Source organism: Falco rusticolus, chromosome 1 (assembly GCF_015220075.1).
Source record: "Falco rusticolus isolate bFalRus1 chromosome 1, bFalRus1.pri, whole genome shotgun sequence".
Classification (NCBI taxonomy): Eukaryota; Metazoa; Chordata; class Aves; order Falconiformes; family Falconidae; genus Falco; species Falco rusticolus.
In genome coordinates, this window is record NC_051187.1 from 126728458 (window position 1) to 126858570 (window position 130113).

General features: G+C 40.0%; 3 protein-coding genes across 19 annotated transcripts; all 3 read left to right on the forward strand.

The window, feature by feature from the left end:
- The first annotated feature begins 16763 nt into the window (after positions 1-16763).
- On the forward strand, positions 16764-86910 carry PROM1 (prominin 1). 17 transcript variants are annotated; one of them, XM_037399894.1, is made up of 30 exons: positions 16764-16955; positions 28702-29118; positions 45476-45534; positions 48665-48691; positions 50274-50479; positions 57623-57743; positions 60449-60512; positions 62727-62816; positions 63473-63496; positions 64123-64340; positions 64741-64815; positions 66012-66075; positions 66699-66707; positions 67868-68027; positions 70009-70161; positions 71007-71130; positions 71550-71653; positions 72018-72102; positions 73460-73606; positions 73873-73944; positions 76664-76756; positions 77496-77522; positions 77895-77948; positions 79440-79520; positions 79612-79680; positions 80228-80320; positions 81840-81955; positions 83024-83092; positions 85179-85219; positions 85456-86910. In XM_037399894.1, the coding sequence occupies exons 2-29, from the start codon at positions 28899-28901 to the stop codon at positions 85195-85197; spliced, it is 2643 nt and encodes an 880-aa protein (XP_037255791.1). In that variant the 5' UTR covers positions 16764-16955; positions 28702-28898; the 3' UTR covers positions 85198-85219; positions 85456-86910. The 17 variants fall into 17 exon arrangements, with proteins under 17 accessions (XP_037255791.1, XP_037255783.1, XP_037255809.1 ...); XM_037399886.1 differs by lacking the exon at positions 16764-16955 and adding an exon at positions 22253-22427; XM_037399903.1 differs by lacking the exon at positions 16764-16955 and adding an exon at positions 22254-22427 and having other exon boundaries at positions 77505-77522.
- Positions 86911-87017: 107 nt separating this feature from the next.
- Positions 87018-91345, forward strand: FGFBP2 (fibroblast growth factor binding protein 2). Its single transcript, XM_037400035.1, has 2 exons — positions 87018-90162; positions 91007-91345. Exon 1 carries the CDS (start codon positions 89523-89525, stop codon positions 90147-90149), a length of 627 nt encoding a protein of 208 aa, XP_037255932.1. The 5' UTR covers positions 87018-89522; the 3' UTR covers positions 90150-90162; positions 91007-91345.
- Positions 91346-110862: 19517 nt separating this feature from the next.
- FGFBP1 (fibroblast growth factor binding protein 1) lies at positions 110863-112195 on the forward strand. Its single transcript, XM_037405164.1, has one exon. The coding sequence runs from the start codon at positions 111103-111105 to the stop codon at positions 111814-111816; it is 714 nt and encodes a 237-aa protein (XP_037261061.1). The 5' UTR covers positions 110863-111102; the 3' UTR covers positions 111817-112195.
- The last annotated feature ends 17918 nt before the right edge of the window (positions 112196-130113 follow it).

The window sequence follows — 130113 nt, forward strand, 5'->3', positions numbered from 1 at the left end:
GGGGCAGCTCCTCAGTTCTAGCTAGCTTTTCCTAATTAAAACAAATTCAATTAGTAATTCCTAGGTTGTAAGTTGAAAGCACCAATATAGCTTGCCCATGCAGTAACATTTACAGATATGTTTAATGCGAAGTATTTAATTAGGAAATACACTATAGTACCCCTTCGGCAACTCCCCTAGCAAACAACTGGCACTACTTAGAAAGCTTGCGTCTGCTTGAAAGTGATACACATGTTAAAATGTATACTCAAATCCTAGAATAGCTTTCACTTAAGCCACAATACTTTCTCCTTTTTGAAATGTGCAATAAATCCCTGTGCAAACATAATATCATGCTTTCATATTTCATCCAATAATCTCAAAACCAATAAATCTCAATTAAGCTTCATAGCAGCACATTCTCCCACAGTGGGACATAAAAGACTATTTCTGCTTAAGAAAGTAATGAAACAAAGTGCAGGGATTCTAGCTTGCTAACCCCAAGTGTGTCTCATGGTAAGGGACAAGGCTAGAAGGACCTATAGTGCTGGTTCATCCTAAAGAACAGCACTTCTCCGACACAAAGGAAACTATTTGTTTTATGGTCACTCTGCTGGGCTTCATCAGGGGAATGTGCAAAGGTCCTTCAGGCCTAGGCTTCGGGGCTCCCCGTTCTTCATGGGGAAAAGTCTGAGCAGGCTCTTCCCCTCTGTGAAGCACCATGATTGATACACACCATGAGATTTGAAAAACAAAATGGTTTAGATACCAGTTTCTTTTCTTGGACCTCCAGGACATTACTCTTTTTTTTTTTTTTTTTTTTTTTAAGATTTTGTCTGTAACCTGAAAGCTGGAAGATTTTTCTCTAAAATAAATACACACTCACAGAATCACAGGGTGGTGAAGGTTGGAAGGGACCTCTAGAGATCATCTAGTCCAACCCCCCTGCCTAAAGCAGGGTCTTCTCGAACAGGTAAATATGTAAATTGCTGTCCCGGTTTCAGCTGGGATAGAATTAATTTTCTTCTTAGTAGCTGGTACGATGCTGTGTTTTGGATTTAGTGTGAGAATAATGTTAATAACATGCTGGTGTTCTAGTTGTTGCTGAGCTGTGCTTACACTAAGTGGAGGACTTTTCGGTTCCCGTGCTCTGCCAGCGAGCAGGGGCACAAGAAGCCAGGAGGGAGCAGTGCCGGGACAGCTGACCTGAACTAGCCAAAGGGATATTCCATACCATGGGATGTCATGCTCAGTATATAACCTGGAGGGGTTGATCACTGCTCTGGGTCTGGCTGGGCATCAATCAGCAGGTAGTGAGCAATTCTGTTGTGTATCACATGGTGGTATTATTATTATTACTACTACTACTACTACTACTATTACTATTATTATTATTATTATTATATTTTGCTTTATTTCAATTATTAAATTATTCTTATCTCAACCCACCTTTTTGTGATTCTCCTCCCCGCCCCACTGGGTGTGTGTAGGAGTGAGCAAGCAGCTGTGTGGTACTTAGTTGCTGGCTGGGGTTAACCCACAATACTTGCAGATTGTCAAACAATTGAAAGACACCAGGAGTTCCAGCCTTAGGAAATACAGCAAGCGTGAGTATTGCAAGACTGGCAGGACTGTAGTGCAAAAATGAGGCTTGCCACCTTAACTAGATGCTTTCTCCTGGGGTGAAATGCTCCTTTACCGCAGATTGTTCTACCATATAATTATATGGGCTTAAAAGCAGTCATAGTAAGAACTGAACAACTCCTAATTCCCATCTCTGTCATGAGCGCACTAGTGAGTGTTGCCTCAACTGTGCGTGCAGCAGTTAAAGCAGACCCTTTCATGAAAAGGATTAGCTGATATTTGGCTTTCAGAACAATTTATTTTGACTGAAGAGTTGTCATGAGTTTTTCTCAGCTTTCTAGAGCTAATAGTAATCTGATAGTGCTGTGAATGCTTTTTCCTTCTTTAATGTGTATCTGAGAATTCTTAAATCTAAGTGTTTTTCATTAAAGAATATGTCTTTCTTTTTCCTGACTTCATGATTTCTCAGTGTCTTTGAATGGTACAGAGGTGAGAAGGCTCTGCTCCAGATCTGATGTCTAAAAATAATTGTACTGCTTTGGTGAGGTAAAGTATACATTAATCTTATCTAGCAGGGAAGTTCTGACCGTGGCAGCAGTACTCTGCTAGAGCTCCCCAGTTCATCTAGCAGAAGTGTTATTGGCTGTAGCAGAAAGCTAACAGTAGATTCAGATTGGGTAAGTACTGAAAAAGCATTACTGAAAAGATTTTCATTCCATTCGAGCAACATCCTCCAAAACATGTCAACTTTTACGTCTGTTGCCCAGTCCTGGCCTAGAAATCATTCTTAAAAATGTCCTGAAATTCAGCACCGGTTACATGCGTGGAGGATGTGCTCTGAATGCATTTCCCTCAATAGCAGAAGTATTTGTTATTCGGTAACTATAACTGTGCTGAGTCGAAGCCAACCACTGTGCTGCGGTTTGGGTCACATTGCGTTAGGGGAGCTATAAACACACGCTGGGAATGACCAGACCAGCCATAGACAGTTGAGGATAGTAACTGATGACCTAGATACTTCACTTCAGAAAGTACCATTTGCTTCTAGCATATTCACCTGCAGAAGCTGAACAGGAGCATGAAAACAGGACGACACAGCAATGTCTCTTGTGCTAAAGTAGGTAGTTTTCATCTGTTACTCTATTGAAAAAAAAATTGAAATTATCTAACTCAGCTTTAGTTTTGATAGGCAAATTCTCTTCAACAAACTCTTTGAGTAAGTTGTAGTTCAAATGTATTTGTTTTCAAGACAAATCACAAGATGTAAATCACTTCTTTTTCAAAATCCAAACGTAATGCGCCTGTATGGTGCTAGCATATAGAACTGATCAAAGATTTAGTAACACTGTTTGAAACAAATGCTGTTTCTCAAACATTCCTCAAAGAAAACACATCAAATGTTCCATTAATTTCAGAGGGCTTTATTAGGAGGCTTTCTTAAGAGAGTCTGAAAGCAGACTACTGCTCGTCTTCGTGGTCTTGTTCATGATAATTCAATGACAAGCCTTAGAGCAGCAAAGGTCATTGTGCAAATCTCATGTGGGATTTCATAGAATCATAGAATTACTTAACATCTTCACAGGTTTCACTCTGGATTGCTGCACAACTGAACCAAGACAGTGAAAGACCAGAAAGGTCTTTCAAACTGTTTTAACTGCAGGAGGAAACTGAACATGGATGTGTCTTAAATGTGATGCTGCTCGTTGACAATGACTCTGGAGTTGTTCAGTGGAGCTTGAGAAAGATCAAACAGGACGCTGTTTCCTTTCTAACGCCTCAGCAGCCTTGCAGCCAGAGCCCTGTCTCAGAGCCTTGTCTTCACATACTTTCTTTTAGGGTCCTGCTACATGTGATTTTGCAGCTGTACCCATGGCAGTCCCCACTGGCTTCCTCTGAGTTCTTTTTCCTCCTCTTGGGTTCATACCTATGCCTACCTAAGCAATACCCAAGTGAGCTTTGTGCCTTAGCCTTGCCCTGGATAAGATTCCTAGAGGCTTCCTCTTTAAACAAATACCACTTCTGAAAACACATCCACGTTACTATAGCACTCCTCTTCCCGTGTTGGGTAAACGTGTAAATCCTGGTAACTGGTGGAAAGAAATGAGTTTGAACTAGACTGCCGAGGCTTGCTGTGGGGCTTCACACGCGCTTTCCTTCCTGAACTGTCACCCTCCTTTTAAGTTCCAGCCCTTCACCTCAGTGTGTTTGTTTCCTGTTACCAGGCCCTTCTAACACCTGACAAATCTCATTTATCCTAAACGTGTCTTATTTAAACCGATGGTGTCTTACTTAACCCAACAGTTCCCACGGTGAGCTTACAGGAAAGCCAACCATGGCAGAGCAGCGATCATCAGAAAAAAGGATGGTGTCCAAGCATACCAAACAGCAGCTGCCTTTCCGAAAATGACTCAGTATCACTGGCAATAGTGAAAACAGGGAGATAAATGCAACTGTGAATCAGTGCACAAACAGGGCTGTCAAGATTTTCTCATTTCCAGTCACTTAGGATCACGTTTTCCAGGACATCTGGTGTTGATACAAATAATGTCTCCATTTTTGATCTTCCCATTTTTTTACTGCCATTTTATTTCTGCCCTGCACAATTAGTGCCAGTTATTTGTGCCCTTTTATATGGGCACCATGTATTGGAAACCTGAACTCTGCAGGGAGGCTCCGTCAGCGCTGCACAAGCTGCTGCCGTGTTTGAACGGAGCTGCTGGAATTCTGCCAGGGGAGGTTGCTCTGCATCCATCCTGCTGAATTTCTCTCTGTCTGTTTCCCAGACCCTGTAATAGTCCTGACAGCTCTAATGATCAGGGGGGTAGCCTGCACACACACCAGCAAGAGGTAGTTCATATAATCCCTCCAGATTTTCAACAACTGAGAGGCTGCGCTGGGACCTGCTATCTGTGAAGGACTCCAGGGAGAAACATTCCAGGTTTACGTGCTGCTCTGTCCAGTTGTTGTTTGATGTCCAACTCAGAAATACAAAACACTATTGTCACCAGAAATTCTTCTAATGAATATCTGAGAATTATTTCTAGTAGGATCACTATCTCCTCTGAGGTTTCCATTAAAAAAAAAAAAAAAAAGAAGAAGAAGAAGAAAGGTAAGTTACTCAGAAAACAAAGTAAACCTCTTGCATGTTATTTTGATAAGAAGCTCAGTCAATTCCCAATGTTTTTGTACATATCCCATCCTGAAAAAATCTGACTCTCTACAGTTGCCCTGCAGGTGATTTCAGTGTAACTGCACAGCCCCATCTCTCCGACTGAGGGTCTTGGGTTCCTTCAGCCAACATGGACTGTAGCCCTGCACAGGCTCTGGCTGTCTCTTAGATGCTTAACAAAGGTACAGGCAGAGCGCGGGCTGACAGTTTTTGGATGTCAGACATCCCTTCATGCAGGTCTCCTTCATGAGAGGTGAATGAAGGGTAGCCCAACGTGGCAGTCTAACAGTGGCGCTGACTGACTTCACTGCTCCACTCAGTGATCTTGCTCATAGGTGTCCTTACTTATGCTTTGGCTATTAACGTGAAGAGTCTGGTCCCTCTGTGTGAAAAAATGTTGTGTAGAACACAATTGTATAAAAAGAAAGGGTAACTTTGATTTTGAGAGCGTGAAGGAGTTCTCCTTGACCAATGAATGCTATACAGAGGGCAATATTCACCCTGTATGGGTAACAGAGAGATGTTGAGTGGTGAGGGCACAGTATTATATGGACTATCACACTGAGTGGAGCTATCACAACTGCAAATAAAACTCACATTTCTCCAGTCAACCAAACTGCAGATAGAGAGAATGAAACAGCCATAGAGGACAAGATGGCAAATAGTTCAAATATTTTTTTTTTTTCCTCGTCACATAACTGGGTGCACCCAGAAAATACTGAGAGGATGCTGCAGGGTGAACAAAAAATATCTTTATTTCTCTGCAACTGGAAATTAAAAGAACTGATTTTTCTGTTTGCCTTCAGGGTGCATGTTGCTCCAAACCACAGGAGGGAGGATGTCATCTTCCCCTTTTAAGCTGGATAGACTGGGCTGTGAACATCATGAACACTGAAACAAGACTCTGTTGCAGCATGATCCAGCTGCCAGCTTGAGGGTGGACATTTTTTTTTTTCATGTTCTTCCAAACAGGCAATGCAAGAGGTTTCAGCACTGTCATTTACTTGGGGAAGAAGTTGTTCTTCCTGCTCAGGAAGAATTCTAGGGAAATTGCATGAGTGACAGTTAATCCCTCACCCTTCCCCGCCCCCCCCCCCCCTTTTAATCATTGTTATTTCTGTGCCTTAAGCAGCTTTGCAGTGTGAATCACATCTATTTGAAACACAGAGACTAAGTTTTGCATGAATACCAGTTATGGAACCTGAATCCTTATCAGCAAGACTCAAATCCCATTAGTATTGCATTTTGCATAAAATATTCAAAATGAATTATATATATTTGTAGGGCAAAGGAGAAGTAATTAGTAAATAGAAAAAAAGAAAGTATTTTATGTAGGAAAGCATGGCCTGAAGTGTGTTTCTGAGACTTGGGAAGTAATGCATAATGGATAGGTAAGTGTGCTGTTGAATGTGGATATTTTCTGTAGGTGGATGCCGGAAATTGCGTAGCACTTAAGTGTAAATAATGCACATACAGTTAGTAACTCTGACCCGTTGCTGCTGAAACAGAGGAGAATGTACCAGGGAGAGCCTGATAATAGCGTTCAAAATAAGTCTCTAAGCCACAAGAACACACATATCTCCCAGCAGCCATTACAAATTCAGACTGACAATTTTGGAATCGTATTTTGATGAATCCCTCTCTCCTTTTGTCCTCACTCATCACAAGAGGGGTTTGTGACTGTATGGATGGGGGCTTCCAATGCATGACTTCTTCAAATACTGAACTTTTCAGTCGCTAGAGGGTAAATTCACAAAAAATGCACGTCCTCTTTTTGTGCGACTGGAAACAAGTACATACACGGTCTAATTTGTTCAGAAAATCTCAGAGATGGACATGTGCTGCTGTAAATGAGTCTAAATCAGCAGCTGGCTCAAGCTAGATGCTGCGGATTGGAAATACTAATTAATGATTTTCTAAAGGCTGTATCTCATACTGCAATTCACCTCAGGACTAGGGAAAAAAAGATACTCACAGCAAGAGACCAAGCATTGCGAGTGTTTGTATGCTACTGAAACCTTCACTCAAAAGCGGCAAAAGTTTACCCTGAGCTGTTCCTCTGCTTCCGCGTCCTAAATGGCTCTTTGCAACAGATTACAGTGTTCGTATTTGGGGCAAAATGATCATAAATACAGAAGGCAGTAGGCAACCAGTTTTTCTGTATCCCAATATCTTATCTACTGCCTTTCTATTCCAGTAATTGTGGTGGTCTTGGCAGTGAGGAAAGCCCCAGATAATCCTGCCTGGCAGCAGCGTGCAGAACTGGGCCTTCGCAGAGTGGAGGCCACGTGCTGGGGGGTCTTTCTTCAGACACACACGCACACACCCCGCCGTGTTATGTTTTGGTAAGTAAATGTAACCAAGTCCTGTGAAATCCAGAGAAAATAAATCCTCTGCATATTTTTCCAATTACAGAGGAGAAGAAACCCCCGTTTGTCTTGTCTCTGATCTCTGCAGATTAAGCGGGGGGACTTGGTTGACGGCCTGGGCCTTCCTCCTGTCCACAGGAGCGCTCTGGTCTTTATTTCAGCCTCCAGCCTCCAAGGCACCAGGACTCCTGCTGTCCTGGCAAACCTCTCCCAAATAAAATAATGCTGTGGCTTTAATAGCCTCCCACTAGGCTTTTTATTGCCTCACTGGCAGTGTCCCTTCCATGCTGTTTGTTGAGACAGCTTCAACAGCGTTTCTCTTATTGCATGCTAATAAGACCCAAGGAAGATCTTTCCACAGTGCAAAACCCAGAGCTTTGCCCTGTCTGAAATGCTGTCTAATAAAATTGATAAAGGAATTAAATCTTCCAACAAGCATCTCAAATAGATGCGATACTCATGTTTGGAGGTGATGTATGTTCTGCTCTGAATACAGAAAACCAGCTCCCGTCCAGTGCATTCAGAATGGATAAACAAGTTGTCACGCATAATTTTAATGGTGAAAATAACTTTGTGTGGGTGACAGAATGAGGATGAATGCATTTAATATGAAATCTGGTTTTATATATGAGTGCATAGGCTGTATTTCTCATACATGATAGCTTAATTTCTAAAGCATTGTTAAAGTTTGTATAACTCCAGTTCTGCTTAAAAAAGAATTCACCAGACCAAACTCCCCCTCCTTTAGGTGGCTTGGTACCTGAGCAAAACAGACAGTTGCGGAAGACAGAAGCCTGACAGGGACAGGAAAAGCCCTAGAAGAGGCAGCCATCACCTCCTTTGCCTACAAGAATGGGAACTGCTGTTGGTGAGGGCTTCAGCTGTGTGGGGCAGGGCTGCTCCAGTGGTGGGGCAGAGGCAGCTCTGACCCCATTCTTTAATGGGAGCTGTATCAGGGAGATGTTCACAGCTGAAATACAGAAGTCCAGCTTTGTCTGTTCCGTTAAAAAGACTTGCGTTGATAGGCCTTGTCCCATCCTGACCCATGTGAAGCTGAACCTCTGTGCAGGATGCCAGCCTGCGTTTGTAAGACAACACTGATCTCACTGAGCTTCTCCGGTGTTGTGGCAGGGGGGAGCAACTAAAAGCATGGAATGGTCGCTAATATGTATATTTGGAGTCTTCTGCCCTGATGTCCGTGGCCGTGGTAGCTGCTAGGTGTCATGCTGAACGAAGGCAGGCTTTCTCTCAATCAAAATACGGCAAAAGGAAAAAGCTCTCAGTGATGCCAATGCTCTAATTTCACTTCCAATGGGTATTCTACTATCTGAAACAAAAGCTCAGCACTGCCAGAGGGCTCTTGTATGGTTATGACTAATATAAACAAGTATTCAAAAGTGATTCTTCCTTTGCAAGCTGATCCCATGGTGTATTTACCTAAGCCATTCTCTTCTGGGGGTAGCTTGGTGACACTTCAAGCATAAGAATCCCTAAACTAGATTTAGTCATGCATACTTGAGTCAGTCTGGTGTTACTTAATTTAGTACAGGCCATTAAATATTTTTACCTCTGTATTAGGGTCAGGACAGGAGAACCAATCAAATGAGATTCACTGAGGCTTTATGTGTCATACAAAGTACTCAAGCGAATCTTCCACACAGACTTACTCCCCACCACATGTGACTGAGACAGAAATACAGGGAGGTCATGTATTCCATCTCTATACACATATCTTTACTTGTGAGTTTAGTGCGACTAGTGTGCATGTGTGCACATGTGCAAGGGCAATGTTAAACATTAACACCATCTCCATGCAAAAGCAAAGCCTCTTTCAAGGCGAGAATAAAGGTGTTCAAGGTGACAGCCAGAAGAGAGGCGCAGGATCCCCAGCCTGGTCTGGCCTGAAGATGTTTTGTTGGTACAGATACACCACGGATGCATTGCAGCGGCACAAAATACTGCGTACTTTAGCGTGGCTACCTCTCTGCAGGATATGTTCATCAGGGTTTCAAAGCACAGGATTTATTAATATATTAACAGATAGTTACACTGGTGGAAACATCTTTGCTACATAGAGGCCTGAAGTAAAAAGACACATTTGGCACAATCATTTTAGAAATCTTAATCTATTTAGCCTCTTTAGTATTCATCATGTTAAACATGTACAGCACTAAATAAATTGGAGCTACTTAAATATTTATCAGATGTCTCCCTGCATGTTTAAATAACAAGCAGGCAGCCAGTCATAAACAACTTTTTTTTTTACCATCCCTCCAGGATCATCTACATTTCTTCTTTTTCCCTCAAAGGCTAAACATCACAGTCACCCTGGTGCCACAGAGTGGGGAGAAGCCAGGTAGGGTCTGGACGGCTGTGCGGGAGCAGTCACAGGGGCTGGAACAGAGCCTGGGACCCCCCTTGGGGCTGAAACCCAAGTCCCTGGCACAGCAGCGGGTCTCCTCCCCTGGGGCTGCAGCCCTGGTGCTCGGCTCAGCTGCCTCGGTTACCCAGTGCTGTTTGCAGCACTGAGCAGGCATTTTGGCCCATTTTTGTTTGGAACAAGTTTTGTTTACCCCTGTGATTCCAAATCTCACTGCAGCTTCAAGCTGTTGTATTATTATAACCTTTTGCTGCAAATGAGCTTTAAAAACTGGTTTGCATCATTGCCAGGAAGCTTAAAAGCAGAAAGAAGTCAACTCTTCTAATATGAATGACAAAATCATAGCAACGACCATTAACACAGACTCATCCCACACCCTGTTTCCACTGGTCACTGGTACATTTTAACAGTGTGAAAGTTTGTGTCAGGTGCACAAAGGGAATTGTAACTAGAATTTGTTCCCAGATGTGTGTCACACAGTGCTGATGCCAACCAAGCACAAATGCAGATCCTGCTGCTGAATGCTAGAAGGGGAAATCAAGGCAAAGGGCCCTGAGAAGACCACAACACAGTACAGAGCTGGGTTCTGATACTGGGAGTGCAAGTCCTACAGATTCAAGGGTTAGTTTCAACTAGCATGAGTGATGACTGGGCCCGATACACTACCATCTATATTCTGCACTTCAATAGCATCTTCCCCCCGAGGAGTCACTCACTTCACAAGCATCTTCATTTCTCTCTTACAGACAAGGAAATAAATGAAAGAGCAATTATAACTTTCTACCACCTGTATTAAAAGTTGGGACAAAATGAACACAAAAAGTCAAAAACCTCTGACTCCCAGTTTTGTGCTTTTACCAGAAAAACATGCAACTGAGAAAACTGATGGCCTGTGAATCCTTTCGTTGTACGCAACACAATGGTTAGATATCAATGGTTCAGTGACAACCCCTGAAAACATTTCAGGTGGGATCTTTTGGGACCCAGTTTTGTGAGGAATACCTTCCTCAATGATACAGATAAGGGAGTGGAGGGTGTCCTTACAAAATATGCCAATTTGAGAGAAACAGTAGCCATTTTGGAGACAGAATTATTCAAAATAATCTTTATAAAATGTGGAAGTTGTACATCAAATATATAAAATTAAAGAAAGTGAAGTGAAAAGGAGGAAAAAAATTGAACACACACACAAAAAAAAAAAAAACCAGGAAAGACTTGCCTAGGCAGCAGTACTGCTTAAGAGATTCTGAATATTGCAAGGACCAACACACACACTGGGTACGTACCAAGGACAGGACACCCTTACCGAGAAAGCAAATTCAGCAGTGCATGAAGAAGAGGCTATTATGGTGTGGGACATCATTAGGTTGCTTTCCTCAGGAAGGGAACCCTCAGCTGGGGTTGCATGTTTACACAGAGGAACTATATATATTTTAAAGGGCATACACAAATCAAAGAGAGGTCACAAGTCAGAAATTAAAACATGACTCTTAGGATAGCTTTGAAGATCTGGGCTTTGATCCAGAAAACAGAAGACCAGGGGAAGGACATGGTAACATGTGCCAGTTCATGTTCCAATATTTCAAACACTGTTATAAAAATGACAATCAATTACTCTATGTACACTGAGGGAAGGATGAGCTGAAATGAACCTAGTTTGCAGCAAAGAATATTTGGGTTAGATATTAGGAAAACTTTCTAATTATGAGCATAATTAAGTGTTGGACCAGACTGCCTGAGGCACACAGTGAATCTGCCTTCATGGGAGGTGCTGGAGTGTAGGTTGAGCAAGTGCCTCAGGATGCTCTGGGCAGACTTTGCAGCTGCGAGAGGGAGCTGGGGACCCTTCCCACTCTGTTTCTATGCCTACGTGGTATTTCTGAAATTCTGAGATCCAGCACCCAAATTAAATGTAATATTCCCGACACTATCTGTCTTGGCATTTATCTGGTCTTTGAAGTAGCTTCTGGAGCAAAAGAGAGGCTAAAAGTTTACTCCAAATGATTAAGCAACTCAATTGATAAGGCTGAATAGAAGTGCTCCAGAGAAATTTTTTTGGTCACAAATAAGTTCAAAATGACTTCATACTATGATCAAAGCACTGCTAAATCTGTGCTAAACCTCTTCCTGCCCATGGAGAAGAACTGACATTCTACAGATTTGAAATACAGCAACTGAGGCAGCCTGGATACAAAGGTTAACCTAGACAGATTAATATGAGCTTGTATAAAGCTCTTAATGCTATTCCAAATGCTAATAGTGACTGACATTATAGGGTTTCCTGGAACTGATTTAGAAAGATGAGAACTGTTTGCAATAAAAAGCCTGTTTATCTAATAAGAACAGCAAAAATTCCTTAATTACCTGGCACTTTAACAAATTATGATCTCATTTGACAGAAAAATAATTTCTACACATGGCACACATCTGTCCTATTTCCCAAGACACCATACTGTACCATACAGTGCTCTTCAAACAGGGCTCCAGAAGCACTTCTGAAATACATGCTGACAGAAAGCTGTGACAAAAGGCAAGTTTTATTAGGACCGTTTTGCCAACCAGTAAAGTGAACTGCAGCAAGTGAGTGTTTTTCTCAATGTGAGAGGAGACAGATTCACAGAGAGAGATTTTCGCTTTGCAGTGTCCACCCTCCAGACTTTCGTTCCAAGACTTGGAATAGGCAGATGAGATCATAAATGATCCTCAGCGCTCTTCACATAGGTGCTCTGCAGAGATGGTTTTGAAGCTTTTCAGCCATGCACTTGCTTTTCCTTTTTATTTCAGCCATGCACATGGTTTTCCCCTTTTTTGTCTTTTTTACTGAAATAACAAACGTGAGACTATTGTGAATCTGGCAAAGGCGTAACGGGAGTTTTCAGAACCTCGGGGAGCTGAGCCACTTCACTGAGAGTAATCTTAGCTCACAAATAGAACAGCAGTCCCTGGAAGTATTGCAAATCTTGCTTCAGCAGCAAAAATGTATTAGAAGATTTCTTTCCCCTCTTTAACATCAGTGAGAAAATATATATTTAAAATCTTTAAGTGCTTTTGCCAAGAAAGGCTGGACCCTTCCAACCTGGTGTTCTATTATTTCAGCATCCAGTTATAAAAATACTATTCTATTCCCCTTGACCTCCATCACAAAAAACTTCAATATTAAAGAAGAAATTGGGCTTCTCAGTCAAAATCAAAAGACAAGGTATTGAATTTGCTGTCTTTCAGAGATTGTGAAGTGACTGCAGGAAATAAATATCAGAATGGCTATAATATACGCAAACTTAGGCTGAAATTCAACTGGAAGGATTTTTCAAGTGCATGTGGTATGCTGTGTCACTTCAGTACACGTGTTAACATTTGAAGTACAGCAGAATTCAGGTTGGGCTGACAGCTACACACAGATATATCTCCTCTTGTTGGGTTCAATACAAACTGTATTCCCATCCCAGGACAGACTTTGTTTCCTAGTCTTTCTGGGAATTTTCACAGATTTCACATAGCCAGGAAATATTTTTCATGTGATCTCTCTGCTCTTACTTTGGCAACTCTTGGGTGGAATTACTATGCACACTTTTTTATAATGTTTTGCTGGGTTTTGCTCTGTGTATTGAGATATTCTGCAAGCTACTTAAATCCAATTTAAAAACTACTGCAACGTGCATGTTTGGTAATACAAAACAGCTGCTAAAGAAAGCTCAAAATACATCTGATGTGCACTTTTTAATTGCATGCCTTTACTGTATCAACTCTCAGCTCATATAGAATATAGAAACTAATATGTTTTACTGCAGTGAATTCTGGATTGCTTTCTATAGGATGATTGCTTTTACAACTACAGCATGATTTGGGAATTTATTTTCCATGCTACAAATAAAGATCTGCAACAGCAAATATTCAAGTCTGTGCAGAGGCAAATGCTAGGCTGAGCAAGGCGCAACAGAAACTGAGAACTGGTAGCCTTGAGAAGGCTTTACCAAAATATGGTGAAAATTACTCTTTTGGTCTTGTAAAGTGTAGTACAACAAAACAGCACAAAGTCCCTAAATTTGTGGGAATAATCTGCCTGGCAGTTAGCTGCCCTCAATTGTCCTGTAAGGCTTTTCTGTCACTGCCTGTTCAGAGAGACAGGCTGAAACGCAGAGGAGTTAAATGAAGGGTCCATTTATTGAGAGGAGTGGGAACAGGAGTTTGCAATCTAAGCTCAGACTATTAGACTTCCATCTCATCAAATGTCTGTAATTCAGTGTTCAGAGAATTAAAGAGCAGAAAGATTGCCACAATATGAGTCAGGCTCAGATTTATAGAGAAAGCATTAAGAGTAATAAACAATGTTCCATGGTTTAACCCCAGCCAGCAACCAAGCCCCACGGAGCCACTCGCTCCCTCTCCCCACACGGGATGGGAGAGAGATCGGAAGAGTAAAAGTGAGAAAACTCATGGGCTGAGATGAAGACAGTTTAACAGGTAAAGCAAAAGCCACGCACACGAGCAAAGCAAACCAAGGGATTAATTCCCCTCTTCCCACCGGCGGGCAGGCTTAGCCACCCCCAGGGCAGCAGGGCTCCAGCACAGGTAACTGTGACTTGGGAAGACAAACGCCATCACACCAAACGTCCTCCCCTTCCTCCTTCTTCCCCCAGCTTATATACCCAACATGATGCTCATTGGTATGGAACATCCCTTTGGCCAGTTTGGGTCAGCTGTCCTGGCTGTGTCCCTTCCCTGCTCCCCGTGCCCCCCCAGCCCTCTTGCTGGCAGGGCCTGAGAAACTGAAAAGTCCTTGACTCAGTGTAAACATCACCCAGCAATGACCAGAAACATCGGTGTGCCATCAACATGGCCATCAACACCGAATGCAAAACACAGCGCTGCACCAGCTGCTAAGAATAAAATCAACCCTATTCCAGCTGAAACCAGGACACAAAAGATCTTTTCTACCTTAGCAGCTGTGTAGGATTTGCAGGCTTTATATGCTGAAGAGGCTACTGCTGCTTTCTAGTTGGAACTGGTGCCAAAATCCCAATCTTTTATCTGTCATGTCTGCTTTGGACCACTGCCTCTTCCAAGCACAGACCTTCTTTTTCTACACTGTATAGCTTGTACTATACTTGATGGCAGGGAAAGCCAACAACATTCAGTCACAAGCATTATTTTAATCAAGTGACCAGGCAATACCAGTGCTGGTGGGTATTAAAACATGTTATTTAACATAGTTCTTTCTAATATTTAGTTCAGAAAAAAAGAGAAAAGCATCAAAGTTCTACTTAGCAAGGTTGCCTTCAAAAATGGAACTACTGTATCCTAACAGGTTTAGTCTGCCAAAGGAAAAGACTAAAAGAATCTTATAAAGGTCAAATGGCAAACTGTTGGGCCAAGATGTAGAGGTTAGACTTGAGGACTAGTACCAGCACTGAGTGGTACCACACCTAATTCTTTGGTATTGCTTGGTGCTGTGGAGCAACTGCATCAGTCATCACTATTAAAAGGCTGTTCAAAACAGTAGAAAAGAAATTGGAAATTGAAACTAGGAAACTCAGGTGAAGGCTAAAATTTTGATCTTTAATAATGAGAGAAGATGGCCATTCAGACAGTTCACAATACAACCAAGGTCCACTGTCACTGGAAACCTAGGCATCTCTCTCCAGAAGTCTGCCTGATGAGCTTGATGTTGAAGCTAGTATGTGAGTCTTCATGGCTTCATGTATGTTGTGCATATGAATCACAGGCAAGGTAACCAGAACAGTCCTCTCTGACTTAAAAAAAGATCCCTGTGAATCAAGGAGTTTATGAAACAGCACCTGATCATTCGTTTCTTCATGGGACGCGCTGCAGACCAAAAAGTGCCTGACTTGCTGCAGTCCCTTTTATGAAAGTAGTTGATGAGTAACTATGATGATAATGAAAGTTATTCTTTGTTTTGCCTAGATTATGTGTGCAATGTCTTTGTTTTCTGTGCCTGTGTGGGCCTCCATTCCCAGGCCAAAGTGCAGACTGTGGGATGTGCACAAGTGGATGACCTGCACCCCAGACTTAACTATTCCTTGAACTATGGCAGTCTGGACACTACCTGTGAACTAATACTTATGCAGCCAGAGACTGGAAACCTGAGCAAAGAGCAAACAAGCATGACAACATGGATGCGTCCCTGCTGTACTCACCAGCTCGACTGTGAACTCTAGCACAGAGAGATGGAAGCTGTAGCCTGCAGCAGGGCAGAACCAAGAGGCACACTGTGGCTCTTGGAGCATGAGGCTGATTTGTGCTCTGCTGGCTGCACAAATACAGTTATACTCTACCTCTTACTCAGGCTAGAATTTAAGGCTACAGATTAACTTTAAGGCAACAAACCTCAGGTGTCCTCCAACAATACAAATGTTCCCAGTTCTCAAATGCTTGGTGTTGTCATGAAGTACTTACAATATGGAAAATCATTTGACATTCTGATGGGCAAAAAGACAGAGGAGCAGAGTTAAAGGTCACCTTTTCTTTTTTATGTTGTGCATGCTTCAACAGCAGAAATACTTTTCCCTTGCTTGGTCTCTCATAGTTTAATCAGCAGAGAGGTAGAATACAGGAAATAATAAATTAATGAGAACATTAGGGAAAGAAAAAAACAATCTCCTCCATAAAATTCTGAAAACACCTTCCTTAAAAAAAAAAAAAAAAAAAAAAAAGAAAAGAACAGAATTGTATTATCGAGGAGAAAATGACATTTTGCTTGGTCCATGTTATCATTGTGGCTGCAGTGTTTTGCTCAGCCATAGGGAATAATTTTGTACCACACCTGAGAAGATGAAGGAGGGAGCTGGAGATGTCAGGTGGTAGAGGGGTGAAGCTGCACTTTTTTTGCAAGACAACAGCTTGTAGATAGCTGTTGGCTGCTGTCCGAACAGCATCAGCGAGTGTGGGTTTGGGATGGGGAGGGTCAGAAATGTGGGGGTTTTTTAAGTGTGCAGTTTAACCGAGGAAACGGAGGAAAAAGTTCACTAACTAGACCAAAAGCCTGGACAAAGTAATAATTTCTCTACCCATGCTATAAGAAACTCAGGGATCAGATACTCAGCACACCTCTGTGAAAGGCTTATAAAACCCAGGCCCCTTACTATCCTGGTAATAACTTTTCAGCTGAGGTACAGTCTGTGTAAGATAAATCGTTATACTGCATATAGTTCATTTGAGGAGACTTGCACTAGGTGTAAAGTTAATAATAGAAACTAGAGCGAAGGGACCCTGTCAGGTTAATCCTGTGATGTGTGTTTGTTTATGCGCTTCCTGCAAGATGTTGTAGGTGGTGATTGCCATTCTCCCTAAAACATAATGAACGGACGCCTTCCTTTCTTGTATTTTGTTGTGCTACAGATTATTTTATATTGATATTAAAAATAACCTTCTTCCAATCTTCTTTACTCACATCAGACAGAATTTACTCCGGAGCAAGCAGACAAAAGAAGGTCACTGCAGCAGCTAAGCTCCTAAGGTAGGATTACATTTTGTGGGAAGCATGGGATAGTTAGTCTGCGCTGAGGGTACTTCTGCTTATCATAGGGTCACAAACAGAGATGAAAACCGATCTTTTTTTTTTTCCTGACAACTGACTACTGACATGAATTACTTTGCTGCTGTGCTAGCTTCCTGAGTGTACTTGGTTTGGCTTGATTAATTACCTCTGTAGTGTTTTGTTCTTACTGACATACAGATACTTTTATTAGATGCACATTATGTTTAAGCTGTATATTACAGTCTCTCTTGCCTCTGTCTAAGCAGTCCAGCTCAGGTCCTGGCTTTCAGAATAGATGAAATAAATGCACTAATTAAACAAAACCAAATCAAATAAATAAGCCACAAGGAAGAACAAAGACTCTATCAGTCCTAATCTCCAGGCGTCCGTGTCTGTAGCCCAAGGTGAGGCAGCATGCTGGGCTTGGTGCTGGATCACATACAGCTGCTGGCCGCTTGCACCATACACACAGGGGGCTTCATTAGCCAGGACTCAACTTTGTGACTGTGTGGCTGAAGCCTGTATGTACCTCCACAAGATACTGGTGTGCCACAAGATACCACCGTAGTGGTAGTAAGAGATTATCTGGTCACAAGCAAGGAATTACCAGTAGTTGAGAACACACGTGCCCCATGGCCATACCCTCATTTCTAAGGGGAAAGGCACCAAACTGTGTGTGCAAGTTTGGTAAACAGGAACATCCTTCTTTAAATTTTTTTTTTCCTAAAAGATCAAATTAAGGGAAATAAGGTGCAGAAGGTTTTCAGGACTTCATTTGAAAGCATTTATTTAAGGCCAGAAGTTGCTTTCTAACAAACTGAAATGCCCTTGCTGGCATGGTCATGTCCTCTGTCAGAAAGGTCATGCTACAGTTCCCACAAAGAGAACCTGGGAGCTGTTGTTCAGGATCTTATGTCACCAGAGACACGCAAGGTGCTGGAGCTAGAACCAAAATCGGCGGTGGTAGTTAGCCATTGCTCCCAATCTGTTATCAAACCGCATCAGAACCAAGTCATGCCCTTTTGTTCCAGTGTCAAAGAGACATGTGCCGTTCCCCATTTTTAATTTCAAGCATTCCTGACATGGTAATTTATCAGGATGTCAAGCACCAAGCTTGCGAGCAGAACTAAAACACAGAGATGATGGAAAAAACGGGGCGGGGTGGGGAGCTCATGAAAGAAGCTACAAACTCCCAGCACATGCATCATGTAATCCCTGTCAGTTTGTATCTTCGTTTAGCAGTGAAAACTCGATTCCTCAGATGAAAAGCAATGAATATAATTTCTAAGTTCCTTGACGAGTTGTCACGCAGCTCTATCACAGTTGTGAGAAGAGGGCACAGCAGAGCAGTGGCAAGACGTGTAGCTGACAAAACATCAGCTCTCTGAAGGCACCCTAAAGCGATATACAGCAGGATAAATCTTCTGTTCAAATGAAGGCAAACCTCACTGAAATAATATCATAAACTGGCAAGAATCAAAGGTCTACAATGAAATGTCATGTTGTTTTCTAAGTTTGAGAATGAACGTGAGTAAGATTGTCCATTTCCCTTTTTTATTTTCCCTCAGGAGTAAGAAATTAAGCAAATACATGGCAGGCTATAGCACACAGCTATTGTGCTGTTTCACACCATTTTTATGCGTCTTAATCATTTTTTCAAATTTTACATGCTTTGCTTCTAATACAGCAACACATTCCTCCTGCCTGCTGCAAATCCAGTTCGGAGCCTGCAGAGCCTGAGCTAGCCTGGCTCCACCCTGGGAGAGTTCACAGCCCGAAATCTGAGCTGTGAACTCACACAGCCCATAATCCCTTAAACCTCACATCCCACAGGAGAATTAACGATGAGCAGGGATGCAGCTGTGGATGTCAGAGAAGGGAGAAACAGTGCCGATGGGGAGCTGAGCAGAAGAGAGGCACGTTGTATGTGGGTAGCTGGTGGGTGCTGCTGGGCAGCATTAGCTAATTGGGAGGGTTGGCAGAATCCGAGGGGCTAAGCAGACCCAAAGGGAAGAGGGCATTGGGTGGCAGGAGGGAGGGCAGAGCTAGGCAGAGTGCACAGTGGTAGGGGGCACGGAAGGACTCGCAGGTTATAACCCACAGAAACCTAGGCAAAGCGCGCAGGCATCAGGATAAAGGGTAGAGCTGACAAGAGGGATATGTAGACTGGTTGGATTTTGGCATGTTGGCAGAATTCACTCTTCAGCGTGTTCTTGGCAAAGGGTGTAAATCACTTTTCTCCATAGCCCTGGTGCAGGGAAGGCACACTGCTCCTCTTCCCCACTTCCATGCACCCTTCTCTCCCTGAACACATGCTCAGGGAACAGCCAGAGGAAGACTAAATGCAATGTGAGCGGTTTTCTACCTCTACCTTTTCCCTTTGGGAGGTGGAAAGGTTGGAGTTACGATTTTAGATCTCTTCAGGCAATACTATGCCTAGCTTAACTCCAACTAATGAAAAAGGCTATTTGTCTAATAGACCTTTAATCACAAGCTCTACTTAAAAATCAATTACATGATACAACTATTATAGTTAAGCTCTAAATCTCACATATCTTCCTGTTATCTGAGGATTTTCCTCTGAGATAACAGAGATGATTGATATGCAGCCAGATTTTCAAATGTTCACCATAGAGTACACGCCAGGTTTCTTCATCCAGCTGTTTCTGTTTTGGATGCTTATAAAGCAGCTTTTCAAAGGCCTTAGCACCTATTGCTCTGTGGTTTGAAAGACCACTTCCTCATTTATTTGAGTAATTAGGGGCTTACCTGTCCTGAGAATCTGACTGCAGACCATTTAAAAGTTTTGGCCACAAAGAATAAAGCTAGAAGGCATCTTAATTAATTTTAGCCCAATCGCCCCAAGGCATGAAGGACCACAGATCAAAAGATGGTGTAGTCCTTGGAGAACAAGTTTTCTTGATGCTTTCTGAGCCTGCTAAGACTAAACATCATTTTCACAAGTTTGGCTTCTCTACTGTGACTGCATTACACCATCCACACAAAGCACATACCTGCACATCTTTTGCAGTGCCAACAGCCAAACATCAAACAGGCAGGTGTGCAGCTAAGCAAGCCCAGACACAGTTGCGATTTGGATCGCAGGGAGACACGGAGTGAAGGAAAGGGCTACAAAATGCTGCAGTATTTCCCACTTCACAGCTGTTTGCCTCTACTGGCCATGCAGTTAGCAGAGAGGAAACATCAAGGAAAGGTCAACAGCTCCTCGGAGCGCTTTCAGGTCAGACATATACTTGGGGTTGCCAGCAATGTAATGGGAGGCAGCTGAAGAGCTCATGCTTCCATTTACCATCCCACAGTGATAAGCTCTGATGTTTTAAGTAGGTGCTACTCAGAGAACACATTTTCAGGACCGAATGCGATATAAATTATCTTAACTCAGTTCAGTCACTTCCAGAGACCTTAGGCAGACTCCTTGTATCGGGCTAGATACCAATAGTATGAAGAAACTCAGACACGACTGGAGAGCTTTCTTATATTAATTGCATCATGCATAAAAAGCAGGAAAGCTGTTACACATGGATAACACTAATCAGAAAATAGGTGTTGGTTTAGTTTGCTGAAGAAATGCCTTCATTAACAGTGTTAGTATTGATTTAATTTCAGTTCTTCTCTGAAAGCTATTATCTTTTTCCTGTAACTCTAGTTGCATGTCCTTGTGTATGCAAACTGCAGACATTTCTCACCCAGAAGTCCTGTGGTAGCCTACTATAAATGGTAGTAAACCTATAATGTATAAATTAGTAATCCAAAAGAAAATCTTAGCGTCTTTGGCTCCAGCAAGGCAAGATTTTCTGAAACTTCATTCCATGCTGTTCTCTTCCACATTTCCACATTCTCCTCAAGTTCTGTTCCACCCTTGCAGTGAGATTTGGCCTTTCTGTTTTAACCCTGTATGGAAGCAAGGCAATCAAATCCACCAGATCATCTCATTAACAGTGTTTGGCATTCACAGCCCACTATGTGGAAGGAATGTTCTCTTGTATTTAGAACCATTATCATCCAAAGCTTAAGACAGGAGCTGTACTTCTGGATTTGAGGACTATCCGGCTAATATAACATATTTGTCCCTTTGTCAGGATGTTCTGTGTTTTCCCCATGACTACAGCATTGTCCTCTTTGTCACAGGGCTTAGGGTGCATATGAGAACTATAACAAGAACTAGGTCAAGAGCCTTTCTTTGAGCTCGTTGCCACTCCGTTTTTGGTTGTATCACTACACATCCTCCTGCTGAAGAAGTCCACAATTAGCTGTAGTCAGAATAATAGTTCTGGCTAGGTTCAGCCAATGTAACAACTTGTTCTTTGATGTGCATTGCTGGTAAATGCCCTGAGCTGAAATACAGGTAGAGTTCAGCAACACCAAATACCATTTGGAGGTATTGTGGGTACATGTGGGAAAACCTTTCAATGTTTGGCCAAACCTGCATTAGCATGCAGTTTGCTGCCACAGCCGTAGCCTTGATTTCTTTCTGCCTGCCAAAAGGGAGACTAACTTGCTTCTCCATCACTCATACCAGCATGACCTTGGATCTCCAGTGCAAATTCTTTCTTTGCCTTGATTTGTGATGCTGAGTAATGGTGGGTCTACTAAGAGGCAAGAATCATGTCTATGTTTCATATATTGCAACAGGGAAACCATATTAAAATACCAAAGCTGCAAATAAAAGTCACAAAGGACAGAGGAGGAATGTGCGGGAGCCTTTGAAAGTCCGTGTTCCTGTATTGCAACCTGTAGGAAAAGCACGTCTCTTTTTACCAGTAAAATCACTGCCCCTCGGAAACAAAACCCACTCAGGAACATGGATACCAGCCCTAAAAGAAACAATAACCCCATCAGGAAATAAGGACAGCCCGTGAGAAGGGTAAACCAAGATGTTTTTTTCCACAAGCTAACGGATAAGTCACCTTGATGGGCAAGCAAGCCCGCCCGAACTCAAAGCTAGCCCTCGGCGAAATCACCGAGGGGGGGGGGGCGGCACGGCCAGGCTCGGGGCAGCAAGGAGAAGCTGGCCCCTGGCTCCGGGGCGCCTTACCGGCGGGCGAGCGCGGGGGTCACCTCTCGCCTCGGAGCCGGCCCGGCCCGGCCCGCAACAGGTCGCCGAGTGGCTGCGCGCTCCCGCCCGCCCGGGCACAGGTTCAGCCTGGCCCCCTCGGCCACGTTCCAGCAGCCGCGGCACGAAGCCCTCCCCCCTTCCAGCTCCCGCTCGGCCCGGGGTTAAACCCCTCACGCTCCTCCTCTTCCTCCCCCCGCCAGCCCCAGCCCCAGCCTGCTGGGTGGTCCCGCAGCCCCGGCCCGGGCAGAGCCCGCCCCTCCGTAATCCATGGCGCGGGCGGCACCGCGACCGCCGCGGCGCTCTGAGGCGGCAGGCTGAGCGGGCCGTGCCGTGCCGTGCCCCGCCACCTCCGTCTCGCTTTCCCCGCCTGGCCGGTAAGTGCTGCCGGGGTAGAGCTCCCCCGCCGCCGCTCTGTCCGCGGGAGGCAGCAGGTGGGGGTGGGTCTCCGCCGCCTTCCCCGGCCGCTCCCGCTGCGGGCGGCAGAAGGTCCTGGCCGGGAGAGTGCGGCGGGGGCAGAGGGCCCCTTCCCCCGCGGGAGGAGCGGTGTCGGCGGGCTGGGGGCCGCTGCGGGAAGCCGGGTGCGGAGGGGACGCGTGGCCGTCGAGGGAGGCGGGTGCCCGAGGGAGCGGGGCTGCCTGCGGGGAGGGGTCCGCGGCGCTGCCGGGAGGGGCTCAGTCGGGGCTGGGAGAGCGAGCTGTGGGGGCGGGGGGCGGCGGGGGGCGGCGCTGGCAGCGGGGGTAGCCCCGGCCCTGGAAGGGCGGGCGGAGGCAGAGGGGCCGGCCGGCGGGCAGGTCTGCGCTGAGGGGGGCGGGCGAGGCGGGTTTTGCTGGCAGGGGCTGTGCGGGAGGGACGGGTTCGGCCGCGGGGCAGGGGCTGCGGCACGGCACGGCGGTGTGTGCGGGTCCGCGGGGAGCGAGGGAGGATCCGCCCGCTGAGGGGAGCGGGGCGGCGGGCGCGGCCGCGGCGAGCGAGGCGGGTTTCCTCCCCGGAGGGCCGCGTGTGGCGGGCCCGGCTGAGGAGGGGTCGGGGCCCGGCCGTGAGTGCCCGGCCGCTGGAGAGAGAGGGGTGGCGGGAGCGGGGGGCGGGGAGAGCCCCGGCCATCTGCGGAGGAGCGGGGGAGCCGCTCCGCGGGGAGGAGGGCGCCCGCTGCGCGCACCTGCCCGGGGGTAAGCGGGTGGTGTGGCCTGAGTGGCGCCGGCGAGGCGGAGCGGTGAGGGGACACCGTGCTGGCCACGGAATCGGCCCGCCGGGTGTCGAAACCCCGCCTGGGCGCTGCAGTGACACCGCGGATGCGAGCGGGGAGGGGGCCCGTCCGCTGCCGCCAGGGGCTGGCGGTCGGTGCTGCGGCGAACGCCGCCGCGCGGGAGTTAAGCAGGCGGTGCCGGCGGTGGCTGGTCGCGCAGCGCGCACCTGGCAGAGCGCGCCGGCCCCCGGCGGTCAGGCCTTGCTCTCGGCAGGGGGGGCTGGGGGCTGGGGCCGAGGGCGGGGGGGGAGGGCAGGCGCGGCGGTAACCCTGGGCAGTGCCGTCCTCTGCCACACATGCGGGGGAGCGGCTGGGGAAACTACCGAATGGGTCGGTGTTCCCGCAGGGGCAGAGCTGCGGTACCGTGCTGGTGTTGCAGTTTGCAGATCGAGGAGTAAGCAGCGTGCTGGAGGTCTCTACAGTTGTAGTAACTGGAAAGAAGACGAAGGGAAGGCTTGGCCTCAGCTGCCATCGGGAGTACGTGTGGCAGCATCTCGGTAGTGGGATGTGTACTCAGCCCTTGTCGGTTCAGGTTTGCCAGAAAACTGCCAGTTTGTGGGTTGGCTTTACTGTGGTTTAGAATTTTCTATGTGATGCTCAAAAGTCCTCTCACAAGGAATGCTCTATGTATGTATACTAGGGTAAAATCAAGTTAATTGTTTTTTGTTTGTCCAGTTAGTGAAAATATACTTTAAACATTTAGGGAGTTGCTGATGGTGTTCTGGTGAAGATACATCACTTAACAATTTTTACAGGTCTGTCTCTGTTGCTTGCAAACGGTTTGTGACATGTACAATGAAAGGATTTTTTGTGTTGCTTTTAAAAAACTATTTATTTTCACATTATTAAGTAGCTGCTCAAAGCAAACTGGGTTCTGAATATCCAGTTTTTCCTGAGTTGAGCACTTAATCATTTTGAGGATATAGCAAGCATGTCAGGTGCATATTGAGGCTACCTCGTGTGGAACATTTTACTTGTTTTTTGTCAGTGCTGCCAGACTCTATTTTGCAGGCCCTAGTGCTTATTAGGTTTGTTTGCTTCTTACTCCTTCTATAGCAACAGGTTGTAATTGTTGGTAGACTTAGCACAGATTTTATAATGGAAAACTGTACCTTTCTAACTTGCCAACATCTAACGTGGCTTACCGGGTTATGTCTCTTGAATGGGAAGGTGGTTGTTGTTGTTTGGTTTTGGTTTTTTTTTATACTTGAGAGTTTTAGTCTACCTGTAACTATCTGTTTTGTGGCTGTTTTAATTAATTCTGCTCTTCTGGTGGTTGCTCTCACTGGAGCAACCTCAGTCAAGGGGGATTATGGACTTGGATTTTCAAATGACTAACTAAAAAATGTAACAAACATAGCCCAGATACTTTGTGGGGCTTCCTACGGACAACTGCATCCTTCCACCATCCCATCCCATAGTGGTTCATGGCCAGCTGGCTCCCTCATCAAGCTTTAGCAGTCTAGCCTCCGGTTGATTTAATTTCAGTTTGCAGGGTTAATCATGTTGCATCACTGCACTGCAGCGTTGTATTTGCATGGATTGCAGTGTTAAACAGAGGGAGACCACTCCTGTTGAAACAAAGAGCTGGGCATCATGCTCTTTCAGAGCTCTGTTATTTAGAGTTGATGTATTGTGGAAGCAGTTCTGAACTAATGCATCTCTTGCTCTGTCTCCTCTCCTCCTCTCAGACTTACAGTGGGGTTGCTGAAGCTTTATTGGTTTTGGAAAATACTGCAATATTTTTAATAACAGTAGGATATATCAGAGATATGAGTAATACTGAAGCATGCCTTGGTAAAAGGATGAGGGTGTTTCTCTCACAGACAGTGAAGCTCTAGTCTTTTAAAGATGGACACTTGTAAACCACACAGAAAATAAACTCTTTCGTTATTACATAATCTGAAGTACTTAACAAGGGTTTGTGTTTTGTTTGTTTGTTTTTAATCAAAACATAATGAAATGGATATCTTATTTGATAATTAACATAAGCACTTGAAGTTCACACAACTTCTTTTCATTCTCCTATTTGCTTGAACTTGGGGAGAGTTGTACTGGCAGTTTACTGTAGCTCACTGACTGCAGGGATGCCACAACTGTTTCTGAGGAAATGGGATGGCTGTATGCTGCAATGAAGAGTGCTATGAACTGCTAGTAATTCTCTTACATGTGTCACTTTGTGTGAGTCGTTCTTGCAGTTACTCATTACAAATTTCATGGATAGATTTTTGCGTCTTTGGTGCTATATGTCTTGCATATTTAACAACTGATATGCTCCCAGCTAGTTTCCTTAGATACCAAGATAAGGTAACTGCTGGGAGCTTTTTTATATCGGGTTATTTTAGGTAGGTTGAATACATATTGAATGCTCAGATGTATCCTGAGTTACAGGTTTAATAGTGTTTCTGTGAGTTCCTGATCATTATTAATGTAACCTTGAGAATACATTAGTGTTTTCTGTAGTATGGAGCGGATCTGGTGTCAGTGTGGAGGAATCGCCCAGTAAGACTATATATACCACATTTATCGTGATACATTTGTCAAAAAAAGGGAGAAGAAGAGACTATGGTCAGAATTCTGCAGATTTTGTGATACGCAAGAAACCCACCTGCTTTGAAGATTCTGAACTTTATAGAAAGTTTAACTGAAAGTTAGGTAGAGTGGAGACTGCAGTAATGTCTTTGGAGTTGAAAGCTGGTTAATGTGTCTCCGCTTAGCAGGATATTGTTTGTATCTGCAGTACAGGTAGTGTTCCTTGGAATTTCAGTAGTGTCCTTGTCTTAAAACTGCCACCCTTTTGTCTTGGTTAATACATGACTTCATGTTTCTAGCAGTTGTAGTGATTATTTTCTTATATTGGGAGGATGTTTTGACAGTGCTTTATTTGCCTGCTTGTGCAATTAGATACACTTTAAATTGTTCCTAACCTAAAATCTTAACAGCAACAAAAACCCCCGAGCAACTTGTGTGTACTTCTGCCCTTTGTCTAGTATAACAGAATGCACTCAGTCTTCTGGATTTGCCTTAAGCCACCAGTTAGGTAGGTCATCTTCCTCTCAATTTCATTCTTCACAAACACACCTAAAATTTCTCAGTACTGTACACTTTGTATCTGTTTCCCTTAACTCTTGGAATCGTGGCTCAGTCACCATGTGTGAGCTTTTTCTCCTGACTCTTCTCCTGAAGTGTTGCAGCTGTACTTGAGAAATCTCCAGAAAACTAAACTAAACTTAGAGGAAGTGTTCAAACTTTAAGAAAACCAAGTTTTACTGTACTGTATCAAATTTGTACAATCTTCGCTGTTCTGTCATTAAGGCAAAATAATTTTTTTTCACTTAGTTCTGGTCTTGTGATATTTTGTCCTGGAGAGTTTCTGTAGATTAGATAATAAATGACTGCAGCCTAAGAAAGTTTTGGGTTCTGACGATTTCTGTGACCAACCTAACTTAAAATTCCACTGAAAAAGATCTTTTATGTTGAAGAAAACTAGTCTTAAGAAATTTAAAGGAGGAAAAATATAATTTGGAGCTGCACTGGTTTTTTTTCTTCATTATTCTTTAACAAAATATTCTTTTCCAGATAGGAAAAATACTTACGGTTTGTGGTTTAAGTTCTTATGTTTCTGTGTTGAGCATCATATTTCAGAGTGGTCGCTAACATCACCTTTTTGAATAAGGCTTGGATAATTCTACTATTCATAGCATTATTACTATTCATTCTTGGTTTTCAGTAGCCATGAGGGGGAAAAGTAGATTTGTTTTTCTTCTTAACTCGATTGGACTTCAGGGAAGCAAAACTACCTCTGGTTCTTTGATCTGGTCTTGTATTCCTTTTGTTCCGTATTTGTCTTGATCTATCCTTTGAATGTAGCACAGACTATTAAACAAGACTGCAACGTGGTTTCTTGCAAGTCAGTGCTGGTTTTTGGAAGGGTAGCCTGGTTTTGCCAGACACTGTAAAGCATGGGAGAGACTTAAGACTCACTACCAATTTTAAGTCTTCTGTCTTCAGCATCACCTTGACCTGGAAGCACCTTGGAAGAAAAAGTATTGGTGTAGGCTTGGACTGACTGAGGCCATGAGGTGTCTGTGTTATTTTGCTGTCATTTGTCACATGTCAGCACCACATGAATGGTCTGAACACCAAGGTGGAGATTAAAAATATTTCTATTGGGTAGTGCTGCTGAAAAAGGCAACAGAGGGATAACTATGCTAAGCAAAGGCAGTTTGTGCTGGGTGCTCTCTGATTTGAAGTGTGCAGTTTGTTGGGCGCAGTGTCCCCAGATGTCCCCACCAATGGCACTTTGGTAGATCACCAAAGACATTTCAAAGGTAAGCCAGTCTGATGGGTGGGAAGGTCAGCGCAGTGATTGCTGGCACACTTGCCAAGTACAGGAGGCTTCGGAAGCTGAAAATGTTTCTGTTAACTTTTGTTGTTAGTTTTTTTTGTCTGTTTCCAAAGTCAGAAAATGTTTCTGTTGCTGGTTGGTTGTTTTTTGATTTTCTTCTGGTCTGTTTCCTTGGAGGCCACCACAGCCCATGCTGAAGTGAAGGAGCCTTACTTAGCCCCAGATAGATGATGTGATCAGTTGTTTTGCAGGAAACTTTGTTGGGGGTTCTGTTTGCATTTCTTAAGTGGTGGTTGATTAAACTGCTGTCATTTCTGTAGATTCAGAATGTTCTTAAAACATGTGTAAGCACCCAAAGTCATCTTAATGACACTCAGCTTTAGCAAGCTATGAATAAAAATTGTTGAGTTGACTTTTCCAGTTCCGAAGGAGAGCCTTGAGATAGTTTGAGTTAATAGAAGGTAATGACTGACACCCATTGTCACCTGTCAGGAGAGTGAAGTTCTTGTTCTGTTTTTTTTGTTTTGTTAACTTTTCAGCGATGAATAATTTCTTTCCTCTGTCTTGGAAGACAATTAAGAGTAGTTGGCATCTGGAACGTTTTACTGAAAGGTTGAGATTAAAGAAGCTACAGGATATGACTAGTAATAATTGCCATCAACTATGGTAACATCAGGTGGCTGATTAAATGCATTGTGTAACTGTTGTGACATGACATATTGTACTCAGTCAGAAGTGCAATTCATACATTGTTCCTTTAGTTTTGTTTCCCTTGGAGCTGTCCCAGTACTCTGCTTTATTTGTTTTTGAAAACTCACTGACCTGGAACTATGCATAACTGTTCGTTTTCCGCCCCCCCCCCCCCCCCCCTCCAAGTACAGTATGTTATAGACTGTATTACTGACAAGCCTCAATCTTTTTTTTGTTTTTTTTCTTTTCTATCCTATCTGGCTTGCTTTTATAACTATTGATCAATTTTCACAGAAGACTGCAGGTTATCTTGCACTTTCTAATTTGCTTCCACACACCTTAACAAGCTCTTTCTTGATTTTGCCAGAGATGGTGCGCTGAGTCATTTCCACAAGAGGCTTCTGTACTACTCTGAAGAAAGAATACATTGAAGGATAGATAAAAGGTGTGAGGGCGCACCTGCATTTTCCCGGTTAGAAAGCTAACCCCCAAGTGAATGTTTGAAGACTTCTAGGCTTGGTGGGACAGATATCTCTACCTCCAATTTTATGAATACCGCTAGCTATGGCTGTGGAACTTTGTTTGCTGCTGCTGCTGTTTTGTGGAAGTACCATTTCAGAGGTACAGCCTATATACAAACCACCTCCTGGGACTTTGGATTTTGGATTTGTACCAGCCAAGACCTATGATACAGGTGCATACCATGAACCTGGGCCAATAGGAATTTTGTTCAAAATAGTACATGCATTCCTGTACTTAGTGCAGCCAAATTATTTTCCTCAAGGTAAGCAATAAACTATATTTTTTTCTTTTTTTTAAATAAAGATTTGTTACTGATGTGTTCATCCTGTTGTAGTTATCAAGACCATAATCTGGAAGTAAATGATACAAAGGGTTTTGTTAGTAGCATGTGTTACGGCTTGGAAATGTGTACAGTTCCATATAAATAACATTTTTCTGCTAAGCATAGTGGGGAGGAGGTTGTTAATGAAAATGAAATACTGGTGAAATTTCATACATGCTTACAGATCTCAAAGCTGTCACTGATGAATCTGAGACTTTTTCTTAAGTATGCTTAGAAGCATGAGGTAGGTGTAAAGCATGAACTGCTTTATATTTAGTAGTAAATCTATAAGAGACAACTCTCTTAGAATTGCATATGATAAACAGTCAGGTGGTTTCGGTATTACAAGATTTTGCTTAGGAAATGGAAGTTTAGCAACTTGAAATAAATTTCATTTGTTTCATACCTGTGCATCCACAGTGTATGGTTTTATGTAAGGGCAGTTCCATTACACATTCCTTTGTGAGCTGTCATTTTAAGACTTGATGTTTTATTGTGTGGGGTTTTTTTTTTTTCCATTCCTTTCTTACTAAGTTGTCTCTTCTTCTAAAGGAAGAGTTAAGATATCAGAGAAGTGTGTGCTTACTGAGGTTGTATTGATTAAAAGGTGCTTTTGTGAACTCTGTGTGTTTGTGGGTATGGTGGTTGTATCCACTTTCCAACATTTCTCTTTCTTTTAGCTCTTAAAAGAAAATGCTAATGTGTTTGTATAATACAGGCATATAAAATTATATTGAGGTGAAGCGCTAATAAAATCTAAGAATGGCTTTGTTTTGTTATTAGTGTCTTTTGGTGGTTTAGCTGTATCTGTGTATAAAAGGCATCTGTGTTGTTTTGTAGTACATCTTTCAATTTATATATTAAAACTGTTAGTAATTTAAAGTCTTAAATAAATTCTGTGGTCATGTACCTGTGTGATACCGGTGAACTATTATTTGCTTGTATTTTTGACACTTCTTCAATAGCTATAGAAGAATGAGCTCAAATGAACAGGAGTGAATGAATTCTATTTAGACAGGTGCCCAGAATCCCAGGTGTTAACCAGGAGAGCAAAATCCTGGCCTGTTCCCTGCAGGGGAGCCTGAGCAGGTCTTGCACAAGATGTAAATGAGGGCAATTGCATGAAGTAATGTCACCTTTTAGAGGAACTGTTTCCAGATACCTCTGCTTTCGTGGCCTCTTTCCTTCCATTAAATACGCAGATGAACTATTTGCCTCTCTGTGTGACCTGGTGTGTTAGGGTTACTGTGTGATGCAGTAGAATCATCTGCATTCAGCTCTCAGAACTTTGTTCTGCCCGAAGTCCTGCTTGAGTATTTTATTCTCTTGTGATTGTGGAAACTTGATTTCAGTGAGATGTTTACTGTGTCTTTATTTTAACAGGAATTTAGTCCTGTTTTGTATGTATCCTTGTATGTCAAACTTACTATTATGCACCCTAAGCATATAAATAATTGAGTATAGAGTTTATGATAGAGATTATAGCCCTGCGTGACTGCTTGTAGTAAGTTCTGTATCAAGTAGGTGTTGTGAAATCCATCATTAAAGAGAAAGGAGACATCCAGAAGTAAATCACGTATTCTTAACTTACAAGTTTTGCACATCTCATAACTCTTCCTTCCTTGTGGATACTTTTTGCCAAATCGGTTATTTTTGAAGTTTGGCTTTCATTACTTGCATTAGGTGAAGTCCTTTTCCCATGCCCCCACATACCTCACTACAAAATACAGATTTGACAGATCATGACAGTTTGAGTCATACCATTTAATTGGTTAATCCCCATAATCTCTTTTGCCATATGCTGTTCTATTTTCACATTCGGTGTATTAGTGGTGTAGCTACATACTTGAAATGCTTCTTTTATTTTTTTAAACTGCCAACTTGAAGTAGAGTTAATTCTGATTCAGAGATGAAAATAAACATAATCACAAATGGGCACAGAAGGCAAGCCTTTTGATGTTTCTAACTCAAAACTTCATCATTCCAATTGGGCTGGTGCTTCAGAAGAGTTAGCTCCAGGTTGATGCCCCAGTGTATTGCGTATAACCATAACAGTGGAGAAGTGTGATTTGTGTGCAGAACTTGACATCAATCATTTAGACCTTTGATCTTCGTAGGCTTTTTTTTTTTCTTAGTACTTGGAAGTACTTGCTGTTTGGTTTTCCAATCTACTGTAAGTCCTCTTAGCTGAGAGGAAAAAAGTGACAGGATTGTCTAATTGCATTTAGATATTCCTGCCTTTGTAATTTTTGTCCTTTCAGTAGTGCTCTGATGGAGCTGAATATGTTACAGTACAACATTCATATTCCTTCAGTCCCAAGTGTGCCTTTTAGGAAGAAAGCTTAAATGAGCTTCATACTGTTACAATAAAGCAAAATATGAAGTACATCAGAGTCTTTGGAAAATGTTCTTAAAGTATTTGCATGCTGCTAAGCCTTAACATTTAAATAAATGTTCTTATGTTACTTAAGTTGAAAGAGATCACTTCATGTAAAGAAAAATCAGTCAAATATTTTGTAAGGGGTTTTTTTGGTTAAATCTAACTATTTATTCACTTCCAAATTTGTGCATGCCATCAGGTTTGTGGACATACAACTTAAATCTAAGTTTAGATTTAATAGGTAAATTATTAATGTGATTAAATACAGTGCTGCGTAAAGTACGATAACAGAACCTAGTCAAGGATCTGTAACTCCTGAAGTTTTTTTTAAATTGCTGAACATTTAAGACCAGCACTGTGCTCTTTAGCTGTGGCAAGAAACTAATTTAACAAAAGTGAACTAGGTTATCTGATTGCAGTGGTTCAGTGAGTGTAAACAGATTCTGCTTTCAGCTCCAGCAGTCAAATGGTTTTGTCCTCACCAGATGGTGTGCAGGTGTAAGTGGGAGTGAATTTACTCCTCTAAGCATAAAATGTTACGCAGGAGAGCAGCCCCCATTTTGAGTTAATGGTAACACTGGAATGGAAAAGACTGGTCACTGGCTTGCTGCCTGAAGCTCAGCAGGTCACTTGAATCTTGCTTTACCTTGGTTTCTCCATTTGTAAAATGGAAATGAAGGTGCCACTGCTGCTTTTGTCGACTGTGTAGTATAGACCATCATTATTCTTTGCTGTTAATAGCACCACTTACAATAAATAGATGATAACAGGAAAATTACAAGTTGTTTCTATCACTCAGCTAAGAGGATGTCTAACAAAACATTGTCAGTTCTCCTTTCTTGTATGTCATAAACCGAAGCATTAATTTATTAGTAAAGTTAGGTTAGTTCATGGTTGTGACATGTTGCATGTCATCTGTTCTGCCACAGACCTTCAGATGTGAACCTGGTGTAGACACGGCCTGGTCAGTATGATCCTCTGGCTGCTATGAATTATCTTACTATGGTTTTGTCTTTGTTCCCATGGAAACCAGTTGTTAGTTGCAGTAAGACAATGTTAATCTGAGATTCCATTTGCCAGCAGGATGTACACAAATCTTCAGCTTCACAGCTTGTGTCTTGTCAGGAGAATGTGAAGAGTTCACAAAGGAAATAAGCTGGGAATAAAGCTCCTGTACCTATTTTTAGGTGAAATAAGACAAAAACTTACAGGCCTGTTTACCTTACTCCGCTGTACCTGAATGTATTGCAGGACAGCTGTGCCACTTCTGTTAAGTTACAGCTGCCTTGTTCCAGCTTCTGTTTTTTGTTTTGGGTAAGCCTGTTTCTGCTGAAGCAGGAATAAAACTTTATCATAAAAATCAGCTGTTGAATGCAGGTACTTCCTGGGCAAAACATAGTATGGAGAGGTAAATGTACTGTTTGCCTGTGGGGAGCAAGGGCAAGCTAGGTTTTAGACCTGGAGTACACCTCTCAATTCTGTATGTGGAGTTTCACTTGTTGAACAGTTTGAGCATAAGACTTGAGGATCAGGACTTGACTATTTTAATGCAAAGTCCTGCCTCTGACCCCTTTTGGTCTTCCTTTCTCCTTACCTGGTCAGCCTTTAAAGCAGCTGCAGATTGCAGAGTTCAGCAAGTTAGTCTTGTGTGAAATCTCTTCAATTAATCTCTCACATTAGTGTATTCAGCAATTAAAACATTGTAACATTTTTTTACAAAATTGCATAATAATGTGAAAATAAACAGTGTATCTGTACCTAGTATAGCTGTAACAAAATGTATATGCAAAACCCTATTGTAGGTAGGTTTGAGCTTCTAGGATATTAATTCTTCTTTTAAATATACATTAGCTATGTTGGCTATGAGGTTCAAAAGGAAATAATAAAAATGCTTTATCACCCCCTCAGTTAAAAACTCACTCAGATTTATTTTTCTTTTTGTGCAAGACTAACTTTGCCTTTTGTAACTAGTTCTTGGTTGCCTGTTTCTACTGCAGTTTTGCTTCCTGATAGTAATAAATCTTCCACAACGCTCCTACCAAAAAAAAAAGCACGTCGGGATGTTGTGGCATTGGAACCAAACTCAGTTACATGTAGCTGGCAATGCCCTTTCTTTTTTTTTTTTTTTTTTTTTTTTTTTTAAACTTTAGACTTTCCCAGGAGTGTTGGCCATGTCTGCCACAGGCAGGTGGTGAAGGGATGTGAGTTCTGACATACACAGATGCTGCAGTCAAGCAATGTAAGATACTGCGCAGGTACCCAAAACAGTTATGACCTCTTGTAAAAACTTAAATTACAGTATCTTTTTGTCCAGTTGTACGAAGTCTCAGTTTTAGTTTGGGTGTGAAACTGCACTGATGCAAGAGACTGCTTTTTTGAGCTAGTGTTTGACAGCTACCCCCCTGTGTATGTGGATTGGTTTTCTTAAAGCTTATTACGTCCTGGAGCTGGGTTGGGGGGTGCAATAACTGAGAAGAAGGGAAGAAGAGCAAGACTCGCCGTCCAGGTTACCTGTTAGATTGTTTTTTTCACAATAGCGCTTAGCCAATTTCAGTAAGCTGTAGAGTCAGTGCCTTCACCACAACCTTCTAACTGTTGGTTGGTTGGTTGCTGGTGTTTGTTTTTCCCCAGCACTGTGGCTAGAGCTGTGATATGACTTTAGAGTAGTAGTTGAAGTGTGCATATCAAAAATACAGGTTTAGTGACAGAGGTTATATATAGCAAGTAGTGGTGGTGTCATTTGTGTAGAACTGGGGTAAGAAGGGGGACTTGCAGTGCTTCTTTACTTGGTAATGTGTATGCATTGAAAGAAATTTTTTGTGTTTAATGTTGGAAATACTGGGGAAGATGGAGCAGCAGGAAGATACAAGATAAATTAGCCTCTTCTCTGCCCACTCATATACATTTAAGGAAAGTGTGTTTAAAAAGATCATTGTTCATTTCATGCTGGGAAGTTAAGAGATGCTTTACTTGATGACATACCCGTGTAACAAGGAACACTTGGAATGTTTCTGAAGTAGATTTAAGGCCTGATTTTTTTATTTTTTATTTTCCTAGGTGTCAGAAGAGTAATTCCTTTTTCACTGAACTATTGCAGACTGCAGACTATCTAACAGATTGCTCGCCAAAAGGATTTTTGGTGGACAGGGAGGGAAGGCTTATACAGATTATCTGCTAGAGGCTACTGCAGAGAACTGTAGTTGCAGACATTAACTTTTCTTTAATGTCTTCCTGCCCACTTCTTTTGGGTGATGTAAACAAGGAATCTCTCTTGCAGACAGGTTTTCCGTTATTTATTTTTTTTTTTTAAAGTGTAGCATGGCTGATCATCTGAACGTCTTGCACTATACGCACATGTGGAATCCTTTTTGTACAGCATCCTCAGTGCGTGCCCTGGTCTGGTTTAATACCGCCTGCCTGCTGTGCCTGGGAGAAAAACATGCCTTGACAGCAATTGGAAAATGACAATCCAGCTTCACAACTTCAATATTACCAGGACAGAAGGGAAAAACTAATGAAAGTGAACCTCAAGCAGAGTCTGAGGGAGCTGAGTTACTTTCTGTGGGGAGAATGTTCAGAAGTGGCATCACCACAGGTGGCTATGGTGATAGGCTGGAGGGCACCTGAAGCAGCAGTGCCTTTTGGAAGCTAGATTATAATAATAAATAAAATGGGCCTACAGTTGTGTGGTATTGAGACTCGCTCATGTTTCCCAAACCTAAATTGCCTTCTATCCCTTCCAAATTAGACAGCTGTGTCAGTCGTGTCTGTTGGGAACATTTCATAGCAAATGGGTTGGGCATTTTCTGGGCAAGGTACTGACCTGGCTCAGGAGACCTGCTGATAGTCACAGCATGGGCAGTGCCAGACCAGTGCTGAAAGTGTCCTGACCCTGTTCTGTTTGTCTGTGGATATCAATGGGAGACACAACATATAACCAAAGAGGTGATCAGCAGTGTTCTGTGCCTTGGTGCGCAGGGGATGACTTCTGGGCGCAGCTAAATCCAGGGGTGCTGGCTACAGGGAAGGGAAGGGTGGGAGCTACAGGATGGTATTGTGACAGAGAGTAGCCTTATTGTTTGTTTATCGTCCTAGGTAAAGTAGCTTCATTGGTAGGGTTTGTGTATTTATTTTTAAAAAAACACGCAATTTTAGGACACAGTACCTTTGCATCTAGATTACTGTGTGGTGTGTGTATTGGGTGTGGTAACGTTAGATAAGTTGAATATAGCATGGTGTCTGTGTGCTACCAATAACAGTAAACCACAATTTGAATTAAGCTCTGGGTGCATTAATTTTTCTTCTCTAAAAGATTGCTTGTCCCATTTAGTATCTCGTAGCAAAGAGATAAGTACCTTGGGCATCACCTTGGTCAAAGCCTAAGGTTCACCTTTCAGCTGCCAGTGCACAATCACAGTCAGAGTATACCATGTGAAGAAGGCAGTTCTTTGTGTCACTTCTGCTGTTAATAGGAAATCTAAACCGCTAAAAGCATGAAAGCTTATTTGAGACTTCCAGAGCATACCTGCAGCGTCTTGTATGGTAAGAAGTAGGATGAAATAGGTTTTGGGTCAGCCACATTCTCTGGTAACATGTTTCACGTGTGAACCTCTGAAAACGTATCTGTGACTGCAGACATCTTACAGGTTTTCAGGCCACTCTGCTGAGGCTCCGTGATTTTCCTAGCTTAACGATGGCTGTCCGTTCTCCCCCTCCATTTAGTTTTTACAAGCTCATCTATCTGCATAGTATCCAACCTTGTTCTCTTTTCTAACTTGTAGTTCATGGAACTGACAGGGAGAGGTGGGGGATGTCACTGGACTTACAGGAATAATGTTTTCACAAGCCTCTAAGGGACTTCTCAGTTCCTTCGTCATCTTGGCTGTTACAAAGCATTTTGAGTTAATCATGTGAGATACTGTATGGATACTGCCTGTCATTGGAAAAGCAGTCATTTGACTTTTTCTTTTCTTTGGTACAGACCATCATTAGATAACATTAGCCTAGCCCTCTCATTTTTTTGTCTGACAATTTTCTTAGGTTGTCATTTAACAAAGCAACAAACTCCTAGGTCCCGTTAAATGATGGCTTTTTCTTCAATGATGTCAGCCAAAGTAATAAGAATTTGATAAATGTTTGCAACAAATCTTCTTCCCACGGTCCTCATCTTCAATGTTTAATTACATCAAAAGATACGACAATTAGAATTTTTTCCTCTCCTTTTTCTCACTGTTTTTTTCTTCTCAAGATGCTTTGTGTAACTTCTAGATCTGAACAAAAGTGATGCTTTTTTAAAGTTAATATGTGTTATTCAAAAGTTGCTGGAGCAAAATATATGTGTATTAATTTTAGTGGGGTTTGTCATCCTTTTAACAGTATTAAATCTTTTCATATTGCTATTAAACTTTTTGAGTACACTTCTTCCTTTTCTGCAACCAGATTATCTCATTGTTAGAAAGGAAACCAGCTGCCATGAATGTCAGCTATTGTAGTTTCAGCTGAGCAATGAATCAGTGTATATATCTTAGTCTAAGCCTACCTGTTACAAACCCGCCCCCCCCCCAAACCTGTTTTGACACTTTTTGGCAATATGCAGATATATTTCTTCTTATCTAAAGAGAGTTCTGTGTTTAAATTGTGACCTGTATTGCATTATAACATAGTCAAGATACTTATTTTCTCTGAAAATATACCAAATCATTTAATTTTTGTGAACTTTAAACAGTGATTACAATGGTAAGTATGAATATTCTTAATACTACTAAGTATTGGTTTGGCTGTTTAACTGAGCTGAAAGATGCCTGGGTGTACCTGTATAGACGAAATACAAACTTGAGGCCTAATTAACTTCCTTCAGAGTAGCAACCATTACTTTTGCTTTGATTCTTTCAGTGAAGTAGTGATTTCTGTAGTACTTCAAACTAATACGCGTGCCACAGTTAGCCTACGTGTGTGGAAAATTGTGGCCCTTGCAGAAGTGGGAAAACAGAGAGAAAGAATTCTGAGGAATCTCACTGGAGCTGCCAGAATGCCAGTCACTGAAGTAATAAAAAGCTGGTACTGGCAGGGCTCCAGCATGTAATCCCCAATTATCTGTGTTCATATTTCCAATAATTCAATGATATGAGAAGATTTTCTGTGCTTTCCTTGGTTTACAGCAACTTCTGAGAAGAGAAAGGAGTAGGAAAAATGCTTTTGTTCATCCAGTCTAAATATTTACTGCTTTGATCAAAGTTGCAAGTCCAATATGTCTGCACAACCCACACTATCGAGAAGTTGCTCAGTCTCTGCAGTGTGCTAAAACAGACAAGCACATACAGTGCACCAAGTTAAATCTTCGCCTGTAATCTGTTGTAAATCTTTACCAGATGGTGGCCTAGGGAGAACTTGAGGTAGCTGCTGCAAAGTAAGTGGCAAAAAATAGCTGCCATGGCAGAAACAATGTGCTGCAGAAGTTTTGTTGCCTTCAGAAAATGAGAGTATGCAGTTTCTGTCTGCAGTACTTCTTCAAAGCTTTGTACTTGACTTTGTGTCTGTGTGATACATGCAAATTTATTACAGCCTCCTAAGCAAAGATTTTTCTAAAGGCTTCTCTCTTTTTGTTCTTTTTCCAAAACTTCAGCAAGAACAGAACTTTCTTTGTAGCGAAGAACAACTAGAAAGCCCTGCAAAGGTTATTTTCAAAGGAGAAATCTTTATTCAAAGCATCCTGTAACAGTCAATACTGTGGTTATTTACTTTTTTTTCCAAACCTTTTCCTGAGCAGGCTCTTTAACATTGTGCATGTTGATGGAAAGCAGAATGTGCCTAAACAGAAAGCAGAACTGCACTAAAGGAATAACCTCAAGTTTGGGGCTGCTCTAAGATATGAGGATTTTCTGTAGAAGACTTCCATTACCCAGTTGGTCTTCCTGACTAATAACAGCCTTGAGGAAGCTGATTTTATAAAACTTCATTGTTTCATCCACATTTTTGTGAAGTGTTGTGTGAACTTCTTGTGTGCACGAAGGAAGCTCATCGACTGTTAGTGGATTATCTGATCCACTGCTGTATAATTTCTTCAGTGGATCAATGATATTTTTTTGTCAGGAAGGGTGCAGAGAGGGTCTCCTTAGTTTCACATCCTGGTTCCTTCAGCAGCTGTTGCTGCCCTGCAATTCCTTATCTTCAGCAGTTGCACCATGCTTAGTCCTATCTGCCCTCTGGTTAAAGCTCACCCTGTTTAGACCATTCCTACCGCTTTGCTCCTGCTCATAGCTGTTCATCTCTTCATTACCTACTTCACATTGCAGCTTTACCCGCTCTCACGTCGTCCCTTACTGCATCCAGTGTAAGCTAGGACTCATTTCTAGGTGGTCTAGTAGCTTGTCTTTTCAACGATGAATAAAGCAGTATGTGCTTTACAAGTCTGCTGAGGCCTTAAAAATGCATTTACTGTGTTTTTGCTTGTGTTGTATTGTGTGTTCCTGGATTTTGAGAATGAGTGTGTGCTGTAGGATAAGAGTATTTCTCTTGCTTTTAATCAGCACATAATTAAAGAGTGCAGGGTCAGGGAATGGACAATGATCGTGTTGATGAGAGGAAATGGCTTACTGAACGCAGAAGAGGGTGAGAAGACAGACAGCCCATAGCAGATGAGATTAGATGTTAACATAGTTCAGCAATTTAGTATGAATTTGCTGGTTTTTACCTCCATTAAAATGACTTCTTCTAGCCATTGTGGAACAACAGGTTCTAGGGCTTCATTTTGGATGTCATTGGTGAGGTACAATAGCAAGGTTCCTTTCTTGTCTTTTTTTCTTGTCCAAAGGCATGGCTGATGGTTTAAGATTAGGTTTTGCACCTTATTTCTTTAATGCAGATGAATAAACAGGTGATTGAACAGGTAATTCCCTTTTACCATCTCTGTAGTGTAAGTAGGTGGTCTTGTGTGGAGGCTTCAGAAGCAAGGGGGGGAAGGTGGGTGTTGCTCAGTTGTGCTTGAAGTGAAGGGAGCCAGAATGGCCTCTCATGAGGAGCAGGAGGTGAAAGCTGAACCAACTTCATGTTCCCAGTAACTCTAAGAAAAAAACCTGGAAATTGTATAGAGAGATGACTTGCCTGAAAGTTGTGGGGAGAATTTATCTGAGAAGGCTGCTTTTTCCTTAGTTTAGGGGCAAGGGTTATGGCCCAAGACTGTCTGAGGTAGACGTTGTGAAAGGGGAGTGAACCTTTCGAGTCTGGAGTTGGAAAGGAATGGACTAGACTATTTGAGTGAATGCATGGATTAGACTCCTCATCTGCGGACTATAAAGTGGTCTCTTACTGTGTGGGAAGTGGGAAGATCTCCTCATCTTTGAGACTTCCCCACTTGGCCTACAGAGTGAGTTTTCTTCTTGCTCTGTGGAAAGAGGACAGGCTGCAGGGGGTGAGGAATGCGGCAGGACCCTCTCTGCAGTCGCTGCACCAAAGTGCATGGTGGATTCTTTGGCCATCAACATTACTGAACTGTCAGCTTGCTCTGTGGTGGGATCAGAGCCAAGTGATGATTGCAGGATGAGGGACAGTAAGAATGAGCAGAGTCCTTAAGCAGGTAGAGGTGGTAAAGGGAACCAAAAGTAACCTTGGGTTAGCTGCTGAAGGACACCTCTTCAGTGGGAGCTGAGTCTGACCATAGTAAAGGCTAATGGCCAGAGGCTTTCTAACTTTGGGGAAGCATCCAAAGCCCCACTCAAGTGAAAGCAAGTATTTTAAAATGTCAATAAACTGAACTCGCAGTAAAACTTGCTGTAAGATACCAGAAAGGCTTTTATCTCTGGTAAGTCTGAAAGGCTAATAGGGCTTTCCTGGTTTTCTTGGACTTGCAAGAGTTATTCATTACTCTGAGTCATAATTAGAGAGGAAAAAAACAAGCTTGAAGTTATTTTCATTAATTAATTTCAGACTAATCTTATTTATGACACTAAGTGTGGTCAAACTGGCCCATATTCAGAGAGATGCTGAACTATTCAGCATGTCTGTAGTCTGCTGACTCTTATCTACTATGTGTGAAGAGGAATGGGATGAAATACAGTTTAATGCATTACAATCAGGTGGCATTAAAGCAGTTATTAACTTATCATGTATTTTATCTATCTAATTCTCCCCTGTTATTCTGAAAAATCTCCATTCAGTGTGACATGAATGTTTCAGTCATGGCTCTTACTGTTTTGTTTGAAGTCCTTTTCAGAATAGGAGCCTAATATGGTATATTATGAATAAAAAGATAAATTAATTTCTGGCATAATTTGATTAATGCTGGAGTTGCACTATAGCTGAACTGGCTCAATGGAATTGTTTGAGTGAGGAGAAAGCATAGCATTCCCAAAGGTTTTACTCCAACTGTTTTCCTGTCACCTAGATTTGAAAAGCTTTCTTGGTGGATGAATTTGTAACTAATTTATGTTGGTACTTAATAGCCAGACAGCTTTATTTTAAATCTCTATTATTTTTGCTATTCCTTTCTGTAGAGCAGTTCTAAGCCAGCCTAGTGATAACCTCATTTTCTTGCCTGGGTAATGAGATAGCGAGTGTATGTACACAATACTTATGCAATGCAGGAGTTGGTGATTATGTTTTCTGAACTGGAGCTCCTCAGAGGTGCTTAATATTTCATCACAAATTGCATTGGTGAATTAACAGTTCATCTGGCTAGTTAGATTTACTAGGGCAGATGGCATTTTGCATGTGTGATGAGAGCAGGAAAGAGACAGAGCAAAGCAGTAATGTAATTAGCCATGTAAATGAGCCTCACAAGGTAAAGCTCTTTAACCCCAGTGATAAAATGTGTTCTGTACTAAAGCCGTGGATTACTGGTCCTGTGAAACAATGTGTGCAGCTGGTCAAGCTGAGATTTCAGAAGTAATCCTGTTAATCAGAAAATAGAGGGCACTGCTTTTTATCACACCTTCCTGGCACTTTTGTGTTTGAAACAGAAATCAGCCTCAAGGTGGTACTCTACCAGTAATGTAGGAGAAAGTCATGGAGTTACCTTAGTTAAATTTTCATAAAAACTTACTTGAATGCTAGAAATGAGATGTTCTAGATAGGGAGGAAAGATGCTTCATAAAAGCAAACCAAAAGCACAGACTGGATTAAATGTGAGCTGAGGTGTCTCTTCACTGTGCTACAGTAAGCAGTGTAGCCATATGTAAAAATAGGATGCTTATGTTTACACAGTACCTGGCACAGGGTGTTTGCCTGCTTAACCCTTAAACGCTGCAGTAGGAATTGTGATTACTATCAATGTAAAACCTAATAGAATCGTAGAATTGTTTGGGTTGGAAGGGACCTTTAAAGATCATCTAGTCCAACCCCCCTGCAATGTGCAGGGAGATTCTTGATGCTGCAAAACCACTGAGGCATGTTTCTGCTTACAGATGTGTGGGTTAGTAACTGCAGGTAATTAATTAACTGGGAATATGTCTAATGCAGTTGATAGTAAGGCTATTGAAATAGCAAGTTGATGGCAAAGACTGGTCAGTCACTGGTGAGGAAAACACCCTGAAGCATCATGTTACTTATGAAAAATCATTGCAAAGTAATACAAGTAGTAAATCTTTATTCAGCAGGAATGTCTCACACTCTGGAAAACTAAGGGGAGAAAATGGGCAGTGTAATGGTGGGCATTGCACTATGTATAAAACCTGTATTGTTCTCACTATTTAACTTACTCAATCCATGTTGGAACTTTTTGTACCTGTTTTCAGGCTTTCTTGTTTATTATAAATATGAAGGTGTTTTCATTTCAGATGAAAAGGCTTTAGAGCCTCTGAAATTCAAACCCACGTTGAAAATGCTGTTTTCTGCATCAGTTTGTTAAGAGTGTATTCAGGTTGATTTCTGTCATTGTTTTGACTGGCAGGCTATAAATTACAGAAACAGTATAAATAAATGGTGAATCGGGAACTTTCTGAGCAATTTAAGCATATTGCAAGTAATGAGTGGTTTGGGGGTTTTTGTTTGGGTTTTTTATGTGTGGTTTTTTTTGGGAGGGGGGTGATTGGTTGGGTTTTTTTAAGTATTAAATATTCTCCTTAGAGATATTGAAAACCTGACTGGATGTCGCCCTGGATGACCTGTGGTGGGTGACTTTGTACTGCACTGGGGGCTTGAACTGGATGATCTTGGAAGGTCCCTTTCCAGCCTCAACCATCCTGTTTCTTTTGAGTAGTGTAACATGTGTGTATGCTTGTGCATACAGATGTCCATAAATATATATGCGTGTATGTAAAAGTTCATGTAAAATGTTTTGTTGTTGGGTTTTGTTTGTCATTTTTTAATTTTAATGTATGATGGGGACAGACTCAACTAGAAGAATGGGGGAAAACTTCCAACTTTTATTTAACAGGAAAGGCTAATTTTCTAAAATTTGACTTTGTACCAATTCCCAACAACAGGAAATGTATCAAAGGAAGTTTTTGTCAATAATAAAATCTAGTTTTCATACACGCTTCCTAGCAGTGCTTTCACTCCTTCATTAAGTAATTTATAAGACAAAGTCATAATGATTGTAGGATAACTTTGGAATACTTCAGATTGGAAGGAACCTCTGGAAGTCATCAGGTCCAACCCTCTTCCAAAGCACGATGAACCTCTGAGTTAGGAGCAGCCTGGAAGCAAAGGCAGGTTGCCGGGGGCTCTCCTCTCTGCTTTGGAGTGGCACCAAGGAGGGTGATGCCACAGCATCCTGGATGGTCAGCTGCCACGTTTGGCTGCCCGCACACAGTCCGTACAGTCTGTACTGCTTTGTGCCACTGAGGATCACAGGAGCTATTCCTTTCTTCTTTCCCATCACGTTCTCATTTAAGTTGGTAGAAGTTTTTCTTTAGCTGCTGTTCTGCAGTGTGTTGTCACATAATGTCAAATGGTTGAATAAATGTGTAAACAAGAGTTGGTTTAGCCCTTTTCTTTTCCTGCTTGTTAAAGGCACCTAGCTGTAGAGAAAATTCATTGCATGATAGTTTATGAACCAATATTTCCTAAATTTGTTTATGTGGTAGGTATATAAACAAAAAGAAAGGAATGTTATCTCTGCTGAAGAAGAAAAAAATGTCTAACAACTATTGTGAGTTACATCTTTGGGGTTTGTGCAGTCCTGCCTCATTTTGCTTTGTATGTCCTTGCCGCTCAAACTCCCAGAGAAACACCGTTTCTGCTTAGAACGGTCTTAATACAGGGAGGACTCTGCTGGTCCCAGTCTGTGAGATGTGTCAGTGGTGTATCAGTTGTGTGTTACCCATGCGGTGGTGTATGCCCTTTCCTTCAGCGGTCTCCTGACTCTTAAGCTGCAGAGCCTGAAAGCATTTTGTTTGTCCCAGGTGCTTATTTACATAAGTTCTGGCTTTACTTCTGTTATTGTGGGATTCAGCCTTATCTTCTGCCTTATGTATGGTCTTTCCGAAATGAGGTTGCCTCACCACAGAGTCCTTGATCATCTGCTGCTAGCACTCTTTCTGCGTTACAGAATATACTTCCAGTCTGTGGGTGATTCGTGGCTTGACACTCCTGTGATACGTTAACAGATTCTTGTTTTGTAGCCGGCAGCCTTGCTGGCTGCAGCTTCCTCGCAGGGAGTACCTTCTCTAGGACAGCAGTTGTCACCTCACTGTTGTGTGTTTTCTTTCCTGGGATGCAGTTTTCTGTGAGGAGCTCTGGAGGATCTCTTCACCTTGCAGATCAGCCCAGTCTGTGTTCCCGCTGTAGGGTGCTGGGGAGGGAGGACTGTGGGTTTACTTAGGGATTTGTTTTCCTGAGCCATGTGCAGGATTAGAAAGGAATGAGATCACAGCCCCTGTGAACTCACTGAACATATTTAATGAGTGCTACAGTGAATTCTGAGGGGGCTTGGATTTGTGGGAGATGAACAGTCCGTTTTGAGCTGTCAGGCCCTGTATTGGTCCCCAGGATAGGTAACTTACTGGAGGTTTTTATCAAGTACGTTCATTTGCATATGGGGAGACTAAGGACAGGGCAATAGTACCATGAAGTCCACCTCTGTATGAACATGGGGGGTAGAGTGCTCCTCCTTGAGGTGTAGGGTGCTCCTTCCTAATGTGTTTCCTCTTCATTGGAGGAGACCAGAAGTTCATCAGTTATTTCTTCCCAAACATTCGAACGATGCTGCTTTTACACAACTTGGCATAGAGCATGCCCAGAGTTGCTGATGCCCATCTGAGGCAGAGGGTTTGCAGAGCTGCTGGTGCCCCCCCTTCAAGTGCAGGGTGTCACAGAAATGGCTGGGGGCCATAATTCCCTGCAGAGTTCCCATAGGGATGGCAAAACCTTGATAAAGATAGGCTGGTGTTGTCCCAGAAAGGGGATCCATTCATTGCAGCTACTGGGGTTTACTGAAAGAAACTGGTGTAATAAAATGACACTTCTAATGTTACATTCCTACTTTCTTTTTTTTTGGTGGTTACTGTATTCTGTCTATATTGTGAATAAATGAGGAATGAGTGTGTTAGATGGAGCTGCATGTTATGTTTCTTATGCTCTGTGTGTGTATGTATCTATGTCTATATGCATGTATATAGTTGGCATAAATTTGAAGCAAAAGGGATAGCCAGAACATTGTCCAAGTAATTGATAAGTTTGTGATTAACTTTTAATAATGATTTTATGGTACAGAGGATGACCTCAGAAAAACCTTCACTGTATTTTAGGGGGAATTGATTGATTGATAGATAGCCTGGTTATCTTCCTGTGAGCTCATAAAACACACAGTTGATTAAAAAAGTTGCTACTAGACAGGTTTATGGAAACACTTATGTGCTTGCCTGTCCTGTTGATGTCTGTTCTTAATTTCATCTTGCCTACTGAACTGATTCATACCATCCTCTTACCCCCATTTTTATAATTTGTTGTTTAAAACTCTGGAATATTCTTGCTTATTTTCAGATCTCATCAGAAAACTAGCACAGCAGAAGTTTGGAAATACACAGGGCGATTATCAAAAGGTAAATTGTCTATGTGTATCTGCATAAAATAAAGGAAACAATGACTTTGAAATTAAGTTTTGTTTCTAAAACAGGAGATAAGTGTTTTAAAGCTATTAACAACAGGATGAAAGAATGAAGTTTGTGAATAACAAGTCTGATGGCTTCATACAAAAAGTGGGACCAAAACCTTTCCAAAAATATTGTGAAGAAAATTTCATAAGCCACTGTAAAGAAGCTATGCGTGGTTAAGGCTCACTTACAAATTCCAGCTGTAATGTGATTGTGGTGTGTGTTGCACAAAGATTGGAGACTCTGTATTGAAAAATTTTGCTTTTATTTAAAAATGCTTAGAGAGAACCATTACTGCTCAGCTCTCATTCTAGCTAAAGCTATTGACCTCAAAAAGCTGCGTTTTTATGCTGGGTCTGGTGCCTTTGTAAAATAAAGTTTCCGCAGCCTACATATAAAATGTATTTTAGTTTATGTAGCGTGCTAATCATGTCAAGGGTATTTTCCATTCTCTCTTTAGGTTGGTAATCATCTTGTAACAGTTGAAATTCTTAAGTCTGGTAGCATGAGAAGTTTGAATGTAACGTGCTCTGATTTTAGGTTGTTCTCAAATATAGTGGCCCACTGTTGAAGCAGTATCGCTGGTTGAGTTCTGCAGCAGGAACCTTAACCGCGACCATGCAATGGGCACGTTACCTCATGTGAGCTCCTTGCTTGTAGTCCCTGCAGTATGGTGTACCTGTCAGGAAGATGAGTATGGCGCTTGGCATGCAGGCACTGAGCTATCGCTTTGAATCAGGATGACCGGGATGAGCTTGTGATTAGAAGGGGGAAAGCCTTGTGCTTCCATGGCCTCCTGACAACAAGCCTATTGCTCCAGTAGCTTGATAACCTCTGCATGACATCCAAGTGCGTGGGTATTGTCATGCTGTATCAAGTGACTCTTGCCAGTCCGATAGGCTTGTTTGTGGGGCTTTGTGACAGCGGTGTGCCGTAGGCTGTGCCTGTACACCTGGGAGGAGTGTAGGGTGGGTTTGCTCGGTAGAGGCTTTGGACAAAACCATTAGACCATAGGTGGTATACATGATCACTAGTATTTAGTAACTAGTGCGAAAATCATGGGAAATTTGAGACTAATGACAGCTGTAATCCTGCATAGTGGAGGCGCTTGTTAAAATACTGTGAGATTATAGGGAGGCAAATACAATATTAGGTGTGCTTAAGAAGCAAAACAGAGGCTGTTTATAGGTCCTAATTATGATCTGAATACCATGCAAAACTGTAAAACAAATTTGGAAAAGGAAAATATATCAGGACAAGTAGAGAATCCCCTCGAAGACAGAAGCATCAGTGAGAGGTAGCTGTGAAGAGGCCAGTGTGGCTGTAGAAGTGCCCCTGGAAGAATTTCCAGTGAGGATAGGGAGGTGTGAATGTCACAGAAGGGTGTGAGTAAGTAGTTAGAAATGTTGCCTATGGTTTTGATCACTCAAATTCTAGGAGAATGAACTCCGGCTAGGATGAGTTCAGAAAGTGTCTCTTAGGGTCACCTGGGAAACACAGAGGTCTTCAGAGGGGACTAGAGAGTTTGCTTTGCTTAGGAAAAGAATGGATAAGGGGTGCAATTACCCTTTTTAAATATATACCTGGAGAGGAAACACCAGGAAGAAAACACTGCTGTTTGGGAGAACGATGACGCTTTCACAGAAGCAAAGGGCAGAAATGGGCCATGTATAAATCCATGTGAGAAAGACGAGTTGTTGACCAAGCGCTGGGAACAGGCCTTCAGTAGCAAGAACAGGAAATCTGCTTCTCGTTTATCCTGCTAAATATCTGCTGCCATTCCTCTGCTGGTTTTTTGTTTGTTTGGTTGTTTTGTTTTTTTTAATCCTATTTGTGGGATGTGTTTAGTGACCCAGGAGGCTTTTTCCACTTCTGTGCTGTGTGTCCCAGTGTTCCCAGTTGGACTCTTACTGTCGACATCTCCTGGTCCCCTGTCAGGGGCAGCAATCTGTCAGGACAGCCCAGCAGTTGAGCGCAGCTGCTGTGCCTGCTCAAGGCGAGCCAGCTCGCTGCTGCCGTTGTTTTACTTCTGCTGGGAGATGGGCTTGCTTGAAATGTTCAAAATCGTACTTGGTACCAGATTTATAAGGGTGGGTAAGCATTTGTTTTCCTCCCATTAAAAATATAGTTCCAAATATGATTTTGAACATTTTAAGTATGTTGTACAGTAGAAGTTTCATAAAGATATGTGTGATGCTGAAAAAAAATTTCCTAAACCTTGAGAACATTTCTGATTCTCACACGTCAGACTCGGGTCTGAGGAGTCTTGCCATCTTTAGCTTCTCTGCTTCCCTTTTCCACTTACAAGAAAGGGGAAAAGAGTTATCAGCTGTGAACTTGTCATATGGAGATGAAGGGGAAAAATACAAGAAATTCTGTTTCCATTGTGCAAATCGAATTCTTCTCAAATTCCTCTAATTGAATGTTTAGTTTTCAGTGTTGTTTTGAAATTATGGATAAGAAGACAGTGAAGAAACTGTTAAATAGACTTCTTCAGTCTTTCTTGAATGCCTTTTCTGTTATACTTTGGAATGATTTAAAATAAACCTGTACATAATTAGTTAGAAGTGAAGGTGAATTTTGCATGTGATGTGTTAAGGTCCCAAAACTGCTTTTGAAGCTGCAAAAATGAAATAAGCATTGAAAAGAAAAAGTCAGGAATATTATAGCAGTTATGACAGGTGGAATTCATGAAGACATCACTAAACCACGAAGTATAATGCAAGCCCTGTCCTTCTCTTCTGTGAGATGTGTTGGGAATGATACAAAACAGATGCTCAGTGCGAAAATAACTGGTCTGTTGTTGTTTTAATATGGGAATATTTTTTGGACAAATACTAGATTCCTTTCACTTACCAAGGAAACCAGAAATTATCTGCTATGTATTTTACTGTAAATATTTTTTGCATAATTATTTAATGGTGCTTCTGTGCATTATTTTACTTTAGTTGCTTCTTGTTATTGTTTCTGTGTTGTTAATTGTTTTGGTCATGGTTAATTATTCATTATTCACGTGATTTGTTTTTGTGCATGCTGCCTGTGTATTACACACATTCTTCATTTGTTTTGACTTCCACAGCCAGAAAATGTTGTCCTGACTCTTCAGGTAATGTTTTATGGTAGATGTACAGCTTTCAAAAGACACTAACCACATCTGTATGCACTACTACTATTAAAACATCCATAACTATTTTTAATGGTTTTTTTTAATAGTGTTTTTCCATCTAACCTATTTTAAGATCGTTTATGTTGTCAAATAGTTTTTGAAGTGTTCAGCTAATTAGAAAGGAGAACAGTAATCCTTTTGCAAAATCTAGCCAAGTTCTTCTTCCAAGCATCTAGTTTGTATTCTTCAGAAGGGCTAACAGCTTTTAACCAGCAGTTAATAACAATAATAAATTAAAAAATAGGCTTTATCCTAGAATGGGTAATTAGGTCAGAAATTTGCAACTCTGCTAATGGTGATGATTGCCGTATTTGGATCAGTTGGTAATTAGGGATTGTGAGGAAGGGCATCAGCAAAGCTGGAACTGGAGCATGAGTGATAGCTTGTGAGAAATTGTAACTTATTTTGCAGGACTATATCCAGCCTCAATTTCATCCGTTTGCTGCCAAGTTGCCCTTGTGCTGGCTGATTTGTAAAACAGAAGAGGGCTTAAAGTACTAGCGTGAGAATTAGTTCTCCTAAAATTGGGAAAGGAAAGGAGAAGAGAGATGTATCAGGGAAGGTAAACGGGGTGGGGGGGTGCCCACGCCGTGCTGTCTAGCTCTGTGCACAGACACCCGCCCAATCCAGTTTTGAATGTGTTGGCTTGTGTTTGCAGCAGTGGGAAGCAGTGTGGCCAGCTCCCAGCTTATCCCCTGAAGCCACAGCGCCTTGTGTAGGGGCTATGCCAGGGCTGCCTGGCCCCAGGGCTGCCTGGCCCTGCTTCTTGGTCCTGGGGCACTTGCACAGCTTCCGCAGTAAAAGCTAATTAGGCTCTTGCATTGCATCGTTCCCTTTCACTCTTTCCAGCTTCTGAAAGTGTCCTTTTAGTTGCTGGTGCTCTGCTGTTCAGCAGCAGAATAAATGTCTTTACCTGAGAGAGCTTAAAATCCACTTCTTTGTGTTTTCCAGTCCCTAAGCAGTTTTAGCATCAGCAGTTTGGAGAAGCATTTGCAATTGATCATCCGTTGAAGTGCTTCCCTTTGCGGTTCATATGAACCTTTCTGCCCATTACTGATTAAAAAGGAGAACAAGGCAAGCCTCCCGCCCCCAATGAAGTGTTGATCTAGTTAGCCTTGCAGATAATTTGTGGAGTCTTTTTGGAAGCAGATGTGAGAAACAGTAAATTTGTGGTCCAGGAAATCAAATGTGTTCATTTTTAACCTGTTTCAATTGCATTGATTCACATTTGTTCCTTGTGAGCATATTTCTCTTAGCACTCATTCCTGTAGTTTACCTAGCTAATACTCTACGTAAATAATTATTAGCTATCAGTATTTACAATGTTATGTATCTTTTTGTTGTATCAAAAGTTGTCAGCTATTGACAAAATACAGAACGTCCTTAACCTTGGGAACTTTGTAGATGGTTTAGTCTGTAGTTTGTTTTTTGGGTTTTTTTTTTTATTAATATTATTTGCTCTATATTGATTGCAGTTACTGTGTGATATCTGCTATTACCACTGTTTTTGTCTGAATTACAGGCTATCTACTATGAAATCGGTTTTATAGTCTCCGCAGCCTTGGGATTGCTATTTATTTTGTTACTGCCTCTTGTGGGACTTTGCTTCTGTATGTGTCGTTGCTGTGACAACTGTGGTGGGGAAATGCATCAAAGACAGAAGAAAAATGCTGACTGTCAGAGGAGCTGTTTTGCAACATTTCTTTTTGTTGCTTCTTTAATAATAAGGCAAGTGTAATAAAGAGAACAATATGAAGCTTGGTATAGCACTAATTTTGCAGTATCATGTGACAAATAATGTTACTGTATTAGCCTACAGGTGCAGAATTATTAAAGAAAATGTGACTACATTGTAAAAAGGCTGCTACCATTGCTATCCACAGGTCATTATGTACTTGCTTGAGAGGAATGTAGGTGTGAAACAAAAAAAAAAATAAGCTCGATTTTGGCAAATGAAGTTTTCACCAGTCTCAAAATGGCAGCTGCAGAAGGTTTTGTTAGCCTTAGGAATATAGGATATAGTGTCCTATGTTCAGTTACCGTCCCATAAGAGAACCTGAGGTACAAAATGCTAGTTTGTTCTTGATAGTGTAGCGGCAGTGAGAAAAATAGTTGTGTGACCTCCTTCAGTATTTGCTGTCCCCCTGATTTTCATATTAGTTCAGAATAATGGGTTTTCTTGTGGGCACTGTGTTGTTTACAGCCTGCATGCACTCACTGTGAAATCCTGGAGTCTGGAGACACTTCGGTGCTACTGGTGTTAGGAGCACACTCTTGTTCTCTGCTGGGTGTGTAACAGATGATAAAGGACTACTGTCAAGACTTTTCCCTGTAGATGCTCTCAAAATACATTGCTTTCAGGCTTTTTATTTTCCTTCAACCTTTTCGTATTTTCACCTGCCTACTATCCTTATTTTGTGATTATAGATCAAGTCTTTTGATCTATACTGTGTCAGTCAGGTGGGACTTACTTTGTCACTTCACTATAACCTAGAATATTTTTTTTTCTTTTTACTACTGCTTTTCATGACAAATTGAGACCTTGCCTATGCTCAAATGTGGGCCACACTGATATCTGGTGTGGGAACATGCTCTTTTCTCCCAGGCATCACTAACAAATGTGACACTTCAGTATCCTGAAGACCAGAAAGTTAAATGGTACTGCAGGTGGTAGGTGCATCCCTGCCATGATGACAGGACAAAAGTTCTCCATAGTACAATGGTGCCTTAAAGAAAGTAAGTTATTAAATTATCTCTCAGCATGCCAAAACTGAAGGTAGCTCACAGACCTTGCCAGCTATCTTTACACCACGTTGCAGGATGCTGTGTTCTGGTAATAATGACTGAGGAATGTTGCCTGTCAGCAGAGAAACTGGGAGATCATCTGCCCAGTTGGTCTCTTTATCTTGCGCGTTTGCTGCGAGCTATTCTTGTGGTATTAAGCATACCCAGCACTGGCAAATGATTCTTTGCAGATCATGACTGGGAAGTCAGTGATCCCTACTGACATGCTTTCCATGCCTAGGGAGTCTGCCTCGGACTCATCCTTTTTTTGTAAGACATCAGGAGTATCAGATGCTTAATTTAAGGGAGGTGTTGGCGTGAGCTCTGTCTGCAGGTTTGCACAGGTGGAGATAATCTCCTATGACTTGCTGGCTAAGTCTCTAACGCTGTGAGTGCTGTGCAAGGCAAGATAGGACTTTATGAGACAAATATTACTTAGGCCAGCTTGGCTTGAGTGCTTGGGTCTCCGTACAAAGCAGATTCTGCTGCCCTTCCTGGATGTTCTTTCACAAGAGAAGAGAAGATGATGTGCCCTGGATCTATTTAAGCCTATGTCAACTTGCTTGCTGCTGTGCTGAAACACAAAAGGACAGGTAGCCATTGCCCCAACAAAAAAAAAACCCAAAAAACAAAAAAAAAACCCAACCCACCCCCCAAAAAAACCCAAAAGAACCCCCCGAGAAAGCCTGAGATTTACTTAAAACTGTTTATTTCTTGTATTGTATGCAGGCTGTCTCCTTGTGGACTATTCTCTACTTTTTCCCCCAAGTTGCCATAGAATTTCATATTAGGTGGAAGATTTACCTGTAGTTGTTCTTCCAAAATCACACTTCTCAAGGAATGTGCCACAGCTGAATACATATGCTATGACAATAATCAAAAGGTTCATCCTGTTCAAGTAAAATGCTTATGGCTACTTGCAAACAGAGCCAAAAGAACAAAAACTTGAATGATCTCTGCTAATACAGGATTACATCAAGATGCAACATTAAATTGTTAAGGTGGATCCTCTCATTTTTTGGGTAAAGGTCGTGGAGCATCAGGGGCCTCCTTTGGGAGTGTCCCCCCCAAACCCTTGCCAGGTGACTGGAATGCTGTAGACTTCTTCACCCCAACTAGTGTGCTGCTTCAGGAGATGCATTTAGCAAGACACGCATCCGTCAGAGTGCCTCGAACCTGCACCTCTGCCAGTGGAGCTTTGCTTTAAATTAAGGCTGTCCAGTGGAAGGTACATGCAGACAGCTGATGGGGGGAATGGGAAGGTTTTCTAGGTGATGGACTTCTTCAGGATTACTATTTAAGTGTACATTCTGCATCCTCCTGTCCCTTTCCCTTGCAATGCCAGACATTATGGGATTCACACAGTCAAATGATCAGAACTTTGAAAGTAGGAAGCATGAGAATTATTTCTTTTTCATTAAACTTTTTATTTTTTCCAGTCCTTGGTATGGAAAGATGGGTTCAAACTGTATTTCCTTGGCTGGGCAGGACAGGTCAAATGCATAGTAGAGAGTATTAGTAGGGGAAAGACTCTGAATGTGGAGGTTGCAGTAGATTGTGTATATAGGTGACATCTCTTGAAAACTCTAGTAAAGGGTGGGGAATGGCTTTTCTGTGTGTCAGCATGCAAGTTCACACTGACATATATATGCAGTTAATACAGATTTTAGAAGATTTCAGCTAGTAGATTTTAATCTCAAGGAACATTTCTTCTCACTTTTCCATTGATAGGGTCCTCTGGTAATTAGGATGAAGTCAATACTAAGCTTACTGGAATCATGTGTAAAGGAATTAAAGATGACAGATTTTTTTTTTTTTTAATTAAAAAAAAAAACCACAAACCACTCTACCTAGATCTGCTCTCTGAAGGTGGGGTGCATGTGGGAAGTATGCTTTCCTCAAGGAAAGGTACAAGAGACCATTCAGAAGACTTGTGATTACATACACTGTTGTTTATCTTAAATAGGCCTTCAGTGTGTAATTTTCCAGTACGTGCATTTGTTTGATGCATTTGAAATACTTCTTTTGGTAGATTGAACCAAGAACACATGTGGTGTTTTTGGTAATTTGCAGTTTTTCTGTATGAATGTTGTCCTACAAAGTAGGATTCTATTGCTAAAGGGCATAGGATGTAGAAATAATCTATCAAATATATAGCTGAGTAATTTGATTTTTTGATATTCCAAATTTATCATCAAAAAATTATGTGCTTTTCTGCAAAGGTTAACTCGAATTCAGGATCAGAGACCTGCTATTAAATCTGATTTCCTAGTCATCTGCAAGCTTAGGCAAACATATGTTTTCTTTGGGAAAGAAATGTGATTTCATTAAGTTCTAAATTGTAAAGTCAAGGAAGGGACACTTGATTTCTTTAGAAAAATATCCTGATACATCACAGTACCAAATTTAATACTGGTGATAGAAGGTGTCCTGGCTATTGGATAGAAAAACACATAGTCAGTTTTCTGTCCTTCCAAGAGAGGTTGTGTTGTAAGTTTTGTGAAGTTGTGGATGTCGTTATGTATGAGGCTAGGGAAAGCCAAGTCCGAAGGAAGGGAATGGTACTTGGCATCTGGTGAAAAAGTTGTTACAGAAGTTTCTAGCCTGTTATTTTCTTAAATTTGTTAGTTAGTAGTGAGGAAGGTAAGATTCTTACAATATGTAAATCTGTTCAAGTTTTCTATTCTGTGACTTGGGATTTTTTGCAAACACAGCTAAAGGAGAAGCTTCGGTCCCCCACTGCAGCTGGATTAGTAACATTTATATCTGTGAAACCCGATAAGAAATTGAGGGTGGAATATCTGATTCCTGAAGAGACTGTTTAAACAATTCTCTAATCTGTTAGAGAATGTAGAAAAGGCATGTCCTTTTCATTCCTGCTTTATGACTTTCTCCTTGTAGCCTTTTATTGAATGTTGACTCCAGCCTCAGTTACATGTTAAATAGATTTATTTTTATCCTCTCTCATGTTGTGTGTTTGTTTAGTTACATTCAGAATGTAGTCACAATTGTTCTGAGTGCCTTGTCTGCTTACAGCATCTCTGCTATCTTGTTTCCTCCCACTCCTTCCCTTTAGGAGATGAAGAGAAAAACTATCATGCTCATATCTTACAAAGTACTGTTTTGTTAGCTTCCAGTTGACCTTTCTGCTCTGGAAGCATAATATTGAAAAGACATAAAAACGCTGGCTGTCCAAAGAACAAGGACGTGATAAACTCCAAACCTCATAGTGACATATAAATGCTTGTTTATCAGGAAAAATTGAGATAGTTCATCTTCTGATTTAAAAAAAAACACAATTACCATCACTGTAGAGTGAAAAGAAGTAATACATTGCATGTGTCTATGATAAGCAAAGTAACTGGTTTCATTTTAGAATCATCAAATGGTTTGGGATTTTTATGCATTCTGAGCTACCCATGGGGGGTAGCTGATGGTAATGGCTGCTCAAATGTTTTTTGTAGTGGAAATACAACTATGTCATTTGCTGTTAGTTAAGTAAATAGCAAGATAAATTTTGGTGTCCCTTCATTCATTAATGACTTCTGGGAAGATAGTTAATTGCCAGTTTTGAAGACATAGCTGTGAAATTTTGGCTAGGGAAGCAACCGCTTTGTCAGACTCTGTTATCCTGTTATGAATATTCTTGGATGTTGAGAAAAATGTTATTGAAGCATTTGTAGTAGACCAGCACCTGTAGCATATAGTCTTGCCATCTCTCTGTATCATGCTCTGAAATCAGAATTTTCCTACTGAGAGTATTTGTCAGGGCAGAAGAGATTCTTGTACTTGAGACTAGTTTTACCAGGAGAACAAGCCTTTACGTTGTTTGGGAAGGCTAAAATAGGAAAAGCAAAATAAAGTTGAAGGTTTGGTTTTGGATCACTGATAAGAGGAGACATGCATCATCAGGGTGTTCGCTTCTGTCTTGCTAGGATATGCAAATCATGTTGGTTTAAGTACCCATTTGCTCTCCACCATCCCATTTCTCATTTATCTGGTTGTATTATGGCTTCCTTTGAACACACGTTTTTTTGCAGTAAGAATTATTCTTACCCTGTATATTTTGCCCCATCAGAAGCCCGTTACAGTATTTCTCTAAGTCTTACTTAAAAATAGTATTTAGGCTGTCTTGACACCCCAACTCAGGAAGTTTGACAGTCTGGGTGGAGCGCAATACCATTGGTGTTAGTGACTCCCTTTTGTGCGGATGTCCACAGTGACCTTTCAGGGTACTGCCTGCCTCTCCAGTGTTGAGCTGATGTGCTGTAATGCGCAGTACAGGACTGACCCAATGTGCCATCCAGCAACTGCTTGTGATGCACCCAGCTGCAGCCCCTGGGCGGTGCTTGCCCTTTGAGGCTGTATTGAGCCGGTGTTGAGTGGATCTGTGCTGTCCGCCAGTTAAACCTGCGGAAGGTTAGTGCTTAGCTTAGCCCATCAAGTGGGTTTGTAGTGAGCTGCCTTTGAGGCTACTACCACTCTAATGCTTACTTGATTTTTCTGGTATTTGTCTGAAAGGTTAGCTGTTGTGACCAAGAGATGTTTACAAAAAAAAGTGAATCATAGAATCGTTTATATTGGGAAAGACCTTTAAGATCATACAGTCCTACCGTAAACCCAACGTTTACCAAGTCCACCACTAAACCACGTCCCCAAGTGTCATGTCTACGTGTCTTTTAGATACCTCCAAGGATGGTGACTCCACCACTTCCCTGGGCTGCCTGTTCCAGTGCTTCACAGCCCTTTTAGGGAAGAATTTTTTCCTAATATCCAATCGAAACCTCCCCTGGCACAACTTGAGGCCATTTTCTCTTATCCTATTACTTGTTACTTGGGAGAAGAGACTGACCCCCACCTTGCTACAGCCTCCTTTTGGGTGGTTGTAGACAGTGAGAAGGTCCCCCCTGAGCCTCCTTTTCTTCAGGCTAAATGACGCCAGTTCCCTCAGCTGCTCCTCATAAGACTTGTTCTCTAGACCCTTCACCAGCTTCATTGCCCACCTCTGGACGCCTTCCAGCACCTCCATGTCTGTCTTGCAGTGAGGGGCCCACAACTGAACACAGTATTCGAGGTGCGGCCTCACCAGTGCTGAGTACAGAGGGACAGTCACTTCCCTAGTCCTGCTGGCCACACAGTTATGGATGCAAGTTGCCATTTGTCTGTTGGCAAAGAAAACTGGCCAGTGTGGAAGCCATTGTCTGTGTGAAAATGTACATGTTGTCTAATTCTCCTATCAGTTCTAGTTTCTTCACCAGTTTCTCTTATCAGGTCATCTACTGAAGTTTCCACCACTTTCTATAAGCATCATCAAGAAACTGTATTGAAGAGTTAGTCATTGGAGTCTGCTTGTCAAGTGCTTGTCATCCTTCTGTTTAAGTCTATTTTACATCTAAACTAAACAAAGAAACGTAAGGGTGATATATGCTAAGAGAGCTTTTGAAGCCTCTCACGGGACTTCTAATTGCCTTTTTACTTACTGTTTGTGCAGATCTGTCATATTGTAATTAGAATTTTACAGTGGGGTATGATCAAATAGAAAATCAGCAGCAGTGCTGACTGGAAGTCTAACTCGCTACCTTTTGGCTTAGTATCAGGAAATGCCTATATATTATTTTAGTGTTAACAGGGACTATTCGTGTGCTTTTAAAAGATCCTTGTAATTATGTAAATAAATTGGGCCATTAGCAGTAAATGTTGCTGACATTTTCAAATGTAAAATATTTCTTTTCACTGTTAACTTATGCACGTTTGCTGGTAGCTGTGTCAAGGTTAATAATACTTGTAAAAAAGCCTAACGTTTCTAAGTCTGGTACAATTTACCTGGGCTATATACATCTTCTGACAGTATCAATGCAAATGGATAAGTAGTTGTGCTTTAGTAACTTCTGAAGACTTCAGGTTAACATTGCTTTCTCCTTTCTGTTTTTTGAATGAGTAGTGAGAACTTGCAGAAAGAAAAAGAGAATGTGTGAATTTATGGAAGTGTTTATTGTGATAAAGTTGACCTTTTTTAGCTGTAATTTTTTGTATCTATTTTATGTCAGAATGGTCGTTTACAATAATAATTACCTGTATTTTTTATAGTGTTGGAGTGCTCTGTGCTTATGCTGCCAACCAGCATTTAACTAACCAAGTCCGAGGAGCAAAGAAACTGGTTAACAGTAACTTTAAAGATCTGAAAATTTTCCTTAACGACACTCCAGCGGTAAAGAATTTTTATCTTTATGGGGAGTGGGAGGGAAGAAGTGTAAGAAAGAAATATTGCAGAACATAGTTGTTTGTTTGGCATAAATTACTTTTTTGTATTTTGTTTATTCTTTATATGTCAGTCTCACAAAGTAGAACAAATGATGCAAGGTAAGACAGCAGTAAACGTTTGGGAGTTATCCTGATGGATCAGTATTCTTTGAGCAACTTCTGAGCTGTACTCCTGGAGTATGGTGCGATGGTGCTTGTAGGCCCTCTTCCTTCTGCAGAACTACTGCAGGTTGCTAGCAGAAGGTGAATCATTTGGAAAAAATATGTTTTTAAAAGGAATACATACAAAAAAGGGAAAGAAGGTTTTTCATGAGAATGTGGATTCTGTGTTTCTCTTTCCTGTTTCCTTGTATTTTGGACTTGTTATGTGCTCTGGGACTGAGCTACAGTAACTTCTTTTCCACAAGTATTTTTACTGTTTTTTCTTTAAACCAGGGTCATACTGTGCCATAATAAACAGGAAAGATTCTTTTCTTTCCACTCTCAAGCTTTCCTTAGAGTCTGGAAAGGAGCCCTCTACGTATCTTTTTTGCATGGGGGGGGAAATGCTAGTAAGGAAGATTTTAAACTTTGCCATGTACAAATGTCAATTCTTAATGGATTAGGAGGGAAAAAAAAGCCCGACAGTCCTGTTACCTTGGCTTTCATTAATTTTAATTAATTACATTTAATTAATCTGTTTTACTTCCATGTGACTGATAAATTGGAAACAGGAGGGATCCGTGAGTGTGGTAGCATCACAGTCACAGTAACTCTGGGCTGTTCTCAAACAGGAGACATCTGGGTGGTGCCTTTAAATGTTTCCCTAGCTGGAGTTGTTCCCTATAGAATTAGTCATTTGCTCATGGTGTTGTGACAGTCTAGTGATGAACATATGTGGCAGGAAGTGGACACCATGCCAACAATTTCTTTCTTGAAGCAGAGTGCCTTTTTGTCAGTTTGGAACTGACTCAGGCACAGAAAGATGCAATCCAGTTGCATTCAGAAACCACTAGACTCCCCTTCGCAGTACATTGAGCGATGACAAGAAATGTCGGAACAGAAAATCTGTTATGTAGAACTAACTATCTTAATAGATAAAAAAACCACAGACACTAGCTAAAAAAGTTAATAAACACCTGAATTACTGAATTTAAGTGTCAGGATTTGAACACTTGTGCCAGGGGTTCCTCAAAGTCTCACTTAGGTAGCAGGTTTTTAGTTTCTAGGCAGCATTATTTTTCTTTTTACACTTGCTACTTAATGATGCAGTCACCAGTTATATCTTTTAAGTAATTTTGTCAGAGAAGGTACGTATCATGTATACACACATGTTTGTAAGAATTTCTTGAGGATAGGAGAAGGATGTCAGCTTCTTGAAAAAGTTGTAGAATACAACTATTTGGCTATAAAGCTCTGAAATCCTAACTGGTGTCCTTGACTCATCAGTATGAGGTATACAGCATATAAGAGGATTTATAAAAAGAAGTCACATGTTAAGTGTCCATGTCATAGAAGATTTGCAGACCGAGTATTGAGCGATAACACTGTTAGTTACACAGAATCGCCTTTTGTCTGTGACATTGCTGGAGACAATGCAAAACCTGTAGCTCTGCAACATTTTAGTCCTTAGGTTAGCCTAGGAAGACAAAAGAAATAAACAAAAAATATACCTGCAGCTGCCTTTAGTAAGCGATTCTCAGGTTTGTTGTTTTGGGTTTTTTTTTCCACTTTTTTTTTTTTAGAAAAATGAGCTCTGCCTCATACTTTATCATTTAATTACATCCAGTGCTGTATGATCAATATGTTGGTTTGAGGGTGGTTTTTTGTCTGTTCGGGTTTTTTTCGTTACTCAACAGAAAGTTTGAGACTGCAAGCCAGATACGCTTTGGTACACATTTGAGTCACATTTAAACTCGGAAACCCATTTGTCAAGTGTGTTAACTTTTACATTACTTAAGCTCAGTTGGGGTAGGATTCGTAATGCACCATTTTAAATGTGCAGAAATCAGTAAAGGTGGTTAATGTCTTTTCAAAACTAGTATGGTAAGATTTCCACTTGGGATGGCTCTTTGGTAGCCTTTTGTCCAAACTCCGCATCCACTGGTAACCAGGTTTTAATGGTGTCTTGGTAGAGCTCAGGTTGTGACTGGGCCAAACCTACCTGGGGTTAAGGAAAACCATTTGCATTAAGTGAGAGCAGCCAGCTCCTTTCCGAAAGAGAAGCTCTGAGGGGCTGCCCAGGTACAAGCCAGTCTGGTGGTCAATCGTTTCCAAATTACCACCCTGTCGTCTTGCGCATGTCTCTTCACGAAGGAGGAGCTAATGCCACTAGAAAATCAAATAACAGAGATGATGATGTGCAAAACCTTATTGGCCTGACTGACTTGAGGCCTTCATAAGGCCAGAGTTCCTGCTACTTAACACTTTTCAGTGGAATCATTTACTCCAGTGATGTTCTAGTTAAGTAGTTTTCCCAAATAAACACATCTTTTATTACATGCAGTTCTGCCAAGGAAGTTTTTTAAATACTTAGTTAACTGAGTAGAGTGCCAGGATTTTGGGGGTTTGCACAAGTGTTTTGATTGCTTCAAAGAGGCAGTTTGACTCATTATTTAAAAGCATAACTTTTTTCCAGTTGTTTTAATAGTTATTTTATCATCTTCTTTTCAGCAAATTGACTACTTGGTGAGCCAGTACAACACAACTAAGGATAAAGCACTCTCTGACCTAAATAGTAAGTACTTTGATTTAAAGAGGGTTAGCAATGTGTATTTAAAGACTTGAATAAGATGATGTCAATAGCTCATAATGCAAAATGAAATTTTCTTTATGAGAATATGGTTTTCAAACAAGTGCTGTTGTCAGTGGTAAATGAGACTAAAACCTGAAATTAATTTCACATAAAATGTCTTGGAGCTGGTATAATGCATATTATTTCCTGAAATAGAAGTATTTTCTTAAATACTGTATACCATAAGTCAGGCTAGTATTTTATTTTCCTTTTTATAGTTCAATAACCACTAATATTCAAGGCTTTTTCAGAATATTGTTCCCTGGTTTTTAATGTGGAGCCAAATGTCAAGGAACAGAGCTGCTAGCTGTTTTGATGGTTCCAGTGAGTGAGAGAGCTCTGTATTTATTTTTGTTGTTACACCTTTGTCCTCTACTCAGCTAGAAGTTGAGGTATAAGCTTATCTTCTTTCTAAAGCTGCTTAACGTATTTGCCATTTCAGAATGAGCAGTTGAAGAGCAGGAGATAAAATTGAAATACAACAGCTGCCCTTTCCCCTTCAGCACAGTTAAAGTGCGAGGCGTTACCTTTTAAAGATCTCAGTAAACAGAAACAACCAAATGACTGACTTTTGTTTTTAATTTAAGCATTGCTTTCCAAAACAGATAACAGAAAGGGCTGACCAAATACAGTGCAGATTATAATTCAAGATGTCTTCTTAGCAGGTGTTGATAAATGTGTTCAGATCTGCATTTCAGACTGAAGTGAAATACAGAAATACCAAAAAACCAAGGATTGTTGCTGGGATCAAACTATGCAAATGTGGCAGCATGCCACTTATCCTAAACTGATTTATTTTACCCAGAATCCATGCTTCTGTCTAGGTTTAAAATGTATTTTTAAGGTAGTCCTCAATGCAGCCAGCTTGGCATGACCCAGGGTCAGTATGTCTTGTCTCTGTGAGGCTACTAATGCACATTGAATGTTCTTGTGAAACAAGGAGCAACAATAGTCTTGCAACTTAATTCTGGGCAGAAACACTCTTGTCTAAAAGGTGTGTGTCATCTTTAAGTCTATAATAATAATGAATTGACACCTGCATTTCAAGTGCTAGCTTGTAGCTTACCAGGCGCTCCAAACTGAAATTTCAAATTAAATATTTACTTGTTCTCAATGCTAATTTAATATGTTAACAGAAAACGAACTGGATTTGTGATGAGAGTGCTCATCAATAAATAAAGATAGCTTTTATTTTCTTGAAATACCAGAATTAAGTATGTGACACCTGGGGGCAAAAAAATTCATTCTAAGGGAATCAGTACCATAAATTTGGAGAGAAGTGTAGATGAGTTCAGTTTGCCCACCCTAAGGAAATGCTGAGAAGTGTTTTCTGCTTGATAAAAATTCTCATCCCAAGCCAGACCTGGCAGTGTTGACAGTAATGGATGCTTCTGTAGCATGCAGTATTCCCATCTCATCAAGAACAAAACACTCAAAAAGCTGTTTACCGTGATCTGCAAATGGAGGGGACCCAGAAACTACCTAAAGGATATGTTACATTAAAATGCTTCACCGAACTCTGCTCAGCGTCTGTCTGTTTGGAGGTGGGGATAGCTGTAGGGTAAGCGCGAAACCAGCCCTGAGCAGGGGTGCCAGGTGCACTGCACGAGGGGTCAGGGACCAGAGACAGGTGCCTGACACGCTTACGGGATTTCAGCGGAGATGGCTGACAGGTCTGGGCTGTGGGTGACCTTGACATTGCTGGGTACATGAGGAACAGGAGAAAGGAAAATAATCCATTTTCTAGATTCTCTTGCACTATGAAAACAGTGTGTAGTGAAAGAGTATGACACAACATTGCTGTCCAGACCTCTTTTGAGATAGATGGTGAAAAAAAATACCTGTTTCCAAAAAAGTAGTAAATGCAATAAACCACATATTTTGGAGAAGTGTTGTGTCTTTACCTATATAGTTATGTGCTAGTGAATGTTCTCAGTCACATTTTGATTCACTGCTTTAATTTACAGGCCTATAGCTAGCTAAAGGAGAACTGTGTACCTGCGTTATCTTCTGTCATTAAGTTCTCGCTGTCAGGACTTAGAGAAATTTTAATCTTATAGGTATACTTTAACTTAAGAGTCTGACAGCGCCTATACTAAGAGGTTGTTTAAATTGAACTAGTGTGTAATGGGTATTTTTATCTGTCCACACATATAGATGTAGGACCCTTGCTTGGAAATAGAGTTCAAGAACAGCTGGGAAAAGAAGTACGCCCTGCACTTGATGCAGCTCTGACAATGGCAGGAGGTAAAGATGTACATATCATTGTATTAATGTTCTGTTGCTGTGGTAAAACAGGCATCATCTTTCTAGTGCGCAGTATGGGATGGCTTTATGCAGTAACATGGTTCAACTTACCATTTTTCTACGTGCCTCAATGTTTCTTTTAAACTGAAGACTTCAGATATTTTAAAATGTATAAATACATTTATAAACTAAACCAAGATTTATGTGGTATTGTTGATACCTAGTTTCAGCATCATTGAAGAGAGATGAAATCCAAATTCCCTGCTCCAGCTTGTTGTTCCTTTCCATTGAATATAAGGGAGATTAGGAAAGCTGTGCTTTAAGAGCTGTCCATAGGTCTTTGCAGGTTAGTCTTAGACATACAATGGCCTCATCCTGTACACTCCCAAGCTTTGCTAACCATCATTTCTTCAGTCTCTTTGAGTTAAGCATTGCTCATGCCTAGTTCTGTCTCCATTTAAAGAAAGTACTCTTTTATTACATTTTCTGTATAAGGAATTAGGTACTGTTTATAGAGAAAATCAGGTACAGCTAATAGCACAAAGTGAAAGACACCCATGAACTTGAGTCACTCTGGTTTTTCTATCCATGAATTCTTTTTCATTCACTCGTCATCATTCTCCTTTTTTGCTTTATTTCTCTTACTTGTCTTGAAGTCAAAGTGGAAAGGGCTATCAAAGGTAAAAAAACATGATAAAACCTTGTGTTGTGTGAAGTGCACTTTATTTTTGTGACTTGTGTATTTTTAGTTGTATCTGTGTGGGTTTTTTGTCTATTAAACATCTGATCAGTGGTTTGTTTGGTGTGATTGGGATGAAACCTAAAGCCAGACAGCATTGCGCACTCATGATGCTTGACTGATGCAACATAGTCTCTTTCCCTTTCTTGCAGCTACATAATTTGTGAGTTGGATTATAAAAAAATACTGAAAATACAGTTTTGTGGACATGGGCTTTCTTTTGATACCTAATGACCAAGTGTTAAAGTTCTTTACTGAAACCACTTGAGTAAGGAGAGGTAGGGAAAGGGTAGAAAAGAATAATCTGGGAGATGGATAGAATCTCAATAAAAGTAGCCTGAGCACATTAATTTGTTTGTAGGAAGGCATAACTTGTGTATTTTTGTGCGCCATAAATACATATTCTGTGCTAGAGGGTTTTTCTGGAGGGGAAGCAGGGTTATTTAAATCAGTGTTGTTGAGAATGTCATAGCATTTACATGTGCTCTTTCTCTTCATAACTGTATCTATAGACTGGTTTCTAATTAAAGTGTTTTGTTTTTTTTTTTAAACTTCACATCTTTGCAGCCATCAGAGAAACAAAGGAAGCACTAGAAAATGTGAGTGTCTCTGTAGAGGTTTTGCAGGAGGGAACAGAGAGGCTTCATGCAAACTTGACAGACGTTAAAATGCATCTAAGCAACACCCTCAATGATTCTGCATGCTCTGCAGCTCAGGCTGCCTCCACTTGCAATATCATCAGGAATTCATTACATCAGTTGAACATCAATGCCAATTTTAGTGGGGTAAGAGAATATTTTTCAGATTCTTACAGTGTGATTGCCTTGAATAAGCCCAGCAGTATCTCTGCAACTTAATGGCTCAGTGAGTGCTGTCACTTGTGAGATAAGTCACCTTTCCTTATTGTGTTTCTGGGTAATTCCAGTCACTGTTTTCATCTGTGTAGGAAAGAATAAAATGTGTGTCAAGCAGCTACATTAAAGTGCTTGCAGTGCCCAGGCAGTGAAGTAATCTGCCCTTGCAAAAATGCTGAGATTAAGCTTTGCTTTTGTACAAGTTTGCTAGAAAGAATCTACTACAAAACATCTTTCCAGTTTATTTACCCTCTCTCCTGCCTTTGAAATATTTAGTAAATTAGCAAGACTACTACTTCGATGTGACTCAAGAATGCTTTTTGCTTCCTAGTTGCCAGGAGTGAGTTCACAGCTTGCGAAGGTCAATGATGTTCTAAAAACAGACCTTTCTAGTCTGGTTCAAAAGGTATGTTTCTTGGCAGGCTTGTAAACTGTTAATTAAACTGGGGTACTTGTGTATCACTTGTTTTTTTCCTTTGACTTTTTCAAGCAGAATTGTCTTTTTCCCACCTCATCCTGCCTCATGGCGGGTATCTCTCCTTATTCCATTGTTTGGCCAAGATTTAATATTTGAAAGTATGAATGTAGTGCTTTTTGTCTCCAGGATACTACAGATTAAGAAGTATTGCTAATTGTCTGCCTGAAAAGACAATCATTAAAAAACAAAAAAGCAGAAATATGGATCCACTAGCATGTTCTATATCTTTTGGTTCAAATTAAAGAAAAAATCCATGCTGTCCTAATTAATTTTATTGTATTCCAGCTATTTTGAAATATGCCTTTCAAATTCTTTATGTGTATATTTGTTATTAAATCTGGTGCAATGGACCTAATGGAATTACTAATAGTATTCTTGCAAGACTATCCACAAAACACGATGATTTTCATCTAGAAAAAAAATGGCTTAGCTTGAGCAGTTTAAAAATCTAGCAATCAGAAAATGTTCGTGAGGAATGGAAGGCGCTTTCTGAAACCATAGGCTGTGTGTAGGTTAGACCTCTGCCTGCTTCTGAAGTGACCATGCCTGCAAGAAGTAAGACTTCAAGCACCTGCTGCAGTGGCTGCTGCTTTCAGTCCGGTTGAGCTACTGAGCTTGGTTCCCCTGGTTTAGACCCTTGCTTTCCCCTTCTCACTGAAGAAAGCGTTGCAGTGTCTTTAGTGGCAGTTGGATTCCATGGTTGTGTGACATGCATTTCAGGTTAGGAAGGCACAGGCTTGCAGAGAGGAGGTGTTCAGTATGCGGTAAGTCCTTCTACTTAGTGAGTCTTCACGTGTGTATTCTCAGTTTTACGTGAGTTAGATCTGACAGGTAACAGTACTATAAAGTTTGAGATTATTGTGACTGATGCATGTATATTTCAATCTAGATTTTCTAAATTTTTTTTTCAAGGAATATCCCAGAGAGCAAACTGAATCTGAAATATACTTGAGTTCCTGTTTTGCTTTGACCTTTTCTAATGTGCAGTGATAAAAATATATTTTTCATAGTATTGACACATACATTTTAGCATGTGTATACTGTTACTCCTTCTATAAAAGAAAAAAAATGCAAGTAATTTGACAATAGAAATTTCTTATAATTTTTTCAACTTTTATTCTTAGGGTTATGCAGCATTTAATGATACTCCAGATTTAGTGGTGAATCAAACCAGGAACATTTTATCAGGTGAGGACAAACGATGTTTTCACTTTGATTGTTTAATATTGATGGTTTTGTATCACTTACTGATGATCTTGTTTTCTTTTATTGATAGTATATTTTCTGGGCTAAAGATAATTAAAAATGGCAATGTAGAAGTTAACAATTTTTTTTTAATTTGGTGCCACAAAAAAACTCATAGAAAGCAACCGTGTAGTAGTGAAGACACAAAATTAAATCTAAAAATAGGCCATATGGTATTTTATGGAGGAGTTTTATTTGATAGGGGGTTTACTGCTCAAGTAATGAGAAATTTTGGGATCACAACTGCACACTTTATCTTTATTTGGTTGAAAAGCTAATTTTCCTTGACCAACGTGCCTATGATGTGTTTAGTAGTGTGATGTTAAAAACTGAACCTGCCTGCTGCTGTGTTAAAATGTAGTGAATGGCAAAGGGGAGGTAAAAATACACCTGAAGGATAATTTAAACGTCTATCTTAGTTGTTTTGTTACTTGGGCTTTACACTGTTATTCTTTGACAATACCTGGACACCTGACATTTGAATAAAATGTAGTATAGTGTATGTATACTAACCTGTTTTAACTTTTGTTCTTGCACTGTGGACCCGTTCTGCATTATATTAACAGCTGTTCCTTGTAAGTTTTTCTTTTTTTTTTTTTTTTTTTTTCCCTCCCAGGCAAATTGAAACACAGTATGTATACAAGCATAGCATGCTGTGTGAACTTCCCTAAAATGAGCCAGTGTTCTAAAATTGATGTTATGCATTTCATTAGGATATCTAGTGCAGATTTACTCAATTTTCAGTATCTGCTGATATGCCTGAACACAGACAAGCCATCTTAATTAATCTATTTATAAGTTGTCAAGGTGGTTTTTTTTTTATAAAAACTGAGTTTGAGTTACAAAGCAAATGAAAAAATAGGTTTACAGCAAAAAAAAATGCATTTATTTGTAAACTTTTAAAAGAAGAGTGTTTTGGTACCTGGTTGAATTTAGAAAAGTAAACAACAAAACAAACATCCAGAAACTTGCTCAGTTCTTGTTTGAGAAAGAGGAAGGTGTTGCCTACTACCAAATAGCAGCCTATAGTTATACATCCTGCTGTTTCAACTATATTCCAAGTTGAAAGAAGGGCAAGAGTGAACAGAAACTGCATTTTACAAATAGGTGATGTGTAATAAGTGAACTAATCATGTCTTCGTGTATCTAAGTAGTGTGTAAGTATAAGATAGCATGTTTGTACATAATTTGAGGGGAAAAATGGCTTTAAGTGGTCATTATCTGAAGAGTGTTGCTAACTCATCGGAATGAATTTAAGTGATCTTTTTTAATAAGATTGAAAATAACTGGTATAGATTCTCAATATAAGCAGTCTAATTTCTTCCACAGTGTTGTATTCCCAAGGGATGGAGTTTTAAATAGATATTCATCTTCTCCTTCTTAAACTTAGTGGCTAATTATCTTGCTTAGTGTTACCTTTTGCAATATTGCATGAAAAGCAACATATAAGCTGGCTAGATAGAAAGTGACACATTCCTTATAACAAAAGGAAAGAGAATTCTGGCTTGACATCTACATCTTTCATCATTAAACTGAATGCTAAAAGTGTGTGTTTTAAAATGCCATTGTGTTACTTTGAAGTTTTCGTTGCCTGCTTGTCTCTTCCTCACGCTTGTCTTCATGGCTTGCTTGTTACATGTGGCAAATGGCTTATTACCATTTTATAATGCATATGTGGAATATAAATTTCTTCTATGAATCTGTAATGGTGCAATATGGTTTTTTTTTCTTTTAGATATCAAAAATTTGCTGGAATCAATTGGTTCAAATATCACTACCTTCACAAAAACACTCCCTGTTCAGAAGATTTTAGCAGATTTGACAATATATCTTACACAGAGTGAAGCATATGTTCAAGATTATTTTCCAGTAGTGGAGCAGTATGATTTCTACAGGTATGTACAGGAAATAAGGCAGTAGTGAGGTGCTACCTGTTGTTAATACTTTAATATTTTAATGTTCTGTAAAGGTAATTAAACTATTAATGATAAACACAGTGAAACAAATATGCTGTAAGGCAATTGTTTGTTACTGGTGTTTTGGTAAAAGCCAAAACTGCAGCTAATCAACAACTGGGTGCTGTTCCACTTCAGAGCAAGAGGTAGTTTCCACTAGGTCTTCAGGTCTTTTTCAGGAAGGATATACCTAGGTGGACATTGAAGACGTAATGTGTAAAGGAATGGATTGTTTCACAGTGTCTGAGTGACTTCTTATTTAGGTCTTGGTTTTGCTGAGTTGCAGGGTAAGTGGCTGAGAGCATGTGACTGGAGAGACTTTGAAGTGAATCCCTTTTTATTGCCCCCTTCCTACCGCGGAGGAGGAGTAGCAGGGATTCTGCTTTGCACCTTGTAAATCCTTGCGCACCCTTGCTTGTTCCTACTGGTGTATTACTTCTCCTTGTGAATGCATGGGTTGAATGTACCTTGAAGAAGCCATATTCTTCCTATTTGGGGCTTGTGTGATGCCTATAATTGATCAATAATCTCATATTTTGAAGCATAAGGCTTTTCTTTTCATACCATTTAACTTTGTCCACATTTAGTCATTTCAGTCCTCAAGCTCATCCTATGCTCTCCCTACATTTTGACATTTCAATTGATCCTATAATTTGATAATTGTTTCTATCTTTGTGTCATAATCAGTTTCTCTGTTACAGAATAACTGCGGTAATGGCTTTAATACAGTGGTTAATAAAAGTAAGCAGAAGTCTGAACTTTAAGAACCTTACTTTTAATGTTACCTTTAGGCCATTCCTTATCTGGCACTTTTTGTAGTGAGCCTAATTTGACAAATTTAGCAATGTTTTCTTTGAAGCTCAGATTGCATTTAGTCAAATAAATATATTGCTTCATTCTGCTACAGTGTGTATATGTTAATCTTTTATTTAGGTTCAAAAAAGTGGCAAAATATCTTATCTGCATGACACTGAAATACCCATTCTTGTCAAACCTAAACTAGTAGTACTTCAAGTACAAATGAAACCAAGTAGCTTGTGGCTGTCCAAATTACTTTCTGTTCATCCCTTTCATGATTACAGGTGCATTTTCTGTGGTTCTTACTAAGTATTCTTTTATGAATGTACCTGTCAGCATTAATGTTTTTCTTTATTGGCTGTGCGTATTCATTACGGTATTCCCTTTTCTGATTTTTCTTGTTCCTGCTTTCTCTCTACAAAGGTATAGAGAGAAGAAAAGGGAACTTAAGAAATATAAGCTGGGAGAAGTGATAACAGGGGAAAAGGAAGAGCAGAGGGAATTGGTAGAGGATGAAAGGCTAGAATGAGATATAAAACATGAATAAATGGATGTGCTCCAAATACGTGGGCAGATAGAACTGGTACTTGTGTAACAAATAATTAAATGTGATTTAATTAATAAAAATGAAAGTTCAATTCCTATCCAAGATCTTTCCCATGATGGAGTTCTGTTATCTGCTCCGTACATTGAAAGCATTCCAGTGCAGACAAGCAAAGCCTTAGGTTTTAATAGCCTTATATACAGTTAATTACAATTACATGACCAATCCACATTCATAAATTTCTCAGTTGCTTCTTGAATAAATTACTGTTTGACCATCTGCCTCCTCTGTGTCAGTTTGCTTGGAGCAACCTGGAGTAACTGAGGTTGGAAACACCTTGTTCTTGTGATGTTTGTTCCCCAGCTCTTCAGCAGCAGCTGTTTATAATCCAACAGTGATCATGTTCGGCCCAAAATACATGCTAGTGTAGGAAAAGCATTTTTTCGTTGCTAGCATGTGTTGCTCAAACAAAACCACAAGTGGGCCAGTTGGGAATATGGTATTGCCTGAAGTAATCTGCAGGTCTCTGGTGTGTTCTTTACATTCTATTAACAAAGCACTTTGGTTTTTATTCTTTAGGTGGCTGGGTTGTCTCATCCTGTGCTGCATGGTGGTCCTCATTCTGGTCTTTTACTATCTTGGATTGCTGTGTGGCACCTGTGGTTATGATAAACACGCTTCTCCAACCACCAGAGGCTGCATCTCCAACACTGGGGGAAACTTTCTTATGGCGTAAGTTTCACTTATTGGTGTCTGTAGAAGGTTGGTTTTATTGATTTTGAAGGACATATAGATGGATAGATATGGAAAGAATTTAGTTTGTTACCTATGTATATGTGCTGAAAAAAAGAACAAAAATAAGTATTGTTCTTATGTACTTCTGCTGAGGGACTTGGGGATTTTTGGTTGCTCTTTCGTTAAGTATCATAGCTGAAGGATAAAACCTCTGAATCTGCTGTTTTAAGGTGAGTAAATTACAGCTAGTGAATTTCTTAGTAAGGCCATTTGGAAACTGCAAAAACTGGGAACAGATAATTGCAAATACAAAGGAAATTCATAGCTTTTTAGTATACTTGAGCATTTGCTGAAAAGAAAAAAAAAAACATGCAAGGGACAAGAAACACTTGATTTTCTCAGAGCCCTTTGGTTTGGCACTTCAGGTTTGGGGATGCTCTTGGAAGTTCCCAGTAGTGGTTTAATATAATTTCTGCTGGGTGCAAGAGAAAATTGCATCTGAAATCTGTCTAAAACTCATTTGAGAGCACAAGGCTAGAGAGTTGAATTTAAAAAAGAAAATTGTAGGCTTTTGTGGCTCTTAAACTTAATGCTTAAAAGAGTTTGCATGCATAATGCAAATGTGAGCATTTTATATTCATTTTAGCTGAAGACTACAGGGCTGAAACATGTAAGATGTTTCAGAGGGCAAGAACGTACCTTGAAAACAGAAGTTTTTCAACCATTTTTTTATGTTTTTCTTATCTCTGTTACAACTGCTAACTGTTGGCTTCACTTTTGCCCCATGTATATATACTTTGTTCTTAAAAAGCAAAAACTTATTCAGCTTATTTCTTTTTCAGTGGTGTTGGATTCAGTTTTCTTTTCTCCTGGGTGCTGATGATTGTCGTGGTGCTCACCTTTGTCACAGGTGGAAATGTAGAAAAACTGGTCTGTGAGCCCTTTGAAGATAAAACTTTATTCAAGGTGAAGTTATTCAAGCTATTAAATAATGAGTAGAATCCCCATGAGTCCCCATGGTTTTGTCAGTTGTGTGGCATATTTATTTTATGGGACACTTCAAGTGAGTTTGGATCTGGGTTTGCTTTGCCCTTATACACCAAATAGAGACATTTATCCTTTATTGGTTGAATTTCCTTTGTGATGTAAATACTGCATGTCTGTCTTCCTTTGGAGATAAGTATTTCTGTGATTCAGCATTTCTTGGTGACATGGAGCTTTAATATTTGCCTTCTGCACCGGAGAGTTGAATTCACTGTTTTGCTTGTATTTCCATTAGTGGGTAATAAGCTTAGATGTAGGTATGTGTCAAAAGTTTGCATGTGAATAAATTCATTAATTGAAAACTCAGAATCATAGTAACGTTACGGAATTTTGTCTCCTAGGTTTTGGATACTCCCTACTTACTAAATCAACACTGGAAAAACTATCTTTCTGGCATCCTGTTTAAAAATCCAAATATTAACTTGACTTTTGAAAAAGTGTACAGGTATTAAAGTTAATGCTCAAGATTTAATTCAATTTATACATTTTGTTTTTGTGGTATCTCCGTGCTTCATTTGAAGCACATGCAAAAATCACATTGCAGAAGATGTTCTGATTTTTCTGCTCCTATATATGGGTTATTAGAGGTGGTCTTGGTGCAATAATACTACTTGAGAGAACATTTTGCATCTTTGAGACCAGCAGAAGTTGTTAATTACTTGCTTTCTTGTAGAATGATCAAAAAATATAGCCAGAACATTTTTTAAAGTGCTGATTTTCTTAGAATATGAAAATGTTGTTAACCATTTTCATAATACTTGGTCCTTAAGGTCGTTTTTAGGCTAATATATGTATTTTTATTTTTATAGTGATTGCAAGGAAAACAAAGGAATTTATACTTCACTTCACCTAGAACAACTGTTCAATATCAATGAATTTTTAAATGTTAGTATGGTAAGTAAAGAAAGTTTGAATGAGTGCATGATTATTTTTGAAGGCTGGAGAGGGGTTTGCTCTTAAACACAGTATACCATGTCTCTGTTTTAGGGGATTTTTGTTTTTATATACAATATACCCTGCAAGGAGGGAAGAACTCTCCAAGCTAATTTGAAAGAAAGAAATCTATTTACGAATATGGTGTTCTTTACCAGTCTTGGTGGGCCATGGGACATTTTCTGATGTGCTTTTTTTTTTGTGGGTGCTGATAATAATGTTGGTTTTAATTTTGAAAATTGCATAGAAGGTTCAAGTCTAGCATCTTGCAAAGGCTGCTTGTGGTGTTTATGGAGAGTCTTGTTTTTTATATAAATGCCTTTCTTGGTGTGACCTCTTCTTCCTGCAGTCAGATTTATGTTGATCCAGGATATGATACACCATGCTCCTAAGAATGGTTCTGGTTTCAGTGGGAAGGTGTTGGGATAAAATAAAATCTTTTCAATTAAGCTGTAGTAGTACACGACTGCATTTTTATTACATGCCTGTACTAATTGTGGGGTTGCCTGTAATAGTGGTCTTCATTACAGCAGCCCCTAGGGGATCTGTGTTCTCTTCTGCCAGGCAGTGTACCCACATTTAATAGATACGGTTCCTGTCCCAAATAATGTACGAAATTAACAGGGAAGATTCATTAAGAGGGGAAAACTGAGTTTCAGTAACAGACTAATGGTGGAGGCTGGGAGGCAAGTTGGGTTTCCAGATTCCTCATCCATTGTTTTGCGGCCTCTACAGGACAGGTAACATTTTAGATTTGGGTGCGGTGCAGGAGTACTTTGGGTAACAATAAGCAAGTCATCTTTGGTCGTCACTAGACATCTTAGAGGAATCTCATCCAGTCCTGTAGCCAATACAGCAGATAGCATCTGTCCTGGCCACAGCTAAGGTACTGAATTCTTTATGTTTCCTTGATTAGGGCCAGGGGTACAACTTAAAATTTGTAAGGGTACCGTTTCCTGGAGGGGAAAGAGAATTCTGTTTTATCTCAGTCTCTTCTTAGGAGGGACTAACATCTATTTGGAGTAGCCTGCTTAAAATTTAATGGAAGGCAAATAATTAATTGGTATGAAAGATGCATAGGTAGGTTATAACATGGCATGGCTAGACTGTGTGGATACTGCAGGGAAGGTAGGAACATTACCTGGTGGGTTCTGTTAAAGTTAATTGAATTAAACTGATGTGAGCAAAAATGAATGCCTGCTTCTTCATGGAAGTGAAGAGCCAGCAAAATCTAGATTTTTGGCAGTGGGGGGGGACACCTATAGAAGAATATTCACTGGGTGCAAACTACTTTTGTGTTTTATTTTGTTTCCCTCAGTATACAGAAGATGTAGCACTTAAAATTGAACATATTCAGATTAACCTCAGCAAAATCATTCTACTGGATGAAATTGGAAAGGAGAATCTTCTGAATTTTAGCTCTTCAGGAATAGAAGGGATAAACTTTGCAGCATATTTGACAGAGGTGAGACTAATAAACTAGAGACACAGTCAGAAGAAAGCATAAAATGAAATGTTTCTTTAACAACGGGCAAAATGGAAAAAAATCTGCTTTTGTGTGATAGGGCAGAAGAATCACAAAACTTGGAGTAAAAGCACTTCAGAAGTTAAGGTCAATAAACATTTAAAGAAATAAAGGATTGAAAAAGTAGGTGGTGTGGTTAAGTGCAAATTGTATACACAATAACAACATACTCTTTTTCTTTCCCTACTGTTCACATCTTGTTTCAGATCAATAAAAGCGTTACCAAGGTTGATCTTCTGTCATTTGCTAATGACTTAGAAGCAAGGGCAGACCAGCTGGTAAGTTTAATTCACTAATAAACAATACATTTTATGTATTATTGTATATACTATATAAGTATAAATAAATGGACAAGTATTTAGACTTCCTATGAGAGAATTCTTGTACTTATATATGTACTTATATACAAGATGGATTGTCACATAACGAAAAACTTTAAAGAACAATCTTGTGTGTGAGCTGTATTTTAAATATTGCTAATTATTTATTTTTGTACGCTAACTGTTCTACAATTTTTCTTTGGAAGTGTAATTTCTTAAAATTCCACTGTTTGCTTAAGAAAAGAGGGGAATACTCTGTTAGAGTATTTCTTGTTATGCTGTCTACATTTTAGGGTCCCAATTGGAAGAAAAGTTGGTTAGATTATGATGGGAAAGACTATTTGAATGAATTTTCTTTCAGTTAGTGAGCAGATTTGACAATTAGCAATAAAATTAATACTGTGGCAGCATAAAGGCTCTAATGAGAAGTGGGGCTCCATTGTGGAGGGAGAGTGCACAAAAGAGATCCTGTCTGCTCTGAAAAGCGTTTTGAATGCGGACACATGGACAATGGTCGGAGGATATAGCTACAACACTGCCTGCGAATGAATCTGCAGAATGACACAGCTGTGGTAACAGATAGTGAATATTCAGTTGATACGTTTGTAATGCATGTCAAGGTCACTTTATGTTTATTTTTCAAAATGAGTCATCGTTTGGATACTAGATTGAGCACTGGCTCAAGACAGATCCCTGCATTGTGATGTAGGAGAAGGAGTTATGCTGCACACGTACTACAATTGCTTGGATCACTAAGGGACACAGACAGCAGAGTGAGACCATGCTGTTTGGAATTTATCAGATATCCATCCCTACTCCAGGGAGAGGAGGGCACCAACAGAGACTCCTAATGTGTTTACTGCAGCTTATTGCGTAATTTGATTACATCTGTTGGGTTTTGTTGTTTTGGGTTGTTTTTTTCCTGCCACACATGCATTCATGTCAAGGTTAGGCTGCTCATGATTTTTTTTTTTTTTTTTTGTATTGTAGTTAACATCTTCTCCAGGCACTGTGAGTGAGCTGCACATTTCCTCTTTACTCGTGTAGGCTGTCTGCTAACTTGGACAGACACCAGTAGCTTCACTTCCATTCTCAATTTTTACTGTGCTATTTTGAAGGCTATACAGGTGGGGGAGTGTTTTGCTGCTGTTTTGGGGCTATTTTCTAAGTGAAAGCTGAGGTTCTTCAAACGTGTCGCATCTTACGTAGAATTGCTTCTGAGATGTCTTCTTAAAGGTATATTCCATGTAGTTCCACAAAGGAAAATATATTGTGCTGATAGATTGTTTTATTCATTATTTTTTGTAATAGAATCTAAAGCAAGCATTAGAATTGAGAATAGATCAGGCAAAGTAATTTCTCCATATAAAAGACAAAGATAAATACAATATTAAATGTGTTTGCTGTCACAAACACAAAGGGTACATGTTTATTTCTTCTTTGTGATGGTATTTAGTGTAATCTATGAAATGTCTAAAAAAAAAAGTCCAACCCACAAGAATATGACATACTGCAAAAGTTAGATTGTTTCATAATTTATAGTGGTTTCCAAGGATATTTTATAATCCCACCCTGTTATTAGTGATAGCTTTTGCAGTTTACAAGGCTAATCAATTAAGAAATAAACTAACAGCTTCTGGAATTAACTAACTTTGGGTGTATAGTTTACATTTTCTGGCACCTTACATAAAATGGAGCCTATGTTTTTACACTGGAAGTAGCGAGTGTAATAAAACTCGCATCAACCCAAGGGGTCAGGGTATGGAGGAGGGTGCAATACCAACCCCAAGTGTCATTAGGTAAGTGAATTAAACTTGTCAGTACAGGAGATGTCTTGAAGACGCTTAGTGCCCACAGCTGACTGCTTACATGAACACTTCACAGGAAGCAAGCACATCTCTGAGCATTGAAGTGTGTTGTTATTACACTTCCAAAGTGCAGTTAGCAGTGTGTATTCAGTGTGTATGCAGGGAACCAAGTGATTTTGCCACCAAAAGGAAATGGAAAAGGAATGTATTGTTGAGAGTAAAACCAAATTTTGTAGTATTTTGGAACAAGTATGAGCTCCAGACAGGCACTCAGGCATGGAAATTGGGGCACAAACTCATATCTTCTGACTGAAGGGCAGGAGCCCCCAAAATGACAAATACCCTTCCTAGATGCCTTTCCAAGTTACTGGCTGAAAATATTTAAACTTTTGTGCCCCTCAAAGCAGAGGGTGCTTCAGGGTGGTGTTGGCAGTGGCCAAAACAAAAGCAAGCATCCACGACTGGGAGATGCTCATCCCAGCTGGGAACCATGCTGCACGGTTCTTGTGATGAAGTCTGGCTGTTGATCCACTGGCAGAAGTGATGAGCGAGAGGTGAATGTGCTTGCTCTTCTGTATTTAAAATGACTTATTGCACCATGTGAAAACTCTCTTCGGTGAAATCTGTGCTGATAATGTCATAGCCTGAAAAGCGGTGTAATACATCTGTCTCTTGGTTGCTGAGGTTTGAATTATTGATATGGCTATTTTTCCCCTCCTTGTGTTGAGAAATTCAATTTGCCATATCCCATTGTTAGCATCAGCTGTTCTGCAGTGGATGAGTATAATATACAGCTTTCATTGGTTTGTTGCTTTGTTGGAAGGCTTTTGAGACTACTGAACAATACTGCATAATTGCATTTTTTGCAGCCGAAAGGAGCACTGGAAAATGCCTTAAAAGGACACGCAAACAGCATTCGAATGATTCATAACCAGCAAGTCATTCCACTAGAGCAAGCTATGGTAAAATATTAAAGCAATGTTAAAACATATTTGTAGAAGTATGAATCTCTAAATCTCTTAAATACAATTTAGAAAGCTGGACTTTCAATATTATATAAGCACAGGTTGCATTTGCATTGTCACTGAAGAGTAATCTGGTTAAAGTATGTGTGTAATAAATAGTTTTACTCCTTGTAATACTACTGCTATATAATACTGTCTAAAATATTGACCCTTTTCTTTCCCATTTTTTTATGTATCTATTTGTGATTATATATGGATAAGAGAGGAAGCAGGGGAGAACTTTGCAAAATTCTAGTCCTAAATCCCTTTTTGGTTTTTATTTTTTTCCCATTTGTCTTCAGTAACAAGAGCATTTGCCAGTTTCACACTATTTCTTGGGAGTTAGCAATCACCTAACAGTATTGGAACTGGAAACTCCTGGCAGTAGTATTTAGGGCCAAAGAAAAATCTCTTTTATTGATGCTATAGAAGACGTGAAAGGGGTGCTTCTGCCTGATTTTGCCAGGCACCAATCTGTGTAGTATGGAGCTGTGAATCTCATACATGCTAGGTGTTGCTTTTTGCTCTTCGTAACATGAAGACTTTACTTTATCCTAGCATCTGGTACAGTATTTCTGCCCCTATCAAAGTCCTCTTGTAGAAAAGCAGTAAGTCTTCTCTTCCACTCTGATTCTATGCTGTTCTTCCCTAATTAACTCCTAATTATTCTCATATCTTTTTTTCTTTTACAAAACTGACTGTCAAGAAATATGTTAAAGCTAGGGTAAGTGCTTTTTCCCTTCTGAAATTGCATAATACAGAATTCTCTGAACACTTGCTTCTGATTTTAACTGTTCCCTCTTCCCTCTAAATAAATCCTGCTCAGTTTATTGCTACTAACTTTAGTTAAATCTGAAGTCTTCCAGTACACAATTCATGACTAAGTGCTGTCAGTGAAATACTGATTCAGCTATTAAAACCACAATAAATTTGTTTTAATAGAACTGTTGTTACTATATATAATGTGCTATGTTGTATTAGAAGCAAAATAATTTATAGATGAACGAATCATGCATATAATGTTAAAACAGGTGGGCTTTTACCTGTAGTGATGACTTGAATCTTCTCCCCCCCCCCCCCCCCCCCCTTTTAATAGAGCACTTTAAATCAGAGCATCAGGTTATTGAAGAGGACATCATCTGAACTTACGGTAAGCTTTTCTTTCTGGCAACAGGAATATTTTTATGCATTTTAAATCCATCTGCCACATATGCAGGGCATATATTTTCAGTACAGCTTTTTCTGGTTCTTGCGGTTCTGTTATTGGAAGAGATTGTAATGTTTTGAGGTAGTAACAGGGATTTAGATATCTCTTCTGCACAGATTTTTCTACCCTGGTTTTCCTTTCTTTGTAGAGGAGGTGGGGAAAAAAAGGCAAAAAAAAAAAAAAAGTTTGGGAAATTTTTTGAAGTATAAATTGTAAACTTAATTGTCACATGATAAATAGACTTCAGTACAGTTCCATATACTGTGTTATTTATTTTCCTAAAAATATAGTTGTTTTTTCTAGACTCCTTGAATGCAAAACTTCAGGGGGGACAATCAAGAAACAAAATGCAAAAATACAATGGAGAAGAGAGAGCTTGGTGATTCACAGCATTAACCTCCTCTTGCCCAATGTCCAGCTCCCAGCAGGGCCCGTGTTGTTAGCACTGTGCTCTGTACCTCCCTGGTTCCGCAGCATTGGCCTCGCTGTGTGGAGGCTTCCCCAGGGCAGCCCATGTTTCACCTCTGAAGCAGCAGGTAGTGCGGGCACCACTGTGAGCCCAGCTGCCTCCGTGCTTTGCTGGACTCAGGAGAGTAAGCACTAGGTTGGTTACTTTTGTGGCAGCAAAGCTTCCTGGTGCCATCGGCCTGCCTTGGCTCCGGCAGCAGGGATCCAGCCGCACTAGCTACCACTTGGTCATTAATAAAAACAGCTTGGTGGGCCCTACCTACCTCAGTTTCTCCCATTATGGCTTTCACCCATCCACAGCAGCAGACCGGCTAGATTTCTTCTAAAAATCTGTGATTTGAATCTGGATGGGGAGGTAAGAAGTCATGAAATAAGGTGTTGGTAAGAAGAGGATGATATTTGACCCATTAGTATGTTTAAGAAATGTCTCTAAAGTTTGAGGCTGCATGTTACATTTTCCTTTGTGTGCATTCTTTCTGAGACTTTATGGGGTTGTACATTTATGGAAGAAGTGTCTTGATCCTTTGGGATATGGATTAGCAGCATATTCTAGCTGTATAGAATCATACTCTAGTAATCAAGAGCTGTGATAGTTTATAGCCCACTGTTTCCTTCCTGTGCACTGTGGGGGTCTGTAGTTTATATAAATACATGGATGGAAACTATTTCTACGTTTCAGGAAAGGAAAGAGAATGGAAGAGAAAGCTGATCTAGTGTATAGTTACAAAGGTTTCAGGAAAAGGTGCTGTTTGTAGCCACTGATACCTTCCTTTCGTAGTAGTGAGAGAATTTTAGTCAAATGATCATGAATCCTTAGGCAGGCTCACGTTCTGTCTGGAATTGTGTATTTTTTCAGGTTAGTGACGCTGGTTTATCAAGAGAATAAGTTTCTAATAATGGCTGCAGAGCCATTGTAACAGCTTGGAAGGGATTTATTTGTGTTAAACGCCATTTCTTCCTCTCCAGGTTAAGGTGAAAAATGTCATTAGTGCCGTTAATGCTGCCCAGCTTCTCATAAATAACAATGCTTCTCTAGTTATTGTCCAGGTAAGCTTTATTTGATTAAAGTACATTAATTTATAATGTCATGGAGATAGAGGTTCACTTACTTTTGTTCACTTATTTTGTCTGTTCCTAGGAGACAAAAAAGTACATGGATACCATAGTTGGCTACTTTGAGCAATACGTTGAGTGGGTCAAGGAGTCGGTAAGGTGCATTTACTTCATTGGGAGAAGCTGCATTTAAAAACATGTAAAAAAGCTAAATAATAACGAAAATAAAAATGTTACTTCGATGGTATATTTTATAGTTTCAGTTTGTAAGGTATTTGTACTTACTATGAAGAGGAAACTTGTCTTCTAGAAATAGTTTTGTTGTGATTGAAGTAGAATGGAAATGATGAATTGTGGTGATTGGGATAAAATGCAAATTGAACATAGTACCGTTTTTTCCAGGGCTAGCCTGAAATAATTTGTGCTAATACTGCACTGAGCCTGACCCTGCTTAGTTCAAATTGATGTCATTAACTTCTTGGTTTATTTTTCTCTGTTCAGCTGCAGTCTTTGAGAACATAAGCTGATCTTGTAAAGATGTTCAGTTGATAACACTGGAATTTATTTTTAATTTTGATAGGGTGAGAGTTAACAATTTAGTAACAGTATCTGTAACTAAGCAAGTTTTGAGATTCTTATTTTATTCTGTTAAGTACTTAAACTGTTTCTTGGTTTTGTTTTTTTTTTAATTTGTCTTTCAGATTGCCATGGAGGTAGCAGCATGCAAGCCTATTGCCAATGTGATAGATACAGCAGTGGATATTTTTTTATGCAGCTATATAACTGATTCTGTGGTAAGAAATATTTTCTGTTATTCAAAATTGGGGCAATCTTTGAACATTAATCTGCTTTTAATTATTATGGAGTATGATAGTAAAGTATCACGTCCAGACTTACGCAAGGAAAAACTATTCTGGATCAAGTCCAACAATGCTGGACTTCTTTTAGGTTCCCATTGAACTTAGGCTTCTATTAGCAAGAAATCTGTAAAATTGTTTCCTTAGTAAATTTCTTCCAACTTGAATTGCAAAGTAAATGCAGTACGACTGCTTTGGAATAAAAATTTTGGAAAAGGTGGGGTTTGGTTTGCTTGATTCTGAATCACCTTAAAATGGAAAAGCATAAAGAACTGAAGTTTGAGCTGTACTCATTTCTAATTTATGGGAATAGGGTGGGGGCAGAAAGTGAGTGAGAAATACCAAGGAAATCTCAAGTATCTTTCTGGATATCTAGATTTATCTGGTATCTAGAAAACCCAGATGAGGTTTTATCACTTGTGACAGATGTTGATTCATTCCTGTACAGTGGAGGCTCGAGCATGACTGGTAGCAGTATATAAGGGCTTTTTCATCATTTTTTTCATAAAATTGGCTTTTTCATCTTGCCAGAGTAGCTTGGAAAGAGGACAGCATGTGTTAAAAATAGAATAAGAAACCATGTGCCTGGAACCCCCCTAAAACCTCTAGCTATTGTTTAGCTTCGTGATACATTTATCCAGGTCCTAAGCATACCAACAGTAAATGCATGTAACAATCAAAGCCAAAGCACTCTAACCTTGAAAATGCTTGACCATGAAATGCTTAACCTTCGTAATGCTTAACCATGAAAACCTCTTAATCTGCTAGAATCATGTTGTACTTACAGATTATCTGGTATGTTACACAGCTTCTGTTCTCCTGTGTGTAGCCACTAACCATCTGGTGGCAGATGTACCATAGTTTTCCTGATGATAGAACTTAGCTGAGTCACTTATAAGTCAAAATGCCTCCAGCCAATACAAATCAAATTTGAAAAATCATCATTTTAACATCTGGTGATAACTCAGTTCAACTGTACAATAATGAAATTAATTACACAAACAGGCTGCAGTTAGTAAGTTAAAAAGTACTTCGAGAAAGTGCTGGAAACTCAGATTTTGTCTTTCTTGTGGTTCTTGCCAAATACTTCAAAATATCAAGAAAGGAAAAAGAAATAATGCGGCTAGTAAATTAAATGCTGAGACACCAAATCACTTTCTAGCATAAGGCTGACTACATTGAAATAACTTCGTAGGGCTATGTAACTTTGGGAAACCGTGAACATATTCCTGTTTGGTTAAATTTGTAAGACGGTGGAGTTCTTGATTTAGTTCACATTGACAGTGGAGAATGCTTAATTTGCCCTATTCCGCGCTGGTATAAGGAGCCTCAGATAGCCACTGATTTCTACTGTGTTCTTCCAGTAACAATGCTTAGAATATCAAGCAAGGATTCAGCACTTTTCTGATACATTTTCTCTATGATCTTTTTTTGCCTGGATTTTGCTTTGTTTCAGAATACATTCTGGTTTGGTTTGGGAGGCTCTTCAATATTTTTAATTCCTGCCATAATTTTTGCTGTGAAACTCTCCAAATACTATCGTAGAATGGATACAGAGGATGTATATGATGAGTAAGTATATAGTCCTAAGCAAGCCAATTAGCAAATGAATTGAAATGCTTTTTCTAGTGTCTCACATGAAAGCACCATAATCCTTAAACCTTCTGTGCTGTCAGATTAGAACTGTATGTTATTGTGAAATGCTGCAGGTTTGGGTTGGTGCCTGCAAAGGGGGCTTTGATTGCCTTGCCTTGCCCTGACTGTGCAGATATTTCTAGCTCTGACTTTGAGAAACTTATTTCAGAATGAGGTCTTCAGGGCTTTGTATGCAGCATTTATATAAATACATTTCCAATGTGCAAGTAATTAGCTTTGTTAAATAACTTGTTAAGGTGAACTATGCCTGCTTTTGCAATGTCCTTGAATTAATTATTTGCTTTCTTACTGTCTTAGTTATTCCTAACCAGTCTTTCCTTTTTCAATTGCAGTTCCTCTGTCTCAGGGACTTGGCATTTTACTTTATGATAACTGTTCTTACAAATTTTCCAATCAGTTTTGTTTTTACTGTTCTCTTCTACTTCGTTTTACTCATTGTTTAGTTAGCCTGTGCACTGCATTTCTCAAATTTCACACTGGTCATTTTTCATTACACATTCACAAGTCAGTAGAGCAGAAACAGGCATGTACAGCTAAAATGACTCGCTTATTGGTGTCCAGTTAATTACTCCTCCTTTTCTGTGTTTTTTAGTGTTAAAACTATACTCATGAAAACATAAGACATTTTTGCTGGTATTTATTAAAATTATTATATTGGGAGGGAGGGTTTATATTTTTAATGTAACTTGCTACTTCAAAAGAGGTAACATGTTCTGTTTCGCCAGACTCTATTAGAGTATCCAACTCAACAAGAATAACAAAATAATTAATTTTTGGAGAATATAAAAAAATATTTTAAAATGTATAATTATAATTGTGTCAGAACTCCTGAATGTTACAAAGGAAAAGTTATATTCTATTGTACAGACACAGTTTATCTTTGCATATAATACCATCATCGACATACATGTCTTAGAAGCCATACTGTACATACTGCATCTTATAGTTAACGTGGATTTTCTTGGTGTATTTATTTTATTACAGTACGGAAAATGGTAATAATGGTTATCATAAAGAGCATTTATATGGTATACACAATCCTGTTTTTACAAGGTAAACCAAGTCTGAAACTGCATGCTTTCATGTGTCCATACTTAATCTACTATATTAATCACCTATCCAATTCTCTACGCGTTCTTAAAGTGAACCACTTTATTCTCCATTTATGTTTTTTGCATGATTACTCTCTATAGCAAATGCTATATGATTTGTATTTCTCAAATATTCTTTGCATAACAGCAGATATTGTAGTAATTTCCAGCAACTTAACAAAGCAATTCCCTAAATTTGATTTTAAAATCCAGGTAATTAGGTATTTATCTAGTGCAGTGGGTGGTCCTGAACTGATAAACATATTAAAATACCCTGACAGCAGTTGAAAGTGGTGGAATGGGATCCATTCTCATTCGTGAGTTGTTTTATTTTTTAGATGGTGAGGAAAAGAGCTTTTCCTGTGCAAAAAGCAGGTGATCCAGGCTAAGCAGAAAACAGGAACAGAGAAAATGGGTGATTCTGCATGGGCAGAACTAGTGTAATATCACAAGACAAGAAATTCAAGTTAAGTTTAAACAGGAGGAGATTTGGGTTCTTCTGTCTCTACAATTTCTGTGCTGTAAATAGTCGTGAGACTTCCCGTTTACATCCCACAATTTCAATATTTGGGTTTGAAAAATTATCAGAGTTTAGGAAAGGATCTATTTTATGATTGAAATCTGTAGCTCACTGTGCCTAACTTGCAACTTCATGATTGAAAGTATAGGTTGAGTATTGGCAGAGAAGTGAGATACCACCATTCTTTCAGTAATGTGTAAATACCAAGAGAGCCCGAAGTTTGGAAGTCTGGCCAGAATTTATGGCTGCATCACTTGTATATTATTATTTATTAGAACTGTATTTTACAATATTATTTACTGACCAAATCTTGACTCCACATTTCCTTCTGAAGAAGTATTTATATATAATGATTTTTTTTTTTAGTGATATTTATGATCATGATTGTCGTGGTCCCTTCTTCAGCGTAAGGGTACTCCCTAAATTAACCTACAACACGTTCAATTCAAAAGTGCTCTCCACTGGTGTATCTAAGGACTCTCAGTTTTAAAGACTTTTGATACTTCACATAAGAAGAAACTAATAATTGCTCAGGCCTTAGAAGTTGCTTTCTGATCTTTGAATCTTTAATACGGATGTTAATACTTGAGGTTCATAGCATGTTTTCTTTGATATTTCAGTGATTGACAAATAGTTTTATACAATGTTCCTGAATAAGCTAAAAATTACTAATATAAAATAAGTTTTTGAACAAAGGTGCATTAGTTCAGTCCTGACTTCCCAAGTTTTAAGTTACTCAAAGTGGGCTTCCATAATAAAATATAAGTATTTGGTTTGAAGCAATCCTGTCTTCTGATGTGCTGAAATAATGTGAAAACCTGCTAATTATATATGCATTGAATTTCTCAGTCTGGGATTCCCATATCAATAGTCTTGGGTTTAATTTTCATATCACAAACTCTTCGCTTTTATGCTATCTTTGCTGTTTCTCATTTCCTACAAATTATTTTGAGACATACTTTGAGAGATCTGACTTTGAATAGATCTCTGTACGCCTGTACTTTTGCAGGTGTAAAGAATCCCATGGGTTGTTGGGATTTCTTTTTTGTCCTTTGAAATCAGCTGGGTTATTTTGCTGGGAAGAGATGCAGATATCTATCTTTATAAATATAAGATACATAAATACAAGTATGAGAACTATGTGAGTTATATTTGTATAAATATCTCACACAGATGTTTTTATATATACGTCAAAGATACAAATAACCTCAAATGCAGCCACCATTTTTGTGAGAGCAAAATTGGAGGCTGCATTAAGAAGTGCTGTTGAATAGGTAATCCAAGTGTTTCTTTCCATCATAAAACAAAGATAACCAGAAAGGTTGGTGGAGGAAACCATGAATCTTTTTCCTCTTCTTTGAAAAATTCTTGAATAAATGGGTAAAAGTTTGAGAATAGTTTGCGCCGGCTGAGCTTGTCTAGCCTTAGTTAGACACGATATTTCTGTTCCATTTGTGGGCAAAAGAAAATGACTGTTTTGGTTTGTGTGGTTTTTTTGTTTTTCCTTTTTTTTTCTTTTTTTTTATAGCTCTATGGAACAGTGGTAACACGTGCTGGGAACATTAAGGGGTAAGTAATAAGCCAGTTCTAGTATATTACTACTTTACTGTTTTGAAGAAGGCTGCTCTGCTTTCTGCAAAATTAGTGCTGTAAGGTTTTAAATAAAAAAAAATACTGAACCATATTGATATTCATGTGAAAATCTATTACTTTATTCTGCTTAAATTGTATTATAATTCTGTCTTCATCAAATTTTCCTGATTTTTTTTTTTTTTTTGTGTGTGTGTGTGTGTGATTATTTACAGGCTACATAAATGAGGCTCAAGATTCTTCTACAGGAATATATCGTTATTCTTCCAAGTGTATTGGCATTTGCATTCATCTTCCAAATCCTGAGCCACTTGTTTTATGACACCTGTACTGTAAATCCCAAATGTACTATCGAATGTTATGCCACAAACTACTGCATAGAATATTTTGCGATCAGGGCACTGCCTCTCAAATACCACTGTTCAAAGCTTGAATAAAAATGTTTTTTGTTTTTTACTTTTTTTACACTGGGCTTTCTACCTTACATCACAGTATACAAATTAATTAGATTAACAGCCTTTCCCTAGCAATCCTCTGACAGTTAGTCAAGTTCTTAAATTGTAGATTTGTGTTAAATACAAGTACATACACGTTTACATAAAAATACATTTTGTATACAGAGACTTTTGTATATACTTTTTTCTTAAAACTTTTAAGTGTTTAGTTAAGATTTTAATATTGTATGATACTCTTCACAAATGAATTTACCAGCATGTTCAGTGTTGCTATCTGGTGCTCTTGAATGACCACTTTGGACTAAATTTGAAGTGTAATGGGATCCACAGTGTCTCTTTGTGTCTGAAAAGTTCAGTTGCAGTTTTGTTTTCTCCCTTTTTTTAAATTATTTAATATCTAGTGGGTTTTGCAGTATAGACCTAAAAGGGACTTTTTGGAGAAGTTTGTTTTGAAACTTTGGGTGGGAGGGTTGGGACTGTGCATAATGCATAATGCATAATATAGTGAAAAAGCTAAGCTTCCTACAGTTCAATAGTACTCAAAAAGAGCATGAAAGGTGTCATATGTTGGTGATTTTTAGAATGCTTTACATTCTCTGACTTCCTTTTCCTCATTCACACTCAATTCTATAATGTCCTTAACAGTGTCAATATTAAGCTTTGTCTCTTTCAGGGGGCAGCGAGACTATTTTTTGCTAAATAATACCAAAATATGGTTACCAATACTGAAATTCAAATGCGTTTAGGAATTGAAATTAACATTTGTACTATTAGAGTTACTGCCTTGAATTTTGGCATACAGTTGCATTGCTGAATTAGTTAACAGTAGAATTCATCAACAAGGCCAAAAGTATTTGTTAGTAGCGTAAAACATTTCAGCAGGTAAAGTAACTGGGTATATTGATCTAAACAAGTGTCTCTTCATGTATCAGTATTGTTAGCTTTGTTTCCAACAAGGTTCATTGGCTTGAAGTAGGGACAATCCTGTAAATCATTTATATAATTTTAAAGGAACACTGAAAAGTGATACCGGTATTTAATCTGGAATAACCTTAATTTTTTTTTATTTTTAGGTCATAAATGGAAACATTTCTAATTGACAGTATGTAGCATATGTGTATATGTAATGTTCAGAACTGCAGATTTTTAAGTCTCAATTTTTAATTTGAGAAAATGTTCCCAGTTCATTTAAATAAAAAAGAACTTGCTTAACTACCTGATGTTTGATTCTCAATTGTTTTGTTGTGTAGAGCTGTCTCAGAAGAGTTGCACTGAATTAAAATCTTACGAAAATGAATTTTTTTACCTTGATTAAAAATTTCTGCTATATTTGACTTTTATTGATGACTTTAACTTAAGCAAGATAAGAGACCAAGAACTAGAGCAGAAGAGACTGAAAGCATATTGGGTGAGGCACTTCTGACTTCCACAAAGAATGTGGTCTATGCAGAGGTGGTAGAATTCAAGCTGATGAGTTGTGGAGGATATCCACATACTCTGTAAGTGCTCAAGACTCACTGCTTGCCTCTGCTTTTGTAGCACTGACAACAGAATTAAATGCTTGGCAGCTCTTCAGCTCCCAGAGTTCACTGCTGGCATCCTGGCTTAACTTGTAAAAGGACAATTGTTTTCCACTAATAAAACAGACTATGAGTTGTTTCATCTGATAGGCAGGCAGGCAGAGTACAAACATCAGGTGGAAGTGAGACAGGCGCTTGGCAATAACATATTAACTGTGATACACAAATATACCAGAGCTCTTGAGTCCAAGCTTTGGCATTTGTCCTTATCATTGTAGTCTGATTTGTTTTCACGATTACACTTTAAAAAGTGTCAGAAAAAGAGGTCTGAAACTGGTATAAAATGACTTTTAAGTAGCTTTGGATTCTTTAGCAATTGTTAGAACAGGAGAGATGAGTGCCTTTAGTTTCTAATCTAGGGACTGTCAGTGCTTTTGTGCATAACCAAGTGTAAATAACACATTTGTTTGCCGAATATTAGGAGGTCTTTCAGTGCTTGCAGTAGGATTTGAAATCCTTGAAATTGAAGTAGGAGGTGGGCAACAAGATTCTGGCTGGCTGGATGATGGGTGAGAAGACGCACCAGAAAACAACAGAAGAGTGAATTGTAAATCTTGAGTAGGCTTGTACCATTAGTGTTTCTCCTAAGACTTGACTGGAGAGCCGCACCACTATGCTTTGAAAGAGAGACAGTCAGGAGGAACAAATGGCAGAAGCTAGAAATGAGACCTCTGCTAAAAATGTTATTAAAACAGCCTTAGCAAGGGGATGAAAAGAAAACAGTGGTGTTCTCTCTGTCAAATGGTATTTAGTCCTGGGGAATTTCATGACATTTACTGGAAGAACAAGGTTCAGGCTACCCAGAATGGCTATTCCAGGTGGCTTCATCTTCAAGCAGGCGGCTCTCAGGCTAGCTGGGATGCCACAGCAGCTAAGGGTCTCTGTTGTCAAGTATTACAGAAGCATTTTCTGCATTTTTTTTTTGTTTGTTTGTTTGTTCAGCTTCACTGTCTGTGTGGAATGAATGTGTTTTGCCTTGGTATTTTCTGTAGTGATACTTGTTGAGTGGCCAGACATACAGAATGGTGTTCTGTCCTATTATAAATGGTCATTCTTAACCCCAGGGTTTCTAGCACCTCGCAGTTATTCAAGCATACCCCTAAATAATACAATGCGCCTTCCAGAAGTTGTTCAGGTCAGGCTGAGTGTAGCATACGGGTCTTTGAAGGAAGTGCATGGTGGAGTCTTATTAGCCAGAAAAGTCCTATGGCTCGGAACAGCATGGGAGGGGTTTTATCTCCTGACCCGCTAAATGCCAAGGGAGTCAACACAATTTTCCTTAGCTCTGCTTTTAGTTACTGCAGCAGAAACTGCAAGTACAGGACTCTGCACTAAAATATTTCTATTCTCTTGCCTTCGTTTTATGGCATTTTTACAGCTCATTTATTATGAACAGGAAAATATGTATTAAAAAAAAAAAAGTGAAAGGTGATAAAGCACAGATATCTCTGGCATGCTCTAGAGTTATTTCCCTGCTGCTGAGACCCATGGTAAGCTAGTTCTCTAGTCTTGCTCTGTTGGCTGAAAATATTCCATGGTATGACAGTGATGATAAAACTTCCAAATGTTTTGTTTATGTTTAGGCCTGGAATATCTTTATTTGGCTAATGCTTTATTCCTTATCTTGCTTAAATATTGCAAGTCTAAAAATCTTTCATGGCTCACAGAATGTGCAGTTGATTCTTCCATGTGTCTCCACTGCAAGTCATGTGCTGACAAAATGAAGTATTAAAATTGCATCCTCACGGTGAAGACATGTTCCACAAATCAGCCTTTATTAGTAGGACACATTTATAATCATGCAGATGTAGCTGCATAGATTGCTTTGGCACTTCTATCCTTTTTTACTTCAATATGGTCTTACAAGCTCTGGCATGAAGATAGCTATAAAGCAGCTGGAGAATGGAAAATATCTGTTAAAAATCAAATATGACATGTTCATCCTGGAAAGGAATGCACTTTTTCGTTATACAACTATCGTTCTGTATTTAACTGCGTTTACAAGAGTTGTCTTGTTACCTTCTTGAGAGTTCACAGGCTATTTGACGCTGTCTCAGGCTATAAATTGTGGGCACTTGCCTACTGAAGTGTGATTTATGATTTTTATTTAAGAAAAACCCTTATATCCCATGTTGCACTGGAAAGAGGCTTCTTTGTGCACCAAGCCTTTAAATTGTGAGCAGCCACTTAACAGCTTTCACTCTTTTGGATTGTGTTGCTCGAGGATCTTGGTCAACTCCTGTCACCATGAAGAGTGTCGCTCTTCTCTTTGTGGTAGTGATCTGTGGCTTGGGAGGACTGGGAGAGAAGCTGAAGCCAAACAGAAGAAGCAGTGGTGAAGAAATCAATTTTCGGACTAAAACCAAAGATGTTTGCACAATGAGCATGAGTGGGGATGAGGAAATGAAACTTAGAATTGAATGTCAAAGCCAAGGCATGTCCTACTGGTGTGAATTCACTGGCAAGCCGTCAGTCTGCCGTGCTTTCCTAAACAATCCAAAGATCTACTGGAATCAGATTGCCATGGAACTTAGAAAGCTCCCGCATGCTTGTGAATCCACGGAAGTGTTGAAGATCACCATGTGCCAAAAGGCTCACCCAGAGGCTCTCATGAAGCAAGTAGCTGCTGGCATGGAGCTGGAAGATCTAGTGAACCAGGACAAATCAGTCCAGGAAACTTCCACTTCTATGAGCGAAGCAGGAATAAGCTCTGTTAAGAAAATAGGGAAACCTCCAATACTACCTCTTATAAAAACAGCCCAACATGGTCAAGGGTCTGAAGTTGAAACAGAAGCAATGAAACTGGCACGGGAACATTGCTGGGAATCCCTGCATGGTTTCTGCTCCTACATTATTGGCTTCTTCAGGGGTTAAGGATTTGGTTCAGGTAAAACTCCCATCCTGAAGCACAGCAAAATAGATGTAAGAGTAATCCTGTTGTAGTTTTGGTTTAGTTTGATCTTTGGGGTCTCAGGGGTGTGGGCTGAGAGGTTCTAGGCTCACTTACTAAAATCTAACATGGCAAAGCCTGTACCGTGGCTTCCAAGCAGCTGGACGGCATAAACTCCCAGTGATAGCTGCTGGTTTGGAACTCCCTGACAGCCTCCTGTGAAGTCTTTAATACGTACAGAGGTGTTTGTCCTACCTGTTATTAATCCTATGGTGTTTCAGTTCTAACTGAATTGGGCTTGTTTTCCACCTCCTGTCATTCCTTCCCTTTTGTGCTGACTTCTGGACTTAAGCCAGTGAAGTAAGATAAGTAAGAAATGCGTCAGATCCAATAACAAATACAACAGCTGGAACAATTTAAAATTACATTCAGAAATTGAGAGGATAATGTTGGTTCATTAAAACTACTAGTTAATAATTAACCATTTTAACTTAAAAACTGAGTTCATAAACAGTTGGCAGAAATGCGTAAAACCAAATGCACTGTCTTGGTTTGCAGGTTTGTAGGGGCGACAGGGGATCGCATGCAGGTGGTTGTCTGGGAAGTCTTAGGTTTTCAGCCAGGATTTAAAAATGCAAAGCCCTTGCAGAAGGATTGGCTTTATACCAACCTCTGTTTCGGCTTGGTGAGAAAGCCAGGAGCTGCTGACTAAACCTGGCAAACTTTTGACAGAAATGGGAATATATGCTCTGTAAGCCAGCAAGTGTTTAGGCAGCTAATGATCTTACCTGTGCTTAATACAGCAAAGTCACTAATTTTTTTTTTCTTTTTTGTTTTGCAGAGCAAAATTTTTATAGCTGAAGAGGGTCCTCGCTGTAGTTTAAGAATTTAGATGTAAGAATTTTGGTTTAAAAATGAGTCATCTCTATAAATCTTGCAGCTGTTTTCTTTTTGCACCCCTAAAATGAAACTTTAACAGCCCTGAAAAATGCATGAAACTGGAGTGATCATACTTAAAAGTGTTAGGATGAACTAACTGTTCCTAGGTCTGTTACACACCAGGGTGTAAGCATTTATGTAACCAAGGTTCCACTTTGAGTGCTGACCTTGAAAAAGTCTTTGTGTGCTGATCTACTTCAATTTATTAGAGATAAGAACTGTAAATGATGCTGCAGTTAGTGCAAACAATAAAAGTAAGATTTTTTGAAACATACCCAATGTGCTTTCTTAAAACTTTAAATGGTGTTACTTGTATAAAATCATGGTATTTGATACTTATTTCTTAAGAGATTGTTGGTAGAATGTGAGGAGAAATTACAGGTCTGAGTTATTACTTTCCCACTGTGAACATGTTTTCATTAATATTAATATTTTTTATGTTACTACACTTATATTACAATGATAAGTTTCAGCCAGCAGGGAAAAAGAGATGGGAGAAGTAAGAGTAATGTAATAATACATTTCTAAACGTAGCAGATTAGAAGTGTTCATCTGTGATGCATCTGCAGAGTTCAGTGTGGCAGGATCTGTTAGTGGTAATATTAATGTTTTGTGAATATTCTGAAAAGTCACTCATACCTGCACTTGGGCACTTGCAGAAGTCTCATCAAAACACAAAGCAAAACCTAATAGCCTGTTGTCAGAGATTACAACACATTTATATTCAGATTATTTTTTAACAACTATCCCTTTTGTTCCCAAGTGAGCTTTGCAGCAGGGATATAACTGGAAAAACTTAGCACCACAGAAGTTAGTAGTGCTCTGTATTTGCTTGTTTCTGCAAGGTGTTGTTACACTTAAGTACTTCTCCAGCTTTACTCACAGATTAGTAATTCTTACTTCATAATTCCAGACCGTGACTGTCGTATCGATAAATGTTGTGCCTTGTACCAAAAGAACTTGAAATCATTTTCTGTCCCCAAACCTCTTAAAATACATGGAAAGGAAAGGCAAGTAATGAACATGGATCAGTGCAGAAGGTTGTGTGTACAAGGCAGAAAAATAGCTTGAATGCTGATGAGCTGCAAGCTCAAGCAAGTCTGTATTTTTGTCAGCCATAAATATAATGTGGTTAATCTTCATTTGTAACTTGTTACCCTTGCCGTGCTCTTGTGCTGTGAGTAAAAAAATGTAGTAGTACAGCTGTAATAGTTGGACTCGATCTTAAAGTCTTCCAACCTAAATGGTTCTAATACCTATTTACTTATTTCTGTCATAGAAATGAATATAATTTTTTGATTTGCAAACATGCAAAATGCATCACAGTGATGTTTGGGAACTATTTGGAAATGTTACAGGGATGTTAAGATTTTTCTTGAGGTGTGTTTTAAATGTTTTGAAACTCTTCTTCTGTATGATCCAAAATCCACACTGCAGGGTGAATATTTTGCAGTAGTATCCACAATAACAGAAATGACCTCAAAAATGAGACAGTGTCTTGCATTGAGAGGAGTCTGGGAGATTCATTCACCTGCTGTACTGCTAGCAGAAGAAAAGAGGAGATTTCATCAGTTCACCAAAAGAAAAATTTCCCCTTTATGCCCTCTTGTATGTAATGCACTGAGCACAGAAGGCAGCAGTTGTCTGACCCTTTGTAGAATTCTTGATGATACAGTCAAATATATTATATATATATATATGGTTATCACTGATTCTGCTTAGTAGAGGACAAATGCCACGTATACTTGCTAGTGCCCTGTTTCCTAGGGAACTCGTATCTCATTTCAGTAGAGCAGAGCTCTGCTGCACAGGGCTCTGTATTTGGGACTGCGTTGTCTAGAATCATCACTTGAAGCTTCACTGTTGAAACCAGAAATCAAATAGTCTTGCACCAAAGGCCCCTCTTTCATGAAATGCTTTTTGTAAAATACCCAGGATCCAAAATACAGAGTTAAGCACTAAATCTAAAAAAAAAAAATAAATACATAATTGTGGCACCAAGGTGATGCATGGCATGGATTGCATTTTATTAGGCAGCACTATGCACTCTTCGCAAGTCAGTTAACTATAATGATCTTGCTTTCAAAAGGTTTAAAAAATTGGATGCTAACTGAAATGGCCCACCCTAGTGTAACAGCACTGTGATTATATCAGCTATGTTGCTGGTTTAATTGTGTTCAGGACTAGAAACATACAGTTGTGATGTTTCAGTTATCTTGTTCATATGGAAGTGCTATTCATTAATGAAAGGATGAATGGAGAAGTGTTTGTGGTGAGTTTAATGCAGTTTTCGTGTACCTTATGAATGCATGAAATCTGCTGATTCATTCATTTTAGGTTAGTCCCCACGTATGTAAGCACCTCAGGAAATCTGCTTCAGTGGGGATGAAATTGGTCTTTATTTTCTTGACAGAGGAACAGCCGGCAAAAATGTTTGTCTTGTTCCTACAGCCAGGGAGACTCTTGACATCCAGGCCCATTGCTTCTGCTGCTAACTCGGTGCAATGTGAAGTAGTCCACCTGCCTCAAGACCCTCATCTTTAGGTTCCCACAGAAGCATCATGAGTATTTGCTACTTTGACAAGATAATCTTCCAAGCAAAGCAACGTGATGTGTTTGGAGAACCTGTGTATAAAACAACGTGTATTTAACACGCATAGGTAAGATCCAAGAAAGGCTGGAGCAAGTCGATGGAGAGCCACCAAGATGGTCAGGACTGGAACACACTCCTGTGAGGAAAGAGGAAGGAAATGGGCCTTGTTTAGCTTCGAGAAGGTTTTAGGGGAGGCCTAATAGCTGCGCCCCAGTATGTATGAGCAAGCTATAGAGAATGCAGACCTAGACCCTTCCCTGACCTGTCTGATAGGAGAAAAATAGATCATGGTCAGAAAATGATACAGGTAAGGTTCTGACTTGGTGTCAGGAAAAACATTCACTGTAAGAGGAACAGGTTCCCCAGAGCAGCTCTGGAATCTCCCATCTTTGGAGCTTTTCAAGACCAACTGGACAGAGTTTATGCAACACAGTCTGAATTTGCTGTGACCCTTCTTTGAGCAGGAGGTTGGTCTATAAACCTCCCAAGGTGCCTTCTGTCCTGAATGATTCTGTGATGTACAGTGGAAACAGAAGAAATCTTAGAAGTTCAGGTTATTTAATAATGAACACCTCTGCATTCGTGTCTCCTTAAAGTGCAAAAAATGCTCTTGAATTGGCCATTCTAACTGTATCAAATCGAACTAAAGAGACTAATTTCTTAAGTATGTCCTGATGGCAGATCCCATCATTATGTCGAATGCATCATCTTGGATAACTTCACGTTTAGTGCCCCTGGGTTTTAGTGCATGCTTCTATTTAGTCTGGTTTTGACAGCAGAGAAAATCAACAAGAGATTCAGGTGCTAAGGAACACCGAACATCAAGTCTGTCTGTCTTAAAATGAAGTATCTGAAAGTAAGAAGATTGCTGTTTGCAGTGTGCAGGTTATTTGTGTTAAAGTAGAGCAAATCCACACCTCAAAAACAGTGCTGCTTGTCTACCTGTAAATCATCTCAGCTATGCAGTAGTGCACTCCGGTGTTTTCTGAGGGAATTGTTCAGCTGTGTTGCCTGGTTGTTCTGGCATGGCTTGCAGTCTTACTTTTTGCATTCTTGATTTTTCAATAGGTGTCATAGTTGCTGTGACATGGATTTTAGGGACAGACAACTTCCACAAAAATAAAACAAGGGGGAAACTAAAATTTCCCCAAGTTGCCCATTGCCATTCCTGCTTTTTCAGGAGCTTTATGGTTGTTGATTTCTTTTTTTGTTTCTCTTGCTATTAATTTTCCTAATCTCTGCTTTCCTCTCTGAAGAGGAGTCAGATGCAGCGCAGGAGATTTCTTTTGGCTCTCTGCTTTTCCCCTTACAAACCAGAACTGCTGTCCCCAGAATTCGCAGATCATTTTACAATGACAAAAAATATGTGATACGTATACAAAAGCAAAAATAAGAAAACAAAGTAGAAGAGATGCAGTCAGTCTGACAACAAGACATTGGTGTTACCTCGTGGACACCGTAACAGACATACTGAGAATCTTTCTTTCACATCTTGCACACAAAGTTGACTGCTTACATGTTAGGCAGGAGGCCAGCTGCTGAATTTCCAGAGTAGCTATATTATGGGCTGTACGGAGCAAGAAGAAGTTGATGCCTGATCTGGAGTGGAAGTTCGTGTTTGCCTCCCCATCTCCCTCTCCTCAGCAGGTTATAACACTGTTTGCATAACTGGCTGCTTGCCATGGGTGTACATCCGTACATCCATCCATCCATCCCGTGCTGCGCTCCTGCTGCCTCCGGGCTCACAATGCTTGTAGTCAGGAGTGGAAACAGAGGTGTCCTTTCAGGTCAGCTGCCTGCAGACGTGAAAAAATGGCGTTACTCTGTCGCTGGTGCTGCCTGTTAAAAATTAATGTGCGAATGGTGAAGTTGGTTGCCCTGTTATTTGTCTTACCCATATAATGGGGGGGGAGGGCTCCCCACAAATGCAGCTGTAATGAAATTAATTTGGCTAGGAATTGTAGAGGGCTGGAAACTTCCAGCTGAGGGAAATGGTGACGTGTGGGCTCTGGGCCCTGACTGGGGCCTTGCCGCTCACCCTGCCAGGGCAGGCGGGCAGGAGTGCTGCCTGCTGCCTCCCCCCTCCGCTCTCCTCGCTCCAAGTCAGGCGCAGGCCGTGGGCATGCTGTCATCAAGGCACTGAGGTGCTCCAGAAATGTAATGTGGGAATCCACAGACTTGCCTCCAATGCCCTGGTGATAACGTGGGAGAGCCGGTCAGTGTGGGAAGGCAGCAGGAGGGAAACGTGGAGTAGGGTTTCCACATCATCGGGCAGAAAGCACTGCCGGAGACAGTCATGGCTCTTCTGTGCCTCTGATGGCCCACGTGAAGCTGAAACTCAAGCATTGGGGCCGTGCCTGGTTTTGTGGGGAAAAAATTGCATGGCCTTGAGCAGGGTGGTCTCCTGGTTGAGCTGCCCGTGGACCAGGTGCAAGCAGCTGTGCGGGCCCCGGGGGCTGCATGCTGTCGGGCTGTGGGGCCGTGTTGCGGTGCTGGGCTGGGGCCGTGGCTCCCGAGCCCTGGGCAGGGCTGAGGAGGAGGTTTGCGGGCAGGTGGAGGTGTCCTGGCTGTTCAGCAGGGTCTGGCTGGGAGCAGCGGCGCTCGGCAGAGGTATGGCTGACAGGACCCTGCAGGGGGCTGGAGGCCAGAGCGGCGGAGGCACCGGTATCTTTCATGTCATGTTAGTGAACTTGGGCCACGGGGTAGTGGTTTTGCCCAAAGGGAGGATGCTGGAGCAGGCCATGGAGATGTGGTTCCTCAGGACAAAATCTTCATCTTTCCACAAGACCTGCCTCAAGTACTGTTGTCACCCATGACTCACTCACATCACTTTCTCTCATCAGGAAGATGTTCCAAGACTTGTTGTTAAAACCCATCCGTAGAAATCCACATTGCATCTGCCACGAAGGTAAGCTGTGCAGGATGACAGGAGATGCTTTTCACAATACACCAGACAGGAGGTGAGAGCCTCTGGGTAGTACTAATGAGGAACATCATCTGTAGCCATCTGCTTCCCCTGCCTTCTCAGGCCTGAAATCTTTTACATAGCTGGAGTTAATTCGATAGCCTTTGCTTTTGCTTCACGCTGATCACATTGTGTCTGGACATCTTCCTGGCTCAGGGTGAGTCAACAACTGAAAGAAATCAGAAACACTTTTCCTTCAGCTTAGGGAACTACAAAACTTTTTATAGAACACTACATATTTCATTGCAGTGGCAGCAGTGTCCTTTGGCAGGTACATATTTCATTTCAAGTGCAATAGATCAATCACAGTATTTCAGGGAACAGGGAAACTTTTTTTCTTCCTCATTATAAATCATATTTCTGTGGAGGATTGTGTCTGAAGTATTTCTGACTTGCAAAAAAATCAAGATCCAAAATTAAAGTTTACCTTAAATCCTTACCACCAGACAAATTATTCTTCAGGGTATATTGTGGCCCTTTCTAAATATCTATGTATTAGTTGAACTTGAATAGCAAAGAACTGCATGTGACTACTTTGCAGCTCCAGCATAATTTATGTGAGCAAAGAAAATCTGCTGTCAAGGGCTAGAAAGCAATGTAGAAAACTGTCTTCAGCATCTGTGAGAAGAAAGGCATGTTGTAAATACCTGAGGGAGAAGAAGAAATCCATCTGAAAAGGAAATCCTCAGGTAATTAATTTTCCACATCATCATCATGTCTATGTTTTCTCCTGCATTATCTAAACCAAAAATAGTTCTTGCTGTTTACAGAGACATAGAAGGATTTAATTGCTAGTGTGCTTTCTACAACAGCTTTGTGTAAGCGCATCACTTACCAGTGTGTAGTAGACCTGTAGACCTGGAAAGGAAAACTGAATGCAACAGAGTACTGAACTCACCTAGAAGTTAGTTTCTAAGTCGTAGAAATTGTTTAAAATTGTAATACATTTTGTTTCCACATTGCCTTCTATTTGTAGATTTCAGGATGTTTCCAGAAAAAGAAATATCAAGGTAACTTTCTTGCATCTCTCTGACAGACAAGTATTGTTACACACCTCTAAAAGATTAGGAAACAGAGTCATGCCTTTGACAGCAGATGTTTCGACAGAAGCTAGTATGTTGAACAGTACTAGATGTGTTCTTAAGCAGAAACAAAAATGTAACATGTTTTTGTAATTCTACTAGATGAGAACACACATGGGAACAAAGTCTATCCCTCACGTGCCCCAGCTCTGGACCTTGAAGACGCAATGAGGGCTCTCAAACAGAGCCAGCCTGGTACACAGTTTTACTGCGGCTGTAATCGGTAGGTTATGCATATAGATACAACAATGAAATTCTGCACTGCAAACTCCATCTCTTTCGCAGGTCTTGCTGTTTACCATTTTATCGGCTTGCATATCTGTTTGTCTGCATCTCTTCAGTTGTTCCAACTGTAAATCTGTCATGCTGCAAAGTGCAGATTAATATCTATAGTGTGCCCAGTGAATACAGACCTGCCTACGTGTGCCGGCAGGTAGTTTAATGTAAATCTCCCATCTGAATGCAACAGTGTTCCTCTGGTCTCGTTACGTTTATACTTTATTTAAACCATTCCTCTTGGGTTCTCTAGTTCATTACCTTAAATATAATGATTCAGAGAAGGGAGAAAGAGCTGATAAGGGGAGGAACAAAAATACTTAAAACCTAGTCTGTGTTTTTATATAAAAACAAGCTTTGTACAAATATTAAGAAACTGCTCTGAGGTAGCTGGAGGAACACAGTACGTATTGATGGGTTAACAGGAAAGGGCCCTTGAGAATGCCAAGATTTCACTGATTATTCAAAACTAAAATTTACAAATGTCTACGTGGCAAGGAGACAGCAATGAAAAAGGTTGCTTTTTCCCTTTGTAGTCAATTTTTTGCCATCTTTAAAATAATAGTTTTGAAATTATTTTATGAGCTAATTTAATAAATTTTATTTGTCTTCAAAAATATCTTTTTTGTTCTTTCAGAGCTGTCGAAATGTTATTGTTTTTCTTCTTGATTTCAACCTAGTGCTGGAGTGAAAGAAGCCTGCCTGGTGCACCCCATCTCACCCCCTACCATGGCAGTGGGGCAGCCAATCGAGCCTTTTTGTACTGTAGATTGCGGTTACAGAGAACACTTCAGTCGCGAGCTTATCCTAGTTCAGAGAAGCTTTGGGCTTTTAGCGGTGCTGAAACAAGGAAGGACTGAGGTTTCCTTGCTGAGCTCAACTATATGTCAAAAAATATAAAATACTGTTCTCAAAAGGAATTAGCTAGCTCCATTTATTTTAGATCTGAGGTCAAAACCTGAGCAGAGCTAACAGAAAGAATCCTACAACCCTCCCTACCTATTCTGAGACCTGGCTTAAGGACACACTTTTTAAAAGAAAGCAGGAAAGAGTGCTTTACCACGTGTACCACTCCGGTACTAATCAATAGTGGATGTGAATTCAGATCACTGGACATACATTAAAAATGTGGCTTGCAGGCCAAATCTAATAGCACCTGAAGTCTCTCTTCTTTCCATATTTTCTTCCACTTCCTATTTAACCCCAAGCCTTTAATAAAAAGTGTCAAAAGAGAACTTTTTGTTAATTACAAGCATACATCAGATATCCTTGTGATGACTGAAAGCTATCTGAACAACCTTTGAGAACATTGGCCGTTTCCATTTCAGCAGTGAGAATGGGCAGGAGAGAGAGTCTCTCTTCATGCCACATTTGTTCCTTCTGGAGGGGTATGAGGGGATGGTGAGTGCCAGCAACTACTCTCCAAAATTCCTGCAGAGTATCAGGTGGTGCTCTTTTCTTATCTTATCAGTTTCCTCAAGCCTAGTGCTTATTAGTCTTTAATGAAATAATTTGTATTGTGTCATCATAACATGCAGATAATATTCACTATCAAATAATTGTTTTAAATATTGCATTAAATAATCTAGAACTCCAATTCTGAAGGCTGTGGACAGGCAGTATGAGAAGGGGTTATGGGAAGGATGTTCTTTACTAGATACAGCCTTCAGCCCTGTTCTCAACCATCAGGTTAGTTAACCAGGATTTAGGTCCTCTTTGCCAACATACAGAAGAAAATCCCCAAATTCCCTCATAGCATAAAGTAGGACATTGATGTGATATTCCTACACAGGCACACAGGAATAAATACAATTAAATATGAGTAAAAGTTAGTGTAATTCATGTGATAACAGAGGAAAAAGGGTAATTAAAATTAGAATAGGAATTGCAATGCTGCAGCATTAGCAGTGACATTCTGATGTATGGAATTACTGCATATTCAGAAATGCTTTTCACCCATTTTCAGAAAATGAGTTTCAGGCTGAACAGTGTTGATTATCTCAAAAAATGTCCTAAATATTTAGAGTACTGCTTGTCTTCTGCAAACCCATTAAAAAAGTATTAATACCTAGTGTTTAGGATTATTAATTTCTTGTTTGTTAATCATCTCCACATGGAGGAGCTGTAGAGTTAGAAATGGTCCAAGAAAAACATGAAGTTTTGAAAGATCGCTATAGTCAGAGACACTGACTCTTGGTTAACTCTTGGTTAACTAAACAAACCCCAGATCTGTCATAGATGCTGAGGGATGTGTGTCCTTTCAGCTTTTGCCAACCGTAATGAGTTGCACTACAACTTGATGGGTCAAGAAACCTTTTTCTTTGTTAATGGTTTCTAGTCACTGTATACCTAAACATGCTCATCTCAGTAAAATGAAAACGGCAGATAAGATTTGTCCATTCCCTTTGCCCTTTCTCTGTGCCTTCAGAGACTTATGTCATGTGTGAAAATGCTGAGAGCTACCAGCCCAAACAGTAGCTATGAAATGCTGACCTTTATAGTAATTCTTCTGACTTGATGAGCTTTCAGCAAGTGAGCTGAAACATGTGAGCTCTTGAGCCTTACAGCCCAAGTGCATTTAAAGGATGCTTATACTATGTTTCAAGGATAACCCCAAGATTGTGGCCTTTCCTGGCAGTGCGTAAGTCAGGCTATGGTGGCTGACATGACTTGTGGAGGCGTAGCTTGTGTTGGCCCAAGGCCACTTTTTCCATGTAGCTGAAGTAGTTTTGTCAAATGTAGTCACCTAAATCAGCAAAGGAATTGTCACAACTGTGGCTGTGTGTTCTTGTTGTGTTTGCTGTGATAAATGTTGTGGGTTAGAAGCATGGAGCCAAGGCGGTATCAGCATAGCTTAGCCACTGGTACTTTTAGCAAAAGGGAAGTTCTGCACACAGACTGAAATCTGTGTTGGTTTCTTTCCAACTAGAATCCACTGAAATAAAAATTTCTGTTAGTTATTTGCAGGATTGAAGTCTTTGTGGTAGGCTGAGTCCAAACAGCAATGAAACACCCACCAGCCACTCGCTCCTCCTCCCCAGTGGGATGGAGGAGAGAACTGGAAGAGCAAAAGAGTTAAAAAAAGTGGGTTGAGATAAAGACAGCTTAATAAGTGAAGGGAAGAGGGGGGGAAAAATCACCAGGTGGTGCAGACATTCACTCTTCACCTCTCACAAGCAGGCTGATGCCCAGCCAGTCTCCAAGCAATAGCTACTTTAGAAAAATTACCCTGTTTTATTGCTGTGTGCAACACCGTATGGTATGGAATATCCCTTAGGTCCCTTTGGTCAGCCAGGGTCAGCTGTCCTGGCTGTGTCCCTTCCCAATCTCTTACACACCCTCAGCATGCTTGCTGGAGAGGGGGCAGAGTGAGAAAGAGAAAAAGCCTTGATGCTAAAAGATCCATGTGTTATTAGCACTGTTCTAGTCACTAATTTAAAACAGAGCACCATATGGGCTGCTATAAAAAATTAATTCCATCCCAGCCAGACTCAGCCCAGTCTCCTACACCATGAAGTCCCTGGTTTTCCATTCCTGGTTCATTATTCCTTTTTCCTGGAACAATTTCTTGGTTCCTGTTTCCATTTTCCCACGATATTTAAAAAGCGTACTTGAAATGAATGTTTATTCCATAGAATGGAATGCTAAAACAGATGCTAGAAATGTCTTGCTGTGCTTGGAACCAGTGCTAAAACCCACAAAATTGCCAGGCACTAATAAACTCGCAAGAGTTTACACAATACACTTTCTTAGTCAGGGTAGATACATATATTCTTCTCTCTCCACACATATATATGCACCCCTTACTTAAAAAGATATACAAATAAACCGACTAATATTAATGAACTGTAATGGAAGGGAGAAAACTATTCAATGCTTACTGTATTGTATATAAATCTGTGTATATATGCACATGTATATTTATTGGTACAGCTTTAAGCTTTCTGGAAAGGATCCTGAGAACAGACAAAGACCAGAGATATCACTGATATCAAAACCAGACTTTTGAAAGTCCATCTATTCTGACCAGAGCTACATCAGAGGTGAACTAGAAAGGAAATGTAATTTGCTTTGATTTTTTAACATAAAAGGCAGAAAAGATAATTGCCGCACCTTCTGTAAAAAAAAACAACTGTTGATTATATCAGTTCAGATTAGATGTGTTTTACAGAAGCCCAGACACAACTCCAAAAAAAGTGGCCAGCAGCTAGGAAAGAATGTCTTTCTAATGCACCACATCCTGGCTGTACATACTCTGTCTTCAACTCCGTTCATGTTCATCCTGTATCACTCTGCTACTGCATCAAGGTGTGAAAGAATTTCACCACTAGTCTAGTCAATATTTGAAATGTTCCGAACCTTCAGCTGATCTTTGTTACCTTCACTTACGCAGGATCCATTAGTGTTTTTGCTGCCTGTAAAGGAAGTAATTCAGTGGAGACCACTGTGTATACATCAGAAAAATACAAGTGCCTCAGTCATCTAGAATTCCCACCAAGAAAAAAAAATCTTACCTTTATGAGAAGGTGGATTAGAACTAGAAGAGGGCTGAACCACATTTCTTACCCTCGTCCAGCTGTAGTAACTCCACCAGTATTGCCTTAATGCAAAGACTTTTTTAAGCTATTCATCTGAATAAGCATGTGGGGAATTTTTTACTGTAATGCTTTAGCAAGAGACATGACAGCCAAAAGAATATTTTGATTGGAGTGTTCAGTGCTTATGGCAAACAGCAGTGCCCATAAAACGGTCCCTTGTGTTCTAGCAATAGGTGTTTGATGATTTTGTGTAATGTGTTAGATTATTCCTCCTCATAGATATGACTTGCCGTTACCCTGAATAGACTCCAGTCTAACAGCAGGCGGCAATTTACAATGGCATCTTTCTATTATTTTATAATTTTATCTTTCCCAAAGAGAGCAATCTTTTTGTCTGCATTTCTGAAGCTTTTCTGGTCAGACAGACAGGCTCTTGAATTGCTCTAAGCTATGAAAGTCTTAGCAGACTAAGATGGCAATTAGTTAATAGTTGTTTTCCCTGGCTGCCAAAACAACTTGAGTACGCTCTAAATATAGTGAATCTGTGCTAACAGATCAAGCAGCCAGCCTGCTAAAACAAAACCACAGGACAACGAAATGATTGTGCTTAGAGAATTTTTAGCTGTGATTGAGATAGAGAAGTGATAACTCCCATTATAACCAAAATTAAATGACAATATGTAAAATTCAGATTTTGAGGTGAAGTTCTTCCTGACTTTGGAAAAGTCAGTATGAAACACACGTTTCAGTGTAGTATCCCTCTATTTTACATGGTTTTTTTTCTGGGAAGAAATTTTTCTCTTTTTAAAATATAGCCTTTGCATTCTGTGTGAGCTAAATCCTGAAGAAGAAGGGGAAAAATTTTATTTTTTTTTTTTAATCTATCAAATCCTATCTCTTGTTTGGTGATCCTGTAGCATTATCTAATGCAAATAGGTAGGGAGCAAAGTCTTCAGATCTCCACCAACTCTTGTATAGTAACAATTATCTTTATCGTGGTATCAGCATTCAATCCTGTATAGAAGGCGGCAATCATGTTTCATTAGCAACGGCAATTATTTATACTTCTTTGTCCTTGATTTTTTTCAAAATCAAGGCAAACTTTCTTTAAGGTTGGTTCAACATACTTTCACAATAAGATTAAGAGAGAGGAGGCATCTCAAATTTTCCTGTCCTTGTTTGAATTCAAAAGGACTCCTCCTGCCAAGGCAAAACACTCTGTAAACTCCATTTGGCATCAAAGTTTTCTGTCTCCTCTATACAAGTGGTCCACAGAATTTTCCTGTGTATTGTCTAATGAAATAAGAGGAATTTCCTCATCATTTCAGAAACACATTCCTAATGGTCATGCTCCACCACTGGCTTGGATCTCCTTTGGTTAATTAAAACCACTTGTATTTTTCTAAAAACACTGCTGTCCTTGCCTACCAAGATAAAGCAATACTCTTGTGTTCAGTAAGCAGCCAGGTAACAGATTAACAGCTGCTGGCTGGCTGGGAGCCAAGAGGGTTATAACCCCTGCTGAAAAGACACTACATCTTGGCAGTAAATGATTATCAGGATATTTTAATCAAAATGTTGCCAACATAATGCGGCAAGTAAATGAAGAATAACACTACACGTAAAAACTACTGAGCTCATAGATGAGGCAGGTATTCAGTAATACTAGGGCTACAAATGATGGATAAAATTTTAAGCTGTTAGTTTCACTCACAGATAACTGGTGTGTGAAGGAGCAGTCTTCATTTACTAGTGTTTCAGGAATTTATTTCTTAATGGCAATGTCTGAGCATCTGGAAATGGGAACCTCAACATGAACTGCAGTTTGCTATAAAGAAACCTCACCATTTAGTCTTGTAAGGTGGTCTTCTTTTTGTTGGCTTATAATTAGTGTACAGCAGTCATACGGGTTCTGTTGTTCTGGGATTAACTTAAAGTTAACACTTGTTTGAATTAGCTTTCTTATTTGGGTTTCATGATATTGGTTTTCACTTGGATGCTGTTCTGCCAAATTCAGTTGTCAGTTTTGGCCAGTTTGTGAAATAATTGGACACGTTAAAGACTCAATAAAGAAAGAATCTGGTGCTTTTTTATAATATTTATTTAACTAATATGAATTTAATTCCAGGTCAGAGGTTACTAAAAATTATTGTTAAGTGATGGGTTTTCTTCAACCTTTCTTCAAGTTATTATGTTTCAATGTAAAATAGTTAGTGAACAGATCTCATTGCACTGAAACCATCAGCGCATTTTAAATTAACTAGCCTCTTCCAGAGAAACATCAGTAGGCTATGGATATCTTCTGAAGTCTTTGGCACAGGCAATTAGAATACAGAAAAGTTGGCATTGATGCCATTGCCCTTGTGGCAACTTTAAAAATGTTACATTAAAGGGCTTGAACATTTAGGGCTCTCAGCTTATTGTCTTTTGTAGATACCAGATTCAAAGAATCAAGAAGGAAATGAAGTTATGAGTTCCTTGCTTGAAGCTTTTTTACCTAGGGATGGAAGTGAGGTGCCAGAGAACAGCTGATCACCACAGTAAAAAGAGTATTGCACTTGGAGGTGAGGGTATAGCTGCCACATTTGTTAACATACTTAAGTCTTTCAGCAGGTATTTTCAGCAAAATGTTGTACACCTACAGCCTGTACATAATTATATTTCATTAGTGAACAGTACATGAACAGGCTCGTCTGTTTTAATTGTAGTAAGAGTTGCACATTAACAGTGTGTATCTATGCACTGAAACTGCCTGTTTGAATGCTAGTCACATTAAAAGCAAATGAAAAAAAAAACTCACAACCCCTCTGCTCCCTGCCCCTGAAAGTACCTGCAGCTTGACATCATCCATTTATTCAGACTGGTAATTTTTAAAGGAACTCTAGATGTAGAATGCTGAATATCATTCTTTCTTCAGGTCTTGCAGCAAATATGTATTCACTTCTAGTAACAGTATAGTAGAAAGTATATAGAAAAGTAGAAAGTGAGGTTTATAGTACATACACCTGATCCTGTTCCTTTAACAATGTTTGCAAACTCACTCCAGAGAACTGGTGAGGTATGGTGTGCCAGGTGACATGGTTTTCAAGGAAGCCTATGTGCAAACTGTTTAAACGAAGAGGAATGTTTTGACAGAGGGACTGATTCTACACATGTCCCTGGAGTCCCATTAAGATCAAGTCCTCCTTTTATATCCTTGGAACATTACCTGCTGCAGTGAGTGGGTCACTCCCCATAATCATGACTGCTTGAATGGGTCAGGATGGTACTCATTGACATTAATTTGAAATGCAGCTGTTCACTGATGCTGGATCTGTTTTAATTTGCTCTGCCTGAGCATTTGCACAGAGAACATCGTTTTGGTGTCTATGCATATGACTGACAAATTGCTGATATTCTTACATGGAGCTGTATTTGTAGGTGGTCAAGGAAACTAACTGATGAATTTCTACTTGTAAATTAAATTAACTTCTTACTGTTTGTATATAAAATGAACTTTTTATTCTGGGTGGGAAAAACTATAAATGAACAGGAGCCTTACAATGTCACATAGATGATACCACAAGCAAGCTGCAGTTTGCAAATAATGCACCAATGCAACTAATAGTTTAAATGATAATAATTTTATATATATATATATATATATCTGTGGATAATATAAGCAGCAATTAGTGTTAACTTAGAAAATACTGCACTTCTTCCACATCAATGAATCATAGTTAGCAATAAGGATAAAACTTCTCCTCTCTTTGCTTGAACAACAGAAAGACATCAGCTAGGTTTAGTTATAACAGTTCTAATGAAAATTTTCAAGTGCTGATTAACTGCCTCAAGTTTCAGTCAAAAGGCTTAAGATTTTCAATACACAACTCACATTGAGATTTGGGTGTCCATGTTTGTAATTCTCAGTGATTACTTTGATTTGCTAGTGTTTCCAAATGTTTTCTGTGCCTTTCTATTTTAATAACGAAATAGCTCCCCATAAATTTGACCTTGCCAAATTAGCTGTTCAGGTTTGCCATATGTTGCATAGATCAAATTGTCTTTCGATTATTAGTTTGCACTGTTTGTTCTGCAGCAAAACTATGCCTGCAGTTTACAAGTGAACAGTGTTTTCGCTCAGCAAAGGGCAAGACTAAGGTATATTTTAAAATGTGCATCACAAAAATAAAAAAACAACAACAGCAAAAAAACCCCACCAAAACCTCAACTTTCTTGGAAATTATATTTTTAAAAGTTTTTGCAGCATTTTTTTGTTGACAGTTAGGTACTAATTAAACACCTAAGAAATGGAGGTCCTACTTTAATTTTGTTTACTGTCTCTTCAAGATGATAACCAATGTTCTGATCACTTGATGAGGCAGCTCCCAGCAGGATTATTAGGGTACAGTATGAATATGCACCATATGCCCAGGTAGGTAAAAGGCATCCATAAAAAGTCAGTGCATGTCTACTTAAAGCAAAACAGAACAGAAAGATATTCTTGGGGCATAGCAACAAACTGCAGAGTATCCAGGCCAACTTCCATAGACTGTGACTATATTTTATGTACCTAAGTAAGTACATCTTGATTTACTTGGATTTTGAAATCATCTAAGCAGGTTAAGCAAGAGTTCCAGCTGGCTCAAGACAGATCATCTGAAAGATGTAATTGCCCATGCCAACAAGCACTCAGCTGCAGAATTCTCTACGGAAGTTTCGGCATGCTCAAGATGGGAAGAGCTAATGTGGGTCCAGCCTGCCATGACCTCAGGGAAGGAATATCAAAGCAGCAGAAAGGCAGATCTCTTGGGCAGCCTTTTCTCTCCCCATCCTCCCCCATTTTTATGAAGTAGGAAGACTAAGTTGCTATGTCCCATTGGCAATGGGGCAGCTGAACTGAGGCTGGCACTGAAACCTATTTTGCTAGACAAAGTTGTCAAAATAGGCAATTTTGGAAGTGATAGATGGTGGGGGGCTTAAATATTTTCAGTGCATTGTGGTTAGTTTCACCAGTATATGGTATTTGGTAAACACCAACAAAAAAAAATCATTGCAACATAATCTACAAGGATATTCCCTTTGCAGGTAAAGAACATCTCGCATCTCCTGGTGAATACCTCCGAGACTCTGTGGCAGAGCTGGGACAGGAATGTTTAGTTCCTGACTGTAAACCTTGTGCTTGGTCCCACTGCCCATGTTTCTTTACATACTTTGTAATCTTCCTCTCCTCCCTATTTGTAGACGTTGTTCAGACACAGTAGGGAGGAGTGCAGTGGTGGTTTGGTGGCTTTGGGGTTTTTGGTTGTTTGGGGTTTTTTGTGACATGCCTGAATGAACCCCCTAATCTGTCACACAAAGACCAATTTATAGTATGCGTACACAAGGCAATGAGGCATGATAAAGCCATACCTGACTTAGTGCCAGAACCTGAGGTAGTGTAGCTGCTTTGGCTTGATGCTGTCCCCAAAGTAATTAGCCCTGCTGAGAGACTCATTAGGTAGGGCACATAGCCACACTAATGCAGCTGCTTAGGTTTGAGGATCCTTGCTAAATACTAATACTCCAGATGATACTGTGCATACTATGTAGTGTTAGTTTAGGATTCCTGAGCAAGAGTCCCTTAATTATCTCTTACATTGTCTTCTTTCTCTCATTCCCATCCAACCTGACACATCGTGAAAGGTTTTCTGATCCCTGAGTCATCCTTACCTCTATTCATTAGCCCTTGCCAGTGCTAACCAAAATCTTTCACATTTAATGGACTGTTGTACACAGCTTCATACAAACTCATTCCAATCGAAGGTGCACAAGGCAGATCTGGTGGCTGAACTCAACTGGAAAGCATCAAAGGGAGCTGAACATACACAGGTTGGGAGATAGTCCTGGCACACAGATCAGACCCTTAGCATCTCAAGTAAATGAATCCCTTTCCCCACATTTCTGTCCTGCACTCACTGCAGAATTACACTTTTTCTTTCTTTTTTGGCTTCTGCTTTTTTTACAGAAAGTTAGCAGTCGTGTCATCACCAAACCAAACCAGACAATGCCTTGCCTATAGCTTTGTCCCTTTGTCTCATTCCATTTATGTCTGATGTGAAAGAGTCAAAGCCTGTATCTTACACCATTTTCTACTTTATCTCTGCTTGCATCCCACCTTTTATTCTTCTAAGTAGTTCCCAAGCATATATAACAAATGTCCCACTTACTTTTCTCCAGTAAAACCACCTGAAGCAACCGAGCTACAAAGGCACTAGCTGCTCTATCTATTCTTTAAGAGACAATTATTCCCAACTCTGAACACATTTTTGGATTTGTCTAATGCTTGTTCTTTCACTGTCATAATCTTTTTCTGGTTAATATGCATTAGATGTGGTCCCGTAATGAAATCTCACAGTGTACCCCACTTCTTTACATACACAAAAGCTGCATGCAAAAGCTGCAGAGGGCGGAGCGTAGAGCAGTGCTGTGCAGCTGATCCGAGCTCTCAGACCCCACACAGCCACTGATTCTGAGGGAGCCTGACCTTGTGTCGGAGCTTTGGGCTCAGAAACATGTGAATGAATGCTGTCCTTCATGCAGAATTATTAGTTATTTTGATTTTTAAATGTTTTCCAATACATTTTTATGACAGGAGGTAGTGAAATGCTCAAAAGGTAACTTTAAATTGCTTTGTGGAATTATTTTTGTTTCCCAAAGAATCACTGAATACTACTACCCAAATTTTGCTAAACACAATGGTAATGCAGCTTGTTGAGGGTGTTGCAGGATATGTCCCTCAATGGCTGGGAGAAGCTCTTTTAGAGAAGCTCATGACCTAATAAAGTTCTTAATGCTGTTCGTGAAGAGGGAAGGACTTGGCTAAAGTAGTATCTAATTTAGACAAACACACCTTGTCACCCCACCATAGCTGGCTTTGGTTGGTTGTTTTTCGGGTGGTTGGTTGGGGTTTTTTTGTGCTAAGAATGAGAACTGGCGCTTTTCCAAGGAGGTGTGTCAGAGGTGTAAATGAACATGGCACTGAAGTACCCTATTGTGTTGTAATAGTCTTGCTGGAGACCTGAAGGTGTGTCTCTGCCTTTATAAATACCACGCTGCTTTTACAACTGGCTCTGATTCTTTTGAAAGAGACGAGTTGCAGCAGGAGTTGCGTTTGGGTGTCCCCAAGCCCTATGCAAGGTATGTCTTTTAGTTATCTTACTTTCGCGCTGTTCCACTTGCAACAGGTTACTGTTACATCATTATTCATTTTAGTGTTATTAGTTGCTGTATTTGCAACAGATCTGTAGATACTACATGATGTTCTCTAAAGAGGGTTTTATGGAGTGAAAAATCTCTGCAGAGCAAAAGGCATGAAGCCAGTCAAGTATAAAAATCTCTGTGTATGGTGTAAGGCTTGAAGCAAGTCAAGTAAGAACTATGCAAAAGTAGAACCTGCTCACATCTCCTGCTACCTGTGTATTCTAGATTCTAAGTTTATGCAGCTAAAGATATTTGCAGGTCGTTTAATGTTGAAATAGGTTCCTTGTTAGCGTGCCTACACATGAATTTCTGCTTTCTAACATGGAAACCTGGCTACAGAAATGGCTGTGATGGGAACATCTGAAAAATACATTTAGGGATTTAATTAACTAAATGCTAGTTTTAAACCCTTTACTATTATGGTATGCTCTGATCCTAAAAGCTGCTTCATAACGAGAAAGACCTACTGAAATAAATGTGCTCTGTGCAGACACAGGGAGTGGCTTGGCAATAATTTGCTAACTAGCTACACATCAAAACTGAAGTTGCATATTTATCCCTTGAATTTGGTAGCTTTAGACACAGTGCAGTACACTGCAGGTGTCTTCAAAAACAGAAAGGTAGTTCTGTTTGTTTAGCAGTCAAGGCAGCAAAGAATGCATCAATAGTTACTTTTTGGTTTCTGGAAAGACTACTCTCATATTTCTTTTCAACAGAAAACTGAAATACTGGCATGACCAGCGAATTAAGGCAATTAAGAAATAATTTTGCTCAACTTGAACCAAATGGTTTCCTTTCTGTCTGGTGTATTTCTGAAAAATAGCTGGAGGCTAGAGTCAAAATTTCTTACATGCCATTTAGAAAATGGGAGACCATGGGAATAACTGCTTACTTGTTAGAACTTATAACTCGTAAACTTATAAACTCAGATATCCATCTGAGATTGACAAATCCCAAGTTCAAATTCCTTCTTTGACTGCAGAAGAGATTTTAATTAAGGTACTCAGTCACTGGGCAGTAGCATGTCCTGGGAGTGACTCTTTTCTGTTCCACATTGCATAGTTCATTAATTGGATCAGAAGGACTTGATAGCCATCTACCGTTCCCAAGGATAATACATAATGGTTCTAGAAACCAGGTATTATTCACACAAAGGACAAAGGATTTGGCTGGCAACATCATTTTAAAAGGTATCAAAGAGCAGTGCAGTACCATGTCTGAAATACTGCAACTGTCAAATGGATTCCAGCATTAAACGAAAATATTTTTACATTTTTGCTTGTTTGTTTGTTTTGAAGGCAGATAACAAGCAAAACAGAGACCATGAAGATCAAAAGCTTTGGACTTCTTTGTGTGTTGATTCTGGTTGCCCAGATGCTACTAGCCAACTGTGAAAGACAGAAGGAAAGAAAAAAGGGAAGACAAGGCATAGAAGACAGTGGGAAAAAACAAACTGAATCTAACGAAGGCAGTGAAAAAGGGCGGAAGTCAAAAGGAGGAAAATCATCTCCTAAAGGCAAGTTTAAAACCAAAGAAAATGCTGAGTGCACCTGGGCAGTGACTGACACGAATGCTGCTGCTGTGCACATAGAGTGCAAGCATGGGGACAGCAAATTCTGGTGTGAATTCTCTGGAGACCCTTCCACCTGTGCACAGTACGCAGCAAACCAGAAATCCTACTGGAAACAAGTCTCCCGATCCCTCGGGAAGCAGAAGCAGATCTGTCAAGACCCCAAAAGTGTCCTAAAATCTAAAGTATGTAGGAAAGGCCCACGAAGTGCTCATCTCAAGCTGACCCACTCAAGCCTGCTAACATCAGTGGGTCCTGCAGAAGGGACAATTCATCATGCAAAAGAAGTTGTTCAGACTCCAGCAGCTGCCTCAGTGACTGAAAAAAAGCTAGAACACAGTCGTCAAGACTGTGTTGAAGATATAGATTATATTGATCAGAAAAAGGTGGCTGAGGAATACTGTCCAGAAAGCTTGCTTTCTTTCTGCAACTTTTTTATCACAATGGTCCAAGACAAAAAATGCTGAGGAAGTGTTTCTAAAGCTCTGTATCATCGAAGTCCGGTCTCATCCAAGTTAAAGCACGCTATTCCAGATTTTATTCTTATGTTATATAGTGTATATAAGAAAAAAAAGGAATATATTTTTCTGGTTTTGTATATACACAGCAGACTACACTCGACATAGTTGAAGATGTTATTGATTTTATTTGCACATACACTGCTACACAGATGTTACCAATGGATGTTACATACTCTACAGAGAAGTGTATAAGTAGTCTCCTCGCCCCTTTTTGAGCTGTGCTAGCCAAAATGAATTTAGCACTATGCACTTCTTGGTTATGTACAATAATTTTGACCTAAAGATTATTAAGAAAAATAAACTTCAAAATATATTCAAAATATTATCTATCTCTCTCCCTCTCTCTCTCTTTAACTAGATTTTTCTGTAAGTGCTAAGCCTTTGTCTTAACACTTTCACAGGATCTAGCCAAAGTGTTGCTTAGAAAGCAGTTTTTAAAAAACTTCTACAGCTTTGCAGGCTTCAGGTTTCTCAGCCAGTGCAAGCAACATTTCGGCAGGGAATTACATTACCTTTATTTTTTTCATCATCGTGATAATGAAGGGCAACAAGATTTTCAGATTTTTCCATAATTTTGCAAAACTTCAGTTTTCCAATTTCATCAAAGGATGTCAGAAAAGTATGCAGACTTCATTCTTTCTTTTCTCCTATAGTATGAAGCACATTATAATCATTTTCTGGCAGGTAAACAGAGATGCAGAGATAAAAACACTTGTAAAATTTCGCACATAGGCCCAAGACTGGACTCTTACTCAAGCAGCTAAAGCACTTGTGCTCCACTGCCTGTATGTTCCTTTGAAGTTCTATTGCCTGTTATTTTGTGTATGGACAACACTAATAAATACTTTTTTATTCATTAAACTTCATCTGTATTTTAAAATAAAAAAATCCAAAATCTACAAGACTAGAGATTTTAGAAAATGTAAAGCTAAATAATGACTATTGACCTTTGATAGTTTTTGAAACTCCAGCTGGAAGAAATAGAATATACAAGTTATATTTTTCCAGTGGCTCTGGGTTAGGAAGGGTGGTCTTCTAGCACAGTCGCCCACTTGGAGCAACTTGAACTTTCATGAGCATTTCTAGCAAATTAAACTAATACTTGTTTCTTGCGAAAATATAGGCTGTTCCCTTCTGCAATTATCTCATTGTTAGGTTATTTGAGAGGATATTCTTAAGATGGGTAGTTATGAGTAACTCACCATCTGCCACTTCTCTTTTCCTTCATTGTCACATATACTCACTTTTTATTTAAATGAGTATGTCTGGGGAGAGCATTTTAATACTAGTCTGTCTTGTTGGTACAGCAATAAAGGCCCTTGCCATTATTTAATATAATTATTTTATTTGCAATGAAGAATTAACTTAGCAAAAATGCTTAAATGTAGATGGAAGTCCTCGATAAGAGGAACATATGCTACTAAACACACAGCTTTTTTTTTTTTTTTCTTTTAGTAAGTGTCAAGTCTTCTTACACAGGGTTGAAATTATTTTGGCAGAGTCAGTAAGAAGGTATGGTGCCAGCTCAGGCATTAGCCACAGTATTTTAAAGAGTATAGTATTCTGACAGCTCTCATAAGTACTTCATATGATATTTGTTTACTTTTTTTTTCTACTTACAATATTGTGAACTCTATGTGACTAATAAAATCCTCAGTGTGGGATGTAGCTATTAGTCCGGCAAACTGTGTTTGAGAAGGATTCAGCTGTATTTTACCAAGTCCGAATGGCAAAAAAGAAGGAGATTCTTCTTTCTGAAGTTCCAGCCTCTGCACGCCCTATGGAAACACTGGGAGTCACCAGGCTGCACAGAGTAAATTCTGTTGGACTAATGCCCACTCCAGAAAAAAGGGGCATCAGCACTAACTCCTGTGGAAGCTGGAAAACACAGCCATTCTGATGCCAAGCAGGGTGGAAGCAGGGTGCCAAGCTGCCAGCTCCCGGCTGTTAAGGCAGATAGATAAATACTGAAAGTGCAAGTGAGTTCCAGCTGCTAGACACCTTCTGTGTTGGCCTATACCACTTGGCATTAGGAGGTCACCGAGATAAGACAGTCAAAAGATGCAGAGGAAGGATAAGCAGTGCACATTTGGCTCAAGCAATCAATGTAGCAATTAATTATTAGTATCTAATCTTGTATACAGACACCTGTATTGTAGTCCCAGATCACAACCAGAGCACTGGGCAGGCCTGGTTTAAAAGGCTCAGTTGCTCCAGATGTTTTGGAAAATGTCCAATCCTAGCTACCCTTAGCTGCTGTTACCCTCACAAGTACTATGTTAAGTACTTTGTTGCCTGGAGTGTGAGTTGCCACAGGGCATAGCTCTCCTTGTGGCTGCCGGCCAGCCAGGAACACCCAACCAGTTACATATCCCAGAACAAATTCCAGCCTGGGATTCCAGAGTTGGGAGTTACATCTCCATGTGCAGGACTGTCAGCACCTGGATCCACATGTTAGAGCTGCATGCTCCTTTCCAGGGATGCATTATATTTCTGCTGCCTCATCATCTTGGGGTTTTTTTCAGCACTGACTTTTCTCTTCATGCATGGCTCTTTGCAGGACAAAAACATGCTCAATCTCAACAGTTCCTGGGTGCATTTCACCTGCGATGCACACCGTTGAGCCGGTATCCTGCAAGAACAGTGTGGAGATCTCTGAGCAGCCTTTTTTTGGAAGGTGGACTAATGTGAGAGTGCCGATCTCAAAACTATCTCAGCTAAACAATGGGATTTTTAACTTCCATGAGTACATAGTTTTGGCTGTTCTTCAGAAGGGCACATTTCAGAATACAGGGTCTGAGGCAAATACCTCTGGAGTCTAACTTCATTAACAGCTCTTTCCATAACTGCACAGACTACATGTGTACAGCTAAGTGCATCTAAGTTCTCATTGCATTTATGAAACCTTGTGTTTCTGTCCTATATCTACAAAAAAATTACTTGACAGCAATTTTTCTTTCTGGGCATTTACAGAGCCAGTTAGGTCAGCATAACTTTGGTATTTCTGGAGTCAAGCTGGTTAGGATAAATAAAACATTTCCTGGCATTCTTCGTCTTAGTATCTGTGGTCATTATGAGACAGGTCACAGCTGAGGTCTGTCCTGTGCCTCTTTTCCCCAGGTGCACCAGTTGTCAGAAAGTCACGTTGGCTTAACTTGGAATAATGGTGGTAGTGACTTTTCTAACACTTTCTATAGCAGGGCAAGCAGGAGCACAGTGCAGGGAAACAATAACAAATTATTTCTGTGCAGCCCAAGTCCTCTGTCCCACCATTTTGAAAACATAAGGATCTCAGCTTTCTTAGCATCAACCTGAGTTATGGAAAAACCAGCCCCTTTTTACACCTGGGGAAATTAGGTATAGAAAGACCAGATGACCTTGACAGTCATGGAGAAAAAAGCAGTATCTGAATCAGGAACCAAATAGAGATTTTCAAATTTCCAGTGGTCTCCTTCTTGTGCCTTGTGATTAGATCATTCTGCACAAGAACTACATGTGTGTTCTTGAAAATATCCAGCTAACTTCTAGCTATTTTAAAATTATTAGGAATATTCTTGGGAAAAAGTAGCTTACTTTGTAGGCAATACAGTTTGTTTCTCCAGATACTCTGGCTATTATAGTTTGAATATTTACTTAGAAAGAAGGATGGGGCTTTTGAAGATAAGAAATTCATTGTAGCTTCAGAGATAAAGAAGTTTCAGGGAGTTTCCCTGCTCTTGCAATATGGAATAAAGATACATTTGGTAACTGCTTTGGGCTATGGATGATCTTTTTAGATGGACCCAACCTTCACACACTCCACAAACTCTCCAAACTTTGGAGAGTAAAAAAATGGATTTTTTTAAAAAGAGGAGAGAAAAATTTGGAAGATGAGAGGTTTTCTAGTTATCTCCTAATATATGACAGTCTTATCTAGAAAATTTTACATGTATCTTTGTATTCACTAGGAAATGGAGCGACATTGCTAAAACCCAGCAAATAGCTCTGCTAATGCAGTACTACTTTAAAAATCTCTAAAATTTCAGCTCCTTTAACTGTGAAGTTTTATTCTTCTGTCATTTTCTGTAGTGTGTTTTCAACTCACTTTCACACACAAATTCCTTTGAATGAGTTTCCATTCCTTTTGCAACCTCGTTTATTCATTTACCACTTTAGCAACAGTCCAGATTACTTATCTAATCTCCTTTGTTGCATGACTACTTGTAGGAGAATAGAGTTGAGTGACTCAACCTTCCTGCTTCCAGGAGTGCCTCACCCTCCTCCTCCCCCGAGGGGGCCAATGAGTACCTACCGCCCCATATCACCTCACCTGAGTTTGGCCAACCGTAGTGGAGAGCGAGTGTTCAGACAAGACATATTTTATACTGCCGTGCTCAATCCATTTAGACGTAGCTGAACCTAGATAATAAATTCCACTCCCTTACCCACCTTTACCTTATTTTTTTTTCTGATGCTGCCCTGAGCAAGGCAGCTCAATACTTGTTGGGAGCTGCTTCACCTCACCTGTGCCTTTGCCTGGTTTTCATTCCATTTCAATATAGTACATTTTTTGTTCCTTTAGGCTATTTCCAAGAGTTATACAACACTGGGAATTGATCAAATGGAAAAATCCAGCTTCAATATGAGAAATTCAGCAGGTTCCAGCCTGCAGAGGTTCCTTGCAAACTTGTCACTAGGGTGGTAGTATCATCCCATCCCTGGCTGGAGGATGCATGGCTTCTGCTTGTCAGCACCATAAATGGTATAACATATCCTATGGATCTCAAGACCGCTGTAGGTATTACTGTGTTCTAACATCTTTGAGCTTCTTTCTGCTCCCTCCCTTGAAAGAGCAGGGGGACTTTGAACCCCAGCTGCAGTCATCATCTCTCTTCAAAGAGCCAGAGAGAAGGCAGAGTGCAAGAACCCTAGCAGGGTTAGAACTAGCGGTCACCGAACCCCTAGAGGTTTCTAAAGGGTATCCAGGTGCCTCGCTTGCTCCTTCCATTGACATTACTGCAGTGAGACTCTACAGGGTCACACATAAAGAGAGGGCACTGGCCACGTCACAAAGATTTTTACCTGCTTATAAAGTTAATATTAGCAGAAAAGGATGCATTAGGGCCCAGCTTATCTCTTTAATGAGTATTCTTATAGATTTCTCCAGAAACATGCTCCTATCTATGTAAAGTACATGTTTTACTCAACAGCTAGAACTTCATTCAAAATTGCTTATTGATCCCACTGGAAATAGCTGGCCTAAGACAAAGAAATGATAATGAGTAGGTGGAAGAACTGTGAGGACTTTCCCACCAAGTTGTTGCTTCCTGACCGCCTCACTCACTAATCATACCAGGCCCCATGTAGAAAGGGTATTCTTAATTAATCTGAAGCTTTCAGTGGACCATGGAAGTCTCACACTGATTTCCAAGCAACAAAGAGACACATCAAAGGGACTTTGTTATGTAATGAGAGCCTGCAACATGTTCAAAACTGTCTGCGAGTGTGCACATATGAGCACTCTGTGGTGCTTTGGGTATGCCAAGGAAGAGGAGAGTTGTTCCAGTCAGCCAGAACGTTTGATGTTAAAATGAATCTTAAAATCCAGGAATTACAATATAAACTGTAACAGGAATGTATTCTATATATCCATAATACATGCACAAATTATATGTAATGAATGTGCTTAGATAATAGAATTTTATTTAAATAATGCAAGATACCTTTACATCTGTTGCCTGAAGGTGCTGCGGTTTCTAGAGTCACTCTAGAGGTGGTATGATTCCCTGGAAAATCTTAAGACTGCTGTTGGGCTGCTCCACAGCAGCTGAATCCCTACAGATGTATGCGCCGTGGCAGCTCTGTTCCTACTCCTTGTTCCAAAGGGCTCTCCAAAGGATAGCTGCAGTTCCTCCCTGCAGTGCAAGCTTCCGGGGAATTTTGTATCTTGCCTCTTGTGCCTGCAGGCACGAACATGGTTTTTATGCTATATGTGCAGCAGCCTATAGTCCTTACTGTCCTATAGGGAGGACTCTAGTTAAGTGTTGATCTCATAGACTGTATTCCTCATTTACATGTGCAAATGACACAGAAGTGAGCTAAAGAGGTCAGTTTGTGGATAGAGAAAAGTTGGGACATTGAGGATGCTGGTTTGTGTGTGATTTTAGATGAAATCTTGTCTCCAAAAAAATCCTCATGCAAAGAATTAGGGTCTGCATGTGCTGCTGCAGATGGGGTGTTTGGGTTAACAACACTCTGCTTGGGTTAATGATCAGGTTGCTGGTTGTACAGGGTCATTAGAGCTCTCAGGTCACTACCATTGTAAGAGTGAAGATGTTAGCTGATGAAGTCCTGGCCAATGTCCAGCTAGGTAATTACACTCTGCTGCCCAAACTCTTCTCAGAATTTCAATCAGATGCAGCTTTCTTCACCATCTTGAACCGCTTTGTGCTCTGCCCGCACAGATATTTCAGTGTGCCGGATTTTACTTCAGCAGGAGGCTGGAAAAGTATTTACTGAAGTCCCCCAAGACTGAAGGAAGACCAGTTGTTAGGGCAATTTCCAACTGTAATTTAGAGAGAAGGTGAAAGAAAAATTAGAAGTGAGGCTGTAAAAACAAAAGCAGGAAAACACTGATTTCAGAGGCAGAGTTAATGTTAACAACTAGAATCAAAGTCTTCGCATCCAGCGTTTTTATCTTTAACATCCTTGTGCTTGATGTTTCTTTTATGCTATCCTATGAAATCCTATGAATCCTATGAAAAAGTATCTTGGCCTCCCCAGTATGAGTAAGGCTTAAAAAAACCCTCCACATCAGCAGTTCAAAAGCCAAATACCAAATACAAAGAGACCCCTACTTATTTACTCCCTTAATTGCATTCTAACCTAACCTCATAAGGGTGACCCATAACTTTGGAGTGTTTCAAATTGGTAAAAAGGAGGGAGAGGTTCCAGGCAATGAAATGGGAGCAGCATTAATAGAAATTACATTTGTAAAGTTGACTTCTTTTTCAAACTGAAAGGAGAGAAAATGTACACGTAAAAGAAATACTAAGAAATAATCCCATTAAATTCTGTAGCTGTGATGCTTAGCGATGATTAAAAATATAATTCACAGAAAACAGACACTGGTAATTTACGTCTACTTTTATTTCAGTGTATTTTATTCAGAGTATAAGGAAGGCTCATTAAAAAAAATTATGTCCCCACAATTAAAAGGCTTTGAAGAATAGACTGTTGCTATGTTATGCAGAAGAAAAAAGAGGAAAGACCTATTTTAATGTACAATAATTTTACTACCAAAAGTAGAACAAAGCCCAGTCATGGTATTAAAAACTCTTCTCAGAACCTGAGTATGTAGGTTTTCCTCATCCAGCTGGAGTATATTGCCAAGCATTCCGGTGGGGTTTGCCTTTTCAAAAGCTGGCAATGTTTAGCTGGATGCCTTTGCTACCTTTTATATATCTTCCTTGACATTGTGAGCCTACCCCTTATCTTCAAGTGGATTTTCAAGTACCAACTTGTTTTACAGGCTTTTGTGGTGATGAAAGAACAGAAGAAGACATACACAAACCAGGATCATTCCAGAAGCACATCACACAAATTTATGTCTCCTTCCTCTCCAAGAAGAACAGATTAAGTACAAGTCAGGGACGAATGAAAAACAAAAAAAAACCAAACCCAAAGCAGAAGTGTATTAGAGCAGGTTTAGTGAGGTTTGATGAGTCATGACAAACTCCTGAACTGGCAGGTGCTCGTTGGCTGTTTGAGCCCTTCCCCTTAAAAATTGTAGGCTTTTTTTTTTTTTTTTTTTTTTTTTTCCCTCTAGCATTGCAGCACAAAGGTTACCTTAATGCCTGAATTTAGGCTGTTATTAGGAGCTGATGATACCAGATCATGCCTGCATGGCTCATCTGAATTTGCCCCATGCTTCCTGCTGGAGACAGTTCTGGCAAGAGTATGGCTGACATTTCTGTTAGTATATTGGGCGCAGTCTTTGGAAGCAGGGCGAGATTTATTTAGAGATGAAAACTAACTCACCTCCCTACAGAGCACCAGTCTTCATATCACCTTTCCTCTCTCTTGCCAAATGAATGTTGAATTTGGCTTCTCTGCATTTGAAAGCTTTGTATTTGTATTACCTGAGAGGCCCAGTGGTTTCCCCCTGAGATGCACCCCTTTACACAAGAACACTGTTTTCAGGGACATATGTCTATTCAATACTAATGGAGCTCCTCTAGACTCACGTAAGTATTACTCAGAAGTAAATTTGGCTTATACCCTGCTATTAGGATTAATTTTACTCTTTGAAATAGCTATTGTAATTCACTATTGACCAGTAAGTCAGAAGCAGCCAAATAATTAACTGCTTGCAAATAGAATTAATTGAACAACTGAAAACCAGACTGAAGGAGAAAGCAGCGAAGGCACAAGCGATGTCTACCAACAGCTCTCTCTTTCCACACTCCTTTAGGTCATGTCTTTTAGGCCACGTCTTTTAGGCTTCTTCATGAATACAAGACACAAATGCCGCACGAGTTCAGCAAACACTTCAGTCAATATGACCCCTCCGATAGCCAGAGGTGATGTATCTGACCTAACAGATATGAAAGTTCTTCAGTTTCTAAAAATATGCAGATCAAGTCTCCTCATGGTGGCTACCATCATACTCAGCAGTGCTTCTAGGCAGTACATCTACTTTGATAACGGGGTATCAAATCATGATTGATTTTTAGTATACCTTTCTCCCTTACATTTACGTGAAATACCCAGTTCAAGAGGATTGCTGAACCATGCAGCACAAAGCACTGACTTCCTAACATTGTCTTGTTAGATAGTTGTGTGACACAAGGAGTTGCTCTCAGCTCTTCACCCAGACAGCTCATGGAATTAATGCAGAATAGTATTTGTACAGTCGCTAGCTTTGTTCTGCTGAGATAAATAGCACACTTACTTTTCCTGGCAATAATTGTGCCAGGAAATTTTAGAGAAAGGTAGAGGCTCTGTCTTTATGAATTCAAATAGCATGATGAGAGGAGAAAGAGAAAACGGGCATTGCTGCAGGAACAATAGAAACTTCCCTATTGCTCAAGTTTGGACAATGGGAACCATTTGGGAGCTTTCATTGGGGAAGCAGGGAGGAAAGCAGACTCAAGAGAACTGACCAATATCCTCTTTTTAATGTCTTCTGATTACAGAACTACAAGTTTTGAGAAAGTTGTAAGCTCTTCAGGATGTGATATAAGCAACGGACAAGATCAAAACCCTGGAAAGCAGGTGAAGCCATCACATCATGTATGTGGTGTTGTCCTTGGAGGTTCTAATTGCCTTTCATGATTTGTCTAGAGCTGAAATAGGTTCTGCTACATATCGCAGGAAGATTTACTTTCTTAGAACATGCTAAACAAAAAATAATCATGTTCCATACATTTGCATATATGTCATCGTCACTTGTAATAACCACTTCAGATTTTATCTACCAATTGCAGGTGTGCAAGAGACTACAAATAAGTGCTCTTTGTCAGAAATGTCTTTGCGACTAGACAATCTTATGGTCCTATTTTCTGTCCTTTATTTGGGATGATAAGTGTTTCCAAATGCCTCTGGTCCTCAGAAGTCAATCAACAGGATCTAAAACTTGACCTCTGAATGTCGTAAGAAAAGATACTTCCATGGAATCTGGGAGTCTTTGGATTTGATCCATCAGCTGATGAGTTAGAGGTAGCTGAATTAAGCTTCAGAGCTCTGAGGGAGGATGTGTAGTGCTCTTTCTACTGTGTGCCATGTTGTCATGTGGTACTAAATCACCAAACACACATACTGCTGATGCACAGGGAACAGTGAATAGTGGGCCAAATCTAAGCAGGGCATTGCGGTGCAGACTGTTCAGGGGCCTCAGGAGCTCCAGACTGGTGGTATTAAAGAAATCTCATTTGAAAATCATTGTAGAAAAATAATTACCAGTGTTCATCTTCTACCAAGTTGATTTATTACACATTGGATATGGATCTGTCTGGCAACAAACAGCACACATAAGCAATGCTTTCTTTGCTCTTTCCAGAAACCAGCTTGCTTCCCCAAGATTTGAGGAGACCTCACACTGCGATGCTAGTATGCACTGAAGTCTGTCTGATGAAGGCATCATTACCGGTGAGCTGTCAGGTGAGATTTAGCTTGGAAAAAGAATTCAAAAAACATCCTTTTTCAACCATGAGGAAATCCATGTGCCTCTTTTGTGGACAGGATTTCATAAGCTATGAACAATGGATGTAGCAAATGAAACAAGCTGGCAATCCCAGTCACCATTGTGTGCAGACTTTTAAAATGCACATGCAGTGACTCCCATTTTCTGTACAATTTGAAAAGTTTAATGTCTTCATGTCGTCTACATCCACGTTTAAATCACTTAAATCTGTATGTTGCACTAAAGAAATAACTTCCTTGGCCCCCACCTTTGCTTTAGATTTCTAGACCATGCTGACAGCTGAGCAGGTTTGCAGTATCCATCCTGCCTTAGAGACAAAAGAGCACGCTCCAAGGAAGCTCCCATAGATGGAGGTGAATCCCCCTCATATGCCTTGTAGCTGAACTTCACTCATGCTTGCCACTGTAGGGAAAACATGAACTCAGGTAAAATGCTGTTGGAATACTCCACAGTTATCAGAAAGGTGCACAAAGGAAAAAATCAGCCTTTGCCCAAAATTTTGGAAGCTCAAAGGGCAGTAATAATATAACTGTAATGCTGCTAGACATTTTCTTTAATGGCCATTGTTATGAAGAGGTGGACCAAATGTGGAATGAAATATTCAAACAGTCATGCCTATAACTTCAGTTTATTCAAAAGCCTACAATTATTCATTATTCATCCATTATATATCATCTGGTAATGAAGAAAGGTCAAGTGCCTCAGGATACAGAAGGGATGTGTTTGACTGCATGTAGTGTACTAACCAGATCTCAGCAGTGCTTAGTTACAAGCAGCAGTGCAGAGTACCCTGATGAGGAAAGCTGTTGGCATTGTGCATCAGCAGCGTCAAGACCTTGGACAGGAATAAGGTGAGAAATAAGCAGCTGCAGAGCAACAGTAATGGTCATGCTGAGCAGTGTTGCAGAAGGTATGGGTTGGGTTTAGCTCACCAGCAACCCTGCACAGTCATTCTCAACCACAAGGGCTGCATGGCGATGGTGAAGACCGTGTTTGCCAGTAACAGAGCAGAAACCTGTTATAATAAGTACTATGAAGCCAGGGGGAAAGAGGAACGTGTTGCAGCTTTGCAACACATTTTTTCCTCTGGGGAAATAAACTTTAAGAGCAATGTGCTTGGCCTTGGCCGGACTTCATCTCTTTTTTTCATCAGGAAGTGTTGTCCTGGACTTCTCTGAGGATTTCAGGTATTTACCTAGGATTCTGGACATGTAGTAGTTTACACAGAGCCAAAAGAAAGCAGCACACACATTGTATGTTAATAAATTCTGGACATACTGATGTCATTTCACATGCCATCTGCAACCAGAGTCAAGTACAGTGGTTTTATTAGAGGAAACAGAGAGAGCAGTGACAAGTCTGCACCAGCTCTAGGGATCTGTGACACTGATGCTGATCTTACCCCTGCTACGTGCAACTTAGACACATGCCTTTGATGTGTGCTGTTGTCCAAGGGCCTGCAGGTCACAGACTGAGTTTCTGTTATGCCTGTGTTATGTCCACAAATGACTTATCCAAAACACATAAAATAACCCCATGGTTTACAAGCAGCATATTGTCCACAGAACCTGCTGATGTTGATCCCGTCTGCAGAAAGTTAAAAAGTTAAAGCTGAAGCTGACAGGTGAAAATCTAACATTACTCAGCCTTTACTTCCTCAGTAGTATTGCCAGAAAATAGCTGGTAGTATTTGCTGGAAAAGAGCCTTTACCCAGGGCTATCTGGTGAATTTTACAGGCAGAAGCATCCCAAGAAACAATGTTTTCTATAGGGAACAGTTTGTTCTGTTTCAGTTGGTAACAAGAGCCGTAGTTTTGTTGAGGCCTGTGCTGAGACAGGGAAAATTATAATTACAATAATACAAGCTCTTTATATTTTTGTTATGCTATTCTGGCATCATAATTAGTAATACATGAATATTACCAATAAATTTGTATTATTTCATTTAAACACTGGATTTGTATTTGAATTCCCTGCATCTGCTGAACATCACAAAAATGTGGGTGTTTGGAGAGCATTGCTGTGTGCTGAATGAGAAAGCAGTCAGAGAAGCTAAGCCCACCCTTCTCTGGCTGCCGTTTTGACTGCAGCATACACAGTGAAACCTTCGAGGGATTACCTACTTTTTTCCAAGCACTGACCTTTTCTAAGGCTTATGTATTCTTAGGGGTAACCAAAAATCTTGCTAATCACACACCAGGAAGAAAATTTCACCACTGCCCATGACGCATCATATTTCTTCGTTCCTCCTCCAGCTTTTTATTTTTGGGAAATGTTGGCTTTCTGGAAACAGAGCTCCCATCCAGCTCCCAGGGGATTTTTTCCTGCAGTGGTTTTCCTTTCTCAGGTCTGAGGAGGCCCAAGGAATGGCTAACATTCTCCTTCTCTGGGTAGTGTTGCACTGCCAGCACGACTTTTGGAAACGGTGTCCCTGCTGCATGTGTGCCATGGGCTGGGCTGCTGTGGCACAGTTACTGCACTGAGGGTGCTGCTCCATCCACCGCAGCGGGGCTGGACTGTTCGCTGGTGGGCACCAAACTGGGGACAAAGCAGCGCAAAAGGCTGGGTTCTGCCTCAGTAATGATCAGCTGGAATATCCTTGTCAATACTAAGTAGAGATTTAACCAAATTCAGGTCATAGTAATAACAACATTCTTATCTCTGGCTAGGGACATTTTGCAATGGGCTCTGCCATGGGTTTATTGACCGGCCGGTGCCTATCAGCTCAGGAGACAGTCCAGGCACTTCCTACTTTTGCTGCCATCTAGTACAACTCATCCGCTGCTGAAAATAGTACAGGAGGAGATATATAAATTATTTCCTATCCATTTTTAATTTACTACATCAAACTTTTATCATGCCAAGCCTTGGCCACAGTAACCTTTTGTGAGATAACTGAACATAATGTCAATGAAAAGAGTGAAAATTTTAGAAATGCAGACTGGTATATTTCTGCCGTGGGACTGTATAATTTTTGACATTGTAATTAAAGAGCAATTACTTTTGCACTGATGCAATTTGTCATGCTGTACATTCCCAGATCAAAATCAGTCATCTCCCAGTAAATTATCTTTGTGCCACTTATTTTAAGGTGATATTGTGAGACTGTGAACACCAGCAATCCAAACCAAAAGGACATCGAATATTAAATGATTTTTCTCCTCTTCTTTGAAATGTTAATCATCTCTTTTTGGCTTCAGTTCAGTTTGGCTTTGGTTCAGTTATATCCCACAGCCCATGTGCTTGTGCCTTCCATCTAGTTTACTTTCAAGCATCTCTGTTTTCCAGGAAGACTGAGTAGAAACTAGGCATAAACAGGAAAAATTAGTAGAATTATGGTCAGATGGAACATGTGTGGCACTCCAGCAGGGTTGGGGGGTTAAGGAGGACTATAAAGCATCAGCAGGTTTACAGTTACGCTTCTATGACTTTCTGTGCTTCAATGTAGTATTTAGATTAGGAAAGAACTCAGACATTGGTGAAGAGGTCTTTGCATTGCCAGGATTGTTGCTTTTCTCTTGGTAAATTGAAATAGTGATATGTTGATGCTGGTGACAGCTTTTTTGGCTTTCAGGAAATGTACTAAGTAAAGCTTGATACACATAATTCATATTTGCAGCTATATTGTTAAGTAGAAATTATTTTTCTCAAGAAAGTTAAAGTGACAAAATGTCTGGATCAGAAAAGAAAAATCAGCTTGTTAGAGTTCTGTTATAGCTAGGATATTTGGGTTACTAATTAAAGGGAAAGGTTATTTTGTAATCAATTAACCATAGTAGAATGATAAGAAAGTGTTTTGGTGTAAGTCTGAAAAAAAATCTTGCCTACTGTAGTATGTTAATTGATGCAATGATGTTATGTTATGAAATACAGTGTGTGAAATAGATTAAATGAAAGACATACTTGAAAGAGGTTCCCTGAAACTTCCCAGCAGCTGAGTATTTTGACCACAACATTCACCCACTTCAGCTGGTTGAAGTAACAACTGAGATGGTTTTCAGTAGTAGAGAATGTGCCTCTCGACTTTGTTCCAACAAACCTGTGAGTACTTTCTGTAATCATTTTACTATGACTCATCAGTGATAAAGACAATAAAAGCAGGGATTGAATGTCAGGTTAATCTTATAGTCAACATGCTGCAGGGTGTGTAAGGTGTCTTTTTGCACTACAAAAATAATAAGGAATGGGAGTGGGTGAAGTAAAAAGTCACAGCTTCTAGCAAATGTATCATCCTGAAATGTTTATAAAGTTTAATCTCTTCAATTGACAAAAAAAAAAAAAGAGAGTGAGAAGTGTCTGGATTACGAATTCCTTTCAGAAGGAGAAGCTACACTTCTCCCCAAGAAAAAAGATCTTTAGCACTGTCCTGATTTTGGTTGGGATAGAGTTAATTTTGTTCTTAGGATACAAGAAGTTGCTAGAACCTGAATATAGGTGAAGTATAAATCAATATAAATAAGTATTATATACATGTAAAATATAAAAAAACAATAAATAAGTGATTACTGGAACAACTTATGATGGGAAGAGTGGATGTTTCATTGCCTTATCAGAAAGCATGAGGCTGGTGCCTCTCTGCATTAGCCTAAAGCACAATTTGAGGACAGAGTAGAGGCATGGTATAGAATGAAACTAGAAAGCTGTAGTATTCATAAGATCAGCTTAGCTGTTGTGATGACCCTCATGATCTTAAAATTTTAAAATATGAATTTATCATTCCTCCCATTCAGGCAGGACATCTCAAATCTAGAGATATAATTGTTTGCCCAGTGTCACATAGCAAGTCCTTTATAGCCCTAGAAATAAATTTCTATCTACGTAGTCCATTCAATACAGTTACAGCTTAAAAAAAAAAAAATAGTAGTTCATTAATGAAAAAAAATATTCAAGCACCTCAGGACTTGTTTACACTTATCAAGCCATATGAAATTGCCCCATGTATCACATATCAGAACTGTCTGATGTTACTCATGAAAGCTATAGGTCTCTGATAAAAATTTGTGGAAACTGTCACTGACTTCCTGCTCCCTATTTTAGTATAAGAAATGAGCTATTATCCATATTACTATTTTGTTTATTTCTGACTAGACCACTTCTTAATCTTTGTTTAATGTTTTCCTGCTGTAAACCAAACACAGCCACGTACTGATGTTGTTGAAAGTCTAACTTCAGGGGCAGCAAAGCTGGCTTCTTCTGGTCACCTAACATTGTATGTAGCATGTTACAGCACAAAAATATGACTCTGCATAAGGTCTCACTGTCAAGAAGTTTATTATCTATGCCAATGCATTTCCAACTGACTGTTTAGCAAATTATACATCCCCACTGTGTCTGGCCCACAGAGAATGTAATTTTGCTAATGTTCTCAGACAGCAGACCTTTTGCTCCAGCTCCTAAGGTTCAGACCTCATCTGCAGAAGTCCCAGGTCTAATTACTATACAGTGCCATTGATTTTATTATTAGTATTTCAGGAAAAGTAGGTATGGGAAAATATTTTTCCCTGTAGCTTGTTCCAGTCGTGTGCAAACCATTGGTGTAACTATCCTTTATTTACTGATTTCTGGATTTTCAGTTTCAGTAAGAGAAAAAAAACATTCAAACTACCCTTTAAGCTCTTTAAGATATAAATATGATTTATACCTGTTGCATTTTTACTCCATTAGGCAACAGGAAAGAAACTGTTAAGATTTTTGTCATGGTGGCATTGGGCAATTTTGGCTGTGCTTATCAAGTAAACTGGCCAAAAAAAATAAATATCTAAGGAAGTACGGCATATGCACAAAAAGTAAAGCCTAAAGCAAGTAAATGTGGTCTCATGTAGGGGAATGAGGGTAGTGGGGTTGATTGACATTGATAATATGCAGCGGTGGCCTTGCTTTGATGATGTGCAGCTGTAGCTCATCCGCAAAATGGTTAAATAGCGCCGAGGAGGGTGGGAGATGAGCTTCTGGGTAAAGTAGAGATGAGGAGGAGTGTGGTCTGGTTATTGGAGGATGGAGAAACAGCATGGACAGGGGAGTCTGACCAGTGGTAAAGCTTTCTGCTGTTTGCTAGTTTGTTTGTGTTGCATTATTTCCTGACCAACATGACACAAATTGCAGCAGTCTGTCTTGCAAATGGAGGCAGTCAACAGAAAACATATGAAATAGATGCAGCAGATTAATAACAGCATTTTTTTTCTCTAGTGGAATACTAGATTTTCTAACTGACTGCATTTGATATGCTTGAAAGAACAGTCAGTTCCTGAAATGATCAGCAGATTTTTAGAACTGTGGCTGTATGTACTCAGAAAGCGGATTGTTAAATCACAATTTTTAAATGTTTTGCAAAAAACTCTTATCTGCTTTATGTAAGAAGGTGTTTTGATGTCCTTTTCTGTTTAGGGGTGTTTCTTGCAGGGAAACTTTTTATTTAGCCACTTGGAAGCTAATTTTATAAATTTGAGCTAATCATCTAGACAACTTTCATAGTCAGTAGAGAAAGAGAAGAAGCTTCTGTTGGAGCACACATCATCCTTGCTGTCTTATCTCACCAGTGCAGAGCAGGATAACTGCTTTTAGGGGGTGCCTGGTTTGTCCCTTTGACTATAAAGTCTACATAATCAGGTGACTAATTGTAAATAATATCAATCCTATCTAAAGTATTTAGTATCGGTTTTAACCCTCTCTACTTTACTCTCCCTCAATGCACACCCAGATCCCAGCAGTGAAATGAATCGAGGTTAAGGTAGCTGTATTGCTGCGAAATGTGGTGTTGTGGAGCAGATGCTGCTGTATGGGCTGCTGCTTGGGCTCTTCTGATCTGGGCAAGCAGTGCCACGCGGGAAAGGAAGGACAACAAGCATGATGAAAATACACATACAGTTTGAAACAAAAACCTCCTATTGATTCACATATTTTTTTTTCAGCTAGATATAAAATCTCTTTTTTCCAGAGGGAGTAAACCCCCATACTATGTCTGACCATTTGCCGGTCCTGGTTCATCAGGAGTTTTATGAAACATTTGTGTTGGCAGAACAGAGGGATGCTGCTGCAAGATAAAGGAGTGACCTGGAACAGCTGCTTGGGGACTGCTTAAGCCTGCACAGCTCTCTGTGGCTTAGTCAAATGCTGAGTTCAGCCTCAGGCTTGAGGACAGGTACATGTACACCCCATGGCCATAGGTATGTGGGCACTATGGTTGTTACAGTCCAACCACAAAGCTGGAGTTTTTATAGATCTTTTTTCTTCTGCTACTGCAGCTCCTGTTGTATTTACTGTGGTTTTCCTTCTGTCATTCTGCCATGCTATTTGTTGTGGGGGTTTTTTTCACCAGCCTTCAGGTTTTACATGCAAAGTGTTTTCTTTGGATTAGTCAGTACCCTACTCTTTTTAAACTATTTAATAGGAAGGATCAGCCTCTTAGCACACTTAATTGTTGTCTTAAGCCTGTAAATGATGCTGCTATTATGAGTTTCTGAGAGACAGCCTATTCACAGTGTTTCCTATGGGAAGGCTTGCCGATCTCATTTTTCTACTCTCTCTACTGAGCTCTTTTATGGAAGATGATGTCTGGGGGTCACCGGTTTGAGTATCAGGGTATCTTCCCAGGTAACACATGAAGGGTAGACCAAATCAAGTGAAGGGAAACCTCTGCCTCTGACAGAGCCTGCAGTGCTGCAGCTATATTGGGTCCCATCCAAACCCACTGCCCTATTGCCAGTGTTCAGGGGGACCCAGATCCACTGCACTACACGCTGCCAATACATATACAAAAAAAAAATCAGAACCCTCTCTCCAAAGACTTTTACCCATAGATTGTTACAGCCACTGCACTAAGAATTTTGGACTCCAGAAAAAGCAGACAGTAACTTGAAAAAGAAGATTAAAATAAAAAAAAATCATGATGTTGAGAGTAAGGTTTATTTGCCCTGCGTGTTTTTCAACCTTTATTTCCAGTTTTCAGATTTTTCTCTTAACTTGTAAGGCTTGTTATTTGAAATGAAAGCCTGTAGTCCCAGTCCTTAATTTCACCCCCATCCCTACACCTAGGCAATGGAGGGAGCTAGTGGTTCCTGACA

Bases quoted from the DNA above. Each gene is read 5' to 3' on its own strand.
- PROM1 (XM_037399894.1), top strand. From the start codon at position 28,899: ATGGCTGTGGAACTTTGTTTGCTGCTGCTGCTGTTTTGTGGAAGTACC. The intron at 48,692-50,273 runs GTAATGTTTTAT...TCTGAATTACAG, and splicing joins ATGTTGTCCTGACTCTTCAG to GCTATCTACTATGAAATCGG. The intron at 71,654-72,017 runs GTATTAAAGTTA...TTATTTTTATAG, and splicing joins ACTTTTGAAAAAGTGTACAG to TGATTGCAAGGAAAACAAAG.
- FGFBP2 (XM_037400035.1), top strand. From the start codon at position 89,523: ATGAAGAGTGTCGCTCTTCTCTTTGTGGTAGTGATCTGTGGCTTGGGA.
- FGFBP1 (XM_037405164.1), top strand. From the start codon at position 111,103: ATGAAGATCAAAAGCTTTGGACTTCTTTGTGTGTTGATTCTGGTTGCC.